The sequence below is a fragment of the Salmo salar genome, chromosome ssa13, assembly GCF_905237065.1.
Source record: "Salmo salar chromosome ssa13, Ssal_v3.1, whole genome shotgun sequence".
Lineage (NCBI taxonomy): Eukaryota > Metazoa > Chordata > Actinopteri > Salmoniformes > Salmonidae > Salmo > Salmo salar.
In genome coordinates this window covers 35814821-35958999 of record NC_059454.1, presented here as the reverse complement: position 1 = coordinate 35958999, position 144179 = coordinate 35814821, and the positions used below count along the sequence as shown (strand labels likewise).

Below are 144179 nucleotides of genomic sequence, written 5' to 3'. Positions count from 1 at the left end.
GTTGATGCTGAGAACGTAATGTACATGTTTTTAAATAACATTCTTGGAACGTTCTCTGGAAATTAAAAATTGTCTTGTTTTTTTATGTAAAGTTTTCTTAGAGTTCTTGGAACAATTTGAGAACATGACTAAATATAACCATAAGGAAACGTTATGCAGAAGTACTGAAATTCCCACAGAAGAATGTAGTTTCTTGAAGTTCTCTGAACTATTTGAGACCATTCCCAATGTAAAACCATTTGGAGAACGTTCCTAGAACATTACCAAAATTGAAATTAAAATGTAACCATGTTTGAACTTTTAGGGAACGTTCTGTTAAAGTAATGCTAGCACGCATGGTTGATTCACAACATTGCCCTACTACGTAAACAGAAGACATCCAAGATGGAAAATTAATAACTTCAGCGGGGTAAGGAAATGTTCAGTCTAAAAGTAGCTAACTAACTAGTTAATTTATAACAAAACATACATTTGATTAGCTAGACGATTTCGAGTTGATAGCAAGCAAGCTAAAGTTTTAGCTGGCTGACTTTCTATGGGCTGAACAATGCAAGCTAACAGTTGCTACTTGCTAGCCACACGATCGTAACGTTTAACAGATTGCAGTTGTCTGATATGTCACTTGTTTAGTATTATGTTTTAGTATTATTAAGGTTTATTATAACGTTTTGAAAATGTGTGTGATGATTTATGTGCCTTATTCATGATGTTAGTGGCAAACGATGTCTGAAGTCCAACGGTTTATGCTAGCTACCTACTGTGTGTGTGTGTGTTTGTTTATTGCGGAAGGGCTGGCTGCAAACGGAAGGGCTGGGGCGGTCCTACGTAAAACAGTACATCATGATTAATTCAATTCAGAATGGGGATATCCAACCAGTGTATGGTGCTTTCCGTCTTGAAAAGGCACAGCGCCTTCATTATAGTTGCTTGGTAGAGACACAAAGCAGACGTTCCAAACTCTCAAGTCAAGGATGCAGAGAGGTATCAAAGTATCATGCACGATTCCCAGAAAGTTGTGGGAAGGATGTATGCAAAATAACCATAGGACAACCACACTCTCACCAAGATACAGTTGAAGTCGGAAGTTTACATAAACAAGTTTTAATGACTCCAACCTAAGTGTTTCAAACACTCCACAAATTTCTTGTTAACAAACTATAGTTTTGGCAAGTCGGTTAGGACATCTACTTTGTGCATGACAAGTACTTTTTCCAACAATTGTTTACAGACAGATTATTTTGCTTAATCACAATTCCAGTGGGTCAGAAGTTTACAAACACTAAGTTGACTGTGCCTTTAAACAGCTTTGAAAATTCCTGAAAATGATGTCATGGCTTTAGAAGCTTCTGATAGGCTAATTGGAATCATTTCAGTCAATTGGAGGTGTACTTGTGGATGTATTTCAAGGCCTACATTCAAACTCAGTGCCTCTTTGCTTGATATCATGGGAAAATCAAAAGAAATCAGCCAAGACCTCAGAAAAACAATTGTAGACCTCCACAAGTCTGGTTCATCCTTGGGAGAAATTTCCAAACGCCTGAAGGTACCACGTTGATCTGTACAACAATAGTACGCAAGTATAAACACCATGGGACCACGCAGCCATCATACTGCTCAGGAAGGAGACACATTCTGTCTCCTAGAGATGAACGTACTTTGGTGCGAAAAGTGCAAATCAATCCCAGAACAACAGCGAAAAACCTTGAAGATGTTGGCGGAAACAGGTCCAAAAGTATCTATATCCACAGTAAAACGAGTCCTGTATCGACATAACCTGAAAGGCTGCTCAGCAAGGAAGAAGCCACTGCTCCAAAACAGCAATAAAAAAGCCAGACTACGGTTTGCAACTGCAGATGGGGACAAAAATCATACTTTTTGGAGAAATGTCCTCTGGTCTGATGAAACAAAAATATTATTGTTTGGCCATAATGACCATCATTATGTTTGGAGGAAAAAGGGGGAGGCTTGCAAGCTGAAGAACACCATCCCAACCGTGAAGCACGGGGGTGGCAGCATCATGTTGTGGGGGTGCTTTGCTGCAGGAGGGACTGGTGCACTTCACAAAATAGATGGCATCATGAGGGAGGAAAATGATGTGGATATATTGAAGCAACATCAAGACATTAGTCAGGAAGTTAAAGCTTGGTCGCAAATGGGTCTTCCAAATGGACAATGACCCCAAGCATACTTCCAAAGTTGTGGCAAAATGGTTTAAGGACAACAAAGTCAAGGTATTGGAGTGGCCATCAAAAAGCCCTGACCTCCATCCCATAGAAAATGTGTGGGCAGAACTGAAAAGGTGTGTGCAAGCCACTGGGAATGTGATGAAAGAAATAAAAGCTGAAATAAATCACTCTACTATTATTCTGACATTTCACATTCTTAAAATAAAGTGGTGATCCTAACAGACCTAAAACAGGGAATATGTACTAGGATTAAATGTCAGGAATTGTGAAAAACTGAGTTTAAATGTATTTGGCTAAGGTGTATGTAAACTTCCAATTTCAACTGTATGTGCCTGGCTTGGTGTGTATTTCAGTATCTGGTATTTAAAATGCTTTTTTCTGTGTATTTGAGTCTTTTCAAAAGAGCCCAAAATAAGTATCTTTATTTGAGTATTTGAATGGTTATTTGTAAAAACCAAATAGTCTAACAAATTGTATTTGAGAGTATTTTAAAATACTTATTTCAAAAACTATTTTTAAATACCTGGGTTAAATGCATGGGAGTGTATTTGAGTATTTTAAAATACTTTACAAGTTTATTTCAAAATACATACAATTATTAAACTACTTGTATTTTCAAATAAAATGTGAAAACTTACTTCAAATGTGAAAATAATTGAGATATTTGAACCCAGGTCTGATACATACACCAAAAACCAGAGAATTCCCTAAATCCTCCTGTCTCCATCTCCCTGGTCCCTCACTCTCACTGTATCCATCCCACCCTAGTCTCCTTCCTGATCTCCCTTCCCTCAGCAGTATCCACCTGTTGGCAGATGGCTCCGGTCATGGTGACAGGGAACAGTCTGACCATGCCTCTGCCCAGGTTCTCTCTTTTCCTCTGCTGACTGAACATACGCAGCTCCTTCTTTTCCTCTTCATCCAGATGGTTACAGTATTGAGGCTGGAAACACAAAACACATACAGAAGTTATAATGCTGACTCCAGCAGAACAAACTAGTGAGGAACAAAACAAAACGACAGTACCAGTCAAAAGTTTGGACACCTACTCATTCAAGTTTTTTTTATTTTGTACTATTTTCTACATTGTAGAATAGTAGTGAAGACGTCAAACTATGAAATAACACATATGGAATTATGTAGTAACCAACAACAAAAAAGTATTAAACAAATCAAAATATATTTTATTTGAGGTTCTTCAAAGTAGCCACAGCTTTGCACATTCTTGGCATTCTCTCAACCAGCTTCAGGAGGAATGATGTTCCAACAGTCTTGAAGGAGTTCCCACATAAGCTGAGCACTTGTTGGCTGCTTTTCCTTCGCTCTGCACTCCAACTCATCCCAAACCATCTTAATTGGGTTGAGGTCAGGTGATCGTGGAGGCCATGTCATCTGATTCAGCACTCCTTCACTCTCCTTCTTGGTAAAATAGCCCTTACACAGCCTGAAGGTGTGTTGGGTCATTGTCCTGTTGAAAAACAAATGATAGTCTCACTAAGCCCAAACCAGATTGGATGGCGTATCGCTGCCGAATGCTGTGGTAGCCATACTGGTTAAGTGTGCCTTGAATTCTAAATAAATCACAGACAGTGTCCCCAGCAAAGCACCCCCACACCATAACACCTCCTCCTCCATGCCTCACGGTGCGAACCACACTTGCAAGATCATCCGTTCACCTACTCTGCGTCTCACAAAGACACTGCGGTTGGAACCAAAAGTCTCAAATTTGGACTCATCAGACCAAAGGGCAGATTCCCACCGGTCTAATGTACATTGCTTGTGTTTCTTGGCCAAAGAAAGTCTCTCCTTCTTATTTTTTATTTTGTATTTAACTAGGCAAGTCAGTTAAGAACAAATTCTTATTTACAATGACGGCCTACCAAAAGGCCTCCTGCGGGGACGGGGACTAAAAATAAAAAATAAATACAATATAAACATAGGACAAAACACGTGTCACAACAAGAGACAACACTACATAAAGAGAGACCTAAGACAACAACATAGCAAGGCAGCAACACATGACAACACAGCATGATAGCAACACAACATAACAACATGGTAGCGGCACAAAACATGGTACACACATGATTGGGCACAGACAACAGCACAAAGGGCAAGGTAGAGACAACAATGCATCACAAATCAGCCACAACTGTCAGTAAGAGTGTTCATGATTGAGTCTTTGAATGAAAAGATTGCGATAAAACTGTCCAGTTTGAGTGTTTGTTGCAGCTCGTTCCAGTCGCTAGCTGCAGCGAACTGAAAAGAGGAGCGACCCAGGGATGTGTGTGCTTTGGGGACCTTTAACAGAATGTGACTGGCAGAATGGGTGTTGTATGTGGAGGATGAGGGCTGCGGTAGATATCTCAGATAGGAGAGAGTGAGGCCTAAGAGGATTTATAAATAAGCATCAACCAGTGGGTCTTGCGACGGGTATACAGAGACGACCAGTTTACAGAGGAGTAAAGAGTGCAGTGATGTGTCCTATAAGGAGCATTGGTTGCAAATCTGATGGCCGAATGGTAAAGAACATCTAGCCGCTCGAGAGCACACTTACCTGCCGATCTATAAATTACGTCTCCGTAATCTAGCATGGGTAGGATGGTCATCTGAATCAGGGTTAGTTTGGCAGCTGGGGTGAAAGAGGAGCAATTACAATAGAGGAAACCAAGTCTAGATTTAACTTTAGCCTGCAGCTTTGACGTGCTGAGAGAAGGACAGTGTACCATCTAGCCATACTCACAAGTACTTGTATGAGGTTACTACCTCAAGCTCTAAACCCTCAGACAGTAATCACACCTGTGGGAAGAGGGGCATTCTTCTTACCAAACCACGTCCTTTGTTTTGGAGGTGTTCAGAACAAGTTCAAGGGTAGAGAAAGCTTGTTTGACACTAAGAAAGCTTTGTTGTAGAGCATTTAACACAAAATCCGGGGAGGGGCCAGCTGAGTGTAAGACTATAATCTGCATATAAATGGATGGGAGAGCTTCCTACTGCCTGAGCTATGTTGTTGATGTAAATTGAGAAGAGCGTGGGGCCTAGGATTGAGCCTTGGGGATTCTCCCTTGGTGACAGGCAGAGGCTGAGACAGCAGATTTTCTGACTTTATACACTGCACTCTTTGAGAGAGGTAGTTAGCAAACCACTCCTTAGCCAGCCCACAAGAATGGAATGGTCTACCGTATCAAAAGTTTTGGCCAAGTCAATAGAAATAGCACCACAATATTGCTTAGAATCAAAAGGCAATGGTGACATCATTGAGGACCTTTAAGGTTGCAGTGACACATCCATAACCTGAACAGAAACCAGATTTCATACCAGAGAGAATACTATAGACATCAAGAAAGCCAGTCAGTTGATTATTGACATGTTTTTCCAACACTTTTGATAGACCGAGCAAATTAGAAATAGGCCTATAACATTTAGGATCAGCTTGATCTCCCCATTAAATAAAGGACAAACGGTGGCTGCCTTCCAAGCAATGGGAACCTCCCCAGAAAGGAGAGACAGGTTAAAAAGGTTGGCAATAGGCTTGGCGATAGGGGCAGCAACCTTAAAGAAGAAAGGGTCTAAACCATCTGACCCAGATGTTTTTTTGGGCTGAAGTTTAAGGACCTCCTTTAGCACCTCGGACTCAGTGACTGCCACATCATCAACCATATCATCAACATTAAGGGACATGGGCAGCTGTGAGGAGGAGGGTTTATTCTCCAGGTCTTTAACCGTTTTCCAGAACGTCTTGGGGTTAGACCCACAGAGAGAGTACTGCTCCTTAACCTGTTGGGGGTAGGGGGCAGTATTTGCACGGCCGGATAAAAAACGTACCCGATTTAATCTAGTTATTACTACTGCCCAGAAACTAGAATATGCATATAATTATTGGCTTTGGATAGAAAACACCCTAAAGTTTCTAAAACTGTTTGAATGGTGTCTGTGAGTATAACAGAACTCATATGGCAGGCAAAAACCTGAGAAGATTCCTTACAGGAAATGACCTGTCTGACAAGTTCTTGTTCTTCTTGGCTCTGTTTATTGAAAACTGAGGATCTTTGCTGTAACGTGACACTTCCTACGGCTCCCATAGGCTCTCAGAAGGCGGGAAAAAGCTGAATGATGTAATTCCAGCCACTGGCTGAAAAACATTAGCGCTTTTGGTAAGTGCTCTATCAGAGGACAATGGGACGGAGGCGCGTGCACGAGTCGACCCCGTGTTTTTATTTTCTCTCTCTTTGGACGTAAACACGCTTTCCCGGTCGGAATATTATCGCTTTTTTACGAGAAAAATGGCATAAAAATTGATTTTAAACAGCGGTTGACATGCTTCGAAGTACGGTAATGGAATATTTAGAAATGTTTTGTCATGAAATGCGTTGTGCGCGTCACCCTTCTTTACCATTCGGATAGTGTCTTGAACGCACAAACAAAACAGAGGATATTTGAACATAACTATGGATTATTTTGAACCAAACCAACATTTGTTATTGAAGTAGAAGTCCTGGGAGTGCATTCTGACGAAGAACAGCAAAGGTAATAACATTTTTCTTATAGTAAATCTGACTTTGGTCAGGGCTAAACTTGGTGGGTGTCTAAATAGCTAGCCCTGTGATGCCGGGCTATCTACTTAGAATATTGCAAAATGTGCTTTCACCGAAAAGCTATTTTAAAATCGGACATAGCGAGTGCATAGAGGAGTTCTGTATCTATAATTCTTAAAATAATTGTTATGTTTTTTGTGAACGTTTATCGTGAGTAATTGAGTAAATTCACCGGAAGTTTGCGGGGGGTATGCTAGTTCTGAACGTCACATGCTAATGTAAAAAGCTGTTTTTTGATATAAATATGAACTTGATTGAACAAAACATGCATGTATTGTATAACATAATGTCCTAGGGTTGTCATCTGATGAAGATCATCAAAGGGTAGTGCTGCATTTAGCTGTGGTTTGGGTTTATGTGACATTATATGCTAGCTTGAAAAATGGGTGTCTGATTATTTCTGGCTGGGTACTCTGCTGACATAATCTAATGTTTTGCTTTCGTTGTAAAGCCTTTTTGAAATCGGACAGTGTGGTTAGATTAACGAGAGTCTTGTCTTTAAAATGGTGTAAAATAGTCATATGTTTGGGAAATTGAAGTAATAGCATTTCTAAGGTATTTGAATAACGCGCCACAGAATTCCACTGGCTGTTACGTAGGTGGGACGATTTTGTCCCGCCGACCCTAGAGAGATTAAAGTAACTAACTTGCCTTCTGGATAGCCTGAGTGCACTTATTTCTCATTTGCCTGAACGATAGCCAGTCAGCCTGAGTATGCGTGTGCCGAGCTTCGTCAAATGCAATTCTTCAGGTGGGGTAACTCTGCAAGATCACAGTCGAACCTGGGGCTGAACCTGTTTTTAATTCTCATTTTCTTTATGGGGGCGTGTTTGTTAACAATACCACTGAAAATATCAAAAAAGAAGGTCCAAGTGTCTTCGACAGAGGGGATCAAGCTGATTCTATACCATTTTACAGAGGCCAGTTCATGAAGGAAGGCTTGCTCATTAAAGTTTTTTAGCAAGCGTCTATGACAAATCAGGACAGGTCGTTTCACTGAGCAGTCGTTACGAACACAGGCTGTAAAACAGTGATCACTAAGGTCATTACAGAAAACACCAGACTGATACCTATAAGGATTATTTGTGAGGATAATATCAAGGAGAGTAGCCTTTTCTTGATGTTTGGAGTCATGCCTTGTGGGATTGGTAATAATCTGAGAAAAATGTAGGTAGTGTAACGGTCGTCGTACGTAGTGGACCAAGGTGCAGCGGGTTGAGTGCTCATAGTGACTTTATTAGAACACGTAAACAAACAAGAAAACGATCAAACGAACAGTGTTGCATGCTAACACACAGCAGTACAACAACAACTTCCCACAAAGGGACAGGTGAAACAGGGCTACCTAAGTATGACTCTCAATCAGCAACAACGATGTACAGCTGTTCCTGATTGAGAGCCATACCAGGCCAACACAAAGAAATACACAACATAGAAAAACCATAGAAATACAAAACAAGAACATTACCCAAAAACCCCGGAACACTTAAATCAAACACCCCTCTACATAAATACATAAACCCCAAACCACATAAAACAAATACCCCCTGCCACGTCCTGACCAAACTACAATAAACAATAACCCCTTATACTGGTCAGGACGTGACAGGTAGTCCCATTGCTTTAGGACTTGGTCAGGTGGTTTAAGCATGTCCCAGTTTAGGTCACCTAGCAGGACAAATTCAGACTCAGTATAAGGGGCCAGGAGAGATCTTAGGGCAGGTAGGGTACAGGCCGGTGCTGATGGAGGACGATAGCACCCAGCAACAGTCAACAAAGAGCTATTTGAAATTGTAATGCTTAAAACCAGCAAATCAAATTGTTTGGGGACAGACTTGGTGGAGACACCCGAGCACTGAAGGTGATCCTTGGTAAAGATTGCCACTCCCCCACCTTTGGAAGATCTGTCTTGCCGGAAAAGGTTATAACCAGAAAGGTTAACATCAGTATTCAAAACTCTTCCTTAACCACGTCTCTAATGACCAACACATCTGGATTGGAGCTGTAAACCCACACTTTCAATTGATCAGAGCACAAGTTAGAATTGGGGCTAGCAACAATAGATGGGCCAGGTTGTACATGCACATTTCCAGATATCATCAACAGTAATACAATCAAGGCACGGCATAGGACAGGGAGAGCTCTGCATTGCTGGTTTATGACATCTGAATGTTACAAATGTCCTTTAGTAGTGGTTTCTTTGCAGCAATTTGACCATGAAGGCCTGATTCACAAGATCTCCTCTGAACAGTTGATGTTGAAATGTGTCTGTTACTTGAACTCTGAAGCATTTATTTGGGCTGCAATTTATGAGGCTGGTAACTCTAATGAACGTGTCCTCTGCAGCAGAGGTAACTCTGGGTCTTCCTTTCCTGTGGCGGTCAGTTTCATCATAGCGCTTGATGGTTTCTGTGACTGCACTTGAAGAAACTTTCAAAGTTCTTGAAAGTTTCCGGATGATGGACTGTTGTTTCTCTTTGCTTATTTGAGCTGTTCTTGACATAATATGGACTTGGTCTTTTACAAAATAGGGCTATCTTCTGTATACCACCCCTACCTTGTCACAACACAACTGATTGGCTCAAACACATTAAGGAAAGAAATTCCAGAAATTAACTTTCAAGACACACCTGTTAATTGAGATGCATTCCAGGTGACTACCTCATGAAGCTGGTTGAAAGAATGCCAAGAGTGTGCAAAGCTGTCATCAAGGCAAAGGGTGGCTACTTTGAACAATTGTTTAACACTTTTTTGGTTACTACATGATTCCATGTGCTATTTCATAGTTTTGATGTCTTCACTATTATTCTACAATGTAGAAAATAGTAAAAAATTATAAAATATCTATTTTTTAAAAACTGGAATGAGTAGGTGTGTCCAAACTTGTGACTGTTACTGTACATTACAGCCCAGAGGCTAGGGAAACCAAAATCTCACACAGACATGCAGTACAGTATTAAAGAATAGTTATAATGCTGAGTCAGAAAAGCATCACAGAAAACAATCATATTACAGCCCAGGGGCTTTAGAACAACCAAAACCCCACACAGAGTTACAGTATTAGCGACTGTTACCTCACTGTCGTGAGCTGGTAGCTGGTGGAGGAGCTGTTTTATGCGGTACCTCTCTCCTGAGCTGTTAGCATAGGGCACTCTGTCCTCCGGGATACAGCTGAAATACTGATACACCTGCATTAAAACAAGCATGTTCAGACACACACTTCTTTGAGAGGGGCTGCGAGGCAATTTTTTTTTTACCCTGTGTGTATGCAAATAAGAATGAGTGTTGAAGTTTAAACATACAGGTAACTGTCAAAATAATGGAAACGCATGAGTAAATGAGCATTGCCAAGTATATTGAAAGCTGGTTCTGACCTGTTCAGGCTTGAGTCCAGGCGGGACCCAGGTGTACTCCTCGGAGGCACAGCCTGAGTCGTCGTCGGAGATGGAGTGTCTCTGGAGGTCTGAGACCAGTTTCACCATCATCCTCTCCAGCTGGCCCGGCACTGTCCGCACTGCATGCTCCTCACGCACACACTTACAGTGCACACAGATCTTCCTGTGGATGAAAAGAGTGATGGTGGGAACAATGCATGGCAACCAGAATACTACACAGATCTTCCTGTGGATGAAAAGAGAGGAGGACAACAGGTCCAATACATGCAACACCCACCAAACTAAGATATTTTTAACACATCCTACTATCTAATCATAAAAACATGCCATTGATTGCCAACCGCTCCAATAGACTCATACACATGCCCACAAATCTATAGTGTCAGTAGTCAAGTATTCCATGGCATGAACATACTTTGCGTTGGATACATGATGTAATTAGCAAGCCCACAAACATTCTTGAGCATGACTCAATATGACTCCCTGCATTACAGTCACGCATTACTAAGACAACAGCAGGTGTTCATCCAAGGAGAGGCACATCACAAACTCGGACACACAGACCCAGTGAAAATACTCACTGCGCAGAAGCGAAAACGAACATGTAGTCAAACTGCAAACTGACATGCACACCCGCATTCAGTGTAACAGTGACACGGTCGGACACACACCTAACTGGATGAGGTCGCTGACCGTTCTCCGATTACCTGATGAGAGACTGACCCCTGCTCATTGAGGGGTCATATTTAACACCTTGTCACCTATGGTAAACACACTGGTACGTCTCATTTCTTCTTGAATCAGACCCTGCATATCAAAAGGAAACTCCACTCAAAAACGATCTTGATGATGCGTTTTACAATATCTTAACCTGACTGCTGACATGCAAAACATTTTGGGTCTGTATCAGAGGACTAACACAAATATCGACTGAGTGGATTTTTCCTTTAGGATTCCCACCATTGCTCTATCACTCCGCTGAGCTAGCAGGAAATGAGGTCACTGATGTAAGCCTGGGCGTCCCACAGTGGTTAATACAGATGTAGGATCTTAATTTGAGTCAGTCTGCTACAGCAGAAAAATGATCCTGCAGGAACAGGAAATGCTTTTTGTAAGGTAAACTTACGTCTGAAATTTCTAAGTGAAAAATTACACATTTCAGAAGCCTTTTTAAACCTCAAATACACCACAAGTTTTAAATGACCTGCATTGCAGAAAAGTTTATCCTGCAACAGGTTGATTAAATTAAGATCCTACATCTATAGCAGGAGGAGGAGGAAGACACCAGCTCTGGGATGTCATATCTTTCCTCAGAATCAATCTGTAATTGGGCCTGTCTGTATGTGGGATTGATCATGGGAGAAAGGTTTTGTACAGTACGTGTTAATGTATGTGTAAGCATTACGTGTGTGTGGATGCATCAGTGTGTTGGCTGCTGCATATACAGTATCTCTCTGGCTCTTGCGTGATTGCATAACAAGCCCTCAGCTGGTATTTGTGGCTCAAGGCCTGTTCCTCAGGCACAGATGGAGGACAAAGCCGCTTTGCTTAGACACACCCCAGCCCCCCCACCCCTTAACTCAGCCATAACCAAAACACCAGCTCTAAACACACCCACTCTCTCTCTGACCAGAGGTCAATCCTTTCATGTGGATAAACATCATTCACCATCAGCCAGTCCCCTGTTTTAAAGTCTCCCACCCCATCCTTACTACTATTACCTTCCCATTAAAATATTAAACTGTTGGGCTTTCCTGTCCGATCTTTATTCTGCTGCTATTCAGTCTGCTGATACTATGATATCTATGCTTTAGCTGTACATTTACTTTTGTTCCTAAATGGATTGCTTCCATCACTGGCTGCCGTAGCTCCTTATAAGGCCAGGTTGTAGTGCAGCAGGTCCAGTATAAATCATGGTAAACTTAGCAGGTCACCTCAGGGTAAGCCATTCTGGCAAGACTCACTAGCCACAATCTGGCCCCAGCTGTTGTCCTCAGAGCCTTTGTACACTGTACATGCATGCATGTAAGAGGCACAGTGAGACACCGTGGTGTGTGTGTGTGTGTGTGTGTGTGTGTGTGTGTGTGTAAGTGTGTGTAATACAGATGACTTCCAGCATGCAGGCAGCAGGAAAACCACTACAGATGTACCAGGAAATGTTATCCAGCCACCCACCAACTACTCAAAATGACAGGGAGGTTTATCAGTAAAATAAATCAGAAAAGAGTTGTTCAGAGTATAGTTGCCAAGTCCAACATTAAACCTAATTACATCAGCCAGAGCTAGAGAGCAGTTTCTAAACCAATTTATTTTAAATGATAAGGACTGTGTGCAAATGGGCTTGAGTGTTATTAACCTAGTTGTATCTTCTTGCCAGCCAGGAAAGACATCTAGCTGGCCATTAAGAGTATATTTAGCTATGCTCAGATGGAATGCCAGGAGGGCACACACAGCCTCATCAGCCACACCCAGCTACTGCCACCAAGAGGGCCTCAGAAATTACCAGCATCGTTACTGTGGTTACAGAGCATGAGCAGATGCTGATTTGATCTGTTTAGCTTGTAATCCGTGTTACGCCTCTGTGTCAGCGCACTGTGGCTGTAACAGTTGTTGTTGAGGCATCTTTCTTTGTGTTGATGTGTAAACAGTGAGACTGGTGGTGGATAATCCCATACATGATTGACTGATGGGCAGTAGGATACAGTAAAGCAGTGTAGGCTGCTTTTCTACTCTGCTCCTGGGGCACATCACAAACTAGTACTATACATTTAGATAAACAATACAGTATATACACACTTCTTATATCCTCTACAAAAATAGCGTGTGAAGAATCCATGTCAGGGATGTGCATCTTTCAAGACGATTCCCTGTAACTCAGTTGGTAGAGCATGGTGTTTGCAACGCCAGGGTTGTGGGTTCTATTCCCACGGGGGGCCAGCACAGAAAAAAAATGTATGAAATGAAATGTATGCATTCACTACTGTGAGTCGCTCTGGATAAGAGCGTCTGCTAAATGACTAAAATGTAAATGTAAAAATGATTAGATTTATATGGGCTCCGATATGTGATTAAAAAAATAATATATACAGTATATCACAAAAGTGAGTACACCCCTCACATTTTTGTAAATATTTGAGTATATCTTTTCATGTGACAACACTTAAGAAATGACACTTTGCTACAATGTAAAGTAGTGAGTGTACAGCTTGTATAACAGTGTAAATGTGCTGTCCCCTCAAAATAACACAACACACAGCCATTAATGTCTAAACCGCTGGCAACAAAGTGAGTACACAAAAGTAAAAATATCCAAATTGTGCCCAAAGTGTCAATATTTTGTGTGGCCACCATCATTTTCCAGCACTGCCTTAACCCTCTTGGGCATGGAGTTCACCAGAGCTTCACAGGTTGCCACTGGAGTCTTCTTCCACTCCTCCATGATGACGTCACAGAGCTGGTGGATGTTAGAGACCTTGCACTCATCCACCTTCCGTTTGAGGATGCCCCACAGATGCTCAATAGGGTTTAGGTCTGGAGACATGCTTGGCCAGTCCATCACCTTTACCCTCAGCTTCTTTAGCAAGGCAGTGGTCGTCTTGGAGGTGTGTTTGGGGTCGTTATCATGTTGGAATACTGCCCTGCGGCCCAGTCTCCGAAGGTAGGGGATCATGCTCTGCTTCAGTATGTCACAGTACATGTTGGCATTCATGGTTCCCTCAATGAACTGTAGCTCCCCAGTGCCGGCAGCACTCATGCAGCCCCAGACCATGACACTCCCACCACCATGCTTGACTGTAGGCAAGACACACTTGTCTTTGTACTCCTCACCTGGTTGCCGCCACACACGCTTGACACCATCTGAACCAAATAAGTTTATCTTGGTCTCATCAGACCACAGGACATGGTTCCAGTAATCCATTTCCTTAGTCTGCTTGTCTTCAGCAAACTGTTTGCGGGCTTTCTTGAGCATCATCTTTAGAAGAGGCTTCCTTCTGGGACGACAGCCATGCAGACCAATTTGATGCAGTGTGCGGCGTATGGTCTGAGCACTGACAGGCTGACCCTCCACCCCTTCAACCTCTGCAGCAATGCTGGCAGCACTCATACGTCTATTTCCCAAAGACAACCTCTGGATATGACGCTGAGCACATGCACTCAACTTCTTTGGTCGACCATGGCGAGGCCTGTTCTGAGTGGAACCTGTCCTCTTAAACCGCTGTATGGTCTTGGCCACCGTGCTGCAGCTCAGTTTCAGGGTCTTGGCAATCTTCTTATAGCCCAGGCCATCTTTATGTAGAGCAACAATTCTTTTTTTTTCAGATCCTCAGAGAGTTCTTTGCCATGATTTGCCATGTTGAACTTCCAGTGACCAGTCAGTATGAGGGAGTGTGAGAGCAATGACACCAAATTTAACACACCTGCTCCCCATTCACACCTGAGACCTTGTAACACTAACGAGTCACATGACACCGGGGAGGGAAAATGGCTAATTGGGCCCAATTTGGATATTTTCACTAAGGGGTGTACTCACTTTGTTACCAGCGATTTAGACATTAATGGCTGTGTGTTGAGTTATTTTGAGGGGACAGCAAATTTACACTGTTATACAAGCTGTACACTCACTACTTTACATTGTAGCAAAGTGTCATTTCTTCAGTGTTGTCACATGAAAAGATATACTGAAATATTTACAAAAATGTAACGAAAAATACATTAGACAAAAGACTTTACAATTGACATAAATGTATAAACATTAACATGTAGTGTGCATGTGTGTGCATCTATCAGTTACACAGATGCCAGCACATATAGTACACACAACAAGTAGGTCACATGGGGAGAGGCCGTTGTGCCGCGACATGTTTTATTTGTTTTTTTGAAACCAGGTTTGCTGTTCACTTGCGCTATATGAGACGGAAGGAAGTTCCATGCAATCATGGCTCTGTAGAATACTGCATGTTTCCTTGAATTTGTTCTGGACCTGGAGACTGTGAAAAGACCCCTGGTGGCATGTCTGGTGGGATAAGTGTGTGTGTCAGTGCTATGTGTAAATTGACTATGCAAACAATTTGGAATTTCCAGCACATTAATGTTTCTTATAAAAACAAGAAGTGATGTAATCAGTCTTTCCTCAGCTCTTAGCCAAGAGTGACTGGCATGCATAGTATTAATATTAGCCCTCTGATTACAATTAAGAGCAAGACATGCCGTTCTGTTTTGGGCCAGCTGCAGCTTAACTAGGTCTTTCTGTGCAGTGCCATAAGACTGGACAATAATCAAGATGAGATTAAACTAGAGCCTTGATACAATACAGGATTTTTTTTGGAGGGGGGTGGGGTTGAAACGAGTCGGTGAGTATCGATTTGATTAGAGAACGAATCGATGCGATTAGATGCACTAAGATTTTTTAAATTCTAAATTAAAATCTGCTGCTGATGGATCTCATGAGCTGGGCCTGAATTATGTATGTGTGCCATTCACCCTCTGAATGGCCAAGACAAAAGATGTAAGTGCCTTTGAACAGGGTATGGTAGTAGGTGCCAGGCGCGCCGGTTTGAGTGTGTCAAGAACTGCAACGCTGCTGGGTTTTTCCACACTCAACAGTTTAACGTGTGTAACCAGAATGGCCCACCACCCAAATGACATCCAGCCAACTTGACACAACTATGGGAGTCAACATGGGCCAGCATCTCTGTGGAACACTTTCAACACCTTGTCGAGTCCATGCCCCGATGAATAGGGGTTGTTCTGAGGTGTTCCTAATGTTTTCTACACTGATTGTTTAAAGCAAAACTACCAAAACTATTGTTGATGGTGAACCTGAACAATAAAAATAAAATCTATTGTAAGCCCTGTTCAGCAGGTAGCCTATAGCCAGATGAGAGTTGTCTCCGATAACTCACTTTTATTCTGGTAAAACACAATATTCAACAGGGCATAGATAAGTGTTGCTTCTGACCCTCTCCTCGCCCCAACCTGGTCTTGAACCAGGGACCCTCTGAACACATCGACAACAGTCACCCTTGAAGCATCGTTACCCATCGCTCCACAGAAGCCGTGGGAACAACTACTTCAAGGTCTCAGAGCGAGTGACGTCACTGATTGAAACGCTACTAGCGCACCGCTAACTAGCTAGCCATTTCACACCGGTTACACTAGCAAATTACATAGGTTGTCACTCAACTCATAAATTACTTGCTACCATTACACATCGCAAATATACAATATATATACACACATATATACATATTTTATTTTAGACATTGCTTTTGTCAAATAAACCTGGGTCAATGGAAACATGCCTAGTGACTGTCAACACAATACATGCTTAGTTTGACACTTAGGATGCATCAGTTGTTACAAAATGCTATTTTCAGAAGGTAGAAAGAAAGTAATATGAGCAACAACAAAAAAAAACATTTCATTTGTGATTCGTTACATTGTAATCGATTTTCTGACTGATGCATGCTACATTTGGATTGGTTTGGGGTCCGCGGACCGATGCATTCGTATCTTAAACATTTGAATCATGGACCGATGCGTATCGGTGAATTATTACATCCCTACAAAACACTATCCATTAGCTTGTGGTACTCTTATCTAGTCTTATCCACTGAACATAATCTACTTCCCACTGTGAGCTAACACATTAACTTTCACTTGTATGTTCTATGAGCGAGTACAATTAGTGGCTACATTCAACAAAACAAATGAGTAAAGGAAGAAATAAAGCCACTTTAGCTTTTGTCAATAATGTCACAAAGAAATTTGTGAACGAATCATTCTTAGTTCTGTCAAATCAAGATGAGCATAATTGATAAAAAACAACTCTGGTGGATTATCAAGTACTTCTGTTTGGACCAATTAAAAAGGATGACATTCAGAGCAGCTCTTGGATTAGCTGCAGGCCTCAAAGAAGTACAACATCATAACAGCTCATCTAACCTCACTTTCAATCACTCCAGGATGACCTGTCAGTCAAATGATCCCACCAAAAAGGCCCTTTGCCCTTAGATCTGTGTTAATTCGCCTCGCCTGTCAAATCTCTCTTTTATCCATCTGTACATGGTATTGTCCCTTCTGGTATTGTCCCTTTTCTGCTCTCTGTCACTCACCAACCAATACTAGCATCACTCTCAGTTCAAACATCTGTAAAGTGTGCCATCAATCCAAACATAATGAACAGTTATAATATTTAGCTACAAAATCTTCCATAAAATCACAACTTCATCGTCCACTCTGAACTAAGTCAAATTGTCAGACTTTTAAGATATGGACATCTTAAACTAGCCACCCAGTCCCATCAGTTTGGCCACTCAATCGTCAAATAGATTAAATGGGTAGTGTAATGTACCAAACAGTGTGTACAGTACAGTGATAAATAATCCTATTGGCATGAATGCGTGTGTGCTCTTGGGGTGATTAGCTGTGATTGAAACGGAGTAGCTACAGTATAGCTTCTCTCTCTTACTGTGTCATGATGGTACTCTGAGTCCAGATTAGACAGATCCATCAAGAAACAGATGGACACGGTCCCAGAACGCTCGCTCTGTGGCCACCAATTAGTGCCAGAGTAATCGCCATGCCACCCGCCTGCCTGCCTGCCCTCCCCAATTAGTTGGTTCTGAGCACGCTGTGTGTCAATGTCACTGACTGGGACCTGTGGGGCCACAAGTAACTTAATTCCTCCTCTGGTGGATACAGACATCTGCCTCTGAGGCCTCAGCCCTGTCTGGGAGAGAGCGTGCTGAAGATGGATCACTGCCCTGACAGTGTGGTTAAACAGCGGAGCTCTTTGGTCACTTGCCTGTTTGTCCTCCATGGGGGTAATGGGGTCAGGTGTTACTGTGAATGGGTTATTAAAGGAGAGGTTATTTGTCCTGGACTCTGGAGTCTTTAAGATGTTAAGCAGTGACCCCCATACATCTCAATCATGTATTTATTCTGCCCTCTTAACTGTGGTTCTGACACCTCCGGCTTAAAACGATTAAACACCTCTCATTCTTCTGATACCAGACTGGAACATTAAACAAAACAAAAAAATTCACGTCACCAACCAAGTAAACTCTCTATTTGGCCCAATGTCTTTGCTATGTTCAATAACTTCACCATAACAAAACTGACTATAACAGACAGTTTAACAACTTTGAGTCACAGATTAACATATTGTATATGGTTAACACATTAATGGTGTGATGACAGTGGCATTTCAAGTTCATCTGTATTTTTAGCATGACAGTATAAAAGTACAGTAGAGTTACCATGTGCTTTAGATTAAGGTTGGTTTGTCTTCAAAGCCTGTTGACTTGACCTTCCTTCTATCTGACGCATTATTGGTTCAATCTGCCAGCTGGGGTTTCTCTCTGTCAAATCTACCATGAAATGTGAGTGTAGTCCCCATTCACTAAAACAACTAAGGGAGCACTTAAGAAAATAGTCAGAATTCAATCTGTGTTAACTTCAAGCCTTGTGCGATTTTGCACTCATCCCTGCATTCTCTTTCAGAAAGTGGGCTGGCCCGCATTAGTGTTGTGTAGGTCGAAACATTGCATTCTGTTTGTTTATAAAGCTCTTATGCAAAAATTCCCCCATTACCTAACACCGTTCCTAACCTATATGAAGTACGAGATACCATTCCCGCTCACAGGGCTGGCTAACTCTTGAAATTCCTTCTGTCACTACCGATTTAGGTAAAACAGCTTTTAGTTTCTTCGCACCACACTTATGGAACAATCTTCAGAATACCCTACAGTTGGATGATTTGGTGCCTTTCGGCAGTTCAGATTGTTGGTGGAGGATCTCTTCACAGAGGAATGCGTTTGTTTTTTTAGAATTGTGTTTTTGTATTTTTTTGTGTTTCCTATGCTCCCGCCTTGATTGAAGTATTTGTGTTTCTAACGTCTAAAGCGTAATTGCTGCTGGTCTTGTCATGCAGGGTTCCCTTGATACATTGGGCTCAATGAGACTCCCCACTTAAATAAAGGTTAAAAAAATAAATATGTGTCTTCAAAAGATTTACCGGTCCTAAATCAAAACCTAAACTGCCCTTCCTCATAAAGTGCTTATTAACTGAGCAAGGACAGTGAAAAGCCAGAGAGGGATGGGCAGAGGGAGGGAAAGTGAGCGAGGGATGGGGGGGGGGGGTTACGGCTCTATCACAGCGGTGGTGGCAGAGGCAGGAGCTGAAAGAAAGGGATGTGGAGAAGGAGAAAGGGAGGGAGGGAGAGATTCAGGGGGGGGGTTAGGGCTTCATCACAGCGGTGGCGGCAGTAGCAGGAGCTGAAAGGGCTAATCTTATTAGGGTGACGGACAGGATTAGGACTAACCAAGAGACCCAGCTGGCTGGACACAGTGAGGAGGGGAGGGAGGGAGGGAGGGAAGAGGGAGTTCGTACAGGGGGACTGTACAACACAGAGGAAAGAGGAGCGGAAAACTAGTTGCTGCTCGGAAAGACATTGGGGACACTGACTGGACTGCTATATGACCATAGATGGTTGAAAAACATTCCAACTGACAGATACTCATTTCAGGGGTATAGATGAGCTGTATAGATGATGTTAAAATGTGTTTAACACACCGGTAGACAAAGACTCACCTCTAAGCCTGGTGGAATTCCCCTTGTGTCCATTAGAGTTTGTTCCAGTTCAACGCTCAGCTATTTCATACTCTCTGGTAGTAAGACCAAGTCAAGACATAATTTAGTTTAGCAAAGTTTTTCTTATGATCTCTGCCATGTCCATTCCAAGACTTCAAATTTGTCATCTTGCATTTATTTAAAACACCTCTTCATTTATTAATTGAGATACAGTATGTAGAATGCCTACAGTGTCATGTAAAATAGGGCTACATCCATCCATAACATATTATGGCTCTACCGAGTGGCGCAGCGGTCTAAGGCACTGCACCTCCATGCTAGAGGAGTCACTACAGACCCTGGTTCGATTCCACGCTGTATCACAACTGGCCGTGATTGGGTGGTCCCATAGGGCGGCGCACAATTGGCCCAGCATCGTCCGGGTTAAGGTTTGCCTGGGGTAGGCCGTCATTGTAAATAAGAATTTGTTCTTAACTGAACTTCCTAGTTAAATAAAGGTTAAATCATTTTATATAAATAATATATTAACCCTTTGAAAAGTAAAAAAAAACACGCTAAACCACATGCAGATAGCATGTCTAATGGTAATCCCTTGCCTTCAGAGGTTGTGCGTGTTGTGTGTGGATAACGTCCACACACACACAAAGTGCAGCTGCTCTCACATTTGCTTAATATGCTTTTGTGTCTATAGCCTAGATTCTCTATGACCTTTCCATATACACTGCCGGGCACTTTATCTGCTCTGGATGTGGTAAATGTGTTGTGTGTGGATAATGCTTGTTTGAGTCAATATCTAGGCCTGCTCTCAACATGGACACAGTTGTGTTAATCTCTCCAAGGGCCCAGTCCACTCTGATATACAAACACACAGACCCAATTGTTGTCAGAAATCACCTCTAATTATGCAAATGATGCAAAGTTAGCCATGTGACTCTTCCTCAATAATGAAGTGACAACCAAATAGCAACAGGCGACACACAAGAAGGCACAGCCTGCACTAAACTGTGATCAGATCTATAATACATATGAGTTATGAATCCAAAATGAAAGTAAAGAAACCTATGACGTGAAATATAATCACATGAAATATCTTGAGAACGGTGTCTATGATCCTGTGAGGAGGTGAGGAGGGAGTGTTTAGAGTATCTGACGGGAGTATGAGAGGCCTACCTCCAGCCATGCATGTGAAAGCCCGGACACTGGTCTCCACATCTCATACATGGTTGTCCCCGGTCTGGGTCTTCCTCCTCCTGAAACCACAACATGACATTAGACACCAAGTACGATAACACCATTCATGCATCACAAACAATGACGATAAAATGATGAACAAATACAGCATTTATTTATTTCACTTGACAGTGAGTGAATGGGAGGAGAAACGGTCACACAAGTAAAGTTGTCATTCCACTTTAAATCAAAAGGCAGTACGGACGGACTTAGTGAGAGGTCTATCCCTACTGTCATTTGCTGCATAATATTTGAGTGGAGTGATCTTTCTCAAAAAACGATTCTCTGGGAAGCAAAGTAAATTCACCGAGATCCAGAGAAATGCATGGGAAAATCCTTTCCACCCTCAATTTGCACAACTGCAGTTGATTGCATAATATATGATGATTGCTTGTTCGGACAAGACTTTACGACCACATAGGAATCATTCTCTCACTAATCTACATCATAAAAATGTATAGTACTGCCAAGCATTGTGATTAACAGAGAAGTAGGATTGCATTGGTTCAAATACACATCAGTGTACTTTATGCGACAGTGGTCGCTCATATTCTGTGTGTGATGTCATCTGAGAGTATATGCGTGTAAATAATGTGTAAAATGGTCTATGTTAATAGGGTAGGGTTGTGCATGTTTATGTGTACACACATTATGTTGACTGTATTCCTATCACGGGTTGGAACCGGTTCAGGGAACTGAACTGACAAATAAGGACATTTGTTGAGGAACAGAATCAGAACGAAAGTGTTCTACACTTTTCTGGAACAGAACAATTATTTTTTAAACTGTTCTGTTCCCCAGTCCCACAAAAACACAACAAATCGCCTATGCAAAGTCCTCAGTTTGTCACTCAGACACTGGAATAAGTTTCTGCCTGTCAGCTGAAAGTCTTTGCAAGTGTGTGTGTAGGCAACCTGCCCCTCCCCCTCCGAAGCATAGTCTAGTAGCCTACTGACGTTACAAGCGTGATTCAGAAATTAGGGAGAGATTTTTAATGAGGGAAGAATGGCTTAACCTTTTCAGTGCTAGTTAAGGATACTATAGTTTTCACATTTGGATTTATTAACTACAAAAAAAGGTAAGACGTTTTATTTTAATTCTGGTGCCGCTCTGCACACACAAGCTTGTTAGCTAGCTAGCTGGTCCAACGTTAAGCCAACTCTCTGAAGTTCAAAGACATTAAAAAAGTTCCTTCATGGAAGCTGCTCCTCCATAGGTATAATTCTGTGGGCCTAATTTAGATAATGCATGTCATAACAACAAGATGCCCAGTGCGTCAAGCCAAGCCTCATCCTCTACCCTCTCTCACCACCTGCAACATTTAAGTTGCATTTCGCGCCCTACACTCGTCTGTCCAACGCATGTAAAAAAAAAAAAAAAAAAAAAAAAAACTTGCCCGCTCCATAGCAAGCTGCTCTATCCGTACTGATTTGTGAATTAATTTAATGACGAGCTAAATGTCGATTTCAGAGGCTTAAAAAGGAACAATCGAAACGGTCATTTATTGGGGGTTTTAAACAGTTCAGAACTTTATTTCTCTGTCTGGAACAGTAGAACAGAACAAAAAATAATGGTTCTGTTCAGAACTTAATGATTGGAAAATAATTTTGTTTCCAGCCCCTGATTCATATGCATGTGAAAGGTCTGTGTGTATGCTTGCACAGACGGCTTGTCCATTACCCAGCTTTGTGTGTGTGGAGCGGGTGGGTGAGCGGATTATGTGCCGAGTGCTCGCTGCTATGTGGCAAGGGGTTAGAGGAACGGGTTAAGCTCTTGTCAAGTCCAGAAGAAACAGCCCAGTGACTGGGTCCAACCCCTGTACTACAGCTCCTGTTGGGAGTGGGACTCTAGCCACACACGATCACAAGTCATTTGGCAAATACAAAAGTTCTCAAAGCACATTCAACAAACCATAAACAGATGACCTACATGAAAAAGCGAAATATTTATTTGTGCATTAGTATTGGTGTGTGTGTGTCTCTATTCAGTTAAGTAGTCTGAGTGTGTGACTACTGCTCTACTGTGGAGTCTCTTTTTAAAGATGAGAGGAAGGAAACAGATGAGAGGAAGTGTGCCACCTTTTGCTTTCCCTCTCCATGTAGTCACTGTCTCCACTTTGCTCTGACGCTGTCATCCTGCCCCTCTTCTCCCACTTTCTAAACCGACCCTCCTCTCAATAATTGGCTCTTTTCTTACATTCGATGTTGATATACAGTATAGGATAAAAAGTTGCTTCACACCATAAAAATGTCAGTCCTCTTGTTTTATTATGCAAAGCATAATTAACCAGCCCTTCCAAACAATAGGAAGGGAAGGATGGGATGGTTAGCAAAACAATATTTCTCAGATAAGTGAGAGAGACAGAGAGAGAGTTACTGCCAAGGGACAAAAACACAGGATGTTGCCAAAAAAAAGAGACTCCCTTGAACAATCTTACAAACTGTACAGACACACACATGCAGGCTACTTATCCTTCTCTCACAGACATACACATGCCAATAAACCAAATCCATTTGGGAAAGCACCTGTGCAACTTTGTCTTGATCTGTTGTTAAACCACATTTCAGTACATAGGGTGAATGAAACATTAATATTCATGTCAAGCCAGTTATACCATTTGAGATAAGCATTTTATGGCTTGTGTACTGGAGGTTATTATGATGGGGCTGCAGTCAGTGTCAACAGAGATGCAGTAGACCAATATTTTGGATGTCGTTGAATAGAGCAAAATGCAGAGGTGTTTTTTCTGTTCATCACTGTATAATGTGCCTATTCGTTAACGGAGTCCAGATGTTGATATGTTTGCAGGTCGTTGAGAAACAATTTAACTGCTCAACCCATACACTTCAACATCAATCTACCAATGGCGCCATCACACACCCCTTAGCTCAAAACGCCCAATCTATGAACAGCATCAACAGGTTAGGAAAGAACACACGCTATGGAAAGTAACATTGAATGGTTCACATAGTTGTATTGCAACTGTGGTGGGATTTAATAGCTACACAGAGACACGTACGTGCATGCTCAGACATGTATGTACTGTAAGATATCTACATTAAATCAGTAGGATGTATAAACAATCCCCAACTCTAGTCACACAAACCAAACTGAGAAAGTAAGTCTTCTTCAAACGTTCCCCTCCAAGTTGACATCCATTAAGAATACACACACACACACACACACACACACACACACACACACACACACACACATACATATTTTGTACGTCATACCGTGTCCTGAGGTCCGGTATGACGTATAGGTCCCGTGTGGCTCAATGTGGTAGAGCATGGTGTTTGCAACGCCAGGGTTGTGGGTTCGATTCCCACGGGGGACCAGTACGGGAAAAAATAAAAAAATAAATGAAATGTATGCATTCACTACTGTAAGTCGCTCTGGATAAGAGCGTCTGCTAAGTGACAAATGTAAATGTAAACAACACATGCTTACGCAATCTTTCACAGTCAGAGAGCAGACTCTTTTGTCTCTGGGGAATGCGATCCATGGTAACACGTGTGCAAAAAACAAACATTTTGTGAAGCCACATTGCCCTCTGTCATGCCTACTGATCCCTGACTTGTGTAACTCTCCACCAGAGCACGGGACTCCCTGGGAAAGCCCAGCAAAGTGTGCAATAAATACAGAGAGAAAGATGCGAGGAGTAGCACAATCATGTTGTATTGACAAATGGAGGATAAGAGTCCTGGGGAAAGAAGTTAGAGGGCCTGCAAATCATGCAGCGCATTTGGGATTGTGGGTAGAGCAAATAACAGAAGAACTACAAAAAAGCTTGCGGAGGAGCATTAGTATTTGCAATAAAGATGCATAAAATATTACCTAACAATTGTTTGGCCAGTAAAGTACTGTTCGGTTCAGTACACGTGTGGTTAAATCAGCATACTCAGCAGTGAAATCAAACATATTGTAGATAATAGCACACTGCCCTCCGACTTTACAATCAATTTAAAACATTTATGGGAGTTGATCAATGCTAGAAGGCAGATGATGATCGTTATGTAGGCATTACATTTATGTACTGCATATGAATGCCTTCATAATAGTGAATAAATGTGAAACACAAGGTCAAACTTCATCCCCATCATAAAGCTGATGCATTCTGCTCATGGAGAAAAAGCTGGCATTAAAACGGTCCCATCTGTAAACTGATCCAGAAAGAAATGCATCAATCCCCGCCAAGCTGGTTCTAATTAACACTGTGTCGTGTTCACAGAGAGAGAGGGGACGTTAGCTCCATATCATTACCATGACAAATAAAGTTTGTCATGGAAAACTTCAGATCCATCATACAACTTTTGTTCCTTTAGGATGATTGTTCCTTGAATAAAGACAAGAGCAGCGAGTTGAAATTCATCATGTGCAAGAGAACATGGGAAGGAGATGATGTCAAGAAGACACTCTCAGACAGTGTAACATAAGTCAAGGTAATGTGGGTTTTATGTGTTTCCTTCACGTCTCTCAGCAAGAGAAAATATACATCAAGTTTATGTCCCTGCAGTGGGTTAGCCTACTTTGCTTTCTGAAGTAGGGGATGTGATGGGTGGGGACTGCAGAGGTAGGAAATGAGTTTATAAACTATATGTGGGAAGTAAATAGAACATTTGAATTGACAATAGGTTTGTTTGTAGTATCACACAAGAAAGAAACCTCTTCTCTCCATTAAAAGCAAAGCAGGTACAGATGTGCCATTTTAATTTGAACAGTTTCTCACAGCAGGAAAATAAATTCTGCAGCAACAGGAAATGTGGATTATTATGAATGGACATTTTTGTAGGCGTTGATACATTTTTCATTAGAGAAAATCAAGTGACATTTTAAAGTGGAAATTAAACTTTAGAAGCCTTTTTAAACCTAGAATACGCTACAAGTTTGCATTTCATCCTGCACAGGAAGATTATCTGCAACAACAGTGATCAAATTAAGATTGCACATCTGTATAGGAGAGCGTACACATGAACGCTCGCCAACACACATGCATACATACACCCTACTTTAGTTACTGCTTTTGACCTTGATAATCCGCTTTATCCAACAAGCTTTTTCTTAATCACAAGGTGGGGGTGAGATATTGTGCGTTTGTTCTCCGGCTCATGCGTGTTATGGCCAGGTGGACACAGCAGTCAGCTAGATTATGAGGGCTGCAGAAAGTTAGCTGTTAGACCCTTTACCTAAAAGCTGACCGGTGCCATCATAGTCATACAATGGTAATGTTAAGTAACACTTTGTTGCTCTTATACCCATGTTATAACAATATTTACATAGTAACGTTGTTACAATGCATAGAATAACAGATGCTGGAATGGAGACAGCAGGATGTGTTCAGTGTTTGAGGAGTTAAACGTTAACTCAGGGGTCACAGGCCTGTGCAGCCTAACTCACTGAGACATGTTAGTTACACTACACACTGGGCTGGACTCAGACACATCAAACACAGAGCCTGCAGGGAAAGCTTCACTAACCATCACACATAGGTCCATCTTGCTCTTCTCTCTGGAATGTCAGGAACACATCCCCGTTTCCTACAATAGGCTATCATACTGTATTAGGCTTGAGTTGTATGCCGTATATATCATATACCGGGGTATTTGGAAGTAGCCATAGGATGGTTTTTCAATACTGTCTAAACTATTTCTTTGAAGTTTGTTTAATACATTTGAATATATGCAGTCAACTTGTGCAATACATTAGGAGAAAGAAGATTCCGTTCTTCATTTCACCTGTCTCGTTATTTTTTATTATGAAGCTTACTTGTAGTCCCCAGACACATGGTGTTTGTTTACAAGCACAAGAGACCGGAGCTTTGTGAGTCACTGACTATTGTGCAGCACGCACCAGGTGATCTAGTTACACTATGGAATTCACAGTTAAATGTTTGCAAGCTTGATATCTTATAACCATACTGAACAAAAATATAAATGCAACATGAAACAATTTCATTGATTTTACTGAGTTATAATTCATATGAGGAAATCAGTCAATTGAAATGAATAAATGAGGCCCTAATCTATGGATTTCACATGACTGGGAATACAGATATGGATGTTAGTCATAGATAGCTTAAACAAAAATGAGCCTCACAATGGGTCTAAGGATCTCGTCACTGTATTTTTGGGCATTCAAATTGCCATTGATAAAATGCAATTGTGTTTGTTGTCGGTACCATACCATTACCGCACCATGGGGCACTCTGTTCACAACATTGACATCAACAAATCGTTCGCCCACAACGCCATATATGTGGTCTGCGATTGTGAGGCTGGTTGGACGTACTGCCAAATTCTCTGAAACAACTTTGAATTGCACGCTTCCTCAAAACCTGAGACATCTGTGGCATTGTGTTGTGTGACAAAACTTCATATGTTTGAGTGGCCTTTCATTGTCCCCAGCACAAGGTTCACCTGTGTAATGATCATGCTGTTTAATCAGCTTCTTGATATACCATAGGTGGATGGATTATCTTGGCAAAGAAAAATGTGCACTAATAGGGACGTAAACAAATTTGTGCACAAAATTTGAGAGAAATAAGCTTTCTGCATATGGAACATTTCTGGGATCTTCTATTTCAGCTCATGAAAGATGGGGCCAACACTTTACATGTTGCAATCATATTTTTGTTCAGTGTACTAAGTGAACTTTCTAAAATGTGCTAAATGCTCTGCAGTTGTGCATTTGGTAGGCTAATTTAGTAGCTAGTTATCTAGCTAAGTGGTTAGCTTCTTGCAAAATCAAGATTCTCTTGGTAACAGCAGAGAATCCCCTCCTGGATCAATAGCCTTGCAGTCCAATATTTGTTTTGTGTGTGCAGCAAGCTGAGTAGCATTTTTGAGTTACTCGTATAACTTTATGAGCAGGGTTGTCTGTTATGGTTTGGCGGTATCCAGATTTTCATATCATCATACCATCCTTCTCTCATCCTCAGATTTACAGTATAGCGGTCTTCATACACAAGGAGGCGCTAAAAAAGCTGATTGGGTGTCTATTACCAGAATGCAAATAAATTCACTAACTAACAGAGAATTTCAATAGAGGCTGCTAGCTAACGAGTGCACAAATTGCAAAGACAGGAAATCCATCTCATAAAGTTACAGAAGTATAGGTAGTATTTTTGGTGAGCTTGGACATTACAAGCGATGTGAACGAGAGACATTGTGCAAATGAACAAAGTTTTGACGCATGCTTGTCTGAAGGAAGAACAGTACTGGCTCTGGAGCAGTACGTGTACACGCTGTGTCTGTGCGGAGTCGCTAGGGCAACAGGCCTGCCTGCCAAGAAAAGGGGGGAGGAGCAGGTCAGCCGAGAACGAGAAAATCTATGCAAGGATATCAAAAAAGCGCTTTGACTTCTCAAACACAGCAGAAAGTAAACACTATATGATGCTCAGTCTCCTTATTAAATTTAGCCACTTACGTAGCTGACTAGCAAGGTAAACCAAATGCACAGCTGGACTCACCAGCTCCCACTTTCTCCCGTTGTGTTTTTTACAAAAAAACATGTGACTGGCTCAACTGTTCTGGGGAACTATGGTAGGCCCTAAGCTTCATAATGTAAAATAATATGACAGGTGAAATGAAGAACGCAATCTGCTTTATCTCCTAGCATATTGCATAAGTTGACTGCAGGTATTAACTAGCCACAAATATTCAAATGTATTGAAAAACTTAAAATAAATAGTTTTGACTGTATTGAAAAACCATCCTGTGGATTTTGCCAAATCCCCCTGTAAGCCTAATGTCTGTCCTGCAAATAGTTTATGTCTGAGACTGTATCAAATGTTTTCAACAGGTAGCCTGGCGGGTAGGAGCGTTGGGCCAGTAACCGAAAGGTTGCTGGATCGAATCACCGCGCTGCCAAGGTAAAAATCTGCCGTTCTGCCCCTGAGCAAGGCAGTTAACCCACTGTTCCCTGGGCACCGATGATGTGGATGTCGATTAAGGCAGCCCCCCGCACCTCTCTGATTCAGAGGGGTTGTGTTAAATGTGGTAGACACATTTCAGTTGAATGCATTCAGTTGTACAACTGACTAGGTATCCCGCTTTCCATTCAATGCCCTTGTTAGCATTCGCTACGGGATTGTACATGTACTTGTTAGCATTGCTAACCTTCGTATTACAGAGGCTCAGTGGGGTTTGAAAATAACCCCCCTTGTGTTCAGTGCCAGTATTACTGAATATCTCGGGATGGAACAAGGTCGGTATGACAATCTATATACTGCCCAAGCCTATACTGTATGTCAACTGCATACAGACGTTTGTTTGCTTTTGCGATACACTCAATTCCCTCTACTGTACTATACAGCAGGTGTAGTATTTCATTATGTTGTCAATAGGGATTTTCATAAGAGAACTACAGGGATAAAATGTTCAGGTAATAATGCTTGTATTGCTTCCTGAAAGTTGATCCTCTCTTTGACTATGAGAGGCTGACACCAACCAAACTCACTTGGCTTACTGTGTTGTCTTGACTTCAAATCACCCTTTCAAGTAATTCATGCCAAAAGTGAAGAGGCATAATGTTGCAGCTATTGCATGTCTCAACTACTTGCATGTTTAGCTTGCGATAGGAGGATTGCGTCAGGCTATTAAAATTATGCTGACTAAAAGCTTTATTTACATTTTTTAAGCTCCTGCAGAGGAAAGGAGACGCATGCTCCCCTGCATGTGCCTTATGGCAATATTAACTGCCTTTAAAAATAAATAAATAAATATATATATGTATATGTCAGATGTAATGTCCAAATAACACTTCCACAGAAGTTCTTATAGAACAGATACTGTAGTTACAGAGTAGTCATGAATGCAGACCATAGTGTGGATCAGTTGTGTGTGATGAGGTTCACAAGCCAACCTTCCAATATAATTACAGTGGGATTCACTTTTAAAGACATTGGAAATGCTCCAAGTCTGATAGGAGCCAGATGTCGCGTATATCAACAGCTACACTAGTCCTCCTTGACTGCATGGTTCAACTAAAACATGTCCTCCCTGGCACCATCCACACGTGTAAACTCAAATGCTTTGGCATGTAAATGTTCTTAAATAAATAAAGACTACATTGTCTTTGTGCAATAAGTGTCCGTACACATATATACATACATGAGTGCAGGGGCGGAAATCCCGGGGGGGACACGACCCCCCCATCCTGGGAAAAATATGATTTGTCCCCCCCAATATATCACTGAAACATAACTATGTAATTTAAATAATATTAATAATACGCAATGAAAGCAATTGTGCTGATTATAGACACTTAATAGCGTGTTTTTAAGTTTCAAAAGATTGCGACCCCCCACCCTTTGCCTCACAATGTTTTGATCCACTGCCAGTTCCTTAGTTGGCAAGGTAACAGAGGGGTCGTATCTACTGTCTGAAAGGCACTCAATGAACATAACTGACGTGAGGTTAATCCAGTCAGCGCACACACACTAGCTGAATATGCAGAGCTAGTGCGCAAATATTAACTATTAAGCTAGCTAGTACCTATTCCATTTATGTGGCGTCGTCAAAGATGGAATCTTTGCTATCGTCAATTTATTCCAAGATCAGCATTCAGATGATGTAAGTTAGTGCTTCAAAGTCCCTGTGATAAGGTTAGCGATAAACTGAAGTCCAAACTGAACAGAATTACACTCTTTTCTACCATTGTCTTAAATATATTTAATGGTCTCGTTGCAAAAGCTAAATTGTCGCAAGGGAACTTTTATTTATTTATTTTATTTCACCTTTATTTAACCTGGGTAGCAAAGATTATAGCAAACACCTCTGAAACGGAATTGGTGCTCGCTAGCTTTGCAAATTCAGCTATTGTTGGAAGCCAGCCAATATGAAACAAACTATTAAAATTACAAAAGGTTGCAGCATATGTTGTGTAAATGGTGAACTCATACAGCTGTCAACTCTTGTCATTTTAATCCGTTTCACATTTGCTAGCTACCTTTTAGATCGAAGCCCAAATAGAATGATTGGAGATGATAGAAGCCCATCTCCTACTGTAAATAACCTACACACTGTGTGTGTGTGTGTAGCTAGCCAGCCAGCCAGGTAGAAAAATGGCAGAAAAATAAGACGGACATCAGAGTATTTTTCAATACACCAAAACGCATAGTAAGAACCCTAGTAGCCTAATATCTCAAAGACTAGTTGATAAAATGTTCATAAGAAAGAAATGAAATTCTAATGGAAATGTTTCACAATGATGTCATTAGGCAGAGCAGGCAACAGATGGCACACAGACAGCAGAGTTGGGGACAGATATGCAGGGACAGACTGGCAGAGACAGGGAGTCTCAGGTAAGTTTGTTGAGTCTTTGTTTGGCAAGATTATGAAAGGTTCTCAATTTTTTTGACTTGTAAAATGGGAACATAATTGGAAAATGCCATGGATACCCCCACTCTCAACTTAAACTGGTGACTGAACTAAGATTTGTTAAAGGCAATGGTATTGCTGTTGTGTAGTTTTGGGTACCGGTAGTTAGGAGTACGGCAAACACCTTATTTCTTTGGTTCCTCAATATACATTTACCATATTACAATGTAGGCTATGTGTTACAGCACTACTTTTGGTGTCCCCCTCAGGAATTGCTCTTGAGAAAATGTAATGCAATTATCCCCTCCAAAGTTGATATCAGATTTTCGCCCCTGCATGAGTGTCACAGAGCTTCGGTGAGGGGTGGGCTATACTCCGAAGTTGTCTAACCCTAACCTGTGCAGGTAAATGCCATTGACGAAGTGACCTTACGCCCCTCCCACGCAACCACGATTCAACTCGAGTCATAAAACAAAGAACAGAATTTCTGTAAACTAAATCAAGGGAAGCAAAGCAACTTGTCAAATTATAACATACAAAAACGCAGAGCATAGACAGGCCTATAATCAAGCCGATAACAAACAGTAAAACAAATACATAGGCTAATCAATGTTGGCAGAACAAAATAGCCTAACGTTATATATTTACTTGCAACCTACTCGATAAACTTTATAAACGCTATTCATTGTAATTAAAGGTATTCTAAACGATGCAAGTACTTTCCAGATAACAAGATACCATGGACTACAAAACTACAAAACAATGTCATAACATACTGTAGTTCTGGCGGATCTACTTACCGAGCGATTCGACCTTCGCTTTTTAGATCCGCGCGTGAACATGTCGATGGTTCAAGAACAAGCGGCTTGGTTGTTTCCAAATAGTCCGTTTTTTAAAAATAGGTTGATGGATACAGGAGGCATCTGAATTCACAGGACAAAGTAAAAAATATGTTCCAATAAATCGCGTCCTACATACAGTACGAACTTGTACAAACCTCCTCTTCTTGGAGTTTTACGCACAGTCGACTTGCTGGAGTTGTCTGAAAATCACTGACGCATACGTAAGCACCCTACACCTAGATGACTGCACTGGTTTTCAATGTCTATTGACCGCACTCATTGAGTGGAAGCCCACTGCGCTGTACGATAGTTTTACCTTCGCAACACCGTCCTCCTGCAGCTCTTGTCCCGGCCCAGACGGTACTCTCCTCAAATTGAGGTTCATCATTTCCCATTTGTTACCATGTTCTTCTTCATGCGGTTTCCTAAAAGAGGCTGTGTTGCCTATTGCTGCTTTTACAGGTCGGAGTGCGGATTGCACATATTTGTCACCGCAACTAAAAGCCGAATGGGAAAAACTGAAATTTCACCACCATCTAACCCTGCACATATACACTCTTCCCAAAAACCCACCACTACTTTAGCCGTAAATAATCCAACACCAGGCAGTTGGCCTGGGAGGATGGAACCCCTTCTCTCAAAACTTCATGTGGATCTTCTGCATTAAAATCGTTCATTACCAAGTATTTCTCTGCTGCTGCAACTACCACATATATCTTCTGTGATTTCCACTCCATCAGTGCAGTGCAGTTGATCACTCACTGGGGTGCTCCGAGTCGACTCACTCACCCTTAGGCTTTTCTCTATTCTCTTCATTGCCTCAGCATAGGAAACTGTTGGCCCCACTTGAACTCTGGCAATCTCAACCTGTCTCTCTCTCACAGGACACTTCGGATCCCCAGCTGCATGGTCACCCCCACAGTTGACACAGTGCTTTCTCTATCCCAACTGTACACTCCGTCTGACTATGCCCTCCTGCACATTCACACATTGTGGGATCTCCCTTCTACACACTGCTGTAACATGTCAGAATCCTTGGCAACTAAAGCACCGAAGCGTGTTCGGAAAATAGGCCCTCACAGAATAGCAAATACAAGGTAACCTGACCTTATCAGGTAGAACCTCTGTGTCAAAGCTCAACAAGACAGACAGGGTATTCTGTCTCGCCATTGCCACTGGGTCTGTCTCACCAAATGGCAGGTGTTACAAACACTAGAAATATTCCTTTCCATTTGATCCACCTCTACTGCACTGATCACACCTTTTAGCGGAGAGCAAAGCACACCACAGGTTGAGCCCCCAGCAGCGTCACTAGAAGCGCCCACTTCCTCTGAGAGGCGGATGCACACAAAAACAATTCCACTTCTCGAAACTGTCACAGATTTAACCATTACCAGTTTGTCCTTTACCCAGCTTGACACAACATATGGATCAGCCAAAAAGCAGGAATCCACTGTTTCCAAAAAAGTCACTCCTACCAAAATCATCTCTGGTAGGATTCTCAGGGCAAACATTGGAAGACTCTACCACACCTATTCCCGCAGGTAGGCCCACTACATCTTGGACTGGGTTAACTTCAGAGCTCTAACCATTGCTGACTGACTCCATTTTGTGATCATCAATGTTCTCAAGAGAGCATGAAGACCTATAAGTAAGATTACTTGGTTTGTAATCTGGAGATTTAGGTATGTACTCCTCGAACGAAGGTGTATGCACAGGAAAAGCTAAGAATCTCTGATCTAAGCAGCGGCATTCTTACGCTTTCGCGTCCTCGCAACCTAATCCATCCGTTACCAAATGTGCAACACAGAAAACAATCGGACTTCCTAGCAGTCAACATTTTAAAGGTGGAGTGAACCACAGGGCAAGGTAACATGCAATGCTGTGCAATGTCAATGAGACAATTATGTCACCTTTAAAAGGATATCCTACTGTTATCCATATGTCTAGACTACTAGTACATTCATTTCCATGATTGATTTTACTATAGGGTTGTATTGACTTATTTTTCATCTCCACATTCTGCCTGGGCCCAGTTTCCCAAAAGGCTATGTTAATGATAGGAGCACTAAACGAATAATGGAAAATCAATTAAAATGAGTGGCATTATGGACAGTACACCACCTCAACATTCAAATCGGCCAAGAATACCAAAGCTCTTCCCAATGTCGGCCTTATGTAATCCTCAAAAAGGTCTGTGGTTTAGAATCCCATTTGGTCTATCCTCTGCATTCAGGTACACTGGTGTCAGACTCCAAAACAATTCCTATATGGTCACAGTTTGAGGAAGCCTTTTGAATGACAATTTGGAATTGTGACTGCAAATATATTTTGGAACATAGAGGAAAATGTATCTGGCTACTCAGACTAGACTCTAGATGAGGAATGGGCAACTGGCCCCTTTGTGGGCCCACGGATCAATTTCCAAAAACCCAAAAAAGGAACTCAGTCGGGGTCTCAACTTACTTTTTGAGAGTTAGAATAGTAGAATACACAAGGTGAAATTTCAAAATGTAGTGTTGCATCAGCAGTTTTTCTCTTGTTATGTCAGTCACTGACAGTCACTCAACTTGCCCATGTCAGCAAAAAAAATGTTTGATTGGTCAATTTGTAAACATGTCGAATTACCGACCAAGGGGCCCCTGTTGATTTTGATAGTCACTCTCACTCAGATATCATATTAAAAAATGAAAACATTTCTCTCCATCCTATAAAAACATTTTTAGAATTGCAGGAAATTAGCTGTAAATCTGCTAATTTTACTGTGGGGGTTCAGATCAACCAAAGACTCATAGTGAAAGGGTGTTTGTTTACCTAGTTCACTGAAAATGAAACAAAATATGTTATCTAGGTCAAGTGAAATTCTAAACAAACATTAGTAATTATTCATAGTATTTTGCAGCATTCCATTTTATTGCTATTAGGCCTGTGTGAGAACAAAAAAAAAGAAAGTAAAGAATGAGCCCTGGTCAAGTTCCAATTAGAGTGTAGCTGCTTCCATCTAGTGGTATCTTAAGAGAGAGCACTCGGATCCTTGAACTTGTGAGTGTCACAAACCAGTATACACAGTTATTAGTAAGTACTATGTATATAACAAAAATGTGATTATACAATGTGTAGACACGTTGTTATTAGAGAGGTTCCTAATTGTATAACAACTTGCTTTTATTGCGCAAAGCATTGTGTATGCCTCAATATTTCAAATACACACAATAGTATGACAAAATACATTAAAAACCTGTTAGAAATAAAACATTAATGGCAAATTCTTCCTTGAGAAATGTACTTTATATTTTGGAGATAACATTTACAAAAGATATTACAATTATAACATAGGCATCCTGAAATGGAACCACATAACTGATCAAATGCCCTTCTTTGCTAATTAATTGCTCATTCTAAATCAGTTGTTTTTCTACGAGTCTATAATCAAAATATGAATGTTTACTACTATAACTGCATACAAACTGTCTAAATACTTTAACAAGGGTGCACTGACTGAGGTAACACTTCTCTTGTACAACATTAAATGTCGTTAAAATATCTTATCTACCATTGGTTAAAAAACACACAAAGAAAAACTGGTAAGCAACCCACTTGACCTGAATTAGATTATTTCAAAACCAGGATAATGAAAACATGTTATCCCATTCTTTTCCTACGGCAAGAGTACTCATGAGAAGTTCTTTGGTGGCAAATGAACATCAAACCTTACTATGAGTGCAGAGTTAATTGTGGCCAGTAGGCCTTACAGTGCTAGGTAAGTAGAGAAAGAAGCAAAACAACAACTAATGCAACTAAGGCACTACAAATGTTTCCAGCACAGGAGGCTGCTGAGGGGAGGACGGCTCATAATAATAGCTGTAATAGAGTGAATGGAATGGTAACAAACACATGGAAACCATGTGTTTGACTTTAATACCAATCCATTTATTCCATGCCAGCCAGTACTAAGAGCCCGTCCTCCCCAATTAAGGTGCCTTGACTAAGGGCTAGATTCTATAGCAGATCCGTGCTAGCAGACTCCCGCATAGCGGTTGTTTTGGCGTGTCGGAGATGGAACTGCGTTAGAGCTGTCAAATCCACAAGCGGCTCCTTGTGTTAGCTTATCGCGGACCATGCCATTGGATGCAACGAAACCAGCCAACTTTATAATCCGATAAATCCCATGCAGCCACTTTACAAGTTCGAACACTCGAATGCGGGATGTTTCCATTGTCTATATCTCGATTTGACTGAGACTAGAAATCCCCACCATCCAAATTAACATGAAAACATGCATTAACCTACACTTTCTATCACCATTTTGAACTTCTAACGCAGTAGGATTAATAAGGAAGGAAGTGGTTTGTGACACACAAGAGCAGCCTTTCACCTATTTGTCAGCTCATACTGCAGTGACACCTCCAACATTTGTCAAAACATCCGCTATGCCGGTTAACACTCGATCTGATTGAATCGAGGCCTAAGTGCAGGCGAAATTTGGCTTAATTCAACCAGCACAATTTGAATATATTACAGTGGGATATGGAGAGGGTGTCACGAGTGCTGTCTTCGAATTCCCTGTCATAAATTAGACAAGGCGCAGCGTGCCGGTAGTTCCACATATTTTATTGTGAACTCGAACAAAACAATAAACAGGTGAAACTGAAACAAACATGACGTTCTGGGGCTGCACAAAATCAAGATCCCACGAAAACACAGGGAAAAACAGGCTGCCTAAGAATGGCTTCCAATCAGAGACAACGATAGACAGCTGCCTCTGATTGGAAACCATACCCGGTCAAAACATAGAAAACAAAACATCGAATGCCCACCCACCTATCACACCCTGACCTAACTAAACAGAGAACACAGCTCTCCTAGGTCAGAGCGTGACAGAGGGCTATGACGCTGAGGTGAAATTATGACGACAAAGAGAGATAGAATGCCATTTGTACCAAAACCATTGATGTTACATTATGATGTTATATTAATCTGAGCACCTCTATAAATGTAATGCTACAATCTAATTTCTAATATAAACCAACATTTCAACAGTGGATGTAATTCAACAGAGACATCTTTTTACACAATAGTTCATTACATCAGAAAACAAATGATGTACTAGTGTGAAAACTGACCAAAGCTTTCCACCTCCTTATGCTGCATAATACTTACATCTTTCCCTTTTTCACCAGACTAAAGATTGAACAATGGGACGGTAGAATTGTACACTGAGACTGGAACAGCGGTTGTCAAGGGAAGCCCTCCTGGAATTTACATGGTTCTTTTGAACATACTGATCTCAGTGCAGTATAACATTATCCTCTCTGTGTCGGCCGTACTGTAGATGTTTCTCTCTTCTGACCCTAACATTGGTTCATTTCTGCTATTAATCTCTTCATTTGAGCATCAAACTTCCTTCCAACCTGCTGCACTTCTTTCACTGCTCATTGTCAACTCGTCCTGCACAAATGTCATTTTATTTAATAGGCTAAGTTGGGGTTTATCTTCCAGTGCTTAAACATTGTCATCTGGAAACAAAGCAGGGAATAGAACAAAGGAAATTAGGTGAGGAAATGTCAAAGTCCAAACTGTAGTTCAAAGCAAAGCTGCACCTTGTCCAAAATACCAACCAGTGAGCGCTGCAGTATCCTATTTGTTGCTGTTGATGACAAGGATGATGGTGTAGACATCATAGGCAAACAGGATCCCAGCCAGCAGGCCAAACACTTAAGGGAATGGAATAACGTTTCATCTAAACAAAATCTAACCACCAAGTTCTACTTTTCAGTGATGAATAGGGCAGAAGGATTTGAGAGCTGAAGAAGTAAGTCATTTGAGATGCTTTCATTTGTATCTATTCAAAAATCTCAGGGTGGTTAGACATTTGACTCACCACTCCTGCAATACAGGCGCCATCCCCTGCTCCATGAATCAGAGACATCAGAGAGGTGATGAGGTACAGGCCTGTACCAGAAGAAGCACGCAAAAGATCCTGGTAGGAGGAGACTAACATTAGTGAATGATTGTCCTTCTATAGGCACTTGGAATGTCCTTGTGTTACTGTTTGTTTTTATAAATGTATCTATAATTTATGTTTGTGTGTTTCTTTTTCTCTCTGTGTCTCTCTTTCTGTGTGTGTGTGTGTGTGTGTGTGTGTGTGTGTGTGTGTGTGTGTGTGTGTGTGTGTGTGTGTGTGTGTGTGTGTGTGTGTGTGTGTGTGTGTAAACATATACTGTACTCACACTCCAGACCCAGTTGACCACCTGAATGGACTTGTCCATTTCCATCATGAAGATGACAAAGAAGATGATGGCGGAGACCATCTCACAGATGGCCACCACAGAATAACCTCCATAAAATGACGCAGCACAGCAGATTAGGATGATAAGACTGATGAGCTGAAAGAAAATGATAAAAAAAATAATATGGGGGGAAGGAGAGAGAGAGAGAGAGAGAGGAAGAGGGAAAAAGCAGCCTGTGTGGAAATACTTGGTGCAAAAATGTTAATAAAGGTACTTAGCAAATGCCAAATCTGTGGTACACAAAAATAGCTTTTTGGCTCAATGCATCTGTAGCCTAATTACTTGACCTTGAGATGTTAATCATAGCATTTCCTTTTAAGGAAATCACTGCTACTTATCCAGGAATCCTTTGAGAACGTCTCGCTGTAGTTTACAACAAACTGACAATTAGGTTCCATGTAGAACCCTCTGTGGAAAGGGTTCTGCACAGAGCCCAAAAAGGGTTCTACATGTAACCAAAAGGAATCTGCCTGGAACCAAAAGAGATTATTCAAAGAGTTCTCCTATGAGGACAGCCGAAGAACCCTTTTTGGTTCTAGATCGCACCTTTTTTTATAAGAGTTTAGGCATTTACGCCAATCAAATCAAAATCAAATCAAACTATTTGTCACCTGTGCCGAATACAACATGTGTAGACCTTACCGTGAAATGCTTACTTACAAGCCCCTTAACCAACAGTGAATAAAAATTATTCTTCCAGTTCGAAGCAGGTAATCGCTGTTCTGATGTCCAGAAGTTATTTTCGGTCATAAGAGAGGGTAGCAGCAACATTATGTACAACATAAGTAAAAAAATAACTTACAAACAACGTGAACAAACAAACAAAATAGCACAAAGTCAGCCATCCCCTCCAGCGCCATTGTACTGTTCAGCAATCAGTTTAGTAGTTTATATCACACTGACAAAGACCCCAGTGTTGGGGTTGATATTTTTTATCCTAAAATGTTTGGATGTCTTTCTATGAAACTGTAATTTTTAATGGTGAAACTGCCACGCCCGTTTGTGATAGTACAATAACAAAGAAGTTGCTGTAAACACTGTTTCTTCCATTCCAGTGAAATAAGGTCAGTGTAGCGAGTACATACACTTGGAAAGCCCACAGTGTAGCACCAACACCAGCCTGAACTGAATCCCTCTATTGTAGCTGCTGTGGAGCTATGCTTCTTGGTGGGTAATTCAAATACAAAGATGACAAAGATGTTCCTGAGTGAGATGTTAAGGGAAGATATTGTAGTTTGTCAACTTTGCATGCAATTGCAAACCTACCAATCGTTCATTGATTTGATGCATTCCAAAAATATTTATTAAAATTGGTTGTGTGAACTGCGTGGTTTGGTATGCATTATTTAAATAATCATACATGGATGATTTGTGTTTTGGTCTTTTTAATGAAATACTCTGTGTAAAAACAATCAAATTGTCACAATCACTGTCCTCGAACTCCCTGTCATAAATAAGCCAAGGCGCAGCGTGCCAGTAATTCCACATCCTTTATTTAGAAGTGAAACCGAACAAAACAATAAACAGGATAAACAGAAAGAAACGTGACGTTCTGGGGCTGCTCAAAGGCAGCTACACAAAAACAAGATCCCACAACTCATGGAGGGAAAAAGGGCTGCTTAAGTATGGTTCCCAATCAGAGACAACGATAGACAGCTGCCTCTGATTGGAAACCATACCTGGCCAAAACATAGAAATAAAATACATACAATGCCCACCCCATATCACACCCTGACCTAACTAAACAGCGAAAAACGTCTCTCTCAGGTCAGGGCGTGACACAAATAAAAACAATCAAATTCAGGCTGCCAAATCACCTTGACTACAATCCATTGTGCAGCACCAAGGAAAAGGTAATGTGTTGGCCATAGAGCAGTAAGCCAAGCTAAGGTCAAAAGCATGGTAGTAGCCCACAGATGATGCAATAAACTCTTTCCTGGAGTTTATTGTCTTCACATACATCCTGGATAACTGGATACCAATTTCACGGTATCCAATTGGTAGTTACCATCGCTGCAACTCCTGTACGCACTTGGGAGAGGCAAAGGTCAAGAGCCATGCATCCTCCGAAGCACAACCCAGCCAAGCCGCACTGCTTCTTGACACAATGCCTGCTTAACCTAGACGCCGGCCACACCAATGTGTCAGAGGAAACACCATACACCTGGCAACCATGTCAGCATGCATTGCACCCAGCCTGCCACAGGAGTCACTAGAGCATGATGGGACAAGACCATCCCTGCCGGCCAAACCCTCCCCTAACCCGGAAGACACTGGTCCAATTTGCACCGCCCCATGGCTCTCCCGGCTGCAACAGAGCCTGTACTCAAACCAGGATATCTGGCAGCACAGCCTTAGACCACCGCGCCACTCGGGAGGACCATTTATCACCCAACCTATGACCTAAATCCAATGACATGGTGAAATGGTTTGTTGATTTCACGTTGAATTCACATTAGTTGACAACTCAACCAAATATAAATCAAAACTAGACATTGAACTGTAGTTTGTGCCCAGTTGGTTACCCCTTGCTTTCTAATATGAGTAGTATTTTCATTTCAATTACAATTTTCTTATATTAACTTTCTTATATTAATCAAAGTTTAGAAACGATGACATGCTGGGTGATTCCTCAACGATTTTCTTACATTCATTTATTAATATTGAAAATATAAACATGAATATTGAAAGTATACCATTTTTGGGATCTCTGTTATTTGTAAGCATTACCAACAGAGTGAATGTGAAAATGGATTCAAAATGGTTGCCCTCTGCTAATGATTTGCAGGATGTGCAATGATACAAGTAAAATGAGGGCTGTGATTGGTTGCAATGCTGACTATGCCAATTTCTCTGTATAAAATGGGCCATAACTTTAAACTAGCAGAGATCCCACTCTGGAACTTTGATATGCCCATAGAGTATATTATGTTCAACAATATATTGAACATTTGCCAAATCAAAAATGGTATATTTTCAATATTAATAAATGAATGTAAGAAAATCATTATTGAAATCATGAGGAATCACCCAGCATGTCATCGTTTGTAAACTTTGATCTTCAACCTAAGTTGTCAGCATTTGACTGTTGGGTGGCAAATGAGGGGACTGTCACGCACAACACCACATTAAAAGTGACAGTTGGAAGATCTTAGGCTAACCCTTGGCCTGACCCCCACCCCCAAGATCACATGGTTCTCATTCCAGGTCCAGTTCCTCTAAGTACACACAACTGTCTGAAATATTTAAAATGGCCCAATTTGTTATCATACTATGAACAAATCAATGGTATAGCATCATGTACATACTCATAGATCTGTATATGTTGCAGAATAGTGTAGTAAAGTAGTATTAGGCCTCAGCTAAGGTCATTATGCAAACCAAAATAGTATGTCATCATATTGGTCTATTCTAGGGAATGATATTCTATTTCTACAACAGACCTTCCATTCATAGTTCGTTCTTGGGCTCCTGGGTCATTCTTGGGCTCGGGTAATATTTCAGTCCCTCTGACTTTTTATTTTTTAGTCATTTAGCAGACGCTCTTATCCAGAGCGACTTACAGTAGTGAATACATACATTTCATTAAAAAAATTGTCCTGGCCCCCCGTGGGAATCGAACCCACAACCCTAGCATTGCACACACCATGCTGGCATTGCCAACACCATGCTCTACCAACTGTGCCACAGGGGGGCTTTTATCTTATATTTCAAGTATTGGGTCACCAAAATGACATTTTTAAAGATTTTGTATATACATTGAAATGTCCTGTATAATAAATTGAAATAAATATAGCATTAATTTAAACTTTATTATTAAAAAAATCTTTTTTTTTTAACTGACACTCAGAATTGTGTCATGTCCCCCAGGCGTTTCACTTAATTTTTACTTGGGAAATGACTATTAAAATGTGCATATAATGAATATCATTTGCTATTAATGCAAACATATATTTGTGTTCTTTTGTTGAGAAAGTATTTTGTTAAAAAAAATGCATGATTATTGATTAAAATCATACAATTTAGCTCTGTCCCTCAGTCTACACTCAACCCCGTCACAACAACCAAACTTCCCCCCCAAAAATGGTCACGCCAGCCTTATGTGCCATCATTAACAGGAAGTGACATCATTCAACAATTTTCAACTGCATGGTACAGAAACAGGCAGGTAATCACATTCTTTTATATCTGTATTTTGTTGTTTTTTAAAGTCAGGTGGGGATCGTCAAGCTGACCAACTTGAAATAAAGTTGGAAAACTAGTATTTATCTAAATTATACTTTAACCCATAAAAATATACAATCTATTAATTTCATGCACACCATGTGGTCTCCTGTCCTTCAACACATGAGGAGCAGAGGCCATTTTGAGCCAAAAAAACTCAATCCCGTCAAATTCAACCCCATCACGTTTCATTGTAAAGGGGTAGTAAACCTGTGACAGGGTTGAGTTATTTACTTTATTTATGAATATTCTAAACAAATGAATTATTCAATATATTATACATTATATCGTGTTTATATTCACTTATAAAACATGCTGTAATGTGTTCCATGTGAACAAAAAAATATATTTTAAGGCAGGTAGCCTAGTGGTAGGAGAGTTGGGTAAGTCTCTTAACTTCAGTTGTTCCTTTAAGTGGCTCTAGATCCTAAATTACTCAAGGATTATAGTGTATACATGTATATATTCTAAGAATATTTGATTTAACGTTATCCATTGAAACATCTAGGGAATGATGGCATCCACATCAGCAGCAGAAAGAGAAAGGCAGTGTCGATCACTTCAAAATGCCGACCCAGAAAATACCTTGAGAGAGAGCGTCAGAGATGGAAAAGAAATGTTGAGGCAGAGAAAAAGAACAAGATCAGTGATGTAAGTGAGAGAGACCGGTGTCAGAAATGTAAACATAGGAGAACAGCATACAAAAGAAGCATGGAGAGGAAAGGAGCACTGAGGAACTTGACCCTCCATGAGACAAACACCTTGTGAAGAGTGCCGATGTTGAACGTGCGATGGAGGTGATGCCAAGCCCGATAAAAGCGGTGCCCTCCATCATGAGAATACACCAGGTCATCACACTTGCTCCTGGTGAGCTGATGTCTGGTGATATCAGCTGCATTTGTTCAACAAAGGATGTAAACTTTACATGCTTTAACACACAGCACTTCAGTTTCAGGCAGAAGGGCCTGGCTGCTCCAGAACAGCCAGCCAATGAGGAAAATCCACAACCCGTGGACGAAATCCATTGGGGAAATCCAGGTCATCTTGGGCAGTGGTGGGTAGTGGAATACGATGATGACCTTTATCCAGGCATCATCTTCGGCACGGATGAAATGAGTGTACAAGTGAAATGTATGCATCGTGTAGGACCAAACAGATTTTTATGGACTTCTCGAGACGACATCCACTGGTATCAGTTTGATGAAGTCCTTGAGCTGATTCCACACCCACAGCGGGTGACATCCCACGACGTACTGTAGAGGTTGAGAGAGATGTGTGGGCCATACTCTCAGGAAGAAAACCATGAATGAATGAATATGGTGCTCCTGAGGAGAGGGATAGTCATGCTGACACTAGTACTGTAGTTACAGCTGTTCTAGCATTCTAAATGCCCTTGGAAAATGTTCCTACAGTTTGATGACACGTTGAACTTTTCTGATGAAACCTGTTGAATGTTATTAATTACTCTAATGCCTGATGTGTTTTTATTTGTTTCAATATTTATTGCTATAGGCCTATCAAATGTAGGGCAGATTATTCTAAATATATGTAATGTCCTTATTACATTTCATTGCAGACAATGAAATGCAATATTTTGGGGTAAGTCTCGGAGGGATTTCGATAGTAAACTAAACTAGTTTATATGGAAACCGATGTGTCTCTTCAACACTGTTACTGTATTCAACCTGTCACTCTAGTCTCAACCCCGTCACATGACAACATTTGTTAAATAAAATGGCAAAGATGAATAAATATGAATTTAATGTCTTCTGAGCTCAGTCTGAAATGTTAAGGACAATCCCAAGAAGATTGCAGTAAATGTAGGCTAATTTACAGCACTCTTTGTGTGAGTCTCTGGCTATAACAAGGATATGGAACAAACTTACTATTTCTGCGATGAGAATAGTTCCTTTTAGGGTCTTGCCGTTCAGATTTTCCAAGCAACCCTCATCCATATCAGCCATAAGTAACTTGAATGCAACTTTATAGTTTACCAACTAATTATAACGGCTCTATTTCCCTTTGCAAGGTTGCAGAACTCAACGAAGATACAACTTTGTAGCTAAGTTAAATTCAGTAGAAAAAAAGCGGACTAATGTTGTCTCTTAACTGCAGGGTTTTCTTCTCACCAAGTTGCAACTATTTGGAATGAATGACTAATGGCAACCTCAACTTCCTGGATTTAGCAAAACTAGGTCAACAAAATAGGAAAGTGCACTTTCAGAAATGCCATGCACGCCTCGAACTCAATCATCAAGTCTGCAGACGACACTACAGTGGTAGGCTTGATTACCAACAACGACGAGACGGCCTACAGGGAGGAGGTGAGGGCCCTCGGAGCATGGTGTCAGGAAAATACTCACAAACTTTTACAGATGCACAATCGAGAGCATCCTGTCGGGCTGTATCACCGCCTGGTACGGCAACTGCTCCGCCCACAACCGTAAGGCTCTCCAGAGGGTAGTGATGTCTGCACAACGCATCACCGAGGGCAAAATACCTGCCCTCCAGGACACCTACACCACCCGATGTCACAGGAAGGCCAAAAACATCATCAAGGACAACAACGATCCGAGCCACTGCCTGTTCACCCCGCTATCATGCAGAAGGCGAGGTCAGTACAGGTGCATCAAAGCTGGGACCGAGAGACTGAAAAACAGCTTCTATCTTAAGGCCATCAGACTGTTAAACAGCCATCACTAACATTGAATGGCTGCTGCCAACATACTGACTCAAATCTCTAGCCACTTAACAATTACAAATTGGATGTAATAAATGTATCACTAGTCACTTTAAACAATGCCACTTTATATAATGTTTACATACCCTACATTACTCATCTCATACTGTACTCTATACCATCTACTGCATCTTGCCTATGCCGTTCGGCCATCGCTCACCCATATATTTATATGTACATATTCTTATTCATTCCTTTACACTTGTGTTTATAAGGTAGTTGTTGTGAAATTGTTAGATTACTTGTTAGATATTACTGCATTAACATCTGCTAACCACGTGTATGTGACCAATAAAATTTGATTTGATTTGAAGACCCACTGGTTGATTCTTATTTATAAAACCCTCTTAGGCCTCACTCCCCCTTATCTGAGATACCTACTGCAACCCTTATCCTCCACATACAACACCCGTTCTGCCAGTCACATTCTGTTAAAGGTCCACAAAGCACATCCCTGGGTCGCTCCTTTTTTCAGTTAGAATGAGCTGCAAAAAAAACACAAAAACTGGACAGTTCTATCTCCATTTATGTCCGACTCAATCATGCCATGGACACTCATGGACTATGGGACACTGTTACTGACTGTTGTGGCTGCTTCATGTGATGTATTGTTGTCTCTACCTTCTTGCCCTTTGTGCTGTTGTCTGTGCCCAATAATGTTTGTACCATGTTTTGCGCTGCTACCATGTTGTGCTGCTACCATGTTGTTGTCATATTGTGTTTCTACCATGCTGTGTTGTCATGTGTTGCTGCCTTGCTATGTTGCTGTCTTAGGTCTCTCCTTATGTAGTGTTGTGGTGTCTCTCTTGTCGTGATGTGTGTTTGTCCTATATTTTTATTATATTTTTAACCCTAGCCTCTGTCCCGGCAGGAGGCCTTTTGCCCTTTAGTAGGCCGTCATTGTAAATAAGAATTTGTTCTTAACTGACTTGCGTAGTTAAATAAAGGTTAAATAAATACAAAATAAAAGTATTCTGCCAGCAGTGACGTCACTTTCGTATTCTTTGAGGAAACCTTCAAAACAGAACCCCCAATGCAATACACTGTAATAGACTATACATGGGACACATATTGTCTTGTAGATAGAACATGTCTACCTGTCTCAGCTGAAGTGGGTGGGCAGTACTCTGTAGGATCTCTACCAACCAAATACAGTGCATTCAGAAAGTATTTAGACCCCTTGACTTTTTTCCACATTTTGTTACATTACAGCCTTTTTCTATGGATTAAATCGTTTCCCCCCCTAATCTGCACACAGTACCCCATAATGACAAAGCAAAAACAGTTTTTTAGAAATGTTTGCACATTTGTAACAAATTTCAACTGAAATATACATTTACATAAGTATTCAGATCGTTTGCTATGAGACTCGAAATTGAGCTCAGGTGCATCCTGTTTCCATTGATCATTCTTGAGATGTTTCTACAACTTGACCAGCATCCACCTGTGGTCAATTCAATTGATTGGACATGATTTGGAAAGGCATACATCTGTCTGTATACTGTAAGGTCCCACAGTTGAAAGGGCATGTCAGAGCAAAAACCAAGCCATGAGGTTGAATGAATTGTCGGTAGAGCTCAAGACAGGATTGTGGGAAGGGTACAAAAAAATGGTCTTGTACATATCCAGTAGCACTTAGTTCTCCAGCCCCTCCATAGACCCCAATGCAATGCACTGTAATAGACTGTATATGGGATACATGTTGGCTTGTAGAGAGAAAACGTTTCTACCTGTCTCAGCTAAAGTGGGGTGGAAAATACTCATTAGTGGTTAATTGGTTAGTTTTGGAGGGGGACTGTGTAGTACATGCCCAGCAGCACTTCGTTCTCCAATACTCCACTGTTGGAGCTAGAAACACAAGCATTTCACTACACCCACAATACGATCTGCTAAATATGTGTATGTGACCAATAAAAATGGATTTGATTTAATGTATAGTCTATTACAGTTTTTTGCACTGGGGTCTATGGAGGGGGTGGAGAATGAAGTGCAGCTGGGTATGGACTACACAGTCCCCCTCCAAAACTAACCATATGCCTAGAAGGCCAGCATCCCGGAGTCGGCTCTTCAATGTTGACGTTGAGACTGGTGTTTTGAGGGTACTGTTTAATGAAACTGCCAGTTGAGCACTTGTGAGGTGTCTGTTTCTCAAACTAGACACTCTAATGTACTTGTCCTCTTGCTCAGTTGTGCACCGGGACCTCCCATTCCTCTTTCTATTCTGGTTAGAGCCAGTTTATGCTGTTCTGTGAAGGGAGTATTACACAGCGTTGTACGAGACCTTCAGTTTCTTGGCAATTTCTTGCATGGACTAGCCTTCTTTTCTCAGAACAAGAATAGACTGACGAGTTTCAGAAAAAAGTTATTTGTTTCTGGCCATTTTGAGCCTGTTATCGAACCCACAAATGCTGATGCTTCAGATGCTCAACTAGCCTAAAAAAGGCCAGTTTTATTGCTTCTTAACCTGTTGGGGCTAGGGGGCAGTATTTGCACGCCCGGATAAAAAACGTACCCGATTTAAACTGGTTACTACTCTTGCCCAGAAACGAGAACATGCATATAATTAGTAGATTTGGATAGAAAACACTCTAAAGTTTCTAAAACTGTTTGAATGGTGTCTGTGAGTATAACAGAACTCATATGGCAGGCCAAAACCTGAGAAGATTCCATACAGGAAGTACCCTGTCTGACAATTTGTTGTCCTTCTGTGGCATCTCTATCGAAAATACAGCATCTCTGCTGTAATGTGACATTTTCTAAGGCTTCCATTGGCTCTCAGAAGGCACCAGAAAGTGGAATGACGTCTCTCCAGTCTCTGGGCGAAAAACAGCAGGAGATTTTGTGAGTGGTCAGGCTGAGAACAGTGACACTGGAGATGCGCATTCATGTGAATTCTCCATGTTTTTCTTTCTCTCTTTGAATGAATACAACGTCGCCCGGTTGGAATATTATCGCTATTTTACGAGAAAAATAGCATAAAAATTGATTTTAAACAGCGTTTGACATGCTTCGAAGTACGGTAATGGAATATTTTGAAATTTTTTGTCACGAAATGCGCTCGCGCGTCACCCTTCGGATACTGACCTGAACGCACGAGCAAAACGGAGCTATTTGAATATAACTATGGATTATTTGCAACCAAAACAACATTTGTTGTTGAAGTAGAAGTCCTGGGAGTGCATTCTGACAAAGAACAGCAAAGGTAATCCAATTTTTCTTATAGTAAATCTGAGTTTGGTGAGGGCCAAACTTGGTGGGTGTCAAATTAGCTAGCCGTGATGGCCGGGCTATGTACTCAGAATATTCCAAATGTGCTTTCGCCGAGAAGCTATTTTAAAATCTGACACCGCGATTGCATAAAGGAGTTCTGTATCTATAATTCTTAAAATAATTGTTATGTATTTTGTGAACGTTAATCGTGAGTAATTTAATAAATTCACCGGAAGTTTGCTAGTTCTGAACATCACATGCTAATGTAAAAAACTGGTTTTTGATATAAATATGAACTTGATTGAACAAAACATGCATGTATTGTATAACATAATGTTCTAGGAGTGTCATTTGATGAAGATCATCAAAGGTTAGTGCTGCATTTAGCTGTGGTTTTGGTTTTTGTGACATATATGCTTGCTTTGAAAATGGCTGTGTGATTATTTTTGGCAGGGTACTCTCCTGACATAATCTAATGTTTTTCTTTCGTCTATCGTTGTCTCTGATTGGGAACCATACTTAGGTAGCCTTTTCCCACAGGGTTGGTGTGGGTAGTTGTTTTCTGTTTGGTGTGTTCACCTGACAGAGCTGTTGCGTTTTGTTCCAATTTGTTTTTTTGATTCAGTGTTCAAGTTATAATAAACATCATGAACACGTACCACACTGCGCTTTGGTCTACTCCTTCTTCCACAGACGACTGTTACAACACTGTATTTCTGATCAATTTGATGTTATTTTAATGGACAAAACAATTGGTTTTCTTACAAAAACAAGGACATTTCTAAGTGACGCCAAACTTTTGAACGGTAGTGTACATGTAAATATTACCTCAATTACCTCGACTAACCGGTGCCCCCGCACATTGACTCTGAACCAGTACCCCCTGTATATAGCCCTGCTACTATTATTTTACTGCTGCTCTTTAATTATTAGTTACTTTTATTTCTATTTTTTACTTAACACTTATTTTTCTTAAAAATGCATTGTTGGTTAAGGGCTTGTAAGTAAGCATTTCACTGTAAGGTCTACACTTGTGTGAATTCGGTGCATGTGACAAATCAAATTTGATTTGATTGCATTGCAGTGAATGGAGTGGGTGGAGTAAGGAGTCACCAGCACTCTGTATTAAACCTGTTGCCCAGCATAAGAGACCCATCCATAAACATTTTGCAGACTCTATTGAGTAATTCAAATAACACATATTTCTATTTCATTAAAAGTGTTTCCTTAAATATAGGCTACACACTATTGTTCAACATACCAGTATTTGTGTAAACTTTCCAAATAAATGCTGGTATAAATAGTACAATATTAAAAGTGAAATAAGTGAAATGATCCATCAAAGGTGGTTGCAGTGCTGTGAAAAACAGTTGTACTGCATTAGAGTGCCGTTTTTTGATGTTGATATTCCCAAAGTTTAGCATGTCTTTGCAGGGGTACTCTTATCCGTGATCGTGCTGCCAGCACAATATCCTGTTGCTAGGAGAACCGGGCCGTGGCTTTTTAAATTTTTTATTAAGGTTACTTTCAGAAATTCCACGATGTAACAGTGAATTAGAGCAACAGTTGCGGAAAAACCACCCTCGTGAGTAAACAAATATGCTTAGGTTTGGTGATGGGAGGGGGTTCCCCTCGCCAACCCTACCCACATTTCTAGAGAAAAGTAAAATATAGGGGGCCCCTACCCATATTTCTAGAGAAAAGTGAAACATAGGGGGCTGTTTGCGCAGGAGGGTTTGCGCAGGAGTGTCATTCAACATGGTTTCAAATCTAGTGGGTAGAACCAGAAAGCAGTATCTATCCTATGCGGTTTTTGTGTGACAAGCCTCTGCTTTGGCAACAGCGTCGACTATGTTCTTGACAACTAGAACTGCCTATTGATAGGCTACTGGTAGGCCTGAAAGTTGCAGGCTATAAAGTCACTTCCCTTATGTGCCCAATAGTACTGTTGTTGCATACTTGTCGGGCACATACGAGAAGCCACATTATAGCGCGCAACGTCTTACCCAGGGGGATGTGAGCAGTTGTTTTTAGAGCAAACAAGACTGGGAACAGCTGCCGCTATGCTTAGGGATGTATGACACATGATCATTTATAAAATGTGTTATTTCACTTAGGTCTGCTTTGCTCTATGCAGAATAGAATAGTATAGAATTGGAATAGGAATATAATAAAACTTTGTTGTTTATTGATTGTTCATTAAACCCAAGTATTGGACGATTTAGAATTATTCCTGTATTTATTCAAACAGCTGAGATTTTTTTAAACCATATTAAAAATGCTTTGAATATTTTACCAACACTGATTATGAAAAAACATTCATTGCGTTTCAACTGTAGAATTCTGGAAAAGAGAGATATCATGCCATCATGTGGCAAAGCAGCAGAACTACATGTGTTTACAAGTAGCAGAACTGCATGTGTATGGAAGATGGTGACGTGTGCCATGTGATGTAGACTTGCCTCGTAGTAGGCCTACTTAACTTATACCCTCAGTGAACCTCATAATGAGCTCCGGGCACTGCTGAACATCAGCACATAGAGTACAACTGTGTTGTTTATTGATTGTTCATTAGTGAGAGGTGAGAGTTGTGAAGGCCTTTGGGCCCAACAAGTGGCGGGACTCTTTGAAGCCCCATTTAAGGCCCCCTCCCGCTGTTCAAAGACCATCCACTGGCATTTTCTACAAGAAATCTGCCTCCAGAAATAAAAGCTTCTCCCAAGTGGGTGTGACACCTACTCCCATTGCCTGCTGAACTGCTGCTTGGATTCCACCTGGCGTTCTGTTCACCGTCTGCCCTGGCCTGCCTCCCACTGTCTAGTACAGGTACCCCCACCACACCCACCCCCCCTCTCCCGAGCTTTCGCTCGCCTCCAGCACACATGCACTGTTGGGGCGAGTGACTCTGAACTTACAATGGCTAGCCCCAAGTCGTTATATATATATTTTTTTTCTTGTTCATTTTGCTATTTTGCTATTTGCCTCATGACTCCAGCATTCTTTGTTGACTACGAACTTTCTTTACCAGACCGTGGGACAGACTAAGTTTGTTCCCACACTCGGGAGTCTGACTCTCTATTGGTTACACAGACTTTTGGCCTCCCGTCCTATTCTAACCACCTCTCGCCAGTTTTGTTTTCATGTTACCTGATGAAATTGCTGTACAATATGATCTTGTTGCCATCTGATGCACATTCAGATGTCATAAATCAGCACTTCAGAGCTCTCCCTGTCCTATGCCGTGCCCTGATTGTATTACTGTTGATGATATGTGGAAATGTGCATTCACACCCTGGCCCATCTACTGTCATTAGCCCCAATTCTGACTTGTGCTCTGATCTGATCTGCTTCACTGATTTCTGTTCTCGTAAAAGCCTGAGTTTTCTGCACGTTAACACTAGAAGCTTATTACCTAAAATGGATGAATTGAAAGTGTGGGTTCACAGCTCCAATCCAGATGTGTTGGTCATTACTGAGACATGGTTAAGGAAGAGTGTTTTGAATACTGATGTTAACCTTTCTGGTTATAACCTTTTTTGGCAACACAGATCTTCCAAAGGTGGGGGAGTGGCAATCTTTACCAAGGATCACCTTCAGTGCTCGGGTGTCTCCACCAAGTCTGTCCCCAAACAATTTGATTTGCTGGTTTTAAGCATTAAACATTCAAATAGCTCTTTGTTGACTGTTGTTGGGTGCTATCGTCCCTCATCAGCGCTGGCCTGTACCCTACCTGCCCTAAGCTCTCTCCTGGCCCCTTACACTGAGTCTGAATTTGTCCTGCTAGGTGACCCAAACTGGGACATGCTTAAACCACCTGACCAAGTCCTAAAGCAATGGGACTCCCTAAATCTTTCTCAGATTATTACCAATCCCACAAGGTATGACTCCAAACACCCAGAAAATGCTACTCTCCTCGATGTTATCCTCACAAATAATCCTGATGGATATCAGTCTGGTGTTTTCTGTAATGACCTTAGTGATCACTGCTTTACAGCCTGTGTTCGTAATGGCTGCTCAGTGAAACGACCTGTTGTGATTTGTCATAGACGCTTGCTAAAAACATTAATTGAGCAAGCCTTCCTTCATGAACTGGCCTCTGTAAAATGTTATAGAATCAGCTTGATCCCCTCTGTTGAAGATGCTTGGACCTTCTTTTTTAATATTTTCAGTGTTATTGTTAACAAACATGCATAAAGAAAATGAGAATTAAAAACAGGTTCAGCGCCTGGTTCGAACGTGATCTTGCAGAGTTACGCCACCTCAAGAACTGCATTTGGCGAAAAGCTCGGCACACGCATACTCAGGCTGACTGGCTCTGGTTCAGGCAAATGAGAAATAAGTGCACTCAGGCTCAAGTTAGTGATAAGAGAATTATCTAATGAAGGTAAATGAATCAATAATCCATTATGAATTAGTAGTTATGTAGCATGGATAATAAACTGTAAGTCAATGTGCATAACGTTAGTCCAATCAAGTCTAGACATGGGTGTGTGAGAGATTAGGGTGTGTGTGAGATTAGGAGCCTTCAAGGTTCTCCTAATCTATGGAGAAAGGAACAGGCAGTGCTGGAACAGTGGTGGGAGGTCAAGGAAGAGATACTGTTCACCTACTGTCTGTGCGTATGTGTGTGCATAGGTTATCTACGTTTGGGTGGGGATGTGTGTGCGTAAGCGGAGAGAGAGGATAAAATTAACATCTTGCCTCTGAGTCCTTGCCTAATTATTAACCCAGTGTTTTACAAACCCTGGGGATTAGTCAAGGCTTATTGATTGTTCATTTATAGCATTAGGATAGAAAATTCCTTTGACAATTGGTCCGTCGAGCTCGGATCTCAATATCTGCTTCTGTCGGTCCAGGAAGACACCGAAACCATGCACGGGCAGATGAAATATCTGTAGATCAAAGACCTGGCCCCTTGCTAAGGGTTCTTTACAGGCCGGTGGCAAACTGGTATGCGACAGAGGCGGTGATGAAATTTTACCAACATTGAAACCTCAGCTGCAAAAAAGAATAAGGTCAGTGCTCTTTATTCACGGATTTGGGGGATAGCACCTGTATGATTGCATTAAATGTTGAATTGACTGATGGTGAGATTGAAAGGCGGGAGTGTTTATAAAGGATTTTAATGTACTCTGGGTGTTAGAGCCTGGTATATTCTAGGGGGTTTATATCTGGTGACCTGTCTTTATGATTTTGTGTAGAGAAAAATGTTTTAAAGGCAACCAAGTATTCTTTGCAAATGGAAGATAGGAATCGGGTATAAATCCAAACAGGAGGAGGAGGCAGGGTCCGAAATGACCCTGTGCAACTGTGGCCACTGCAGAAAACAAAACTAGCTTATGGTGAGACCTGAAAACGTAAAAAAGGGTCGAAAGACATAAGGAGAGATTCGTAAATTGGAGGGCGGAATATAGTAATAGAATTATGAGGGAGAAGGTCAGAGTCATGATTGTATTGATATAGATCGTCTATCTAAATAACGACGATAGAAAGGGATGGTCAGATCTTCCGGAGGCGCAAATCTAGGTCTGATTATCCGTTGAAGAAGGGAAACCTAATATAGCGGAGTGAGATACGAGATATTAAAGTCAAAAGTTACAAGGAGCAACAGATAAATAGGCCGTTAACTAGGGCTTTACGACCCCTGGAAAATAGCTTATAGTTGCATACGTATGCAACCTAATGTCCGATCAAAAGACAACTCAATAGAAAAAGTTTCGAGAGAGATAGAGGAGACATAGACTACAGCACACACACATAGATTGTAAAGTGAAAAGCACCCACATAGAGAGGAAATTAACAGTGGGTAAGGAGTGACAAACACATAGATGCATTGGGAAATTTCCACAGGGGTAAGAGGATAATTGCGTGTGAGATAGATGAGAGGGTCAAAAGCCATATACATGTGAGACCTAATGGACCTATCAAAAGTCATGAAAGAAATTATTCTGGGATCCTAGAGGAAATTACCAGTAGGTAAGAGATACACATAGAATATAATAGCGGTAAAAAGCACACACAGAGATTAATAGAAAAACACACACATAGAATTGGAAGATAATTAGTCGCATGTGAGGTGAATATATTGTTCAGTCAACAGTCGCGAGAAAAGGTTCATCTACGCGTGAGATATGAATGTGTCAGGGTCCATACAAATAATTATTCTTCAATTCTAGATTAACAACGGTAAATAGCATACACATAAAGATTAATAGCAAGTAGACACAGGTTGTAATTGAATCAGAGTTTAAAAATAAATAAATTTAAAAAGCACAAAGAATAAGAAGATCATTCAAGATTCATACAAATACTCCTTCTAAAATTCTAGATTGTGAGAAGGAGCAGAATAACTACGATAGTAATAACTGTGTTCAAGAAAAAAAGAAAAGAAAAAATGGATAGGAATAAGGCAAATACATGTTTCAACTGTCAGAAGTCGGGGCATTATGCAAGAGACTGTAAAACACCCTGTGAACATTGTGACCGAGTAGGACACAACTACCGGCATTGCAAACATAAGCAATAGCATTTGCTTAAAATTTGAGGTGCGGATTGTCATTCAACTGTTGGTATGTTTTGCCTGGAAAGATACGGTTGTTAGTGGTTGTTTAAGATATAAACCGAACGTTTTGAATGCTTGTTTAGTTTAAATTGAAGAGACAGTTACCTAAATCTAATGAATTATAATGAGCGGATAGGTGATTGCGATAGAATAGTACTGAGCGAAATGGGTTTTTTTTCATTTGAAAGGAGTTGTATTAAGTATTTTCTAAATTTGGAGATTTACATGGTACATTTAAGCTCATAGGAAGTGAATGGATTCTAGTCTTATAATCTTTTTCCATTGCGTGTTGCAGTCCACTATGAGCAGCACGGAAAAAGTGAGAGAGAAAAGAAGGAACGGAAGAGAGCGGAGTATTTGATGACCACCCTTGGAGAGATTGCAGGGAAGGGTAGAGGTGACAAAAGAGAACGGAATAGCAGGACAGGAGAGAGAGAGGGATTCAGATGTTTCAATTGTGACAAGCCAGGACATTTTGCTGGAAATTGTGAAGCACCATGTAACCACTGCAATAAAGTAGGCCATAATCACCGAAATTGTAAAAATAAAGAAGACAGGAGAGGCAAGAGAGGGGGTCGAGACAAATACAGAGAGAAAAAGGTCAGGCGCCCACAGGATTTTCAGGATTTGGTTATAAACAGTGATTGTGAAGTTTTTGAATTGGCTACGATTGATTTGGCATTACAACAGGAACAGAAACCCTATTTGACACTAACAGTAATGGGAAAGAGAATCAAATTTCTGTGTGATACTGGGGCGTGTCGCACAGCAATCGGTGCAGACGAGGCTCCCAAAGGGATAAAAAGTAATGGGGAACAGATAATAGTACGGTCAGCATCAGGACATCAATTCATGGAACGGTTATCTGCTCCTATAACCCTGAAACATGAGTCATCTGGGGGAGAAGCCACTGTCCCTGTTCTAATATCTAAACTATGCCCAGTAAACTTGTTGGGCAGAGATGTGATGACGAAACTAAATGTGGCAGTCACTCCCACTGAGAGGGGAATGAAGGCCTACATTGTTAGAGACAATATGGTCGTCTGTGGGGACGGGGGGGGGGGGACGGGGATAACAGATATTCCTAAAACCTTGATGGAACTCTCAGAACAACTAGTACCAGGACTCATTAAAATGTCTCCCGATGACTTACACTGTACTCTCTGGTATAACAAACACCCAGGTCCAGATCCTGTCTATGAGGAAGCATTACAGTGCCTTGCGAAAGTATTCGGCCCCCTTGAACTTTTCAAACTTTTGCCACATTTCAGGCTTCAAACATAAAGATATAAAACTGTAATGTTTTTGTGAAGAATCAACAACAAGTGGGACACAGTCATGAAGTGGAATGAAATTTATTGGATATTTCAAACTTTTTTAACAAATAAAAAACTGAAGAATTGGGCGTGCAAAATTATTCAGCCCCTTTACTTTCAGTGCAGCAAACTCTCTCCAGAAGTTCAGTGAGGATCTCTGAATGATCCAATGTTGACCTAAATGACTAATGATGATAAATAGAATCCACCTGTGTGTAATCAAGTCTCCATATAAATGCACCTGCTCTGTGATAGTCTCAGAGGTCCGTTTAAAGTGCAGAGAGCATCATGAAGAACAAGGAACACACCAGGCAGGTCCGAGATACTGTTGTGGAGAAGTTTAAAGCCGGATTTGGATACAAAAAGATTTCCCAAGCTTTAAACATCCCAAGGAGTACTGTGCAAGCGATAATATTGAAATGGAAGGAGTATCAAACCACTGCAAATCTACGAAGACCCGGCCGTCCCTCTAAACTTTCAGCTCATACAAGGAGAAGACTGATCAGAGATGCAGCCAAGAGGCCCATGATCACTCTGGATGAACTGCAGAGATCTACAGCTGAGGTGGGAGACTCTGTCCATAGGACAACAATCAGTCGTATACTGCACAAATCTGGCCTTTATGGAAGTGTGGCAAGAAGAAAGCCATTTCTTAAAGATATCCATAAAAAGTGTCGTTTAAAGTTTGCCACTAGCCACCTGGGAGACACACCAAACATGTGGAAGAAGGTGCTCTGGTCAGATGAAACCAAAATCGAACTTTTTGGCAACAATGCAAAACGTTATGTTTGGCGTAAAAGCAACACAGCTCATCACCCTGAACATACCATCCCCACTGTCAAACATGGTGGTGGCAGCATCATGGTTTGGGCCTGCTTTTCTTCAGCAGGGGCAGGGAAGATGGTTAAAATTGATGGGAAGATGGATGGAGCCAAATACAGGACCATTCTGGAAGAAAACCTGATGGAGTCTGCAAAAGACCTGAGACTGGGACGGAGATTTGTCTTCCAACAAGACAATGATCCAAAACATAAAGCAAAATCTACAATGGAATGGTTCACAAATAAACATATCCAGGTGTTAGAATGGCTAAGTCAAAGTCCAGACCTGAATCCAATCGAGAATCTGTGGAAAAAACTGAAAACTGCTGTTCACAAACGCTCTCCATCCAACCTCACTGAGCTCGAGCTGTTTTGAAAGGAGGAATGGGCAAAAATTTCTGTCTCTCGATGTGCAAAACTGATAGAGACATACCCCAAGCGACTTACAGCTGTAATCGCAGCAAAAGGTGGCCCTACAAAGTATTAACTTAAGGGGGCTGAATAATTTTGCACTGCCAATTTTTCCGTTTTTTATTTGTTAAAAAAGTTTGAAATATCCAATAAATTTCGTTCCACTTCATAATTGTGTCCCACTTGTTGTTGATTCTTCACAAGAAATTACAGTTTTATATCTTTATGTTTGAAGCCTGAAATGTGGCAAAAGGTCGAAAAGTTCAAGGGGGCCGAATACTTTCGCAAGGCACTGTACTTAGAACCCCAGAGAGAACTACAGGGTTAACCTGTTGGGGCTAGGGGGCAGTATTTGCACGGCCGGATAAAAAACGTACCCGATTTCATCTGGTTACTACTCCTGCCCAGTAACTAGAATATGCATATAATTATTGGCTTTGGATAGAAAACACCCTAAAGTTTCTAAAACTGTTTGAATGGTGTCTGTGAGTATAACAGAACTCATTTGGCAGGCAAAACCTGAGAAGATTCCTCACAGGAAGTGGCCTGTCTGACCATTTCTTGCCCTCCTTGATCATCTCTAACAAATACAGGGGATCTTTGGCATGACGTGACACTTCCTACGGCTCCCATGGGCTCTCAGAAGGCGGGAAAAAGCTGAACGATGTAATTCCATCCCCAGGCTGAAACACATTAGCGCGTTTGGCAAGTGCTCTATCAGAGGGCCATTAGACTGAGGCTCGTGCATGAGGGGATAGCATGCTTTTACTTTCACTCTCTTTGTAATAAAAAACGATTTCCCGGTCGGAATATTATCGCTTTTTTACGAGAAAAATGGCATAAAAATTGATTTTAAACAGCGGTTGACATGCTTCGAAGTACGGTAATGGAATATTTTGAAATTTTTTGTCACGAAATGCGCCGTGCTCATAACCTTTATTTACCCTTTCGGATAGTGTCTTGAACGCACGAACAAAACGCCGCTATTTGGATATAACAATGGATTATTTGGGACCAAACCAACATTTGTTATTGAAGTAGAAGTCCTGGGAGTGCATTCTGACGAAGACAGCAAAGGTAATAACATTTTTCTTATAGTAAATCTGACTTTGGTGAATGCTAAACTTGCTGGGTGTCTAAATAGCTAGCCCTGTGATGCCGGGCTATCTACTTAGAATATTGCAAAATGTGCTTTCACCGAAAAGCTATTTTAAAATCGGACATATCGAGTGCATAGAGGAGTTCTGTATCTATAATTCTTAAAATAATTGTTATGTTTTTTGTGAACGTTTATCGTGAGTAATTTAGTAAATTCACCGGCAGTGTTCGGTGGGAATGCTAGTCACATGCTAGTCACATGCTAATGTAAAAAGCTGGTTTTTGACATAAATATGAACTTGATTGAACAAAACATGCATGTATTGTATAACATAATGTCCTAGGGTTGTCATCTGATGAAGATCATCAAAGGTTAGTGCTGCATTTAGCTGTGGTTTGGGTCTATGTGACATTATATGCTAGCTTAAAATGGGTGTCTGATTATTTCTGGCTGGGTACTCTGCTGACATAATCTAATGTTTTGCTTTCGTTGTAAAGCCTTTTTGAAATCGGACAGTGTTGTTAGATTAACGAGAGTCTTGTCTTTAAAATGGTGTAAAATAGTCATATGTTTGAAAAATTGAAGTTTTTGCATTTTTGAGGTATTTGAATACCGCGCCATGGGATTACACTGGCTGTTGAGTAGGTGGGATGCAAGCGTCCCACCTAGCCCATAGAGGTTAAAGTGGTTACACTATGACAGCACTCATGTTGCTGCGGAAGTGGAGCTACTTCCAAAGAACCAGACATTGTTCAGAGAAAGATGGAGCCCCCAAGATGGAGCCCCCAGGTGGGAGGACATGGGCCAATGGGTGTCACAGGGGAGGAAAATCACAGACTGGGTAGACATGATTAGTGGAGATCAACACAGTCCCTCAACCGATAGGTATCGCAAGAAGCTAAATTGGAGAGCTAATAGTGTTCCTTCTGTACACCTAGAAGCCACGATATCTTAAAGGGGTATACACACATATGGAATCTTAAAAGTTATACACACATGGAATCGTTGAAGTTTTGTTTTCTGAGTTTTAATTAAACACGTGAAATTCTTTTGATAGGGAATGTTCTGGGAACCTGGCATACAAAATGTAGATAAAGTTCTTAGCTTTCATTTGTCTTCTGTAGTAAGAAACACGGTTCTGAAAGGGTGGTATGACTTTTGACCCCTCTGGTGACTTTTCCTTTGCAGTCTGATCAGCCTCATTGAAAAGCCATTTGGATAGTGAATTTAACCTGTTATGGCTAGGGGGCAGTATTTTCACGGCTGGATAAAAAACGTACCCGATTTAATCTGGTTACTACTCCTGCCCAGTAACTAGAATATGCATATAATTATTGGCTTTGGATAGAAAACACTCCAAAGTTTCTAAAACTGTTTGAATGGTGTCTGTGAGTATAACAGAACTCAAATGACAGGTCAAAACCTGAGAGATTCCTTTACAGGAAGTGGCCTGTCTGACCATTTTTTGAACTTCTTTGCCATCTCTATCTTTTACAAAGGATCTCTGCTCTAACGTGACACTTCCTACGTCTTCCATGGGCGCTCAAAGCCCGGGAAAAAACAGAATGTCGTCATCCCAGCCCCAGGCTGAAACACATTATCGCCTTTCTCAAGTGGCCGATCAAGGGACTGTGGGCTTAGGCGCGTGCCCTGGCCGCCCCCGTCTTTGTGATTTTCCCTCTGTTTGCCGAAAAGGAGATTCCCGGTCGGAATATTGTCGCTTTTTTACGAGATAAATTGCATAAAAATTGATTTTAAACAGCGGTTGACATGCTTCGAAGTACGGTAATGGAATATTTAGACATTTTTTGTCACGAATTGCGCCATGTGCGCGACCCTGATTTATCATTTCGGATAGTGTCTGGGACGCACGAACAAAACACCGCTATTCGGATATAACGCTGGATTATTTTGGACCAAACCAACATTTGTTATTGAAGTAGCAGTCCTGGGAGTGCATTCTGACGAAGACAACAAAAGGTAATCAAACTTTTATAATAGTAAATCTGATATTGGTGAGTGCTAAACTTGCCGGGTGTCTAAATAGCTAGCCCGTGATGCCTGGGCTATGTACTTAGAATATTGCAAAATGTGCTTTCACCAAAAAGCTATTTTAAAATCGGACATATCGAGTGCATAGAGGAGTTCTGTATCTATAATTCTTAAAATAATTGTTATGCTTTTTGTGAACGTTTATCGTGAGTAATTTAGTAAATTGTTAGCAAATTCCCCGGAAGTTTGCGGGGGGGTATGCTAGTTCTGAACGTCACATGCTAATGTAAAAAGCTGGTTTTTGATATAAATATGAACTTGATTGAACAAAACATGCATGTATTGTATAACATAATGTCCTAGGGGTGTCATCTGATGAAGATCATCAAAGGTTAGTTCTGCATTTAGCTGTGGTTTGGATTTATGTGACATTATATGCTAGCTTGAAAAATGGGTGTCTGATTATTTCTGGCTGTGTACTCTGCTGACATAATCTAATGTTTTGTTTTCGTTGTAAAGCCTTTTTGAAATCGGACAGTGTGGTTAGATAAAGGAGAGTCTTGTCTTTAAAATGCTGTGAAATAGTAATATGTTTGAAAAATTGTAGTTTTTGTATTTTTGAGGAATTTGTAATTCGCGCCACGCCCATCATTGGCTATTGGAGCAGGTGTTCCGCTAGCGGAACGTCTAGATGTAAGAGGTTAACCAAACGCGTATGTCCAAGATTTTGGTGTCCAACAGGTGAATTACAGGAGAAGGTGATTCACTCAATCCAACCAGGAGACTGGGTGTGAATCCAGTCCCTGAGGAGAAAAGACGGGAAGCAGCCCCGTTGGGAAGGCCCATACCAGGTTCTGTTAAACCACTGCCTTTGCCATTAGAAAAGCTGAGAGAGTCACTGGGGTCCACGTTACCCACTGCAAGAAGGTATGTACACATATGAGCACTGCTGATCACACACAGAGTTAGGAGAAGATCCGAGTACCAACATGGTCCGGGGGTTACCTCCTTAATGAAGATTTCCTATCCCGACCGTTCATCACTGTGTGTGCTCCTAGAGGTGTGAGTATGGGGCAGTACCTAGCAGATCGACTAAGGGCAGGAAAGGGTTGCCGGTTTTTGGGAAGAGTAGAGACTCTGAGCTGCATCGTAGTCTTTGTAACCTTTCTGATACATTCAGATCAACCACCTTCCGGTACTAATCATACGACACTGTTGTCATTTATAAGAATGAAAAGATAAACTATATAATAAACTGATGAGTAACTTACAGAATAGGAGTCAATGAAGGTCAGGATGTAGGTTCAAGGTAAACATTGAACAATTTGGCCAGATTGAAGTACTCAGCCAACCCACCTCGGTTCACTTTAACTCCTGATGAATACCAGTGTTATAGATACAAGAATGGCACCGAGAACTTAGATGATTTTAATGGCTGAAAGGTAGTCGTTAATGTGACTGACTTAGGTTTAGAAGTACAGGAGAAAATTCTTAACCTCACCGCACCTATAACTGATGTAGGGTGGGCTAGTACCAGCAAAGGACGCATACAACAGAAATTACCACAAAGGGTGGTTAGGAACTTGCGCCTGGGGTTATAGGTCCAACCAGTTCAAGTTAGTCATCAGAGGCCAGTTATATGAGGCTAAATTAGGCATAGGAGGAGTTTTGACCAGGATGGGAGTAGCTTTGTCTAGATGGATGCTATTGGCATCCTCAGGGAAGTTCCAGATGAATACAAAGCTATGAATCAAATATGTGAAGGCTTTAACACTACATTATTCTGGTGGTTGACAATAAATAAAAATGTGGATTGGATTAATGACATCTTTTATAATCATCAGAGTTTCATGAATGAAACCGGGGATGCAGTAAAGAGGTTCTCTGACCAATTGTCCGCCACCTCCCTCATGACCTGGTAAAATAGACTGACTCTCGATATGTTATTGGCAGAAGAGGGCGGTGTAGGTAAAATGATTAGGTTCATTGCTGTACGTACATTCCTGATAACACAGCTCATGTTTGGGAAATGGAAATGTGTTGTAAGAACTGTATAATGGGCTGCTTTCACCTGTATGAGTGTGTTGATATTGTGTGATTGATGAGTATATGCCATGTGTGAGATGTTTAATCACCAGAACTCTAGAGAGATCGATGACGCAGCAGATGGTGAGATATGGACCGATTCCGAGCTCCGATCAGTGGGAGGACGAACACGTGCCTCCAGGCCAGGAAGATATCTCTGTTTCTTTTAACCATGAGGAGCCAATGTTTGATGAAACCATTTTCAACGCTTAGATTAACTGTTCCTTTAATGATAATTATGATGAAAATCCTGTAAACAAAGTGTCATAATTGGAAATAGGCCAAGGACAGTCATTGATGAGTATCGGATGTATATATGTCACGTCCTGACCAATATTTAGGTATTATTTCTATTATATTTGGTCAGGACGTGGCAGAGGTATATTTGTTTTGTATTATGGGGTTTTGTGTGTGGTGTAGTGGGGTGTATTAGTTTGGTATAGGTTCTAGGTTTGTTTTTCTATGTGTAGTTTTGGGTGCTGGACTCTCAATTGGAGGCAGGTGTTTCTAGTTGCCTCTGATTGGGAGTCCCATAAGTAGGTGTGTGTTTGTTTGGTTTTCGTGGGTAGTTGATTTTGCACTGCGTGTTGTGTGCCTGCAAAACTGTTCCTGTCGTGTATATTGTTTTCCAGTGGATGCGTTACTCTTTTTTTTAATTATAACATGAGCATCCATATTCCCGCTGCAGTTTGGTCTATTCAACACGGCTCTTTTTGTGACAATATAGATGTATTGGTTTGGTTAATCCTTGTATCACAATTGTGTTTCCATATAGCATTTGAAAATCAATGTGTATTATTAGTCATTTAAGGGTGGAATGATAAGAGAATTATCTAATGAAGGTAAATGAATCAATAATTCATTATGAATTTGTAGTTATGTAGCATGGATAATAAACTATAAGTCAATGTGCATAACGTTAGTCCCATCAAGTCTAGACATGGGTGTGTGAGATACCGGGAGGAGCCTTCAAGGTTCTCCTAATCTATGGGGAAAGGAACAGGCAGTGCTGGAACAGTGGTGGGAGGTCAAGGAAGAGATACTGTTCACCTACTGTCTGTGCGTATGTGTGTGCATAGGTTATCTACTTTTGGGTGGGGATGTGTGTGCGTAAGCGGAGAGAGAGGATAGAATGAACATCTTTGTTATTTGGACCTCAGAACGTTCTCTGAATAAAGCCGAATGAACCTTTTGCAGAAAGCTGAGTCCTTGCCTAATTATTAACCCAGTGTCTGACAAACCCTGGGGATTAGTCAAGGCATATTGATTGTTAATTTATAGCATTAGGATAGAAAATTCCTTTGACAGTTAGTTACTTTAAGGAGCAGTTCTCTCTCTGTGGGTCTAACCCCAAGAAGTTCTGGAAAACGGATAAAGACCTGGAGAATAAACCCTCCTCCTCACAGATGCCCATGTCCCTTAATGTTGATGATGTGGTTGTTACTGACAAGAAGCACAAAGCTGAGCTCATTAATCACCACTTCATTAAGTCAGGATTCCTATTTGACTCATCATTGCCTCCTTGCCCGTCCAACATTTCCTCATCCCCCACCCCTTCTAATGTGACTATCCCAGATGCTTCTCCCTCTTTTCCCCCTGCCCTGCTACAAAAATTCTCCCTGCAGGCAGTCACTGAGTCCGAGGTGCTAAAGGAGCTCCTGAAATCTGATCTCAAAAAACCATCTGGGTCAGATGGTTTAGACCCTTTCTTCTTTAACTTCCCTGGGCTAGGTGGGATGCTTGCGTCCCACCCTAGTCAACAGCCAGTGGAATCGCGTGGCACGAAATACAAATACCTCAAAAATGCTATAACTTTAATTTCCCAAACATATGACTATTTTACACCATTTTAAAGACAAGAGGTTTGAACCAGATTACGGTAAAATACAGTTACCCGCTGCCTCTTATCGCCAGTATGACGGAGTCATTGCTCGGGTGCGCTTCTTCACAAAATTGGACCTCAGGAGCGCATACAACCTGGTGCGTATCAAGGGAGGGGCTGAGTGGAAGATGGCATTTAGCACCACTTCTGGGCACTATGAGTACCTCGTCATGCCGTATGGGTTAATGAATGCTCCATCCGTTTTCCAGTCATTTGTGGATGAGATCTTCAGGGACCTGCACGGGCGGGGTGTAGTGGTGTACATAGATGATATTCTAATATACTCCACTACCCGCGCTGAGCATGTGTCCCTTGTACGAATGGTGCTTGGTCGACTGTTGGAGCATGACCTTTACGTCAAGGCGGAGAAATGTCTGTTCTTTCAACAGTCCGTCTCCTTCCTTGGGTACCGTTTGTCCGCGTCAGGGGTGGAGATGCAGACTGACCGCATTTCAGCCGTGCGTAATTGGCCGACTCCAACCACGGTAAAGGAGGTGCAGCGGTTTTTAGGGTTTGCCAACTACTACCGGAGGTTTATCCGGGGTTTTGGCCAGGTGGCGGCTCCCATTACCTCCTTACTGAAGGGGGGACCGGTGCGATTGAGCTTTTGGTAACCTGAAGGCTCTGTTTACCACGGCTCCAGTGCTGGCGCATCCTGATCCCTCGTTAGCGTTCATAGTTGAGGTGGACGCATCCAAGGCTGGAATAGGGGCTGTTCTATCTCAGCGCTCGGGTAAGCCACCAAAACTCCGCCCCTGTGCTTTCTTTTCGAAGAAGCTCAGCCCGGCGGAGCGAAACTATGATGTGGGGGATAGGGAGTTGTTAGCTGTTGTCGGGGCTCTGAAAGCGTGGAGACATAGGCTTGAGGGGGCTAGACACCCTTTCCTCATTTGGACTGACCACCGAAATCTGGAGTATATTCGGGCAGCGAGGAGACTGAACCCTCGCCAGGCTAGGTGGGCTATGTTTTTCACAGGCTTTGTTTTCACTCTTTCCTACAAACCAGGTTCCCAGAACGTCAAGGCAGATGCACTGTCCCGGCTGTATGATACAGAGGAGCGGTCCACAGAGCCCACTCCCATAATTCCAGCTTCATGCCTGGTGGCACCGGTGGTATGGGAGGTGGACGCGGACATCGAACGGGCGTCACGTGCAGAACCCACTCCCTCCCAGTGTCCCGTTGGACGCGTGTACGTGCCGTTTGATGTTCGCGATCGTTTGATCTGTTGGGCCCACACATCACCCTCCTCTGGTCATCCTGGTATCGGTCGGACGGTGCGCTGCCTTACGGGGAAGTACTGGTGGCCCACGTTAGCCAAGGACGTGAGGGTTTATGTATCCTCCTGTTCGGTATGCGCACAGTGCAAGGCACCTAGACATCTGCCCAGAGGGAAATTACAACCCCTTCCCGTTCCGCAACGACCGTGGTCACACCTATCGGTGGATTTCGTGACGGATCTCCCCCCGTCACGGGGTAACACCACGATCCTGGTCGTTGGGGATCGGTTTTCTAAGTTCTGCCGTCTCCTTCCTTTGCCCGGTCTCCCTACGGCTCTACAGACTGTGGAGGCCCTGTTCACCCATGTATTCCGGCACTACGGGGTGCCTGAGGATATAGTGTCTGATCGGGGTCCCCAATTTACGTCTAGAGTCTGGAGGGCGTTTATGGAACGCCTGGGGGTCTCAGTCAGCCTTACCTCAGGGTTCCACCCCGAAAGTAACGGGCAGGTGGAAAGAGTCAACCAAGAGGTGGGTAGGTTTCTGCGGTCCTATTGCCAGGGCATCATTTATCCCTTGGGCAGAGATGGCCCAAAATTCCCTACGCCACTCTTCTACTAACCTTACCCCTTTTCAGTGTGTGCTAGGGTATCAGCCGGTCCTGGCACCATGGCATCAGAGCCAGATCGAGGCTCCTGCGGTGGATGAATGGTTTCGGCACTCGGAGGAGACATGGAACGCTGCCCATGTACATCTTCAACGAGCCATCAGGCGGCAAAAGGCAAGTGCCGACAGCCACCGCATTGAGGCCCCGGTTTAAGCACCGAGGGATCGGGTCTGGTTCTCGACCCGAAACCTGCCCCTTCACCTGCCCTGCCGGAAGCTGGCTCCGCGGTTTGTGGGGCCATTTAAAGTCCTGAGGAGATTGAACGAGGTTTGTTATAGGTTACAACTCCCCCCTGATTATCATATTAACCCCTCGTTCCATGTGTCTCTCCTCAGGCCGGTGGTGGCTGGTCCACTCCAGCAGTCGGAGGTGCGGGAGGTTCCTCCGCCCCCTCTGGACATCGAGGGGGCCCCGGCGTATACAGTACGAGCCCTTATGGACTCTAGACGACGGGCGAGGGGCCTTCAGTACCTCGTGGAGTGGGAGGGGTACGGCCCGGAGGAGCGAAGCTGGGTACCGGCGGAAGACATCCTGGACCCATCGTTAATCCAGGATTTTCACCGCTTCCGTCCGGATCGCCCTGCTCTCCGTCCTCCGGGTCGTCCCCGAGGCCGGTGTCGGCGCGCTGCTGGAGCCGCATGTCAGGAGGGGGGTACTGTCACGACTCCTGCCGAAGTCGGCCCCTCTCCTTGTTCGGGCGGTGTTCGGCGGTCGACGTCACTGGCTTACTAGTTGCCACCGATCGATGTTTCACTGTTCGTTTGGTTTTGTCTTTATTGTGTACACCTGTTTTTGATTTCCCTAATTATGTTTATTATTTAACCCTCTGCATTTCCTGTTTGTCTTGTCGGTGATTGTTTCCTGTTTTGTGTTTTTGTAGGGGTTGTTCCCCAATCCTGTATTTTGGAATTGGAAGAAGTTTTTTCATGAATTTTTGTAAACACGTATTTGTTTACACTCATCCATGTGTCCTGCGCCTGACTCCGACACTTCTTCTAACTAGGGCATTACACTCTCGTTAATCTAACCACATTGTCCGATTTCAAAAAGGTTTTACAGCGAAAACAAAACATTAGATTATGTCAGGAGAGTACCCTGCCAAAAATAATCACACAGCCATTTTCAAAGCAAGCATATATGTCACAAAAACCAAAACCACAGCTAAATGCAGCACTAACCTTTGATGATCTTCATCAGATGACACTCCTAGGACATTATGTTATACAATACATGCATGTTTTGTTCAATCAAGTTCATATTTATATCAAAAACCAGCTTTTTACATTAGCATGTGATGTTCAGAACTAGTATACCCACCGAAAACTTCCGGTGAATTTACTAAATTACTCATGATAAACGTTCACAAAATACATAACAATTATTTTAAGAATTATAGATACAGAACTCCTTTATGCAATCGCGGTGTCAGATTTTAAAATAGCTTTTCGGCGAAAGCACATTTTGCAATATTCTGAGTACATAGCTCGGCGCTCACGGCTAGCAATTTTGACACCCACCAAGTTTGGGACTCACTAAACTCAGAATTACTATTCGAAAAATTGGATTACCTTTGCTGTTCTTCGTCAGAATGCACTCCCAGGACTTCTACTTCAACAACAAATGTTGTTTTGGTTCCAAATAATCCATAGTTATATTCAAATAGCTCCGTTTTGTTCGTGCGTTCAGGTCACTATCCGAAGGGTGACGCGCGAGCGCATTTCGTGACAAAAAAATTCAAAATATTCCATTACCGTACTTAGAAGCATGTCAAACGCTGTTTAAAATACATTTTTATGCAATTTTTCTCATAAAATAGCGATAATATTCCAACCAGGCAACGTTGTATTCATTCAAAGGCTGAAAGAAAAAAATTGAGAATTCTCGTGAACGCGTATCTCCAGTCTCACTGTCCCCAGGCTGACCACTTACAAACTCTGCTCCTATACTTTGCCCAGAGACAGCAGACACCCCATTCCACTTTCTGGCGGCTTTAGAGAGCCAATGGAAGCCTTAGAAAGTGTCACGTTACAGCACAGATGCTGTATTTTTGATAGAGATGCAACAGAAGGACAACAAATTGTCAGACAGGGCACTTCCTGTATGGAATCTTCTCAGGTTTTGGCCTGAGTTCTGTTATACTCACAGACACCATTCAAACAGTTTTAGAAACTCTAGAGTGTTTTCTATCCGAATCTACTAATTATATGTATATTCTCGTTTCTGGTCAAGAGTAGTAACCAGTTTAAATCGGGTACGTTTTTTATCCGGCCGTGTAAATACTGCCCCCTAGCCCCAACAGGTTAAGGTTACTGCCCAGATCATCGCCAAGCTTATCTCCAACCTTTTTAACTTGTCTTTCCTTTCTTGGAAGGTTCCCATTGCTTGGAAGGCAGCCACAGTTTGTCCTATATTTAAATTTGAATGGTGCCGAAGAACATGGCTGACGTTTTACATTCTCCCAATCAATGGTGCTATTTTGTTAGTCTTTTTGAGTTTTGTGTAACTTATTTTTTTTACTTATTTTGTACATAATGTTGCTGCTACCGTCACTTATGACCAAAAATAACTTCTGGACATCAGAACAGCGATTACTCACTGCGGACTCGAAGAAACGTTTTCCTTTAACGAGTCCGACGAGACGAATATACTGTTTTCACGGGAACAGGCCAAGATCCCCATCATTTGCTTGAAGAAAAGACGCAGGAAAAGGGGTCGCAGATCGGGCTGCCTTCTGAGAATCCGTAGGCAAGCGAGTAAACTCCCACTGCCATCCGTTCTTCTTGCTAACGTGCAATCATTGTAAAATAAAATTGATGACCTACGATTAAGATTATCCTACCAATGGGACATTAAAAACTGTAATATCTTATATTTCACTGAGACGTGGCTGAACGACAATATGGATAATATAGAGCTGGCGGGATTTTCCATGCTCCATTTTTAATGCTCGCCTGAGGTAGAGTACCTTATGATAAGCTGTAGACCACACTATCTACCAAGAGAGTTCTCATCTATATTATTCGTAGCCGTCTATTTATCACCACAGAACGAAGCTGGCACTAAGACCACTCTCAACCAACTCTATAAGGCCATAAGCAAAGAAGAAAATGCTCACCCAAATGCGGCGCTCCTAGTGGCCAGGGACTTTAATACAGCCAAATTTAAACCAGTTTTACCACATTTTTACCAGCATGTCACATGTGCAACCAGAGGAAAGAAAATCCTAGACCACCTTTACTCCACACACAGAAATGCATACAAAGCTCTCCCTCGCCCTCCATTTGGCAAATCTGACCATAATTCTATCCTCCTGATTCCTGCTTACAAGCAAAAACGAAAGCAGGAAGAACCAGTGACTCGCTCAATACGGAAGTGGTCAGATTACGCGGATGCAACACTACAGGACTGTTTTGCTAGCACAGACTGGAAATTGTTCCGGGATTCATCCAATGGCATTGAGGAGTACACCACCTCAGTCATCGGCTTCATCAATAAGTGCATTAACGAGGTTGTCCCCACAGTGATCATACAAACATATCCCAACCAGAAGCCATGGATTACAGGAAACATCCGCATCGAGCTAAAGGCTAGAGCTGCCACTTTCAAGGAGCGGGAGACTAATCCGGATGCTTATAAGAAATCCCGCTATGCCCTTAGACGAACCATCAAACAAGCGAAGCGTCAGTACAGGATTAAGATGTAATCCTACTACACCAGCTCTGACGCTCGTCGGATGTGGAAGGGCTTGAAAACTATTACGGACTACAAAGTGAAACCCAGACGCGAGCTGCCCAGTGACGCGAGCCTACCAGACGAGCTAAACGCCTTTTATGCTCACTTCGAGGCAAGCAACACTGAAGCATGCACGAGAGCACCAGCTGTTCTGGATGACTGTGTGATAACTTTCTCGGTAGCCGATGTGAACAAAACCTTTTAAACAGGTCAACATTCACAAAGCCGCTGGGCCAGACTGATTACCAGGACGTGTACTCAAAGCATGTGCGGACCAACTGTCAAGTGTCTTCACTGACATTTTCAACCTCTCCCTGACCGAGACTGTAATACCTCTATGTTTCAAGCAGACAAGCATAGTCCCTGTGCCCAAGGAAGCGAAGGTAACCTGCCTAAATGGTTACCGCCCCGTAGCACTCACGTCGGTAGCCATGAAGTGCTTTGAAAGGCTGGTTATGGCTCACATCAACAGCATCCACCCGGACACCCTAGACCCACTCCAATTCGCATACCACCCCAACAGATCCACAGTTGATGCGATCTCAATCGCACTCCACACTGCCCTTTCCCACCTGGGCAAAAGGAACACCTGTGAGAATGCTGTTCACTGACTACAGCTCAGCGTTCAACACCATAGTGCCCACGAAGCTCATCACTAAGCTAAGGACTCTGGAACTGAACACCTGCCTCTGCAACTGGATCCTGGACTTCCCGACGGTCCGTCCCCAGGTAGTAAGAGTAGGCAACAACACGTCTGCCACGCTGATCCTTAACACTGGGGCCCCTCAGGGGTGTGTACTTCGTCCCCTCCTGTACTCCCTGTTCACCCACGACTGCGTGGCCAAACACGACTCCAATACCATCATTAAGTTTGCAGACGACACAACAGTGGTAGGCCTGATCACAAACAACGATGAGACGGCCTATAGGGAGGAGGTCAGAGAACTGGCAGTGTGGTGCTAGGACAACAACCTCTCCCTCAATGTGAGCCAGACAAAGGAGCTGATCGTGGACTACAGGAAAAGGCGGGCCGAACAGGCCCCCATTAACATCGATGGGGCTGTAGTGGAGCGGGTCGAGAGTTTCAAGTTCCTTGGTGTCCACATCACCAACGAACTATCATGGTCCAAACATACCAAGACAGTTGTAAGGAGGGCACGACAAAACCTTTTCCCCCTCAGGAGACTGAAAAGATTTGGAATGGGTCCCCAGATCCTCAAAAGGTTCTACAGCTGCACCATCGAGAGCATCCTGACCGGTTGCATCACCGCCTGGTATGGCAACTGCTCGGCATCTGAGGGTAGTGCGTACGGCCCAGTAAATCACTGGGGCCAGGTTTCCTGCCATCCAGGACATATGTAATAGGTGGTGCCAGAGGAAAGCCCATAAAACTGTCAGAGACTCCAGTCACCCAAGTCATAGACTGTTTTCTCTGCTTCCGCAAGGCAAGCGGTACCGGAACGCCAAGACTAGGACCAAAAGGCTCCTCAACAGCTTCTATCCCAAAGCCATAAGACTGCTGAACAATTAATCAAATCGCCAGTGGACTATTTCCATTGACCCCCCCCCCTCCCTTTTGTACACTGCTGCAACTCACTGTTTATTATCTATGCATAGTCACTTCACCCCTACCAACATGTGCAAATTACCTCAACTAACCTGTACCCCAGCACACTGACTCGGTACCGGTACCCCTGTATATAGCCTCGTTATTGTTATTCTTATTGTGTTACTTTTTATTATAATTTTTTTACTTTAGTCTATTTGGTAAATATTTTCTTAACTCTTCTTTAACTGCACTGTTGGTTAAGGGCTTGTAAGTAAGCATTTCACGGTAAGGTCTACACTTGTTTTATTTCGTGAATGTGACAAATAAAGTTTGATTTGATTTGATTTAATATGCCTATTCCTATTTTGCCCTGTTTATCAAAAGTGTTGGAAAAACTTGTCAATAATCAACTGACTGGCTTTCTTGATGTCTATAGTATTCTCTCTGGTATGCAATCTGGTTTCCGCTCAGGTTAGGGATGTGTCACTACAACCTTAAAGGTCCTCAATGATGTCACCATTGCCCTTGATTCTAAGCAACATTGTTCTGCTATTTTTATTGACTTGGCCAAAGCTTTTGATACGGTAAACCATTCCATTCTTGTGGGCCGGCTAAGGAGTATTGGTGTCTCTGAGGGGTCTTTGGCCTGGTTTGCTAACTAGCTCTCTCAATAAGTGCAGTGTATAAAGTCAGAAAATCTGCTGTCTCAGCCACTGCCTGTCACCAAGGGAGTACCCCAAGGCCTGATCCTAGGCCCCACACTCTTCTCAATTTACATTAACAACATAGCTCAGGCAGTACAAAGCTCTCTCATCCATTTATATGAAGATGATACAGTCTTATACTCAGCTGGCCCCTCCCCGGATTTTGTGTTAAATGCTCTACAACAAAGCTTTCTTAGTGTCCAACAAACTTTCTCTACCCTTGACCTTGTTCTGAACACCAAAACAAAGGTTATGTGGTTTGGTAAGAAGAATGCCCCTCTCCCCACAGGTGTGATTACTACCTCTGTGGGTTTAGAGCTTGAGGTAGTCACCTCATACAAGTACTTGGGAGTATGGCTAGATGGTACACTGTCCTTCTCTCAACACATATCAAAGCTGCAGGCTAAAGTTAAATCTAGATTCGGTTTCCTCTATCGTAATCGCTCCTCTTTCACGCCAGCTGCAAAACTAACCCTGATTCAGATGACCATCCTACCCATGCTAGATTACGGATACATAATTTATAGATCGGCAGGTAAGGATGCTCTCGAGAGGCTAGATGATCTTTACCATTCGGCCATCAGATTTGCCACCAATGCTCCTTATAGGACACATCTCTGCACTCTATACTCCTCTGTAAACTGGTCATCTCTGTATACCCGTCGCAAGACCCACTGGTTGATGCTTATTTATAAAACCCTCTTAGGCCTCACTCCCTCCTTTCTGAGATATCTACTGCAGCCCTCATCCTCCACATAAAACACCCGTTCTGCCAGTCAGGTTCTGTTAAAGGTCCCCAAATCACACACATCTGTAATGTGGGTCGTATAAAGGGGACCAAGGCGCAGCGTGTATAGTGCTCATATTTACATTTTAATGAATACACTTTAACAAAACAACAAAACGACCGACAACAGTTCCGTCAGGTGACATACACTAAACAGAAAACAACTACCCACAAAACCCAGGAAGAAAATCCCCTGCTTAAATATGATCTCCAATTAGAGGCAATGAGGATCAGCTGCCTCCAATTGGAGATCAACCCAAACAACCCCAACATAGAAATAGAAAAACTAGAACTAAGACATAGAAATAGAAAATATAGAAAAACACAAAACACCCCCTGTCATGCCCTGACCTACTCTACTATAGAAAATGACATCTTACTAGGGTCAGGATGTGACAACATCCCTAAGTTGCTCCTCTTTTCAGTACCCTGCAGCTAGCGACTGGAACACGCTGCAACAAACACTCAAACTGAACAGTTTTATCTCAATCACTTCATTCAAAGACTCAATCATGGACACACTTACTAACAGTTGTGGCTGCTTTGCGTGATGTACTGTTGTCTCTACCTTCTTGCCTTTTGTGCTGTCTGTGCCCAATAATGTTTGTACCATGTTTTGTGCTGCTACCATGTTGTGTTGCTACCATGTTGTTATCATGTTGTGTTGCTACCATGCTGTGTTGTCATGTGTTGCTGCCTTGCTATGTTGTTTTCTAAGGTCTCTCTTTATGTAGTGTTGTGTTGTCTCTCTTGTCGTGATGTGTGTTTTGTCCTATATTTATATATATAGTTCATTTTTTAATCCCAGCCCGTGTCCCCACAGGAGGCGTTTTGCCTTTTGGTAGGCTGTCATTGTCGAAAGGAATTTGTTCTTAACTGACTTGCCTAGTTAAATAAAGGTTAAATAAAAATGAATAAAAAATAAACATAGTACAGCATAAACAATACATATGATCGCTAAGATTAGAGACATAGACAAGACATTTAACCTTCAACAGAATAATTTCAAGTTTATTTGATTTTGTTTCACATGGATTCCATAGAATAAGAATAGAATGGATATATTGTCATAGTCATTATCATAAATACTAATAAGAATACATCATACACAATAAACACAGCACTATCCAAAGGCGTAAAGAGTATCACAAGACATCATTCACCACTAACAACAGAGTATATGTACTTCATTGAGCATAAGAACTACAGAGAGAGAGAAAAAGAGAGAGCGAGGGAAAGAGAGAGATAGAAAGTCAGGTGTCTCTACACCGCCTGATAAAAAAAAAAAATTATACAAAAATGAATTAATCCAAAACTGCATAACGGAATAATGTGAATGAAAAACAATATCAGTTTCCATTGTGATGATAACTATGGAAGCAAAATCTATCGCTCAATACACACCTGTCCTGTCACCATTTGGCAAAACAGTTTTTCTTCTACCCAAACAGAGGATTGGCAGTACAGCGGGTAAGCCAACCTGATTATTGTAGCACATGTACTCTGTGTGATATGTGTGAAATATATCGGAGCTGCTCTGTGCTGTCATCTTATGATGAGCCAAACATACATCATATTACGTAATATGCTCTAACACTTATATGCCACTTGCCTTTCCCCCTTCACTTTTGTTCCAGGCTGCTTTTAGTCCAAGAGTCAGACATGCAAAACCTCCTTTGTTTTGAGAGTAAACGGGTGTTGTGGGGGTGGGGGATGCAGGATTTATGTTTTTACATGGAAATAAGATATTGTTCAGAACACCTCAGTTGGCTATATTAATATGTTAAAAGTACTGTAACTATTTCCTATGGCTTGTGTATGGTCTTGAAAACGGCGCAAATTGTGCCATACTGATTTAGTTCTGTGTAAATATTTGCATGCATTATGATCAGACGAGCATTAGAAATGGTGATTAAACATGATGACTAACTCTGTCTGATGACTCATCCCTAGACTACATAAAAACAGGAATGGATTCTGGACCAAATTTTTCGGATGCCGATTTCTAAACTACATTTACAATCCAAAGAAATTAAAAAAACGATGCCCCTCGACATCAGTTGGCTTCCCTGATTCACAACCTCAACTCATCTCTAAATAAGAGTGTTGATAGAACACTACGTACAGCAGTTTTTAGCAACAGCATAATATTAGCAAAATACCAAGTGCTACCATGCTAACTACTTTTTCATTATCCTAGATGCATTTTTGACTTTTTACATTTCAGCTTTTAAGAGTTTCTCTGGAACAAACATAGCTAAATCATTGCTTGAGTAATATTTCGATGGAAAAACATAAATGGCAATGAACACAAGTTGTAATGAACGTAACCTATGTTAAACACATAAATCACTGCTAACAACTCTCCACTGCTGTCACAGTCACAAACTCGCTCAGTAATGTTGAACAAATAAAAAAGCACAATGAGAAAATAGAAAAGAGGTAACTCTATTCTGAAAATGGATAAACAAAAACATCAAAATGAGAAATAAAAATGAATATGGAGAAATAAAATAAACACACAACATAAATATTAGAGCACGATGAGGGTTGAACTATGTGACCTAAACAGAACTGAAGTAAATACAATTGAATAACTCTGTGCTCTACATTTGTTGTATAACAACTAATATGGAGTGCACAATTATTCAACTGTGTACATATATGTATATATTAATATGTTGATATTTACACAGCACAGACAAATACATTCTCCCAAGTTAAATACTACTACCATTATTGTCCATTTAAGTGTTATTCCCTTATAAGATTGATCTTTGTAGTTCTTTTTATATTGTATTCAAGTTTTTCCTCACATGATCAAATGGAAAACCCCCTGTTGTCTTCTACAGTTAAATACATCAACAGAAGAAACAGCATGTTACTGTAAGGACCCATTTCCCCCTCACCAAAATAACCCAAACGGACACGGTGTTGCTAAATTCCCCTCCCAAAACCTCACCTTCTTCCATCCCTCCCTCCTCTTGTCAACTCATAGATGCACAAACAGACAAACAGAGGAGTGTGGAATTGTGGATGGTGGTCAGGCACCACACTCCTAAATCACAGGGTGGCCCTGAAGAGAGAGAGAGAGAGCGAGAGAGAGAGAGAGAGGGAGAGAGAGCGAGCGAGAGAGCGAGAGAGCGAGAGAAGGAGAGCAAGAGAGGGAGAAAGATCAATTACAACTAATGTATACATAAAGCTTATGAAGATGTCATAAAGCCACAGTCTGTATTCCCTTTGGAAGAGTAACATTAATACAGTATTTCTCAGTCGTTTACCTCGGTATTCTCAGTGTTGCTCCAACATATGTACTGACACTCACCAGCTTCCAGATGCTGTAGGGTGGACCAGCTCACATCTGATTGGCGAAGGAGGTGGGCTGCTGTTCGTATCCCCCCTGCTGATAGTCTCCTCCTCCCTCGGTGTAGCCGCCCTGGCCATAGTCAGGCTGGTAGCCTCCCTGGGTGCCGGCATAGGCGTCCCCCTGCTGTGCATAGCCCTCTTGCCCATAGCCTTCCTGGCCAAAGGACTCTGGAGCAGGCGCCTTCTCCTGGGAAGGTGCATACGTGCCTCCGAAGGCTGCCATCCAGCCGGTCTCTTTGAACACAAACCACAGGTTTCCTCCCCACAGGATCAGGTTCAGGAAGCCAAACGCCTGGGGGATGAATTGAAAAAAGAAGAAGAAGAAGTCAATATGTTGTAGTACAAGTTTTTTCTGTCATATCCTCAGCAGTCAGCACTTTTACTAAATACACCATTCCTGAAAAACTTACCACAGATGTGTTGAGACCAGAGACGACAGGGTCGTGGACTTCACGGCAGCGGTTCTCCGGTTCGTCGCATGCCTCGATCAGTAAGAGGACCTTGTCTGGGTCGGTGGCTGCCTTCACATCCGACAAACCTTTAGCCCAGGCAGAAGAAGCCACCAGCCAGAAGAAGGTGAACACAGACGTCACAACGAAGTCCTGAGGAGCATCAAGTTATAAATCATTAGCAACATACATCATCATCAATCTCAAATCCTCAACAGAAACGTAATCAATCTCATCATTGTCGTCAGCATTAACATCATTATCATTACTAGGATATTAATAATAGTAGCAGAGGTAGTGGAATATGGTATGGAAGATGTCTACTAGATACAAGAAGATCGAAAGACAAACTCACAATCTGGGCTCCCTTGCAGCCTTCACGGTATTTCTCCAGAATGAAAACGTACACAGAAAGGGCTGCCATGGAGTAGAGGAAGGAGAAGACACCGACGGTGACAAAGAACTCAGCTGAGGAGGAGTAGTCTCCTATCAGGAACAGACGCTCAGGGCTTTCCCCCTTACAGGTTGGGGCATCGAAGTACACCTGATGTAGCCTGGTAAGGACAAGGGACCGAGGAAGACAGAGAAGATGGGAATCAGAGAGAGAGAGAGAGAGAGAGAGAGAGAGAGAGAGAGAGAGAGAGAGAGAGAGAGAGAGAGAGAGAGGGGAAGAGAGACGTCAAATTGGGTTAATATAGTTTAATATAGATTAATATTCCATCCGTGACGTTTGCAGCCCAGTGGTACTGTAAAAATAACAGACAAACCATATTTGTGCGGGTTCAGGGGGCTACGTGTGACTGATTTGGGCATACTGACCTGAATGGATACTCAAACTCCACCTCAATGCTCAGGTCACTCTCTGACCGGTTTTTACACTCCACACTCATCTTGAACATGCCAGAGTAGCTGCCGCATGTCGAGAAAGCAAAGATAGCAAAGATCTGAAAGATACAGAGGGGGGAAGAGAAGATGAGAAGAGTTAGAGACAGGACGTCGAAGTAAAAGGGAAGTGAAAGAGAAGGGGCCGAACAATTTACAGTAGTAGTGAGATCAAAGGAATGGGAAAGAATAGTGTTGTAAGAATGAGACGTGGGGAGAAGCAAAATACATCTATTAAATGAGAAATGTGGGGAGAAGCAAAATACATGTATTAAATTGCACTAATACTGGAATGATTCTTTGGAGATTGAGTTTGGTCTGAAATAGGTGTTGATGAAAGGAAAGTCCATGCAGTATAATGGCAACCCCCGCTAAAGGTCTACTGTTACTGAAGAAGCTGACACTGAGGTTTCACCACCTGCTGTGTCTTCTGCACTCCAATGTTCCACTAATCACAGCAGGCTGTTGACAAAGGCACCCAGAGTGCAAATCAATGTAGCTATATCGCCAGGTTACAGAGCTACACCTGTTGCCATGGTTACTCCGACACCTAAAGTTGTGCACTTGAGGTATTAAGAAAATACAAGAAATGTAAAATAACATGTTTGGTTGATATGGATGTACTATCTGTTGTACCAAATAAGTTATGATCTACTCTATGTATCAGGCTACATTACTACAGTACTAAAGTACTGTAACCCAGCGCTTGTGCACGTGAACGCTTATCCACTCTCTTACACACACGAGCGTGCACATAGACACACTCTCACACATAGGAGATTAGAAAGCCAGCTATTTTTACCACACCCTCCCTTCCCTGCAGGCCAGATCCGATTGGATGGAAAATACGGCTATTAATCTGACAGAGGTGCTCCTCCATCTGTCACTAAAGGACGCTGCACAGGGCTACTGTACACACACACTCACACACAGTCATGGACGCATGTGTGCGCAGCTGCAAAAATACACACACACGGACAAATGCACATATCTGTATACCAACCTGCTCTCATACTCTGGAATACATTGCTGTAAATACTCAGAATATATTTCAACATGGCTTCGTCGAGCCTTCAAATATACACAGATTCATCCACACTTCTCTATTGATGAAAAACTGTACAGATGGTTCACATAACTTATTTCCTTGTCTCATTTTTATCTACAGCACTAACACAGTCACACCTCCTCCACTTCCTCTCCTTATTAACAGGTTTTAATAATGATTGTAGAGGACTGTGAGGGGAGAGGATGCTACTTTTTGTATGAGGAACATGCAGATCTAGCACCAGGATACTTAGCTCTCCCACATCCTTCAACATAGTTACTCTAAATTCACAACGTTTGCCAAATGATCCTCTTGTAAGATTGTAGTCTAGCATACACAGTAACATAGATGATGATCATTTTCTATGATCTGCAACAAACAAGAACTTCTTGGCCTGGTTAATTAAGATGCTTTGTCTGTTCACACTGATTTTCTGGTTGCAACAAGCATTACCACACTGTTATTGCTGTTATTATTGCCGGTGCAGCGCAAAAATTCAACCAATATGTTATGTGTTTAATGTAACTACTTGTAAAGCCTTTATAAATCCTTTATACCATACACCTTAATGTTAAGTGTTACCAATTTGACTATGGTTTCACTAACAAGAGGTTGAGGTTAAAAAAAAGGGCAAAGCAATGAATGGAAAGATGTTAAAGAAAGAGAGACGGAGAGGCAGGCTGCACACAGTGTCAGATACTATGGTAACGCTATTGGCAACATAGAGCATAGAGGGTGGAGTGGGCACAGGGAGGTTTCCACTGACATGTTGCTGTGCGCTCACATAAATTCACTACCACTATTCAAACATGCACAAACACACGCACACATGCATAAAACAAATACGAGTATGTCACACATGCAGCTAACCATAATATATGGAAATGTCTACTCTACCCAAAATGAAAGAAAATTGTGATAAATAAAAAAGTATACCAGTTTCATTTAAGGACCAAAATATGTACAGCTGTGCCATATAGATTGCAAAAAAGTTGGGTAGAGATTTTCAATGTACCGATTCCATGGCATATGGTTTTATGAACTGATACACACAACGACACTGTATTCAAAACGTAAGAGTTTTTACATTTAAATGATTATACAAAATTCTTGCAACCAATATAATGTTATATATATGGGGGATACAACCATCCCAGCTCTGCAGATTTTGCTATGAAGAGACAGACTCATTAGATCATTTGTTTTGGTGCTGTCCAAATGCAGCTTGTTTTTGGTTGCAGGTTCAGGAATGGATGAAGAAATGCAACATAACTCTGAAATTAGCACTGCTGGGTGATTTGAAAAGTAATAGTCAATCGATCAATATTATAATAACACTTTCAGCAAAAATGTTTATCTTTAATTTAAAATCTGTAGAAACTATGAAAAAAGAAAGGTTCAGAACTGGGCCTCCCGAGTGGCGCAGCAGTCTAAGGCACTGCTTAGCAGTGTTGCGGCGTCACTACAGCCTGGGGTTCGATCCGGGTTAGTTGTCCGGGATAGGAGAGGCTTTGGCCGGGGGGGGATGAACAGTGTTTCCTCATACACATTGGTGCAGCTTCCGGGTTAAGCGAGTGGGTGTTAAGAAGCGTGATTTGGCAAGTCATGTATTGCAGGACGCATGACTCGACCTTGGCCTCTCCCTAGTCCTTTGGGGAGTTTACGAGACAAGATCGTAATTGTCACGTCCTGACCAGTAAAGGGGCTGTTTGTTATTGTAGTTTGGTCAGGGCGTGGCAGGGGGTGTTTGTTTAGGGTGTTTGGGTTATGTTCTATGTTCGTGTATTTCTATGTTATTTCTAGTTGGTCTATTTGGTGTTTATTGGGTTGACCTTCAATTGGAGGCAGCTGCTTCTCGTTGCCTCTGATTGAAGGTCCTATTTATAGGGGTGTTTGTTCTATGGGGGTTTGTGGGTAGTTATTTCCTGGTTTAGTGTTTGTTGCACCTGTTTGGACTCGTTTATTTTTCTATGCGTGTTTATTTTGTTTTTCCTTTTTCAAATAAAAAAGAAGATGAGTATACATTTTCCCGCTGCGTTTTGGTCCACTCCTTACGACAATCGTGACAGAACTACCCACCACAAACGGACCAAGCAGCGGAGGAAAGAGCAGCAGGAGGAATATAAGGATTCATGGACATGGGAGGAGATCCTGGACAGGGCAGGACCTTGGCACCAGGCTGGGGAGTACCAGCGCCCTAAGGAGGAGCTGGAGGCAGGCAAGGCGGAAAGGCGCCATTACGAGGTGTTATACACGCCGATTGGCAAGTGCGAGAGGCAGCCCCAAGAAATGTTTTGGGGGGGGCACACGGGGAGAGTGGCTAGGTCAGGTAATAGACCTAAGCCAACTCCCCGTGCTTTTCATGGGGAGCAACGGATCATGAGAGCACCGGTGTATGCGGAAGTGCGCACGATCTCGCCCATGCGCACGCACAGTCCGGTGCGAGCGATCCCAGTTCCTCGCAAGTGCCGTGCTAGAGTGGGCATCCAGCCGGGTAGGAGTATGCCTGCACAGCACATCTGGCCACCAGTGCACCTCCTAGGCCCAGGCTACCCTACACCTGCTCTACGCACGGCAGCCATCAGGCCTCTGCACAGCCCAGTTCGCCCTGTGCCAGCACTCCGCACGTGCAGGGCTACTGTTACCATCCAGCCATGATGGGTTGTGCAGGCGGTGCTCTCCAGACCGCCGGTGCCTACTCATGACCCAGTGTATCCAGTTCCCGCTCCTCGCACTAGCCTTGGGGTGCGTGTCTCCAGTCTGGTACCTCCAGTACCAGCCCCACGCACCAGGCCTCCAGTGTGTCAGCCCAGTCCAGTTTGTCCTGCTCCTGCTCCTCGCACTAGCCCTGTGGTGCGTGTCCCTAGTCTGGCACCTCCTAAGCCAGTCCCACGCATCAGGCCTTCAGTGCGCAGTCCCCGTCCAGAGCTTCCGACGACAGTTCCCCATCCAGAGCTTCCGACGACAGTTCCCCATCCAGAGCTTCCGACGACAGTTCCCCATCCAGAGCTTCCGACGACAGTTCCCCATCCAGAGCTTCCGACGACAGTTCCCCATCCAGAGCTTCCGACGACAGTTCCCCATCCAGAGCTTCCGGTGACAGTTCCCCGTCCAGAGCTTCCGGTGACAGTTCCCCGTCCAGAGCTTCCGGTGACAGTTCCCCGTCCAGAGCTTCTGGTGACAGTGCCCCGTCCGGAGCTTACGGCGACAGTGCCCCGTCTAGAGATGGCCCACAGTCCGGAGCCAGCAGAGACGGCCCACAGTCCGGAGCCAGCAGAGACGGCCCACAGTCCGGAGCCAGCAGAGACGGCCCTCCAGTCCGGAGCTCCCAGAGACGGCCCTCCGGTCCGGAGCTCCCAGAGACGGCCCTCCGGTCCAGAGCTCCCAGAGACGGCCCTCCGGTCCGGAGCTCCCAGAGTCGGCCCTCCGGTCCGGAGCTCCCAGCGATGCACATCAGCCCGAGGTCTCCAGTGACACGCATCAGTCCGAGGTCTCCAGCGACGCACATCAGCCAGAGGTCTCCAGCGATGCGCCTTAGTCGAGAGACTTCGGGAGGGGTAAATGATAATAAGCAGTTAGCGGGGGTGGACAGGTTAGGTTGGGGAGTAACGCCGGAGCCTGAGCCACCTCTGTAGTAGGAGGTTGGGGAGGGGGGGTGTAGCACAAGAACCGTCGGTGACGGTGGTCACCCTCCCTTCCCTCCCTTTAGTTAGGGGATTATTTTTGTGTTGGGGTTAATTTTGTTTATTTTTTTTTGTTTAATGTGCATCCGGGGTCTGCACCTTTGGGGGGGGGTACTGTCACGTCCTGACCAGTAAAGGGGCTGTTTGTTATTGTAGTTTGGTCAGGGCGTGGCAGGGGGTGTTTGTTTAGGGTGTTTCAGGGTTGTTTGTGTTATGTTCTATGTTAGTGTATTTCTATGTTATTTCTAGTTGGTCTATTTCTATGTGGTGTTTATTGGGTTGACCTTCAATTGGAAGCAGCTGCTTCTCGTTGCCTCTGATTGAAGGTCCTATTTATAGCGGTGTTTGTTCTATGGGGGTTTGTGGGTAGTTATTTCCTGGTTTAGTGTTTGTTGCACCTGACGGGACTGTTTGGAGTCGTTTGTTTTTGTATACGTGTTTATTTTGTTTTTCCTTCTTCAAATAAAAAAGAAGATGAGTATACATTTTTCCACTGCGTTTTGGTCCACTCCTTACGACAATCATGACAGTAATTGGATATCACGAAATTGGGGAGAAAAAGGGGGTACATTTTTTTATAAAAATAGAAAGGTTCAACATCACAGCACAGTTGAAATATATATAGCAAATAGAAATCAAAACTGGATGATGTTCAGAGATAGATGGGAGGGGATGAGTGGAGCTGAAGGGTGGGACTAAAAATAACAAGATAACTAATGTAAAGTATACTGCGTCCGTAAAATGTATATACTGTAGGTTCAGAACTTTTGTGAAACAACACAGTTAAACATACAGTTGAAGTCGGAAGTTGACATACACCTTAGCCAAATACATTTAAACTCAGTTTTTCACAATTCCTGACATTTAATCCTCGTAAAAATGTCCCGTCTTAGGCCAGTTAAGATCACCACTTTATTTTAAGAATGTGAAATGTCAGAATAATAGTAGAGAGAATGATTTATTTCAGCTTTTATTTCTTTCATCACATTCCCAGTGGGTCAGAAGTTTACATACACTCAATTAGTATTTGGTAGCATTGCCTTTAAATTGTTTAACTCGGGTCAAACGTTTCGGGTAGCCTTCCACAAGCTTCCCACAATAAGTTGGGTGAATTTTGGCCCATTCCTCCTGACAGAGCTGGTGTAACTGAGTCCGGTTTGTGGCCTCCTTGCTCGCACATGTTTTTTCAGTTCTGCCCACAAATTTTCTATAGGTTTGAGGTCAGGCTTTGTGATGGCCACTCCAATACCTTGACTTTGTTGTCCTTAAGCCATTTTGCCACAACTTTGGAAGTATGCTTGGGGTCAATCAAAACTGGATGGTCTTCAGAGATAGATGGGAGGTGTTGAGTGTAGTTGTAGTATGGGACTTAAAACAAACAAAAGATAACTATTGTAAAATATACTGTGTCCGTAAAATGTATACAGTATGTATAAGCTGGAAGTAGAAGCCTAAGAATTGTTGTCCATTAGTTTACTCCAATTAGGAGAGGGGTGGTAGGGTTAGGGGAAAATAATAAAGGGAAATATATTTTAAAGAAATGTATACCGTACCAGTCAAAATTTGTGACAAGGTAGGGGTGATATACAGTAGATAGCCCTATTTGGTAAAAGACCAAGTCAATATTATGTCAAGAACATCTCAAATAAGCAAAGAGAAATGACAGTCTATCATTACTTTAAGACATGAAGGTCAGTCAATCCGGAAAATGTCAAAACTTTCTTCAAGTGCAGTCGCAGAAACCATCAAGCACTATGATTAAACTGGCTCTCATGATGACCACCACAGGAAAGGAAGACCCAGAGTTAACTTTGCTGCAGAGGGTAAGTTCATTACAGTTACCAACCTCAGAAATTACAGCCCAAAATAAATGTTTCACAGAGTTCAAGTAACAGACATCCCAACATCAACTGTTCAGAGGAAATTGTGTGAATCAGGCCTTCATGGTCAAATTGCTGCAAAGAAACCACTACTAAAGCACACCAATAAGAAGGAGAGACTTGATTGGGCTAAGAAACACGAGCATTGGACATTAGACCGGTGGAAATCTGTCCTTTGGTCTGATGAGTCCAAATTTGAGATTTTGGGTTCCAACCACCGTGTCTTTGTGAGACGCAGAGTAAGTGAACGGATGATCTCTGCATGTGTGGTTCCCACCATGAAGCCTGGAGGAGGAGGTGTGATGGTGTGAGGGTGCTTTGCTGGGGACACTGTCTGTGATTTATTTAGAATTCAAGACACACTTAACCAGCATGGCTACCACAGCATTCTGCAGCGATACGCCATCCCATCTGGTTTGCACTTCGTGGGACTATCATTTGTTTTTCAACAGGACAATGACCCAACACACCTACAGGCTGTGTAAGCTCTATTTGACCAAGAAAGAGCGTGCTGGAGTGCTGCATCAGTTGACCTGGCCTCCACAACCACCCAACCTCAACTCAATTGAGATGGTTTGGGATGAGTTGGACCACAGAGTGAAGAAAAAGCAGCCAACAAGTGCTCAGCATATGTGGGAACTCCTTCAAGACTGTTGGAAAAGCATTCCAGGTGAAGCTGGTTGAGAGAATGTCAAGAGTGTGCAAAGCTGTCATCAATGCAAAGGGTGGCTGCTTTGAAGAATCTAAAATCTAAAATAAAATCTAAAATATTTTGATTTGTTTAACACTTTTTTGGTTACTAAATGATTCCATATGTTATTTCATAGTTTTGATGTCTTCACTAGTATTCTACAATGTAGAAAATAGTGAAAATAAAGAAAAACCCTTGAATGAGTAGGTGTGTCCAAACTTTTGACTGGTACTGTCACGCCCTGATCTGTTTCACCTGTCCTTGTGCTTGTCTCCACCCCCTCCAGGTGTCGTTCATCATCCCCAGTGTATTTATCCCTGTGTTTTCTGTCACTCTGTGCCAGTTCGTCTTGTTTGCCAAATCAACCAGCATTTGTCTCCTAGCTCCTATTTTTCCCAGTCTCTGTTTTTCCAAGTCCTCTTGGTTTTGGCCCTTGCCTGTCCTGACAGAGAACCCGCCTGCCTGACCATTCTTCCTGCCCTGACCTCGAGCCTGCCTAACGCCTTGTACTGTTAGGACTCAGACCTGGTTACCTTGTCCTGACCTCGAGACTGTCTAACGCCCTGTACTGTTTGGACTCTGATCTGGTTTATGAACTCTCGCCTGTACCCGACCTGCCTTTTGCCTACCCCTTATGTTATAATAAATATCGGAACTCAACCATCTGCCTCCTGTGGCTGCATATGGGTCTCGCCTTGTGCCCTTATAGGTACTGTATATATGGGGGATTGGAAGTTATGCAGACAATTATATTGATGGAAGCCACAATCTATCTGCAATATTAAAACTGACAATATTAAAGCTGATAATATCCCACTATGCCCTCCGACAAACCATCAAACAGGCAAAGCGTCAATACAGGACTAAGATTGAATCGTACTACACCGGCTCTAACACTTGTCGGATGTGGCAGGGCTTGCAAACCATTACAGACTACAAAGTGAAGCACAGCAGAGAGCTGCCCAGTGACACAAGCCTATCAGATGAGCTAAACTACTTCTATGCTCGCTTCGATGCAAACAACACTGAAACATGCAGGAGAGCACCAGCAGTTCCGCAAAACTGTGATCACGTTGTCCGCAGCAGATGTGAGTAAGACCTTTAAAAAGGTCAACATTCACAAGGCCGCAGGGCCAAATGGATGACCAGGATGTGTACTGCGAGCATGCGCTGACCAACTGGCAAGTATCTTCACTGGCATTTTCAACCTCTCCCTGTCCGAGTCTGTAATACCAACATGTTTCAAGCAGACCACCATAGTCCATGTGCCCAAGTACACTAAGGTAACCTGCCTAAATGACTACCGACCCATAGCACTCACGTCTGTAGCCATGAAGTGCTTTGAAAGGTTGGTCATGGCTCACATCAACACCATTATCCCAGAAACCCTAGACCCACTCCAATTTGCTTACCCCCCTAACAGATCCACAGATGATGCAATCTCTATTGCACTCCACACTGCCCTTTCCCACCTGGACAAAAGGAACACCTATGTGAGAATGCTATTCATTGACTACGGCTCAGCATTCAACACTATAGTGCCCTCAAAGCTCATTAATAAGCTAAGGACCCTGGGACTGAACACCTCCCTCTGCAACTGGATCCTGGACTTCCTGACGGGCCGTCCCCAGGTGGTAATGGTAGGTAACAACACATCTGCCACGCTGATCCTCAACAGAGGGTCCCCTCAGGGGTGCGTACTCAGTTCCCTCCTGTAATTTGTAAGTCGCTCTGGATAAGAGCGTCTGCTAAATGACGTAAATGTAAATGTACTCCCTATTCACTTATGACTGCACGGCCAGGCACAACTCCAACACCATCATTAAGTTTGCCAATGACACAACAGTGGTAGGCCTGATCACCGACAATGACGGGACTGCCTACAGGGAGGAGGTGAGAGAGCTGGCTGTGTGCTGCCAGGACAACCTCTCCCTCAACATGATCAAGACAAAGGAGATGATTGTGGACTATAGGAAAAAGATGACCGAGCACGCCCCCATTCTCATCGATGGGGCTCTAGAGGAGCAGGTTGATGTCATGTGACAGGGGGGTTTTCTAGTATAGTTTTTCTATGTTGTTATGTTCTAGTTTTGTATTTCTATGTTGGGGTTTGTTTGGGATGATCTCCAATTAGAGGCATGTGGTCCTCGTTGTCTCTAATTGGAGATCATAATTAAGTAGGTGTTTTTCCCACCTGGGTTTGTGGGAGATTGTCTTTGAGTTAGTGTATGTTTCACCTCTGCGTCACGGTTTGTTGTTTTGTTATTCAGTTTATTTATATGTATTGCATAGTTTCACAGTTTAATAAAAATGTGGAACGATAATCACGCTGCACTTTGGTCCGCTCCTTCCTACGACAGCCGTGACAGTTGAGAGATTCAAGTTCCTTTGTGTCCACATCACCAACAAACTAACATGGTCCAAGCACACCAAGACAGTCGTGAAGAGGGCACGACAAAACCTATTCTCCCTCAGGAGACTGAAAAGATTTGGCATGGGTCCTCAGATCCTCAAAAGGTTCTTCAGCTGCACCATCGAGAGCATCCTGACTGGTTGCATCACTGCCTGGTATGGCAACTGCTCGGCCTCCAACTGCAAGGCACTACAGAGGGTAGTGCGTACGGCCCAGTACATCACTGGGGCAAAGCTTCCTGCCATCCAGGGCCTCTATACCAGGCGGTGTCAGAGGAAGGCCCTGAAAATTGTCAAAGACTCCAGTCACCCTAATCATAGATTGTTCTCTCTGCTACCGCACGGCAAGCAATACCAGAGCGCCAAGTCTAGGTCCAAGAGGCTTCTAAACAGCTTCTACCCCCAAGCCATAAGACTCCTGAACATCTAATCAAATGGCTGTCCAGACTATTTGCATTGCCCCCTCCCCCACTTTTACACTACTACTCTGTTGCTACTCTCTGTTGTTATCATCTATGCATAGTCACTTCAATAACTCTACCTACATGTATATATTACCTCAATTACCTCGACTAACCGGTGCCCCCGCACATTGACTCTCTACCGGTACCCCCCCGTCTATAGTCTCGCTATTGTTATTTTACTGCTGCTCTTTAATTACTTGTTACGTTTATTTCTTAATCTTATTTGTATTTTTTATTTATTTTTTATTTAAACTGCATTGTTGGTTAAGGGCTTGTAAGTAAGCATTTAATTGGAAGATCTACACCTGTTGTATTCTGCGCATGTGACTAATAAAATTTGATTTGATTTGACCCCCCCAAAAAAACAAACGAGTACACACACTCTCTGAGTTAAAATCAGCAATGTTTATAAATACCTGCTCATCAGATTTTATAGCTGAGTCAGACAAGACTGAAACCACTGATATTCCTAAATAAACGTGGGTAAATGGATAACTGACGTTAATACATTGATTGATACATGAGTATAAATGGACGTTGTAGGACCACAAGTCTAGCCATCAACATGTAAGTACTGTATGTATGCTCTCAAGCTTATTTCTGCTGCAGAGTTTGGCAGGAACCCAAAGTGTGATGGAACTAACAGCTTCAACCAATCACACCTCCTCTAAGCAAGGGGCAGTGGAGTGGGCAGAAAGCCCTGGCAATAAGTCTGCAAAGCTTTAACATATAAACTCCTCACACTATACACTCCTACAATCAGCAGTTTTGATGAGCAACACCTGTAATAGAATACTCAAATCAAGTCACATTATATTTCTCACATCCGCCTAATATAACAGGTGTAGACCTTACAGTGAAATGCTTACTGACAAGCCCTTAACCAACAGTGCAGAGCGAGAAAATATTTTCTAAATAAACCAAAGTAAAAAAACAATAACGAAGCTATATACAGGGGGTACCAATACCAAATCAATGTTCAGGGATTCAGGTTAGTCTAAGTAATTGAGGTCATATGTACATATAGGTAGGGGTAAAGTGACTATACATAGATAATAAACAGTGAGTAGCAGCAGTGTCAAAAAAGGGGGTAAATGCAAATAGTCCAGGTAGCCATTTGATGAACTGTTCATCTGTACTGGCTAAAGTGTTACAGATCTGAGGGATACATTATTATCAATTCAATGGATAGTTCAACTGAAGTCCAGCTCTGTCAATGTATTGACCACACAGTATGAAAACTGTTCTTACAGTACATGATGCACTGAGTGAATCACTAAAGCAAATATGTAAATTGAGCAGTTAACTGTCAATTCCAGGTCAAGACACAATAACCCTCTTTCACAAGCATAACCTGGGGCAGGGTGTTGTTATGGTAGACACAGTGGTTAACCACTCTCTATACAGCTTTAAGTTTGTTTGGGGAGATTTCGATGTGTCTCCCATCATCCATCAAAACTAGGCTTCGTCAGCACACAGCTCCCAAGAGAGAGTACAACAGCAATGAGTCATACACACACACACACACACACACACACACACACACACACACACACACACACACACACACACACACACACACACATACATACATACATACATACATACATACATACACACACACACACACACACACACACACACACACACACACACACACACACACACACACACACACACACACACACTGACACACATACATACATACATACATACATACACACACACACACACACACACACACACACACACACACACACATACATACATACATACACACACACACACACACACACACACACACACACACACACACACACACACACACACACACACACACACACACACACACACACACACATACATACATACATACATACATACACACACACACATAGCATAGGCATGTTTCATCATTGATTCATTCTCAAAGAAACACAAAACAGGGTTGAGGATCCTAAAGCACAAACATATATTTTCCGTACTACACATAAGAAGAATCTAGGCAATAGTGACAGTCCATTTATCTCGCTGTACTACAGAGGGCAACACCCTAGGACTTCTGCTTTCAGAAGATTAATAATTCAAACCAAAAACACCCATGTGACCTTCAAATCCATCACACACGCAGAAAATCAGGAACAGCAAGGTGTGTGTCTGTACTGTACAGGTACTGTATTGCCATATGAATGAACTGACATGACACATGATTATAGGTAGGCTAATCTGTCGTGGATAGACTACGTAATATATAGTATGGTAAGGTCACAGTAGTTCCGGTGCTTTGGTTTTCCGTCACTGGTTAGTTGGACGTGTCAGGATTCGGTGACAGTGGTGCTGAAAGTGGGGGCGGGATTTCAAGCAATGATTTGAACCGGAACGTATTTGGAAGGTGGGGGGGGGGGCTGAGAATTTCGGTTTAGGGGTTGTGGAGACTTATCTTTTCCTATACATCTACCCCCAGAACATAGCCAAGCATCTGGTGCAACTACGCAAGATTTTAGTTCCAGGTTTCCGAGATTTTAGCTAGACCTATCGTCAATGAATGTAATGCAACCTAGGAGCTACATGTGACTTGTAAATGGGTAGAATGCTCTGGACTTCTGCCTGTGTGCTGCTGCATCCATGGAGGTTTGTTAACCATGTGACCCAGAGAAGCAGCAATGTGATGTTCAAGCACTAGCAGTCCCCCGGGGAAGGACTACAGACAAAGTCATGCTGTCAGATTTGTCCTCTCAGTCTCTGCTGCCCTGTGTTATTCTGTCCTGCTGTGAATTAGAGTAGAACATTGTTTGGGTATCTTCTGCTGATAACCTGATGTTGCTTTGTGTATGTAGGTCTATGTGTCTTCTCATATATTCATCCTATTCTTTCAATCAACCAATTGTCATGGCGTTCTACCAAAGTGAGTCAAAATGGAACATGGAAGGAAGCGATGTCATTACTTTTACCTTCCTCAATGAGGGCATACATTGTTCTGTTTAGCGACAGTGTGTGTGAGTAAGTGGTGAGTAATAGCTGTGTATCGTCAGCATGTGTGTGTGTGTTTGTGTGTGTGTGTGCTAGTTCTTATGCTGTAATAACAAATAGTTGAGAAAGAAGTGGTAAAGTGTTGGAGAGGTGTTCCTAATTACAAATTGCGTACATAGTACACAGTACATTCATATTTTGTCCAAATGATTACAGTAATTCCCGCGTTACATCATTATTCTGAGAGGGAGACTCGGTGAGATTCAATGAGACTCTTCTTTGTAGAATTGAGAGAGCCTATCTTCATAGAGGAATACATCTAGCCCTTGGCACAAAACACTTTGGCAGAAGGGTCACCCTGTACCTCCAGTGTTACTGAATAAAGAGAAAAAAGAGATCATGAATTGATGTGCATGCCAAGTACATTTTGTGATATCGGCCTGTGGAATGCTTTATCACAGATTCATCATCAATTGTCCATCAAAGATTGTCATGCTGCAGCACAATACAACAAATAGTCGAGATGTATAATATAGAGCATTGTGGTGATTTTGTAACATGAAGAATTGTAAAGGTAAACAGACTTGTAAAGGTAAGCAAATAGCACTTACAGCGGAGATTCAGATTCAGCACCATGGATAGCGGTCAATTAAAACCTGCGATTTGACATTTCAGAACCCCTGACAGTGGACAGTGCCTGTTTCAGGGGGATGCTGCAGCAATGTCAATGGCCAGGTTTAAGTTAGGTGTAGGCCTATACTTAATCTTTATGTGCCACTTCCAAAACATGAAATTGTATTTAAAAATAAAAGGTAACACTATGTGATTAGCCCTAGGAGTGAGCAACTACACAACTTGTAAAGAAGCAACTATAGTAACTACACCTAAATGCATGAAATATGGTCACAAGATAGATTACAGGTCAAACGGTTAAGGTGAGAACCATACGGTGGATCAGATAGGCTACACAACAAACTCCACAGGAGAGGAGACAGAAACAGTGGGCTGGATGATTTGAACAGAGATTTGGAACAGTTACCATGATCGAATTACAGTAACATGGTATAACTGAAACGACATCGAGCTTTCAAGAGTCCTGCTTGCCGGTGGTGACCGAGTAGCAGCAACGAGTGGGAGGATGGGCAGTGTCATCCGCCTCGCGCTGCCTGTGTGTCGTCACGAGCACAAAGCTTCACGTAGCTTTTTCTGACCTCTGCGTGACAGAAGGACACGTTCTGACACGGTACAGAGACACAACATGACTATAACAGGGCCTACCTACAGCATAATATATTGGCCTATCATTTATAGCTTTTAAGTGTATTGGTTGAAACCATCACAGTGAGATTTTATGCATGCAATAGTCCTACGTAATACTCTCCGTGGACTTCCATACCCACGCATGCGCGCAGAAAGGATACGTGCGCGCACTTTGACATCTCACACGCTCACTCCCATCATAAACCAAATAATGAAACATTGTATGAAAACGGTAACTTACCCATTGTAGGATTTTCATAAATCCCAAAGGCTGTTTGATTATGGTGAACTGCCCGGTGGCCACCAACTATCAACACAGAAATCAACATTGTCTTCAGAATTTGTCGAAAAGCTTAGATTCTATACAAATTAAAACACTCGAATGAGAGGACACAGGTTATCTGACAGACTCGAATAATCGTTTGGATGCTTGTAGTGTGTATGCCTACTGTCGCCTACATGAATTGTCAGCATATATGTTGTTACCCCACAGTTTGCACCTGTCAATTATTTTCAATGTATCTTTCGGGAGCGGTGATACGATCATCTTTCTCATGCTGTCATTTGTTCGCATGGTCATCACAAAAGGCTAGTACGCTACAGTAATTGTATTGTTTTACTTGGGGCGCGACAGGCCGGGTGACAAAGCACACATCGTTTAGGGGAGACGAGGGAGAGGGAAGGAGAGACAGAGCGAGAGAGGGAGGGAGGGAGAGATAGACTGCCAGTATTAGAATTAGGCAAAGCTGCTTATCACACACGTTTCTCTGTTCCCCAACGCTTGACTGACAAGCACTCTACTAGGAATTGAGACACAACTAAAAGCTCAAGTCACCGGGGTGGGCCCTTAGTTTTTGCTATAATTTGTAAACCCTTGCCATGTGCGGGTGATTGCGCCCCATCAGTCGCAAATGAAGGCGGTGTGTCCGTCTGTGAGCCCCACGCTGAAGCCATAGCCTATCGATTCACCTCGCAATATTTTACTTTTAACCCCCGGTAGGTCTGCCGCCCCTAACAAATTGATAGGCCTATAATAAACCTTGCTACATTTAGAGACGCACCACGTCTTATATTGCGGTATTGACAAAATAGGGTCAGTCGCTATTCCTCTTGATTTTCACTCTCCTTTCCACCTCTGACATAGGCTCCCCCGCACACAACACATAGGCTTAATAGATAGACTACGAGACAAATAACCCCCTCACAACACATTCAGTCAACGATTCTGTTAGTTAAATAGCAGTGGCTGTGTGCAGTGCAGAGCAATAATCTCTGCATATCCTACTACCAATAGATGTCAGCTCAAATAATAACATGGATGTGTTGAGCCTATTTGTCTGCGTGTTTTGAAATGCTGTTAAAAAATAATCATTGCGCAGAGTATCTTGTTCAATTCTTTGGACTTTTGGACCATGGTCTATTTATGAGCCAACCGCTCCACTGCACCAGTCCACTGCTGGTGCAAAATTGGCTAAACCACATGCAATCTATCACGCCTGTATTGCGGTGTTTTGCGGTCAGTGCACGGCAATTCGTTCACATGAGACGACCACTAAAAGCACTGCATTTCAGACTAACGGTCCGCGGCTTTACAATTACAGCGCGCCCTGTTATAATGATGGTATATTGTTTCCCCCAAACCGCTACAGTGTCAAAGTGCGCATTCTGCAGGAGTGCCAAACGATGGCTCATCAGATATTTAAATTAAATGAAAACAATGTTTGATATTGCTGATTTTCATCCCAGAGCCCTACCTGGTTCACAACATCCATCTTGGCCGCCTGCTTGTAGATAAGAGGATCAGATGGGTGGAGGGAGGGAGGCGTTTCATCCTGAACAGCCCACCGGGGGACGAGGGTAAAGAGATGGGAATAGCTGTAACACGTCACAAACTCGTCGGGGACATCTGGAGCGTAAAGACGTCAGAGAAGTCATTGGACATAGACTAATGACGAGCTTGACAGCCTGGCCAATCATATGGCTGCATTATTCTAGGGGACTACAGAGATTGCCACAGGGATAACAGAGAGACTACACCAATGTGTGCGTGCTTACGTCTTTTACTACGTTGGTTAGGAGGTGGGCACTGGACAGGTTTTACATTTCAACATTATATTGTAGAAGAGAATGCAGCTGCACTGCCAACAAGTCTAAGCTTCAGGGCTTCAGTTTGACACGCATACATCTGATTTCACACGGTTTGATACTATTAAGCCTACTAACATTTAGTTTTATTGTCACATACACCAACATGACAGACAACGGATCTAAAGGTGCTTAATACATCTATGGAATTATATTCTATCTGCTTATAACACAGTCTTTTTTTAATCACCTTTCAGGCTGCTCATGATGTGAGGAATCAAACAAGATCTCCAGTAGCCTAGTTTAAGTGGGCGCTGACCATGACCAGCCTTGTAAGTCTTTATTTATCTTCCTTTCTGAAAAACAATAACACCTGAAAATCACTAAGCCAAGTGTTGCCATGGTAATTAAAGAGGAGTTTCTAAATGTAGAATGGAGTGGGCCAAGGAAACACAGATGTTCTCCATCTGCCAATGCACTAATGAGTCATTATGTAATTCATGTGTTTCTTTTGTGCATTTTGTTCCTTAAGATCACTCTATAGTTGTTTAGATATATACAGTGCTTACCAGATTACAAATAACTACATGCTTACCAGTTATTTAATACAAGTCCTGTCTCTACTATCTTTAATGACGGAATTCCAGTGTCACTAAATGATCTGCATTACAACTTTGAGAAAAAGACATGACACTTTATTAATGTACACACATAAATACCTGACATTTCAAAGTATTAGCAGTCCCAATAAAACAAAACTAGCAATTGTTATTATTACGTTTACAAGCTGCTTTCCTCTTGACCATACATGTACATAAATACTACTTCAAAGTTTCTCACTGAGGAAGATTATGATGACTGTCAGAATCTTCTGTGGCATTTCTGTTGATATAATTATACATGACATGGTTCAAATGTCTAATGCTAAGCTAATGCTTCACTGGGCAACTGACATGACACACACAGACCCTGTTTCATGATCTATAGTTACAACTGGAGCTCACTTGCACAACAGACAAGGGGTTTATTTATTTGTTGGATTTATGCCTGCTTTTAATATATTTCTATGGTCTTAGCAGGGTGATTGTATGATTTGGGGTTACATAAAGGGACAGCAAATCAAGCTCAGTACAAAATGGAAATACAAGGCAAAAATGCTGCTTTTGAAATAGCGATAAATACTTCATAGTAGAATAAGAATTGTAATCACGTTTGGAAGGCTATAGTACTGTGCACTCTTCCATTGGAAATAACTGTTTAAGAGTATTGTGGCCAAACCTCAATAGATACTTTATTTATGTGCTATCAAATGTAGTATGGTTATTTCAGGCTCTTGTTCAAGACACACTGACACTTTCAACAAAGCCAAATTACCCGAGAAGATCTGGAAAATACCCTGATCAAAGAGACATTGACAGTTTGCTAAGATCAATAGCTTGCCTCACCATTCTTACCCCCTATGTTGATGGAGACAAAAAGGTAAGGCTCTATCTCATTGCCCTCCAACTCTCCTACCCTCCCTCTCCCCTCCCTTCCTCTCTGTTTCCTCTCTCTAGTCTCAGTAGGAAATCACACAGTTCATCTCGTCAGCCAGCTCCTCCTCGAAGCGTCCTATTGGCTGGCCCGCTGAACGGGTCAGCAGGTCTGTGGCTGCATTCTCCATCTCATCAATGGTCATGTTACATGCGTCCGCGATCTCTCGCTTGGCGAAGTTCACGAACTTTGGGTCTCTTGCATAGAGGCCCAAGCCTTCCGATATCAGGATCTGTGGGAGAGTAAGGAGAGTTGTGAAACAGTGAACACAAATATCTCTCTCTCTCTTTCTTTCTCTCTCTCCTTACCTACAGCATACACGTGTTTATTGAATATTCATAAATAGAGGAACTTTCGTGGGGTTTAAATCACTGACTAACTTACACTGTAGGCAAAATTAAATTCATAGCAAAGCTATTTTTGAGGTGAATTACTGAGGCTTGGAGTGCTCTTGACTTTTCCACTCACTATTACCCTGATAAGTACTGTATATCCTAAGCAGTATGTAGCCTTGGGACTTTTATCTTACTCTCATCAGGACATCCTATTTCATCCATCACTTACCGACTCCACCAGGCTGTCTGCACTGCCCTTCTCGATGAGGCTCTGGCTGATCTGGGAGGGCACCCTGCCATTGGTGTAGCTCCTGTTCTGGGGGGTGGGCACAGGGAGTGTCGGGGCTCCAGGGTACCAGCCACTGGGCCTGGTTGCAATAGCAGGGAGGCTGGAGGTGGCCTGGGTCCTGTCTCCCCACACCTGCTTGGTGCCCCTGCCCTCATCCACCAGCATCAGAGGGGCGTAGAGCAGACGCCCTCTCTTCGCTGCTGCTGATGATGCTGCCGACACCCCTGCTCCTGGCGTCGACCCTGCATGTCCTCCTCCGTTGTTGGCCCAGGAGGCAGAGGACATGGAGGAGGCACTGCTGCGGCGGGAGTCAAGGGGCTGGAGGAGGATAGAGGACAATGATTAAAATCTTGATTTCTATTATTACATTCAAACGCTTTCAATTCCAAATTTGGCACCAAATGAAAATGTGTCTCTGATTCATGTAAGCATTGGTTGACTATTCTTTTGCATGTGTCTGTGTCTTACCAGTCTGGATCTGCATGGGGGCGAGTTACTCTCGTACGTGCCAGGGATGGGGATGTCATCTGCGCTATGCTGTGCCCTCAGACACTGGATGTTAAAGGAGGGCGGCTTGCGACCTGGAAGGGAAAATACATGGAAATGTACTAAGACGGTCACTGGGTTTCTAGTTCTACTGATTCTACTGGTGTCGAGGAGAAAGACTGAGACCATGTGATGATTACCTGCAGGAGTGGGAGGAAGAACACGTCTCCGGACATACTGCTCAAATGTGTTACCGTTGCCATTGTAGCCGTTTCCATTGTAGCCATTTCCATTGTAACCATTTCCATTGTAACCATTTCCGTTGTAACCATTGCCAGTGTAGCCACTCATGCTACTTCCGGTGATGCTACCTCCATTCACACTACCTCCATTCGTACCGCCATTGTAGACGTTCCCATTCATGCCGTTTCCATTGGCGTAGGGCACTCCTGCAGCTCTCCCATTGGTGAAGTTAGGAGTAGGACTCTGCATGTAGTCTGACGGGATAGGGGATGCTACAGGTTGCTCTTGATACACATGCCTGTGAAGTTGAGGGAAAGGGAACAGATATGAATACACACACACACACACACACTGACTCTTCAACCCCTTTCACCCAGATCCTCTTCTCTCCCTTTTCCACTCACCCATTGTTTGTTGGTCTGTCCACTGGGTACTGTGGGTAGTACACCTGCTGTGGAGTGGAAGTTTCCCCTCCTCTTCCCTCCATCAATGGCTCTGGTTGAGGTGGGGCAGGGGCTGCCTCTAACACTATTTGAGGTGCCTCTGGTTCTGGTGGGGCTAACACTATTTGAGGTGGGGATTGAGCAACCACCTGTGGTGGAGAAGCAACATTTGGTGAGGATGCAACAGGGGCTGGTTGAGGCTGGGATGGGGCATTTGGTGGGTTTGCGGCTGGTGCTGGTTGGGGAGGGGATGGATCTTTTGCTGGTGATGCGGCTGGGGCTGGTTGGGGCGGGGCTGGGGCTGGTTGGGGCGGGGCTGGGGCTGGTGTGTCTTCTGGTGGAGGGATGGCCTCAGATCTCGTGGGCTGTTCCATCACTGCATCAAAGGATGAGAGAGCTGATTCTGGTTTCTCGCTGACTGTCAATGGCTGTTCTGTGACCACGTTGCTGGATATTGTGGGCTCGATGAAGGGCTCCATGAAGATAGTGGTGGTGCCCTCCTCTATGTCAGCTGGCATGTGAGTGGTGGATGGAGTACTTGTGGCAGAAGTGCCAGGATCTTCGAAAACGTTGTCATTCTGCAGGGAGGGGGAAACAAAGAGATTTGCTTTAATATACAGTCAACTGTTTTTTGTTGTAAATATTATAAACATTTATTTTGCTTACCTATTGTATGTGATATTTGCTTATTTGAGCAATGTCAAATACAGAGAACAGACCAATCACTTCAGGATATACTGTTTTGATACACTAATGACAGTCAATCACTTACCTTGAAGAACTCTTCATCCAACTCTCCATCCACACCCTCCTCATCCTCTCCCTCCATTGCCAAGGCCAGATGCAACTCTGGGGCCAGTGCCTGCAGTGACCTGAGCCCTGCCTGACACACAAAGACACACAGTGTGATACACAAACACATACACAAAGACACCAAACAGTAACAACACATTGTGGTATCCCAGGAGGTCTACCCCGGGGGATGGTAATAGAGGGGAGATACGTGAGGCGACGTTGGCTCCCTCTGCTGGGAAGACGGGAGCTGGGCACCCCGACACAGACAGCTCTAAGTGGAGGTAATTAGAGAAAAGTGCCAACCAGCCGTGGAGGCCAAATAAAAGGAGCATGGTGGCGCACCGCAAGAGAGAACGGGGAGAGACAGACACCAAGCAAAAGGAGAGAAGAAGGACTGAGAAAAACCTCAGTGATTTTCTTTGTTATGTTTATTTTCTGTATTATTAAAGTTGTTTCAATGGACTAAAGCCTCCCTGTCTCTGTGTCAATCTCTGCACACTCAACCCAACACCCCATGGTTTACCATAATGTGTTAACAGGTAACTGGTATACCTGGAGTGAGTCTTTCTTGTCCTTTCCCTTCTTCTTCCTCTCCCGCTCCTTCCTCTTGCGGAACTTTTTAAAGTAGTCCTGGATCAGGAAGCTGGCATAGAACTTCCCACAAGTCACCTCTTCCCCTGAGTCAGGAAGAATCGCAACAGAGGAGGAGAAAGGGGAAAAAATACATCTTAAACAAAGGGAGGAGGCAAATAGGAATGTGATAGGGACGAACTAAGAGAAAAAAACAGACAATAGGGAGATACAGAAAGAAACCTGTATTTCTGTAACTTGAAAATGCGTAAACTACCATTAGAGTGGTCTGTGTGGTTATACGGTAGTATACAGTAATACGTCTCTCTAGTTGGTTGAAATGGCACCTCCTATGGTTTACCTCTAGGGGGTGGAATGACCTCTTCAAGGAGCTTGGGCTTAGTGCGCTTCCATATCTTCTTAATGATGGCCCTGAGCTCCTCGTTGTCCTGGTCAACAGGCCCTAGTGGAGAGACACAAGACCTTTAAAAACATAGGAGTAAAGGCCGCAAGCACCACTGCACTAAATAATAATGTGTGAATGATACACTCTGTGTATGTGACCTGACTGACCCTCGGTCTTGATCTTCAGTGAGGTTCTGACCAGCGCAAACAGGGTGGCATTGAAGGTGACTGTCCCGTCGCTGTGCAGCGGCACGTTCATAGCAACCAGCCTCTAACAGGACAAGCAAGCAGATGAAATAGAGTCAATTCTCACTGCACAATATCTGACATATATCAAACATTCAATTATATAAATATAAGAAGTTAATACGTTTATCATTTCATTTATTCAACCTTTAACATTAAAATGTGATCTGCCCTACCTTGCAGGCCACACGATGGGGGCACAGTTTTCCAAAACCAAGGGGTGGCTGGATCCTGCGCAGCATAGTGACCACATCGATATGTTTGATTCGACCCCTGCAATACAGACAAAAACAGCACAATTAAAGGACCAAATGGGGGAAAGGGATGGACGAGAAGAGAGTAAGAAGTAAAAGGAAGATAGAGGACAGAGATACAGAAGGGGTTTCCTGAATAAAGGCCATATCCCGTTTATCCTTTTTCAATTTGAAAATAAAAATCTAAAAGCGATAGAGAGAGCGGTCTCTTACGTCGCCTCTGGGTCATAATCCGACCAGACTCGTTTGAACTCATCCAGGTGATGAGTACCCAGTACGGTCCAATCTCTGGTCAGGTACTCAAAGTTGTCCATGATGACAGCAATGAACAAGTTAATGATCTGAGAAGAGGAACACAGAGTGTATCAATCACAGCTGGTCTGCTTCAGATTGGCTGCAATCAACATCTTTTTAATGAACCTTTATGTACACAAGTTGGTCTCATTGAGATGAATTTCTCTTTTGCAAAAGACACCTCTCACAGACAGGTGTCTCACCAGGAAAGCGCAGAGCATGAAGAAGCTGATGAAGTAGATGTAAGCCAGGTTGCTGCCGCACATGTTGTCATCCCCGGGCTCAAAGTCTGACTCGGGGTCACAGGGTCTCCCTGGCAACGCGGCCAACATGATCTCCTGCCACTGCTCTCCGGTGGCACACCTGCAGGAAGAGCACACACGTTAGGACTAAGGAAAGGAAAGTTGACACAAGAGGAAGAGGAGAGAAGACACAGGAGGAAGAGGAGAGAAGACACAGGAGGAAGAGGAGAGAAGACACAGGAGAGGAGAGGAGAGGAGAGGAGAGGAGAGGAGAGGAGAGGAGAGGAGAGGAGAGGAGAGGAGAGGAGAGGAGAGGAGAGGAGAGGAGAGGAGAGGAGAGGAGAGGAGAGGAGAGGTTGAAGAGAAGAGAAAAATAAGAGCAGAAATGGAAGTGGAGAGTTGGGGGAGAAAAATAGACTGTGGTTGAGCTTCTAACTATCTACCTCTCTTTCCTGCAAAACTCACCTGAAGAGCAGCAGGACAGACATGAAGAAGGTCTGGAAGTTGTTGTTCCTGTTGATATGTGAGTTGTCATCTATAGCAATCTTTCCAAATGTCTGCGAAAGGTTAGAGCATAGGTCATATTGTCACCAGCTGCATTTTAAAGACTTAAGAAGGAGATACAATGAATGGGAGGAGACCCACCTGCATGCCAATCACAGCGTAGATGAAGAAAATCATCGCAATAAGTAGACCGACATATGGCAAGGCCTGTGAAAGAGGTAGGAGGTATAAACATACATTTTATTTACCAAATCTAAATTATAATTATACACCACTGTCTGTCTGTCTCTCTGTCTGTGTGTCTTGACATCTGTTTGAACATAGCACTGACCTGGAGGGACTTGACAAAAGTCCAGAGGAGGGTTCGAATGCCCTCCCCTTTGCTGAGCAGCTTGACCAATCGCAAGACTCGGAACAAACGAAAGAATGTGATGGACACTTTTCCGCTTTCCTTCTTGGCCCCGGGCGGAGCTCCAGGAACGGCTACAGCTGCAGCTTGGGCTGCGGCCTCGATGGCCTGGAGAGAAACAGAGGTTTAGGGAACAGCTGCTTGTTTTCACACTATTCACGGAGAGACAGAGGAAAGGAAATATGTTATTTTTTTCAAATGAGAGAGAGAGGGACAGATAGTAACAGAGATAAAGAAAGAGAGAGAGAAAATTGTGTTCCTGTCGTGGTCTTACTTCAACATCCTCGTCTCCTCCCTGGATTGATAAGAAGTTTCAAAGATACCAGAGACAAGAAGAAAACAGAAAATATACATATAAGATACAATATAAGATATCATTTAGTATTTGACAGAACATACACAAGAGGGTTATAAAGCTATTTGTTTGTTAAACAGAGATGTTACAATGAATAACTGTACACAAATCGTTTTGCAGGCCTTTATTGCAAGCATTTTCTAAGTATCACGTTTCCCTGAAGTAAAGAAAAGGGTTGAAGATGGAAGAGATGAGGAAACATGAAGCAGCTAAAGGAGAGACAGAGAGCGTACTCACACTAAGCTCTGAGACCACGATGTCTAGCACACTGCCCACAACGATCAGAGCGTCAAAGGAGTTCCAGGCATCAATGAAATATTGCTGGATACACGGAACACCATCAATAGTATGGAACATTAGAACATGGTATTGGAACATTAGAACATGGTATCGGAACATTAGAACATGTTATTGGAACATGGTATTGGAACATGGTATCGGAACATTAGAACATGGTATCGGAACATTAGAACATGCCATCGGAACATTAGAACATGGTACCGGAACATTAGAACATGGTATCGGAACATTAGAACATGTTATTGGAACATGGTATCGGAACATTAGAACATGCCATCGGAACATTAGAACATGGTATCGGAACATTAGAACATGGTATCGGAACATTAGAACATGGTACCGGAACATTAGAACATGTTATTGGAACATGGTATTGGAACATGGTATCGGAACATTAGAACATGGTATCGGAACATTAGAACATGCCATCGGAACATTAGAACATGGTACCGGAACATTAGAACATGGTATCGGAACATTAGAACATGTTATTGGAACATGGTATCGGAACATTAGAACATGGTATCGGAACATTAGAACATGGTATCGGAACATTAGAACATGCCATCGGAACATTAGAACATGGTATCGGAACATTAGAACATGCCATCGGAACATTAGAACATGGTATCGGAACATTAGAACATGGTATCGGAACATTAGAACATGCCATCGGAACATTAGAACATGGTATCGGAACATTAGAACATGGTACCGGAACATTAGAACATGGTATCGGAACATTAGAACATGGTATCGGAACATTAGAACATGGTACCGGAACATTAGAACATGGTATCGGAACATTAGAACATGGTATCGGAACATGGTACCGGATCATTAGAACATGGTATTGGAACACTAGAACATGGTTCCGGATCATTGGAACATGGTATCGGAACATCGGAACATGGTATTGGAACATGGTATCGGAACATTAGAACATGCCATCGGAACATTCGAACATGGTATCGGAATATTCTAACATGCCATCGGAAAATTAGAATGCCATCGGAACATTAGAACATGGTACCGGAACATTGACATCTGTTTGATGTCAATGTTCCGGTACCATCGGAACATTAGAACATGGCATTGGAACATTAGAATCTGGTATCAGAACATCAGAACATGGAACATTAGAACACAGTATTGATATCAAAATGTGTCCAGCGAAAGCCTGTTGAACTCACATGTGTTCTGAGAGCCAGTAGCTTGATGATCATCTCTATGGTAAATAGGGCTGTGAAGATCAAGTTGAGGATGTCCATCACAGAGTTGAATGTTTTAGACTGCTGATAATGCTGCAGGGGAAGGACAGAGACACATAGCAATACATTACCATTCATTTATTTGAATTTGGATTTATCTTCCTCATGATAAACTATGTAAAAATATTTCTAATCACTTTCTAAAAAATGATTTACAATCTTATTCCTGTTGTAATATACATGATGTGTACATTATGACTGGGCGTAGTAGGAACTGCAGTATTGTACCTGCACAGCCAAGGTGAGGGTGTTGAGAAGAATTAAGACAAACATGATGTACTCAAATTGGCTGGAGGCGATGATTTTCCAGAACTTTAGCTGGGACGGGTTTCTGGGAATGTAGATCTTGATGGGCTTGGCTTTCAGAGCGTACTGTACACACTGTCTCTGTGGAGGGCAGGACAGGAGACACAGGGAAGGTGGGAAGTGAAGTGAAAATTCGCAATCTCAGTAGACTGAAGGGCTTTCACATGATAATAAGGTATAGTAGCTTTGTGATTATGATGAGCGTCGTAATAAGTTATTCAAGGAAAATAACTAACTTGATTTTTGTTCAGTTCGCAGTTTTTGAACTCAGATTCTCCCTGTTCACGGAAAGTGATGATGACGAAGCCCACGAAGATGTTCATCATGAAGAAAGCGATGATGATGATGTAGATGATAAAGAATATGGAGATTTCCACACGGTAGTTGTAGATAGGGCCGTGGTTCGCAGCATTGGCATCGATGGCCTTGTACAGCAGCCTACGAGTTTATAATAAGAGAGATTTAAACAAGAACAACAGCTATAATATATAAACAGATAGTCATCATACGTACTAATGCGTGGTCTTGGTACTCACTGTGGCCAGCCTTCAAATGTAGACACAGTGAAAAGGGCCAGCATGCCCTGCAGCACATTGTCAAAGTTGAATTCACTGTTTTGCCATTTCCTCTCTCTCACCATAGGGTGATTCATATCACCATCCTTATACACCACAAACGTCCCCCTAAAACACAAAACGCAAGCACACATACACAAAGCTATGCTTATTAGTAATAAAATATAGTATGTAATGACAGGAATTTGAGTGAGGCATTGGCTATGAGATAGACAAATAAAAGACAAAAAATAAAGTCTTACATGCACTCATATGGAGTGTGTTTAGCTTCATCGGTGCAACTGTAGAATCTTCCCTGTAACACACAGAGCAGACAAACATTACTTTATAATGAGAAGACACCACACGGAGTGTTTTCAAAAAAGCAATGACCAAGTACCTTGAAGAGCTGCACTCCAATACAAGCAAACATGAACTGGAGGAGTGTTGTGACGATCAAGATGTTTCCGATGGTTTTGATTGCCACAAACACGCACTGCACTACATTCTGTCAACAAAAGCACAGGCAGAAGAGCACATTTGTACAGTTATTTGAGAGAGAGAGAGAGAGAGAGAGAGAGAGAGAGAGATGGGATTGAATAATCCATAGAATCTAACCACTTCTGGGTAAATTGGAACACACTAAACAAACAACAACACAAAGAGCTATCTATCCAAAATGGAGATGTATGGATAAACCACTTCTCCAATCTTTTCGGACATATAAGAAAGAACCAAGAGCAAAAATATATACATGATAATTTACAAAACTTACAATCAGCTATTAAAGACTACCAGAAGCCACTGGATTCTCCAATTACATTGGATGAGCTACAGGACAAAATAAAAACCCTCCAACCCAAAAAGTTGGTGTTGATTGTATACTAAACAAAATGCTAAAATATACAGACCACAAATTCAAATGGACTATTCTTAAACTCTTCAACATTATCCTCAACTCTGGCATCTTCCCTAATATTTGGAACCAAGGCCCAATCAACCCAATCCACAAAAGTGAAGACAAATTTGACCCCAATAATTACCGTGGAATATGGGTCAGCAGAAAACTCCCCAGGAGTATCATCAACAGAAGACTCAGACATTTCCTCAGTGAAAACAATGTCCTGAGCAAATGTCAAATTGGCTTCTTACCAAAATACCATACGACAGACCATGTGTAAACCCTGCACGCAATTGTTGACAAACAATCAAAGCAAAACAAAAGCAAAGGCTTCTCATGCTTTGTTGATTTCAAACAAGCTTTTTACTCAATTTGGCAACAGGGTCTGCTCTACAAATTGATGGAAATTAGTGTTGGGGGGAAAGCATTTGACATTATAAAATCAATGTACCCAAACAACAAGTGTGCAGTAAAAATTGGCAATAAACACACAGATTTCTTTCCTCAGGGCCGTGGACTGAGACAGGGATGCAGCTTGAGCCCCACCCTCTTCGACATATATATCAATGAATTGGTGAGGTCACAAGAACAGGCTGCAGCACCTGGCCTCACCCTACTGAACTCAGAAATCAAATGTCTACTGTTTGCAGATGATCATGTGCTTCTGACCCCAACCAAGAAGGGCCTACTGCAGCACCTAGATCTTCTGCACAGATTCTGTCAGACTTGGGCCCTGACAGTGGGTCTCAATAAGACAAGAATAATGCTGTTCCAAAAAAGGTCCAGTAGCAAAGACAGCAAATACAAATTCTATCTAGGCACTGTTGCCCTAGAGCACACAAAGAATGACACCTACCTCGGCCTAAACATCAACACCACAGGTAACTTCCACAAGGCTGTGAACGATCTAAGAGACAAGGCAAGAAGGGCCTTCTATGCCATCCAAAGGAATATAAAACTCAACTCCCCAATTAGGATCTGGCAAAAAATACTTAAAGCCGTTATCGAACACATTGCCTTCTATGGTTGTGAGGTCTGGGGTCCACTCACCAACCAAGAATTCACAAAATGGGACCAACACCCATTTGAGAGATTGCCTGCAGAATTCTGCAAAAATATACTTTGTGTACAATGCAAAACCCCAAACAATGCAGATCAGAATGAGGACTATACACACTAGTTATCAACATCCAGAAAACAGCTGTTCAATTCTACAACCACCTAAAAGGAAGTGATGTCCACACATTCCACCACAAAGTCCTCACCTACAGAGAGATAAACCTAGAGAAGAGTCCTTTAAGCCAGCTGGTTCTGGAGCTCTGTTCACAAACACAAACAGACCCCACAGAGCTCCAGGATAGAAACACATTTAGACACAACCAAATGATATGAAAGCAAAAAGATAACTATTTGGCACACTGGAAAGAATCAAACAAAAAGCGGAGCAAATTGGAATGCTATCTGGCCCTAAACAGAGAGTACACAGTGGCAGAATACCTGACCACTGTGACTGACCCCAAATTAAGAAAATCCTTTACTAAAATCCTTGACTATGTACAGACTCAGTGAGCATAGCCTTACTATTGAGAGAAGCCGCCATAGGAAGACAAGCTATGTGCCCACTGTCCACAAATTGAGGTGGATACTGAGCTGCACTTTCTAACTTCCTGCCAAATGTATGACCACATTAGAGACACATATTTCTCAAAGATCACACAGACCCACAAAGAATTTGAAAACAAATCAAACATTGATAAACTCCCATATCTGTTAGGCGAAATACTGCAGTGTGCAATAACAGCAGAAAGATTTGTGGCCCGTTTCCATGAGAAAGGGGCAACCAGTGGAGTACAAACAACATTGTAAATACAACCTATATTTATCTGTTAATTTGTTCCCCCTTTGATAATTTTACTACTTGCACATTGTTACAACACCGTACATAGCCAATAATATAACATTTGAAATGTCTATATTCTTTTAAAACATTTGTAAGAGGTAATGCTTACTAATGTTTCCCTTTTGTTAATTGTCTATTCCATTTGCTTTGGCAATGTAAACATATGTTTCCCATGCCAATAAAGTCCTTGAAATCGATTGAGAGAGAGAGAGAGAGAGAAAGAGAGAGAGAGAGAAAGAGAGAGAGGTGGTTAAAGTGGTCAAATGATTACCTTGAGTCCCTTGGCTCTGTTGATTGCTCGAAGAGGCCTGAGCACTTTGAGTACCCTGAAAATCTTGACCACAGAGATAGCGCTGGAACTGAGAGTATAGGAGAAGCAGATACGAGTGTTGGAATGATCCACACAGCACTTTTCTTGTCTGATCTGCAGAGAGTGCTGTTACAGTATTATGTCTATATAATCAGGGCCAATACTGTCCATTGACCTGTAAAGGAACAGCAGTTCATCATCCTTCCAATGTCCCTTTTAGGACAGAACCAATTCAATTCAAACTTTATTGTCTTTGCAAATGGGAAATGTATTGTGTAGCCAGAGTATGTATTTCGTAAGACACAATAAATACAGTACACACACACACACACACAGACAGACAGACAGACAGACAGACAGACAGACAGACAGACAGACAGACAGACAGACAGACAGACAGACAGACAGACAGACAGACAGACAGACAGACAGACAGACAGACAGACAGACAGACAGACAGACAGACAGACAGACAGACATACAGACACACAGACACACAGACACACAGACAGACACACACACCGATAGCTGATCAAATCTTACATTCATCTGTATAGCTAGCTAACTAGCTTGTGATGGCCGTTGAGTCGATGGTCCATTAAAGTCTTGGTACAGTTATTTTCAACCAACATTTACTTGGTGATACTTTCTTCGTTCTTGATTCAGAAGACACCAGTGTCTTACAAACGTCTGTTCACAGTTGCTGCTGGAATCCAAAAAGCTGAGAATATTCAGAAAAATATGAACTGAAATGTCTGCGCTGCATGAGGAGTTTCCTCACCATTTTAGCTGCCAGACATCTGGCATTTCACAACAGCTTAGCAGGAACTAGTCATTTGTAAGCGAAACAGCCACATGTAGAATAAGGCGTCACACAGTGCGATCCAAACAACACAAACAAAGATTTACATGTGAGAGGCCATTTCTCACTCTCTACAAAAAGTTAATTTAATATCTATTCTCTGGTTTTTGGAGTTCCAACTGCAAATGGAAACAGAAGTTTATGAGACACCGGAGCCTTCCGAATAACGAAGACAGTATCACTAAGTAAAGGTTGGTTGAAAATGGTTGTACCATACTGTTAATGGACCTCCTGCTCGAATTCAGGCACAAGCTTTTCAGCTATGCGCCTGAGGTTCGAGCCCGCTTGGCTAATATTCCGACAGATACTCACTGGAGGAAGAAGGACGCGAGAGACACACTGACAACCAGCAAGTCCAGGAGGTTGAAGGCATTCCTACAGAAGGAACCAGGATGAAGGAACGCACCAAAAACCGTCACCTGGAGAGGGAGAAAAATCACAAGAGTTAAGAGTGATTCTAAATGGTATTTACACTGCCATGTGCACTCCTGTATATGTTTATAGATAGACATAGATCTACTGCCTGAAGGAAAGGAAAGATAGGAGACATTTTACCTTCAGTATGATTTCCACAGTGAATATGGAGGTGAATGCATAATCAGCGTAGCCAAGCATCTGAAGATAGAGAAGATATCCTACGTCAGCATCATAACAACAATACAGAAACACTATTTGGTGGTGGAAAGGGAGATACCTAGTCAGTTGTACAACTGAATGCATTCAACTGAAATGTGTTTTCCGCATTTAACCCAACCCCGGTGGGCAGGGTAAGGTGAGTATGAGAACAGCAGTTTTGGTTGAAACCATTGAGCAGTGAGGGTAGATATATGGTAGTTGAGTGAGAGTGTGAATGGATAGTTTTGAATGCCAGTTATAGACTATAGATATTGATTGGGTGCTAGGTAGTGCTTGGTTGTGAGGGCGGGACTGACAGTTGTATTAGTAGATATCTAGAGGGATTTTTTTTCTTCAAATTGCCTTACGTTGTTCCTAAAGGAGTGAGCTCTGATTGGATCCTCAGCGGCCAGAGAAATACTACTGGCGATGATGAAGACGAGGATGAGGTTGGTGAAGTAGGAGTGGTGGATGAGATTGTGACAGGCCACTCGAAGGCTGAGGGGAGAGGAGAGACCATGCAAGTGACATGGGTGCTCTGAAATGGTACACAATTCCCTATATAGTGCATTACCTTTGACCAGGGTCCATAGGGCTCTGTGACTGTGACTTACCAGTTTCTCTTTCCAAGAATGAAAAAGGAGCTCCCATCTGGAATGGGTTCAATCTTCTCTTTCGGAGCGGATTCAGGCTTCACAGGCATGATTCCTAGAGAGGGTAGTTGATCAGATCAGTCGATTTAGAGAACAATCCATGTGTCACACAGTCTGAGGAGAACCCTTCTGAGGTATACGGAACGACACTTACCCTCCAGACCCTCGATGGCTCTCAACTCCTCATTCTCCTCCCAGTCATCCATCTCATTCTGCACAAGGAAAGAGAGAGCAAGAAAGAAATGCAAACATGAGATTATTTTTTATCTTTAAAACACTGAGGAGCACAGATACTCCTTCCAAACTATTATCAGTTAGATAAGGTTGCAGCCCATAAGAGTAGCTGCTGTAGAAAATATTGTACTGAGTTGGTCCCCTGAAACAATATTTAGGTACATACCGCCGCATCTTCCTCTTTGTCTTCATCTTCGTCCCAGTCCTCTTCATCATCCTTTTTCTCTCTGCAAAACCATTAATTCACCACTTTGCTTTTGTTCACCATCTACTTATTCTCCTCATTACTGATGCTACTTAGCTATGTCCAGTGATATAACCAGACCATCAAATTATACATTTTATTAGTTTGGCTTCTTTGATACTTACTCTACTTGCTTTTTTCCACCATCACCACCTGCCAAGTTGTCCACAGCGATAGCCAAGAAGACATTGAGCAGGATATCTGATCAAGAGATATCAAGGAATTGACCAAGAGCTTGACAACATCAGTGAATACCGATCTTATAGAGTACAGTCTGTATTGATAGAGGTTTGTGTACATGCAATGACTTTGTAGGTCATTGTAAATAAGATTTTGTTCTTAACTGACTTGCCTAGTTAAATAAAGGTTAAATAAAAATAAATAAATAAATTGTACAAATGCAGATTATATATATAACCAACTCTCTCTGTCTTGGTTAATAGAAAGATACAGTTGCCGACAACAAAGAGGGAGACGAAGTAGACACACACAATCATCTGTGGGAAGACTGGCCCGCCATAAGCCATGATCCCATCATACATCACAGCATTCCAGTCCTCTCCTGTAAGGATCTACAGAGGAGAAAAGGGGGGGAGAGAGAGAAAGAAATAGAGACAAAGAGAGAGACAGACAGAGACAGAGAGAGGGCGGCTGTAATGAAAAGCATGTAGAATTTGATAGTAGCGTGAGGAGTGTTAGAATTATAAGTCACCTGGAAGCAGGTGAGCAGGGCCTGGGGGAAAGTGTCAAACGTGCTTCTCTTCATCTGAGTCTCATCAAAGTTGAACTTGCCCCCAAACAGCTGCATCCCCAGCAGGGAGAAGATGATGAGGAAGAGGAAAAGCAGGAGCAGCAGGGAGCAGATAGCCTTCATGGAGTTGAGCAGGGAATTGACCAGGTTTGATAGGGCTGCCCAGTGCCTAAACAGGAGACAGGTAGTTTCAGTGTTTGAGGGTAAAGAATCAAGGTATGTAGTAGCCTTCCATACTGAATACATGCATGAAATGTATCAATTGCTGAGTGACATTCCATATAGTGCTTTCAAAAGTGCGTTTGACTTGCATACCAGCGTATTCCGGAAAGATCTGGGACCAAGCTAGCAAGACAGCCCACACAGATCTGTGACCAAGCAAGCAAGACCTGTGACCAAGCTAGCAAGACCATAGACAATATGAGCAAGACAACACAAACAGAACTGGAACCAAGCAAGCAAGACAGACCAAACAGATCTGGGACCAGGCTAGCAAGACCGTAGGCAATATGAGGAAGACAACACAAACAGAACTGGGACCAAGCTAGCAAGACAGACCAAACAGATCTGGGACCAGGCTAGCAAGACCGTAGGCAATATGAGCAAGACAACACAAACAGAACTGGGACCAAGCTAGCAAGACAGACCAAACAGATCTGGGACCAGGCTAGCAGTTACCGACCGTGTCACTTTGAACACCCTGAGCAGGCGGACACAGCGCAGCACAGAGATGCCGATGGGAGGGATGATTTGCAACTCTACCAAGACTGTCTCCAGGATGCCACCACACACCACGAAGCAGTCGAAGCGGTTAAACAGAGCCATGAAGTGAATCTGGAAACCGAAACTGTACATCTTTAACAGCATCTCCAGCGTGAACAACATCAACAGGATCTTATTGGCCCGCTCTGAAGAAAAGACCAAGGAAAATAAAGGTTATTTATTGATTGATGTATATATATTTTTCCTGATGTCTATGTCAACATTTCAACCTGCTGAATTAGGGATAAAATGACATAGAGAAAAGGAAAGAGGGGAGGAGGACATGCAGAAACAAATAGAAAAGAACAGATACAGGTAGGTGGAGAGAGAAAGAATAACAGGAAGAGATGTAGAGAAGAGAGTGTATCCTGACCCTGCATCTCAGTGAGCCACTTGGGCTGGCCGTAGTGTTCAGAGGCACTGGCTGCAGTGTTGAGAAACACCAGAAGAAGCACCAGCCAATAGAAGTTCTGAGATTTGACTGCTACACGACAGTTTTTCCGAAAGGCGTGGTTCAGTTGGCATAGCTGTTCACTGAGTGAAGAGAGAAACAGGAGACAAGTTATATGAGGAGCGGAAGGGTCAGAAACCAGCTTTGTCAAAAGTCTGTAGTGTAGTGTACTTTCTCATAAAAGAAAACTGATAATAAAACATTGTGTATATTCTTAGAACTGTCATGACATTGCCCTGTTGGGTGAGGTTTATGACCCCCCCATAAATACCTTTCCCCCTTTTCTTTCCACTCTACAGAATGGACTCTTGGAAAGCCCTTTGTTAACATAGAGAGAGTATGGTAACATCAAAAGGTTGGGGAATGGAACAATAATTCCCTTTCTCAACCAGTTGAAAGTGTCCGTTGGTACTTAAAGAATATGATGTCAGATCAGTTGTTGTCTGGGACATTATATCTGATGACAGGACGACATAAATTGTATCTTGGAAAGTCTACACATTTTAGTTATCAGATTCACATGGAATTGTTGCGCAATTTAAATGTTTAAATATGAAACTATTTGTGAGAAGACAAAATCTGATTTTAGCTTCTAAATTAGAGAATTGTTTTCATAAGTAAACTTATGCTCACTCATTGGCTACGCCCAAGTGAACAGACATTGGTTGGAGAGGGATGAAACACGCCCTTCTCTTCCCCAGTACAAAAACCCCTGTGACCCAATTGACGTTAGATTAAGCAAACCCCGGCTTGAGTTGTGGTTGCGAACGGTTGAAAGACTACTCTATCTAACAAAATGTACATGAGGCCAGATCCCCACGCTGGAATGGTGAATTTCGACTAGACCAGCCAGCATACAGCACGAGCTGATTATGGCAACTTCGTATGAACTTTGAACTGTTATTCACTAAAGAATCGATTTGATAAAATAGCATGTCATATAATTGAATCATAGTCAGAGACACAACGGAGCTATCCTACTCAACTTACCAGAAACTGTTGGCCATCATTTTAGCCCTGAAAAAAAGGAGAAAGAAGCATTACATGACAACAATGACATCTAATTAACAAAGAATGAAATTCAAATACATTTGTTTATTTCCTTACATAAGAGATGCGCAGCAGCCATTGTCGTCATCTAGATATGCTTCAAATTCAGAGTCTGAATCCGATTCTGTTGAACACGTAGCAGAGCCATGGATTAGACTACACAGAGCCAAGTAGTACAAATCAAATCAAACTGGATTTGTCACATGCGCTGAATACAACAGGTGTAGACCTTACCGTGAAATGCTTACTTACAAGCCCTTAAAGAACATTGCAGAGTGAGAAAATATTTGCAAAATAAACTAAAGTTTAAAAAAAGTTACACAATAAAATAATAATAACTAGGATATATACAGGGGATACCGGTTCCAAATTAATGTGCAGGGGTACAGGTAAGTCAAGGTAATTGAGGTCATATGTACACGTAGGTAGGGGTAAAGTGACTATGCATAGATAATAAACAGTGAGTAGCAGCAGCATAAAAAAGGGGGTCAATGCAAATAGTCCGGGTAGCCATATGATTAACTGTTTAGCAGTCTTATGGCTTGGGGGTAGAAGCTGTTAAGGAGCCTTTTGGACCTAGACTTGGCACTCCGGTATCGCTTGCCGTGTGGTAGCAGAGAGAACAGTCTATGACTAGGGTGGCTGGAGTCTTTGACATTTTTAGGGCCTTCCTCTGACACCACCTGGTTTAGAGGTCCTGGATGGCAGGAAGCTTGGCCCCAGTGATGTACTGGGCCGTACGCATTACCCTCTGTAGCCCCTTGCGGTCAGATGCCGAGCAGTTGCCATACCAGGCAGTGATGCAACCAGCCAGGATGCTCTCGATGGTGCAGCTGCATAACTTTTTGAGGATCTGAGGACCCATGCCAAATCTTTGCAGTCTCCTGGGGGGGAATATGTGTTGTCGTGCCCTCTTCACAGTTGTCTTGGTGTGTTTGGACCATGATAGTTTGTTGATGATATGGACACCAAGAAACTTGAAGCTCTCGACCCGCTCCACTACAGCCCTGTCGATGTTAATGGGGGCCTCCTTTTCCTGTAGTTCACGATCAGCTCCTTTGTCTTGGTCACGTTGAGGGAGAGGTTGTTATCCTGGCACCACACTACCAGATCTCTGACCTCCTCCCAATATGCTATCTCATCATTGTTGGTGATCAGGCCTACCACCGTTGTGTCGTCTGCAAACTTAATCATGGTGTTGGAGTTGTGTTTGGCCATGCAGTCGTGGGTGAACAGGGAGTACAGGAGGGGACTAAGCACGCACGCCTGAGAGTCAGTGAAGACACTTGCCAGTTGGTCAGCGCATGCTCTGAGTACACGTCCTGGGAATCCGTCTGGCCCTGCGGCCTTGTGAATGTTGATCTGTTTAAAGGTCTTACTCACATTGGCTACAGAGAGCGTGATCACACAGAACAGCTTGTGCTCTCATGCATGCTCCAGTGTTGCTTGCCTCGAAGCACACATAGAGGCCATTTAGCTTGTCTGATAGGCTTGTGTCATTGGACAGCTCGCGGCTGGTCTTCCCTTTGTAATCCGTAATGGTTTGCAAGCCCTGACACATCTGACAAGCGTCAGAACCGCTGTAGTAGGATTCAATCATATTCCTGTATTAACGCTTTTCCTGTTTGATGGTTCATTGGAGGGCATAGCAGGATTTCTTATAAGCGTCCGGATTAGTGTCTCGCTCCTTGAAAGAAGCAGCTCTACCCTTTAGCTCGGTGCGGATGTTGCCTGTAATCCATGACTTGTGGTTGGGATATGAACGTACAGCCTCTGTGGGGACGATGAAGGTGGTCTAGAGTTTTTTTTCCTTCTGGTTGCACATGTGACATGCTGGTAGAAACTAGGTAAAACGGATTTAAGTTTTCCTGCATTAACACACAGACAGTAACAGTGAGAAGAGTGACAGGCCATCATACCTCCGTCCTCGCTGTGTTTATACCAGCCAAACTTCTTCATCATTTTCTTCTTGGCAACAGCAGCACCTTGTTAGGAGACAAAGGAAAGGTTGACTATATGAGTGCAAGGCTGTGTTTGTATGCGTGTGTATTTATTTGTGTGTTTATATGTGCGTGGGTATCTCAGTCAGTCAGTTAACCATACGTTTGTTTCCTTCCTCATCCACATCCTCGGCCTCGATAAGCCAGTCCATGTAACCACACATATCCTCCTCCATCTGTTTCTTATTCTGGGCGTCCTGCAGCTCTCCACGAGCCACGGCCTTCTCTCTTTCCTTGGAGAACTCTCTGCACACACAGACACACACAGACACACGTACAGACGCACATATAGACGGTCAGCACATGACCTACACTCGGACAAGGCCTTCACACACAAACGTAACAACAAGACAAACATTCACACAAACTTCCACTCACTCACCCGCTCAACACTCCCAATACAAGGTTGAGTACGAAAAACGAGCCAAATATGACCAGAGAGACAAAGTACACCCAGGGTATTTCAAAGCCAATTGCATCATTCATCTGCAGGAATACAGAAAGAGACAGAGGGAGATTAAGCATTGTTAATCGTGCTTCTACATCTGCATTGGGTGTTTTACGCTGGGTTTCTGTATAAGCACTTTGTGATAACTGCTGATTTAAAAAGGGCTTTAAAAATACATTTGATTGATTGATTGTTTGATAGATAGATAATCAGAAACTGTTCCATATGTGAAGATAGATAATTAAATTAAATCAGAGGAGTAGTTAAGAATAGGAAGAAAAGTACTAGGGGTGCATTCAAAATGACACCCTTTTCCCTATGTAGTGCATTACCTTTGACCAGGGTCCACAGGTCTCTGGTCAAAGTAACACACTATAGGGAGTAGGGTACCATTTATGATGCAGCCAAGAAAGAAAGAGAGTGTGATGTTACCCAGTAGAGCACATCGGTCCAGCCCTCCATGGTGATACACTGGAACACAGTCAACATGGCAAAAAAGATGTTGTCAAAGTTGGTGATCCCGCCATTAGGCCCCTCCCACGGTCCTCTGCACTCTGTCCCATTGCCCACACAATCGCGCCCATTCCCAGCAAACGCACACGGTGTGGGGTCATCATCCACGTTCAGTTCTGGGAGAGAGGACAACACGAGGAGGTCACTCATCGTGACAAATGTCTTAGTCTTCTTAGTAAAAAGATGGAAATCTCATATAAAATCCAGGCTTACAAAGCATTAGCTGATAACAAACTTGTATGTAAATAACTTGTTTACCCCTGTCTGCGTACAATGACTCAAATGCAACTCTTTAATATAGTGTTAGGATGTGTATGTACAGTATAGAGCAGTGTATGTACAGTACAGTGCAGTATACTTGTTTGTGTTGTAAGTGAAGTTTGTACCGGTGCCCAAGTAGAAACAGGTCTTGTGCATCCTGCCGAGGAAGAGCTCCAGGCCGATGATGGCATAGATGATGATGACAAACATGACCAGCAGACCAATGTGGAGTAGGGGAACCATGGCCTTCATGATGGAGTTCAAGACAATCTGGAGACCTGCACACCACACACACACACACACACACACACACACACACACACACACACACACACACACACACACACACACACACACACACACACACACACACACACACACACACACACACACACACCCAGCAGAGAGATGGGTTTTACTGAAACACACACACACACACGTACACACACACGTACACACACACGTACACACACACGCAAACCTACTGGGTACGCCAGACACCAGCCTAAGGGGTCGTAGCACCCTGAAGGCTCTGAGAGCTTTGACATCCAGTCCTCCTGGTTTGCCTGCTGCATGGTGGGCCTCTCCAGGCTTGTGGTCGGCCGTCCCCTCAGCAACCACACTGAACAACCTGCAACAACAGCCGCACAACAACAATACAGCTAAAACACCATAAACAGAATGGAGGGGGTAACAGAAGAGGAATGGAGACATGAGCTAGCGTACCCGACGACAACGATGACAAAATCAAGCAAATTCCAGCCACTGCGGATGTAGGCGCTAGGGTGCATGACCAAGCCATAGGCCAGGATCTTAGTGAAGGTTTCAATGGTGAAGATGACCAGGAAGACATACTCTACTTGTTCCTGCACTCACAGAGAGGGAGAAGACAGCATGGTCAAATATACATACTTCCTCATTTGTCCATTACTGTAATCAGTGAAGAGCAAAGACATCTGTTGGGAAAATGAGGTAAAGACATTTTACAAGATGTCTGTGGATGTTCATTATGCAGGGTTAATATCCGTCTAATATTCAATTCATATGTTATATTCAGGGATGTAATGTTTAATGTTGATATATCTACTGCATTGGGAGCCATTTCGGGAGCCATTTCGGAAGGGAGCCATTTCGGAAGTAGCCAGAGTCTGTCCTGTAGGTAGTGATTACAGTAGCTTCAGCCCTGTTAACTTACAGCCTAAAACAGGCTTAATAAGCCAGTCACTAGTGCGCTAGTCAGTAACCCTTGGACTAATGCTTCTTAATGCTGCTAATCTTTGGCACCACAGTCGCTAGGCATCAGGCTGGAATAGGAATGCAGCCAAAAGCTGGCTATAGCATCGTGGTCAAACAAGGTGATGTGACCGATTAGAAGGTACAGTACCTTCACTATGGAACGATAAGCTGTAGTGTAATGAATGAAGACAGCGATTGCATCGTTCTATTCAAATCAGGATAGCTGTAGCCCCTGAAGTGAGGACCATTACCCTATAAGTATTTCTTAACACCATACTACATGACCAAAAGTATGTGGACACCTGCTCATTGAACATCTCTCTCCAAAATCATGGGCATTAATATGGAGTTGGTCCCCCCTCTGGTGCTATAACAGCCTCCACTAGCCTCCACAAGGCTTTCCACTAGATGGTGGAACTTTGATGTGGGGACTTGCTTCCATTCAGCCACAAGAGCATCATTGCGGTTGGGGACTGATGTTGGGCGATTAGTCCTGGCTCGCAGTCGGTGTTCCAATTCATACAAACAAGATGGGAACCACACCTTTTTGTTTGTCTGAATTTGCAGGTTTTACACACCAGCCAAGCTTCTGGGAGAACATGATGGTTCTCTTTTGATGAGGCGTTCCAATTCATCCCAAAGATGTTTAATGGAGTTGAGGTCAGGGCTCTGTGCAGGCCAGTCAAGTTCTTCCACACCGATCTCAACAAACCATTTCTGTATGGGCCTCACTTTGTGCACAGGGGCATTACCATGCTGAAACAGGAAAGGGCCTTTCCCAAACTGTTGCCACAAAGTTGGAAGCATTGTCTAGAATGTCATTGTATGCTGTAGCACTAAGTTTTCCCTTCACTGGAACTAAGGGGCCTAGCCCGAACCATGAAAAACAGTCTCAGACCATTATTCCTCCTCCACCAAACTTTACAGTTGGCACTATGCATTCGGGCAGGTAGCGTTCTCCTAGCATCCACCAAACCCAGATTCGTTGGACTGCCAGATGGTGAAGTGTGATTCATCACTCCAGAGAACATGTTGCCACTGCTCCAGAGTCCAATGACGGCGAGCTTTACACCACACCAGCCGACACTTGGCATTCTGTATGGTGATTTTAGGCTTGTGTGCGCCTGCTCGGCCATGGAAACCCATTTCATGAAGTTCCCGACAAACAGTTAATCTGCTGATGTTGCTTCTATAGGCAGTTTGGAACTCGGTAGTGAGTTTTGCAACCGAGGACAGACGATTTTTATGTGCTACGCGCTTCAGCTCTCGGCGGTCCCGTTCTGTGAGCTTGTGTGGCCTACCACATTGCTGCTGAGCCGTTGTTTCTCCTAGACGTTTCCACTTCACAAGAACAGCACTTACAGTTGACACAGGCAGCTTTAGCAGGGCAGAAATTTGACGAACTGAGTTGTTGGAAAGGTGGCATCCTATGATGGTGTCACGTTGAAAGTCACTGAGCTCTTCAGTAAGGCCATTCTACTGCCAGTGTTTGTCTATGGAGATTGCATGGCGGTGTGCTCGATTTTATACACCTGTCAGCAACGGGTGTGGCTGAAATAGCAGAATCCATTAATTTAAAGGGGTGTCTACATACTTGTGTATATATAGTGTATGTTATGTATGAGTGTTAATGTGCTGTAAACTACCGTAAAGATTTCATACTGGAATCCCTATAGTAGGGAGGGGGGTATTACAGTGAAGCGTCAGACTTCAGCTTGAGGTCCCTTCCACAAGTCTAATCCAATAAAGGGATCCACGCCGGAGGGATTTAAGTACAGTACTAACCAACCACTGTCCTGCCCCACAGCCAAGCAGATGGACTAGACAGACTCAGCATGATGAGGTTGTGTACTACCCCCCATTCCCACACTCCACTCCCCTTAGAGGAATTCCCTCATATCACTCTACTAAAAGATTACATTGTCTATACCTTCCCTGCTATCTGTATGCATCCTATAGTCCCCCATATCTCTACCTCTAAATGTCGTGCTTTATTCTGCTCATGTAGACCTTTTTGTTTATTATGAGTGAGCTTTAACCTCTGGCATAGAGAGGGGGTGGGGTGGGGATGGGGGGGGGTTGAGGGGCTTAATGTGGGGATGGAGTCAGACCCCCAACTTTTCCTCTTTAACACTATTATGCTTTAGGATTACACCCCTAACTTCTCTGAAACTGTTGTAATCTACCTGTTTTCCATAGTATTTTGATACATCCTTTGATATGCCACATCTCACAACGAGGCTTCCAGGCTTTTCTGATCGCCTCTCGTCATTTGATTCAATTGACATGGGTTCAAGTAGTATTTGAAATTGTTCAAATAGTTTGAGCATTTGCTTGAGCATGCCTGAGTCCCAGATGGATTTAGCACTTTAAGAAGTATTCCACTGATTCAACTGCGCCAAGCAAGCTAAATTAATCAGATTTCAAATATCTCTATTTTAACCCAGGTTTGGTCCTCATATAGCACTCCCAAAATAACCCTCTCTTCAGCCTCTATGATCTCCATGACTGACACCTCAGCCTCTGTATCAGCCGCCGTGCACCAACTCACCAGGTTGTGGTTGGTGGAATTGGAGTCCTCCTCAGGGAAGGGTTTAGATACACCCAGGGCCACACAGTTGGCAAATATAGCAAGTAGAATGAAGATATCAAAAGGTCTGCAGGACCACAGTTAAGGGTAAATGCTAAACACCACATTGAATGCATCATTGACTTACAGTTTTTCTCAATCGCGTACAAGCAATTTTGGATCTGTGTTGAAACGTATCTACAGCAGAACAGCAATGATCAAATGCTCAAATACATTTACAGAACTGATCATTTTCTTGCCTTGTACCTGACTTGCATATCTAAGCCCACTTTTTGCAAAACTTTAAATACAAATGTCATCAATGAATACAAAATTCAGTGTTACGTTGGGACTGTGTAGTCTTTATGATTCTTTTTTTCAACATTGTGGACATGCAGAGATGCAGCGATTGAAGTTGGGTTACTTCTAAGTAACTTTGGGTTACTCCTAAGTAATCATCTCCAACATTTTGACCTTCCATTATAGTAGGGCCGTGATGATACCAGTATCACAATATTTTTTCCATGACAAAAATGAAAACACGAAGCATATCTGACCCTTTGGTCCTTTACAAACCTGCTTTATGTAAAATGTTGTGTGCTATAGCTGTAAAATAAATAAATGTGATTCTGGATGACAACAAAATTATATTTGTTTCCAACATTAGGGCAGTTTTCCTAAAGAAGTTAAATCCGCTTCGTGTTTTTTTCCTTGACATGGCACAAACGAGTATTGCAATACTGGTATCATCCCTACATTATGGAGCTTTGCTTTGGTGTGGATTGAGGCCTATACATTCATATCAGTTGAGTTACTCTATTGAAATTACCTTTCCTTATTTCTATTTTGTGTTGCTATGAGCAAACCAGCCTATGATTTGAATACATGGAATTGGATTGTGATGATCACAATAAATGAATCCTGCACACAATGTCCTTATTTAAAATGTTATTTTTTATAAGGAATAATATTTGATTTGACGTGTATGAAATTGTTTGATGAAATATACATAAAAGGAGAGTAGTTGCTCATAATTCTGCACCTTTGGATAGTTGTTCTTCCAGTTCTGATTGTCATGATTTAGTGACGGCAAAGAAAATGTATTGATCTACTGGGATTTTCAAAAGACAGACTTACTTTCTGTTTTGCCTGCTTGGACTCAAGAGATAAGTATGGTTGCACTCTGTTGATAAATGTATTTTGAATTTTGGTGGTATAATATAGTTATGATGAATGTATTTATGTTTTGGCCACTGCATTTTGAAAATGCATTTACTGTTTTGCAAAAGGCCACAGGGTTCTGTGTCTCGTAGACTCTGTTTTGAAAATCAACAACATTTGTTCCTAAAAATGCTTGTACGCGATTGAGATAACTTTAATAGGGTCTCTCAACACAGTAGGGGGTTTAAATGCTCTCACGCACACACACACACACACACACAAAAAAAACACACACACAGAGAGGTACATCATCATTGAAGGATATTTCCATTCAACAAGGGCTAAGGCAGCCATGCGGATGGGGTTACTGAGGGTGAGGCAGCAGAGGGCTCGAGGGGCTCGGAGAGCAGATTTGTTGGCTTGTATCTGCTTCTTCTGTCCACCACCCCTCTTCTTGCCCGAGGCAGCAGAGCCGAGGGTGTCGGACTTGTCCCCGGCAACCGAGCCGGCCAAGGAGATGCCATCCTCTGCAGGAGACAGAGAGAAGATAGTCACCATTCATTTACCAAGTTCATTATCTAGGTTATTGTGATGTAGTTATTAAGCGGCAGGGTAGCCTAGTGGTTAGAGTGTTGGGCTAGTAATCAAAAGGTTGCAAGTTCCAATCCCTGAGCTGACAAGGTACATTCTGCCGCTGAACAAGGGGTAGAATGTTCCTAGGCTATCATTGAAAATAAGAATTTGTTCTTAAATGGCTTGCCTAGTTAAATAAAATAAAAAAACTGAGTGTATAAAATGTTGTGGACCATTTCTTTTCACTTTGTTTTTCAGTCTTCAATATCTATCAAGTGACCTACTCTTTAATATTGTGTCAATTACTCAAAAATTGGCCAATATTCATTGACAGTAATGAAACAAGAGTAAGTAAATAGCCTTGCACGAGCTGGAACGGCTCATAGGAGCAGGAGCCTATCTCCTGTTTCTGTAGCGTGAGGCAGCTTGATGTACAAGTACACCCCCTGGACAGAACGCTAGTACTTCGCAGGGACTTACCCCCAATCTATCTCCTTAATGCTGAGTGCCAAGCAGAGACGCATTGTGTCCCATTTTTACAGTCTTTGGTATGACCCAGCCGAGGATCAAACTCCAAACCTTTCAATCTGAGAGGGGCACTGTAACCACAAGGCCACTGAGATGGCTAATGAAACAACAGTATTATTAACATGTTGGATAAGATTATTGACATGTGGCCAGGGGTTAGGCAGGTATTGGTTTCAGCCTGGACATGATTGGAGTACCTACAAGGTACAGTAATGCATGATAGGCCTACAGATTATATAAAATGTATGATAGGCTTACAGGGTACATTAAGGTATGATAGGCTTACAGGGTACATTAAGGTATGATAGGACTACAGGGTATATTAAGGTATGTTGGGCCTACAGGGTATATTAAGGTATGATAGGCCTATAGGGTACAGTAAGGTATGATAGGCCTATAGGGTACAGTAAGGTATGATAGGCCTATAGGGTACAGTAAGGTATGATAGTTCTACAGGGTATATTAAGGTATGATAGGCCTATAGGGTACATTAAGGTATGATAGGCCTATAGAGTACAATAAGGTATGATAGGCCTATAGGGTACAGTAAGGTGTGATAGGCCTATAGGGTACAGTAAGGTATGATAATGTACCCTGTAGGCCTATCATACCTTACTGTACCCTATAGGCCTATCATACCTTAATGTACCCTATAGGCCTATCATACCTTACTGTACCCTATAGGCCTATCATACCTTATTGTACTCTATAGGCCTATCATACCTTAATGTACCCTGTAGAACTATCATACCTTACTGTACCCTATAGGCCTATCATACCTTAATGTACCCTATAGGCCTATCATACCTTACTGTACCCTATAGGCCTATCATACCTTATTGTACTCTATAGGCCTATCATACCTTAATGTACCCTGTAGGCCTATCACACCTTACTGTACCCTAAGGCCTATCATACCTTATTGTACCCTGTAGGCCCATCATACCTTATTGTACTCTATAGGCCTATCATACCTTAATGTACCCTGTAGGCCTAAGGTATGATAGGCCTATAGGGTACAGTAAGGTGTGATAGGCCTACAGGGTATATTAAGGTATGATAGGCCTATAGGGTACATTAAGGTATGACAGGCCTATAGGGTACATTAAGGTATGATAGGCCTATAGAGTACATTAAGGTATGATAGGCCTATAGGGTACAGTAAGGTGTGATAGGCCTACAGGGTATATTAAGGTATGATAGGCCTATAGGGTACATTAAGGTATGACAGGCCTATAGGGTACATTAAGGTATGATAGGCCTATAGGGTACATCAAGGTGTGATAGGCCTACAGGGTACATTAAGGTATGATAGGCCTATAGGGTACAGTAAGGTATGATAGGCCTACAGGGTACATTAAGGTATGATAGGCCTATAGGGTACAGTAAGGTATGATAGGCCTATAGGGTACAGTAAGGTATGATAGGCCTACAGGGTACATTCATGTATGACAGGCCTATAGGGTACATTAAGGTATGATAGGCCTATAGGGTACATTACGGTATGATAGGCCTATAGGGTACATTAAGGTATGACAGGCCTATAGGGTACATTAAGGTATGACAGGCCTATAGGGTACATTAAGGTATGACAGGCCTATAGGGTACATTAAGGTATGATAGGCCTATAGGGTAAATTAAGGTATGACAGGCCTATAGGGTACATTAAGGTATGACAGGCCTATAGGGTACATTAAGGTATGACAGGCCTATAAGGTACATTAAGGTATGACAGGCCTATAGGGTACATTAAGGTATGACAGGCCTATAGGGTACATTAATGTATGATAGGCCTACATGGAACCATAAGATGCCATATTGAGTAGAACAGCTGTGATAAAAGGGCTGTTTGACAATGTGCCTGCCCACTGCCCCCAGCCACAAGTGTTGGCTATAATTCCTTATTGTGTTTCATGACAATGGTACTGTATGTAGGCCTAATTGGATAATGACACAAAGCTGACAATAGTTGTTATTGAAAGTGACTAGGACTAACGGTTTATGATGTAAGAGATCTTTGAGTTATTATATTAATACATTATATTACAGACATTATGCCCATTGATTCTTGAAGGATATTAAAAGTCTTATGAGTCATACGTACCCTATTATAACCCCAAATCTGAGGTTGTATGACATCATTGTTTGTTGTTTTTGCATTGGCATTTGTAAATAAACAAAGTATAGGTTCAAGATACGTTTAGAATTACAGTATCATGACAATCTCATGGACGTTCAGTCCTTGCATGCACAGCAATGAATGCACACTTTCTCAGCTCCCCCTTACTCCGTTTACAAAACAAAGTCACAGGGTCAGCCGTTTACAAGTACAGATTGGGACCAACCAAAACGACGTTTTGCATTGCCAATATTTTACCTTTTCCTGCCATGTCGCAGTTCAAAACCACGATATGCCTTCAGCTTCAGGGAAAGAGCCACCATCAAATAGTTTTGCAAGTTGCAGTTTGACTGACAACCAATGTTGAAATTGGCTGTGCACCGCGTATTGAAAAACAAAACACGTATAGACAGTTAGCAAGCCATTTCACAATCCTTGTCAGTGCTCCACACCGATAATTGGTCCATCCTTGTCGAATTATTTCTACAGCAATTACTCATGAAATCTGATATTTGTATTTATTGGTCCAATGCAGCAGCATTTTTTTTAACATGTAAGCACAGATAAAAATGTACAAATAATAGTAATAAACTCGTCCCCACACACCCTGCAGGTTGCTAACGATCTGCTGTAGTCAGCCTTGAACTCAGGATTAGAGTAATTGAGCCGTTAAAGGGATGACCGTGAAATCTTTTAAAGGGAGGGTGGAGGGAACGTAGAGGAACTTCTGGTCAGTGTGGTCCATGGATATGATTAATACAATTCTTTAAAAATGGGGACTACTAGACCATCTTGCGCCAAGTCCTTTTGGACGCATTTTCAGCACCATGGACAGCAAGCGATCAGTCACGGACAGACGGAAAAGTGGTGCAGGAGAGTTGCTGCAGTGCACACATTGTGGGGTTTACTTTCCTCGTAAATGTCAACAAAATATTTACCGACGGTAACGTCTATTGGACTCCTCAAAAAAATGTTTTACAGTACATTACAGTAAAGTACACACACTGTACAGAAAAGTATAGTACAGTACTGTACAGTACAGTAGAGCACAGTAGAGTACAGTAAAGTGAAGAAATGTATAGTGTATTGTATTGTACCCTACTTTAATCTAATGTACTCTATTCTACTGAACTAAACTGTACTGTATTCTACTGAATTAAACTATATTGTACTGTACTGTACTCCACTGAATTAAACAATACTCTACTGTAATGTACTGTACCATACTGTACTCTACTCTACTGAATAAAACTCTACTGTATTGTACCGTACCATACTGTACTGTAATCTACTGTGCTCTACTGTACTAAATTGTGCCGTACTGTACTATGATGTTCAAACGTGTGAAAGATAGCCTAGAAGTCTATGATTGTTCAGACTTGGATCTGGTCCATTCTGACCAAATGTGTACTTGTTTGGGTGGGCGGAGCTCATTAAAATATAATATCCAGCATGCTGTGCAAGTATTATTTTGTTTTTTACATTTACATTTTGGTCATTCAGCAGACACTCTTATCAGTACGAACGTAAACAAAACAAAATACATTAGACAAGATGGGATCTTTATGTGTTGGTAAAAATAATTATGCGAGAAATGGCAGTGGAAACGCTTTTATGCACAAATATTTATAAAGTGGTCCTCCCACTCATTTGTATATTTTATCATTAATAACATTAGCATGCTGCACAGAATATTTGGGTCCCCCGTGCTGGCCTCTGCTGACCTCTGCTGGTGCATGTTTCAGTTGTTATTGTGCGACCAGGCAGGATGTACAGTTGTGGTCAAAAGTTTTGAGAATGACACAAATATTAATTTTCACAAAGTCTGCTGCCTCAGATTGTATGATGGCAATTTGCATATACTCCAGAATGTTATTTAGAGTGATCAGATACATTACAATCAACTGCAAAGTCCCTCTTTGCCATGCAAATTAACTGAATCCCCAAAAAACATTTCCACTGCATTTCAGCCCTGCCAAAAAAGGACCAGCTGACATCATGTCAGTAATTCTCTCGTTAACACAGGTGTGAGTGTTGACGAGGACAAGGCTGGAGATCACTCTGTCATGCTGATTGAGTTCGAATAACAGACTGGAAGCTTCAAAAGGAGGGTGGTGCTTGGAATCATTGTTCTTCCTCTGTCAACCATGGTTACCTGCAAGGAAACACATGCCATCATCATTGCTTTGCACAAAAAGGGCTTCACAGGCAAGGATATTGCTGCCAGTAAGATTGCACCTAAATCAACCATTTATCGTATCATCAAGAACTTCAAGGAGAGCGGTTCAATTGTTGTGAAGAAGGCTTCATGGCGCCCAAGAAAGTCCAGCAAGCACCAGGGCCGTCCAGTACAGTACAGAGCTTGCTCAGGAATGGCAGCAGGCAGGTGTGAGTGCATCTGCACACACAGTGAGGTGTAGACTTTTGGAGGATGGCCTGGTGTCAAGAAGGGCAGCAAAGAAGCCACTTCTCTCCAGGAAAAACATCAGGGACAGACTGATATTTGGCAAAAGGTACAGGGATTGGACTGCTGAGGACTGGGGTAAAGTAATTTTCTCGGATGAATCCGCTTTCCGATTGTTTGGGGCATCCGGAAAAAAGCTTGTCCGGAGAAGACAAGGTGAGCGCTACCATCAGTCCTGTGTCATGCCAACAGTAAAGCATCCTGAAACCATTCATGTGTGGGGTTGCTTCTCAGCCAAGGGAGTGGGCTCACTCACAATTTTGCCTAAGAACACAGCCATGAATAAAGAATGGTACCAACACATCCTTCGAGAGAAACTTCTCCCAACCATCCAGGAACAGTTTGGTGATGAACAATGTCATTTCCAGCATGATGGTGCACCTTTCCATAAGGCAAAAGTGATAACTAAGTGGCTCGGGGAACAAAACATCGATATTTTGGGTCCATGGCCAGGAAACTCCCCAGACCTTAATCCCATTGAGAACTTGTGGTCAATCCTCAAGAGGCGGGTGGACAAATAAAACCCCACAAATTCTGACAAACTCCAAGCATTGATTATGCAAGAATGGGCTGCCATCAGTCAGGATGTGGCCCAGCAGTAAATTGACAGCATGCCAGGACAGATTGCAGAGGTCTTGAAAAAGAAATCTAATAATTTAAAATAGGCTGATTGCAGAATAACATAATGACAAGATATTGCAAATGTAAGGTATATTATTTAGTAAATGAAGTGTAAATACATGTTGACAGCATTGTAAAAAAAAAAGCACACATTAAGTCCATAGAAGGCAATGATCAAAGAAATACAAAATATTCTCAATTGAATAGAATTTTACACAATGAAGGCAGACTGACATTATTGTTCTTGGCACCAAATAATGCATGGACAGAGGCATAAATAATCCCGGTAAACCTTCTTGGAATAATAAAATCATAGAAGTAGAATTAATTATATTTCTATGCAAAGCTAACAGTTGTTCCACTGTTGCCCTTCTATCCCAAAACACATTTAAACTTTCAGCTGCATTAAATTGCAAAACCCAACAATAGTAGATGTACAATAACACAAAAAGCAGTGTGGTCAGGAGTCAGAGTAGTGACTCAACAAACACCTTTAGGTTTCTATGTAAAATCATTTCTGTAACCATAACACTGGCGTTAAATCACATTTTAAAAACCATCTTATTGTAGCACTTACAACACACGTCTGTTAGGAGGCCACGTTTACTTCTCAGCGCAGATTTTCAGCTCACAATGTCTTTTTTTATTTCTGAGGATACAATGTAAACTCTATATTAGGAGCTTGTCAAGGGGTGCAAAATGACTTACATTGTGGGGGAAGAACCCACATCAGTTAGCGTGTGCATTACATAGGCCTAATAGATTCCATAGAATTTGCAATCTGTTACACCACTTTTGTGACACTGAGATATCATAATAATCATTGCACCTTTGCTTTACTTCCCTCCTCTCTTCCTCTACTTTTCTTGCACTCTCAGTATGAGAGGCCTCATTCCATTTAAGTCTCTAGCCCCTACCCCTGTGATTACATATCTGGGCAGGACAGGATATATGATGGAACTTAGCTTCATCACCATATTGCTAACATTTATCCATTCCTTTCAGATTTGGGCATACCAAAAGGAGCAATAGGCAAGAGACTGAAATAGAACAGGGCACATATCTCTCCTTTTTCCTCCTCATCTAAGATCCAGCTTCCTGTTCCTGTCCAAGTGACTCCAATAGGAGCCCCATAGGTGTTCTCTTCAGACCAATGCTCTCCAGCTTGTTCTCCAACTTGTTCTTGAGGCTCCGCAGCCTAACAGAGGCGTGGATCAATATCACTGTAACAGCGATAGAGGGAAAGAGAAAATAGAGGTCAGGGGCATAACAAAGGGAGAGGGGGAGAGAGAGATCTATATGTTTACATTGTGGCAACAAGAATGGGGGGAGGTGAAAGAGAGAATAAATACTAACATAAGATGGGGAAGGCTATGCCGAAGAGGAAGACGGCCACTCCCCCAAGCACTGTGAGGAAGAGGTAGCTGGCCCCCAGAATGGCACCCAGGGCCAGGGACGGGTGGTTCCGGCGGAACCGTCTGATGGGGGCCTGATTCTCTGCTGCCCACACAAACCCCATGAATACCAATGTCACAACTGTGGCCCCCAAGAAGAGATTGAAGGGTTGGAAATACCTGTCAGACCAGGAGGGATATAGAGATGGCTGATGTTAGTTGACTTTTCTCTATAGGTTATAACTCATTATGTCCCATTGGACCATGAATCCAATAAAATGTCGATTAGCTAATATGTGATTATGGAACATGGACCCATCACACACATATCCACAGAATTTGTGATGACTCGTACTACAATACAAAAGCAGCTAACAAAAGCAGCTGTGCTTGCATGCAGAAAACGTCCACGTCAGAAACTTACCCTACTATTCCCAGGATAGTCAAAAACGAGACGAAATAGTTGGACTGGTAATACAGCAAGTTGTTTATGATCCGATTGTTCCATCTCTCCAGATTACGAATATCTGGCACGGCGAACTGAGCCGAGCCCAAAACAAAATCATCTAAGGTTCGGATAGGCGGCGGCTGCACGTCCATTTTTTCCATGTTCAATCTAATAACAGACCACATCTCCCATAATTCAAAGCATGGTAGGGGGCGTGTTCGGTTACGGACTTGCGTAGGATAATCAACCGCCCCCATATTGCTGCGTACTTGATTGCATCAGAGGGGATGGATAATAAGCCATACAGAATCAACAATTTAATATTTGTTTCCAGTCAATTACACTGTTAACACTTATTTTTATGCATCATAAATACATTAAAATCAACAAATATGGTACAGCATTGTATACATTATATTTCACATGTTTTGAATGACAAAATAATATCTAATTGTGTCAAAAACCATCTCCATCTCAAGTTGTATTACCATAATAACAAATAAAGAGATGGAGTAGGAAAGTGCTCTGGTTCAACAAAGTGGATAGACCTTATAGTGCTTAGGCGTTGGAAATGTGTGGGAATGCATGGCATAGTAGCAATAAAGGGAGCGAGGTAAACAGCAGAACAAAGAACAGCGGAGCAGAACACATGAGCTGTGAATGTATATGGACATGGCATTCCATTCCAGCCTTCTGAGTTTGCAAATGGAATCAAAAGATTGGTGTGTTTGTGATGTGACCCTGAATCCTTACCGTTATAAGCCTCACAGTTATGAAAGCTGCCATAAGGAGAGGAAATGGAATGATAGTGCAGTTCTCCTCCCTCGGTGCATTACATTTTACAAGCAAAATCAATTACATCAGTTTTGAACAGCATTGATTTCGTCACCCCTGACACTAATTCTAATCCTAAATACAGTCATTACATACTCACACATACCTGTATTAATGCCTATTCATGATTAGCTACCCATTCTATTTCTGTAACTGTGGTTATACAGCACCAAAAGTCTTAGTCACCACAAAATGCTGGTTTTGTGCATAAATTAATCTGATAAATGTGGGTATAACTCAGGACCAGTCAGAAGGAACACTGGTGAACCGATATAGACAAACATATTCAGAAACAAATAACGCAAATAACCTGTAATCTACCCCTGAGGAATAATAACAATAATAAAGTGCATCTACATTCTTATGACCAATGGGAGGATGGAGGCTGGTTCAGGGTGAGGTTGCTTACACCAGTGAGGTCAGGTTTCAGAGCACCCCTCTCCTCTCTAGTCTGAGATTGTCACAGTTCGCAGGGCTGTAGTTAGGCCCAGCAGCTCCATGGAACCTACTGGAACCCAGTCTGCTGTTGGCTGGCATCCTTAGGAGGAAGCTGGCTGGGGTCATCCACAAAGGGACTCGCTGGATAGGAGAAAGAACCATATTTCTACTGTGGTAGTTACTGCTGTGTGGGGGTTTTCAGAGAAATATAACTAGGGTTGTGACATTCATTCAATTCCCATTAAAATGTACAGTACCAGTCAAAAGTTTGGGAACACCTACTCATTCAAGGGTTTTTCTTTATTTTCACTCTTTTCTACACTGTAGAATAATAGTGAAGACATCTTTACCCTGAAATAACACATTTGGAATCATTTAGTAACCAAAAGTGTTGAACAAAATATATTTAATATTTTAGATTCTTCAAAGTAGCCACCCTTTGCCTTCATGACAGCTTTGCACACTCTTGGCATTCTCTCAACCAGCTTCATGAGGAATGCTTTTCCAACAGTCTTGAAGGAGTTCCCACATATGCTAAGCACTTGTTGGCTGCTTTTCCTTCACTCTGCAGTCTAACTCATCCCAAACCATCTCAATTGGCTTGAGGTCGGGTGATTGTGGAAGCTAGGTCATCTGATGCACCACTCCATCACTCTGCTTCTTGGTCAAATAGCCCTTACACAGCCTGGAGGTGTGTTGGGTCATTGTCCTGTTAAAAAACAAATGATAGTCCCACTAAGCTCAAACCAGATGGGATGGCGTATCGCTGCAGAATGCTGTGTAGCAATGCAGGTTAAGTGTGCCTTGAATTCTAAATAAATCAGTGACAGCGTCACCAGAAAATCACCCCCACACCATCACACCTCCTCCTCCATGCTTCCAGTGGGAACCACACATGCGGAGATCATCCGTTCACCTACTCTGCGTCTCACAAAGACACGGCGGTTGGATCACAAAAATAAAAATCTGCTCTTTTTTGTGAAAATGGTTCTAAAATCTTTTTTTTAGGCATGTCCAGAATGTCGCTAGTTCGGCATGACCGAAGTCACTGTTTTTGGTGACAAAAATAGAAATCTGCTATTTTTTGTGAAAATGGTTTTAAAATGTTTGTTTTTTTATAGGCCTGTCCAGAATGTCGCTAATTCGGCATGACCGGAGTCACAGTTTTTTTGTCACAAAAATGAAAAAAAAAAAAAATCCTGCACTTAAAAAAAAAAAATGGTTCTAAAATCTTTTTTTTAGGCATGTCCAGAATGTCGCTAGTTTGGCATGACCGAAGTCACTGTTTTTGGTGACAAAAATGAAAAAAAAATCTGCGCTTTTTGTGAAAATTGTTTTAAAATGTTTTTCTAGGCCTGTCCAGAATGCCGCTAGTTCGGCATGACCGGAGTCACCGTTTTTGGATCACAAAAATAAAAATATGTACTTTTTGTGAAAATTGTTTTAAAATGTTTTTTCTAGGTCTGTCCAGAATGACGCTAGTTCGACATGACCGGAGTCACCAATTTTGGGTCACAAAAATGAAGAAATAAAAAATAGAATTTTTTTGGGAAAATGGTTTTAAAAACTTTTTTTAGGCCTCCAGAATGTCGCTAGTTCGGCATGACCGGAGTCACTGTTTTTGTGTCACGAAAATGAAGAAAAAAAAAATCTGAGCTTTAAAAAAAAATGGTTCTAAAATCTTTTTTTTAGGCATGTCCAGAATGTCGCTAGTTCGGCATGACCGAAATCACTGTTTTTGGTGACAAAAATAGAAATCTGCTATTTTTTGTGAAAATGGTTTCACGCAGTCTCCTCTGAACAGTTGATGTTGAGATGGATCTGTTACTTGAACTCTGTGAAGCATTTATTTGGTCTGCAATCTGAGGTGCAGTTAACTCTAATGAACTTATCCTCTGCAGCAGAGGTAACTCTGGGTCTTCCTTTCCTGTGGCGGTCCTCATGAGAGCCAGTTTTATCATAGCGCTTGATGGTTTTTGCAACTGCACTTAACCCGTTAGGGCTAGGGGGCAGTATTGACACGGCCGGATAAAAAACGTACCCGATTTAATCTGGTTACTACTCCTGCCCAGTAACTAGAATATGCATATAATTATTGGCTTTGGATAGAAAACACCCTAAAGTTTCTAAAACTGTTTGAATGGTGTCTGTGAGTATAACAGAACTCAAATGGCAGGCCAAAACCTGAGAAGATTCCATGCAGGAAGTGGCCTGTCTGACAAGTTGTGTTTCATCTTGGCTCTTTTTATTGAAGACTGAGGATCTTTGCTCTAACGTGACACTTCCTACGGCTCCCATAGGCTCTCAGAGCCCGGGAAAAAGCTGAACGATATCGAGGCAGCCTCTGGCTGAAACACATTATCGCTTTTGCCAAGTGGCCGATCAGAGTACTATGGGCTTATGCGCGTGCCCGAGTCGACCGAATGCTTTATTTTCTTTCGTCCGTTTACCTAAACGCAGATTCCCGGTCGGAATATTATCGCTTTTTGAGAAAAATGAGAAAAATGGCATAAAAATTGATTTTAAACAGCGGTTGACATGCTTCGAAGTACGGTAATGGAATATTTAGAATTTTTTTGTCACGAATTGCGCCATGCTCGTCACCCTTATTTACCCTTTCGGATAGTGTCTTGAACGCACGAACAAAACGCCGCTGTTTGGATATAACTATGGATTATTTTGAACCAAACCAACATTTGTTATTGAAGTAGAAGCCCTGGGAGTGCATTCTGACGAAGACAGCAAAGGTAATAAAATGTTTCTTATAGTAAATCTGACTTTGGTGAATGCTAAACTTGCTGGGTGTCTAAATAGCTAGCCCTGTGATGCCGGGCTATCTACTGAGAATATTGCAAAATGTGCTTTCACCGAAAAGCAATTTTAAAAATCGGACATACCGAGTGCATAGAGGAGTTCTGTATCTATAATTCTTAAAATAATTGTCACCGGCAGTGTTCGGTGGGAATGCTAGTCACATGCTAATGTAAAAAGCTGGTTTTTGATATAAATATGAACTTGATTGAACAAAACATGCATGTATTGTATAACATAATGTCCTAGGGTTGTCATCTGATGAAGATCATCAAAGGTTAGTGCTGCATTTAGCTGTGGTTTGGGTTTATGTGACATTATATGCTAGCTTGAAAAATGGGTGTCTGATTATTTCTGGCTGGGTACTCTGCTGACATAATCTAATGTTTTGCTTTCGTTGTAAAGCCTTTTTGAAATCGGACAGTGTGGTTAGATTAACGAGAGTCTTGTCTTTAAAATGGTGTAAAATAGTCATATGTTTGAAAAATTGAAGTTTTTGCATTTTTGAATAACGCGCCACGGGATTACACTGGCTATTACGTAGGTGGGACGATTTGGTGCCACCTACCCTAGAGAGGTTAAGAAACTTTTAAAGTTCTTGAAATGTTCCGTATTGACTGACCTTCATGTCTTAAAGTAATGATGGACTGTCATTTCTCTTCACTTATGTGAGCTGTTCTTGCCATAATATGGACTTGGTCTTTTACCAAATAGGACTATCTTCTGTAAACCACCCCAATTGATTGGCTCAAAGAAATTCCACCAATTAACTTTTAACAAGGCACACCTGTTAATTGAAATGCATTCCAGGTGACTACCTCATGGAGCTAGTTGAGAGAATGCAAAGAGTGTGCAAAGCTGTCATCAAGGCAAAGGGTGACTACTTTAAATAATCTCAAATATATTTTGATTTGTTTAACACTTTTTTGGTTACTACATGATTCCATATGTTATTTCACTATTATTCTACTACGTAGAAAATAGTAAAAATACAGAAAAACCCTGGAATTAGTAGGTGTGTCCAAACGTTTGACTGACCTGACTGCACTGCTTGATTTGACTGCATACAGAGTTCAGTCAAATCAGGCTTCTACAACGGTTCCAGGGATGTCTCTTAACATTACTTACGGTTCTGAAACTGCTGTGCGGTGTATCTGGTGAGAAGGATCCCAAAGCCCTCGATCAAGGCCAACAGGATGCCCCCCATCATGGCTGACCCCACCATAGCCAAAGGCCCACCTGAGGAGAGCACAAAGCCAACAGTCAAGCCCTTGAGCTAATCTGACTTTGTTGGGTGGGTGGGGCAAGATGGTCAAGCAGGAGGTGGAGATCAGAGGGTCTTCAAAAAAAAATGAAATATACTAAATCTGTTACATGTTGAATAAATGTATTGTCAAATTAATGTTTGTCTCAACACTCACTGCGTGCAGCCAGGACTGCCCCAGTCATCGCCCCACTAGTTATAGAGTTCCAGGGGTCCTCTTTCCCTCGAATACGGACCAGACCACAGTCGATTGTAGAGAAGAGTCCACCCCACACAGCAAAGCTACCTGCAGGAACATCACATACACCGTTAGTGATATATAGGGCTGGCACAATTACTGTATAACGTGTAACCAACGGTTATGGATAAAGACCATCATGAAAATAAAATAACCATCATAACCAGCTGACTGATGACGGGACGGCCGGCATTCGTGATGATGAATGGTGTTTGTACTTTGTGCAGTACAAGAGAGAACTATTGTAAAGACAGTGACCCTTACCGCCGATCTGTGGAGCTCTTAATCTCACAGCATTGGCGCTACCTTTTAGTCTATGCCGAAAGCCCTGTGCAGAGATGGAGACATTTCTTATCGATCACTGTTCTTATATTGATCTTAAAATATCTTTCATAAGCTAAGAGAGACTCTTTCAAACTCACCACAGGAGCATTCCGAAAGCCCTTGACTGACTGGAACACCCCTCCGCCGATGGCCCCCATGGTGAACGCACCACCACAGTCATCTACTATTCTCCAGGGACTGAGAAGTGTGTGTAAAGGCCATGGGTAAATAAACCACAATACAGATATATTAACGAGAAATCACATGTCTATCTATGCATAAATATGTAGGCCTATTACTGGTATATAAACGATTTACCTAATATACTGTAGCGACCCGCTTGGACAGTTATATGCCTGTGTTCTGATGTGTGGTTATCAGGGTACGTTTATCAGTGTGCTCTGGGTTTGGCGGATCCAGCATACCTGCATACATACCAGTCCCCCTTGCTGTCTGCCAATCAAAGGAATGCCTGGAATGTTTCAGTGCCAGGCATCCTTGTGTGAGTTCTGGTTAATAAAACGTTCAATTTGAAAACGCCATCCTCTGTTGTGGACATTCTTTCATGTATGAGCTATCAAGGTCTTTACAATACTATAACTATCTACCTAATACTAGTTAATAGTAATATTAGCTTGGTTACGAATTATAAACCATTAACAAACCTTTTATAAAGATCATTTATAATGGCGAGTTTAAAGCAAGAACCAGTGTAAGCGCCAGTTTTGTCACATCATTTACTAGACCTAAATCTTCCACATCCTTAGACAATGTCTAGCGAGCTAGCTATGCTTGGCTAGTTGTAGCAATGTTACGCAACACGTTTAGCAAGCTAGCTAAGGTTAAGTTACTGCTAGCGGACAAAACTCCACTCCATGGTGAAGGAACTTCGTCAAAAACTTCCTTCATCATGGATGGAGTGGAGTTTAGTCTGCTGGTTAGCTAATTCAACCATCATTTGCGTAATGACTCTGGCATAAAAGGCATAATAAGCATTATGGTGAAGCAGAAAAGTATGTTGGCTAAAGAGAGATAGCACCAACATTGACAACTGTCTACTTAATTGTCTGTCTGAAATGTACTTTACCAAGGTTCACGGGCATATTCCTCCATGTTTGTTGTTGCTGTCCGTGCTATGACGACACATTTCTGAGACTAATACCACAATCGAAACAATCGGGAACAGGAAAAAATGGGAATTTCGACCAAAGGGCGTTCAAAACAACTGGGAACTCGGGAAAAAATTAGCTCCGATTGGGAAAAAACAATTTGAACGGTCATTCAACTCGGAATTCTAACACAGGAACTCGGGCCTCTTTCTAGAGCTCCGACTTTCCGACCTGAAGACCACTGACGTCAGGATTTGATCTCGTATGTTTCCGAATTCCCAGCTATTTTGAACGCGGCAACCGACTCACTCCCCCAAGTAATGACGCAATCAGTGTGCGCTTGAGCTGTGTGACTGGCTAGATTTCGATCCACATCTGAACTAAAGTAAGGACACATTTGGATGCAGGTAATTATAAACGGGTATTCACATTTGATTACATTAACGTTTTCCCTATACGACTAATTTTGATTGGCTGCAAACGTTAGTTAGCTAGCCACTGACGGTGGGTAGCGAGTGAGGTAGCTAGCTACACGTTAGAAAATAGTATGTATGGCTAGTTAGCTAGTTTGGTACCATCGACTCAACGGGCTATAACGTTAATTGTTCATTTTCTCCTGTAGGATGCCTCTGCCCCCGGCGTTACTGGCTCGCCTAGCCAAAAGAGGGATTCTTAAGCACTCAGATCAAGGTATGGCTACAACAACAAATAAATAATGTTTACTCACTGCAAAAATGCTAGCTGGTAGGTAAAATTTTTCACGTCCTGTCTCTAGATGCGGATGAGGAGATCATTGCTGAAGACTATGATGACAACAATGTAGATTATGAGGCCACTGCCCGTGAGAATTTACCTCCCAACTGGTACAAAGTATTTGACCCTATTTGGTAAGCACTCTTTTTCAGATTCTCCACTAAACATGTAAATTGCACAACACCTATTGGGTATGGCTAGCGGACAGCAGCTATTATGGAGTGATTTGTTTTTGGTTGTGGACTGACTTTAAAATCCCATGTATTTTCTATCCTTAGTGGTCTGCCATACTACTGGAATGTGGAATCTGACCTGGTTGCCTGGCTGTCCCCAACTGACCCCACATCTGTGATAACCAAAGCTGCCAAGAAGTCAAGGGGTAAGAAGAGTTCTAGCTTGACCACCCAGTAGAGCGGAGACTGTTTAATGTATTTAGGATGGATTTGATTCTGACAATCTTGGTCTTGCTGCTGCTCCAGTTTCAACTGCTCTGCCTACGGCTATGGAACCCTAACCAGTTCACCGGATGTGCTACCTTGTCCCGGACCTGCTGTTTTTGACTCTCTTTCTATCGTAGCTGCTGTCTGTAACTCTGAATGCTCGGCTATGAAAAGCCAACTGGGTTTTAGGCTGGCTTTCTGTATAGCACTTTGTGACATCGGCTGATGTAAAAAGGGCTTTATAAATACATTTGATTGATTGATCTTACTTACTGAAATATTCTCTGTGTTTCTATCTTACAGCAGAGGTTGCGGAGGACAGAGGAGAGAGACAAATTGAGAAGCCAGACAGAGAAAGGGAGCGAGAGAGGGACAAAGATCGGGAACCAGAAATGGAGAGGGAAAGAGGGAGGAATGATGGGAGGGAAAGAGACAGGCGGATGCAGAGGAGAGAAGACTTTGCTCCCTACAGCAAGAACAAACGAGGTAAAGATTCATAACTTGCATCTCTTGCTCAAAACAAATATTGCAGCCATACCCAAATCAAATGGCTTATGTACACTTGCTAACAGGTTTCTGTAAACTGTATTTTGCAGGGAGGAAGGATGAGGAGATGGACCCAATGGATCCCAGTGCTTATTCTGATGCTCCCAAGTAAGGCCACTGACCCAATCATTCATTGCTACCTTTCCTTGCATCATAAGCTTATGTCCATTGTCAGAAATCCCTGGCACTCTTTTTCTCCTGCCCTGTATGTAGGGCTGTGGTGGTCATCAAATTATGTCAACTGGTAACTGTCATGCAAATAACTGCCGTCGCACGGTAATTGACCATTAATTAACATAAACACAATTACCATAGCCTACAAGCCACTGATCCGGACCTTTGGAACATCTACATTTTAAAGTGTTGTCAATCCATTTAATATTGCCTACACCATCTCAATAAATTTTGGGCAGTTCTAAATAAATATTATATGAAGTAAATGTAGCCTATTTCGGAAGAATAGAATAGCATATTCTGAGTCATCCTTATGTTAGGCCCTGATCTGGCTATGCCATATGGCTGTGGGCTACACTAGTTCATTTAGCAGGCAAGATTGCTTATACTTCCTGTGGCATTATTTTATAGTAAGAACAATACAATTGAACATCGCTAAATAAAATAGAAAGGAGTGCGCACATATATTGGCATTCCACATGAGAAAGGTTGCCGACTCCTCGTGTAGCCTATTACCGGCAACTTCAGGAGAATAATGGCAGAATCTGCGAATGTCAGCGGGAGGAGAATAGTTGGGTCAGGTTTTTTTACTTCTGGTTATCAAGATCTATCTAGATCTCTGGCGCCCTCTTGAGGCATCAAACCGTAAGCTTAAAGCATCAGACAAGCTCAATGCATTTAGTTGGTTTTATTAAAACATATAGGGTGTGTCTATATATAGAGAAATACACTTTACACATTTCGGCTCATCGATTGGTCAAAAGAACAGACTACTTTTGGTCGACCAAGATTTTTTTTTTGTCGGGGATAAGCCCTAAAATTAAGCATATAGGAGGACCTGTTTCAAATGATCACTTTATTTTTGTGTTGAGTGGTTAATAAAGTGATCATTTGAAACAGGTCCTCCTATATGCCTAAGTTTATACCACAGGTATGACAAAACATGTATTTTTACTGTTCTAATTATGTTTGTAACCAGTTTTTAATAGCCAAAAGGGACCTTGGGGGTTTGTGGTATATGGCCAATATGTGAGGGCTGTATCCAGGCACTCCGTATTGCGTTGTGCATAAGACCAGCCCTTAGCCGTGGTATATTGGCCATATACCACACCCCTCATGCATTATTGCTTTATTTTATAGGAAGTAACTGTAAAAGTACTACTGGTGATATATGTAATGGGGAATTGACATACACTAGTTATGAAACAATGAATGTGCACAATTTGGCTGGAGAGAGTGCATTCTGGAGAGAGTTGTGCATCTGCGGTCAATCTGACATCTGCATCGGCCATGCAGCATTTACGGTGATATGGCCTCAACAGAAGTCAGGTCATTCATGCTTCTTGCGCTTCACGGGGCAGTGCAGAGCTGTTATCAAGGAAGTGAGTTTGTGTTTATACAGGATGTACTGCCCCCACCTACCATCAACCAATCATGTCAATGCGGCGCTATACAGTGCCCTCTGTATTGTTACAATATTAGGGAGGCGCATGGCGATGCGCTACAGAGCTCTATTTGGCCTATGGAGACTCACAATTGCATCATAACCTCCATATGGAGCCTCCGACCACATTTTTGAATCAAGCATAAATGTTTTTTTTGTCTAGGCCTCCAATGGATTCATTCACTGAGATGGCTGCAAATTTATATAGTGCATTCAGAAAGTATTCAGACCCCTTGACTTTTTCCACATTTTGTTAAGTTACAGCCTTATTCTAAAATGGATTCAATTGTTTCTTTTATCTCATAAATCTACACACAATACCCCATAATGATAAAGCAAAAACGTTTTTATTTTTTACATTTTTGCAAATGTATAAAAAACCAATTGAAATCACATTTACATAAGTATTCCGACCCTTTACTCAGTACTTTGTGGAAGCACCTTTGGCAGCGATTACAGCCCCAAGTCTTCTTGGGTATGACCCTACAAGCTTGGCACACCTGTATTTGTGGAGTTTCTCCCAAACTCCAAGCAGGCTGTCATGTGCCTTTGACTGAGGAGTGGCTTCCGTCTGGCCACTCTACCATAAAGATCTGATTGGTGGAATGCTGCAGAGATGGTTGTCCTTCTGAAAGGTTTTCCCATCTCCACAGAGGAACTCTGGAACTCTGTCAGGGTGACCATCTGGTTCTTGGCCACCTCCCTGACCAAGGCCCTTCTCTCCTGATTGGTCAGGCGAGTTTTGGTGGTTCCAAACTTTTTCCATTTAAGAATGATGGAGGCCACTGTGTTCTTGGGGACCTTCAATGCTGCAGAAATGTTTTGGTACCCTTCCCCAGATCTGTGCCAGTCTCGGCGCTCTAACGACAATTCCTTCGGCCTTTTTGCTCTGACATGCACGGTCAACTGTGGGACCTTATATAGACAGGTGTGTGCCTTTCCAAATCATGTCCAATCAATTGAATTTACCACAGGTGGACTCCAAGTTGTAGAAACATCTCAAGGATGATCAATGGAAACGGGATGCACCTGAGCTCAATTTCAAGTCTCATAGCAAAGGGTCTGAATACTTATGTAAATAAGGTTTGTTTTTCATTACATTTGCAAAAATATCTAAAAACAAGTTTTTGCTTTGTCATTATGGGGTATTGTGTGTAGATTGAGGGGGGTTAAAAAATAATTGTATCCATTTTAGAATAAGGCTGTAACGTAACAAAATGTGGGAAAATGGAAGGGGTCTGAATACTTTCCGAATGCACTGTATGTGTGAAATAATTTTTTAGAATGGTCTACAAAAAAACGTGTCATCAATAGCCTACTTGAATGGAGGAAGCGCTTCACGCAGTTACGTTTTTAATATGCCTGGTAGGCTACAGCTGTTGTAAAGCGGATTAATGTGCTTAATTTTAAGAATTGAGTAATAAATATAGCAGCATGAGAAAGCTTGGAAACTCTTTGAAATAGTGGCCAGTCAAAACAATTTTACACGCGATTGTGTAATGACTTGGCTTATAAGAACACGTCTCACTAGGCTCTGTAGGCCATGGGCTTTCCAACGCTGTTCAGGGGTCCTATGTCTATAGGCTACGCTTAGTTATTTGGCCACTTTAGTTGTGATACGAACCTTTTCAAAACATGTATGCCTAGGCTAGCTACAAAAATGCATGTGCTGTTTCTTGCCTTAGACTGCACACGCTGGGAAAGTGAGGATATTCTCACCTATCAGACTATTCTCAATTTAATATTTTCCTTACATATACTAAGTAATATATGTTTGAAATTAGTTATGACTTAGAATGGGTCATTATCATGGACCCTAATGTGACCAATAACATTTTATTGGTAACATACACGTGGTTAGCAGATGTTATTGCGCGAGTAGCGAAATGCTTGTGCTTCTAGTTCCGACAGTGCAGTAATATCTAACAAGTAATCTAACAATTCCCCAACAACTACCTAATACACACAAATCTAAGTAAAGGGATGGAATAAGAATATACACATATAATATATTGATGAGCAACTACCGAGCGGCATAGGCAAGATGCAATAGATGGTATAAAATACAGAATATACATATGGGATGAGAATGCAAGATACGTAAACATTAAAGTTGCATTATTAAAGTGGCATTATTAAAGTGACTAGTGATCCATTTATTAAAGTGGCCAATGATTTCAAGTCTGTATGTAGGCAGCATAATAGCGAATGGAGGACGCTTCTCCTGCGGTTCGTTTTCATGCCAGCCAGGCAGGCTTCTCCGGTTGTTTATTTATTTAACTAGGCAAGTCAGTTAAGAACAAATTCTTATTTACAATGACGGCCTAGACCGGCCAAACCCTAACGACGATGGGCCAATTGTGCGCCGCCCAATGGGACTCCCAATCACGGCCGGTTGTGATACGGCCTGGAATTGAACCAGGTCTGTAGTGATGCCTCTAGCACGATGCAGTGCCTTAGACTCGGGAGTGAAGCAATGTGCTTAATATTAGGAAAGTGGAAATATAGTAATCCTAGTGGTGTTGGAGGGCCAGTAGGAGGCACTCTTTCCTCTGGTCTAAAAAAAAATATCCCAATGCCCATGGCAGTGATTGGGGACATTGCCCTGTGTAGGGTGCCGTCTTTTGGATGGGACGTTAAACGGGTGTCCTGGCTCTCTGTGGTCACTAAAGATTCCATGGCACTTATCGTAAGAGTAGGTGTGTTAACCCCGATGTCCTGGCTAAATTCCCAACCTGGTCTTCATACTGTACTATCATGGCCACCTAATCATCCCCAGCTTTCAATTGGTTCATTCATCCCCCCCCCCTCCTCTGAAACTATTCCCCAGGTCGTTGCTGTAAATGACAACGTGTTCTCAGTCAACTTACCTGCTTAAATAAGGGTTAAATAAAAAAGCCTATGGGATCCTCTTTTGTAAGAGGCCATTAACTCAGTTCTAACGCTATTGCATAGCATATAGAAATATTGTGAAACATGGGCTACAGAAACACTTATTTCATGCCATGCATCAACCAGCTATTAGGAGCTGGCTTTAGCCGCTCACTCTGAATGTCAGGGCTCTCATTAAGAGTTTGATTTGATTGCATTTTCAGTGACGTCAGTGTTTAGAGGGACAATGGAGCAATGAGTACCCGGCCATTATCAAGTTTGGTAGGCTACTAATGACCAACGGCATTCAGAGTGCAGTGTTGAAGAAACCTAGCTACCGTGACTCAATAGTCACGTGGAAATTTAACTGCGGTCATGACTCGTAACACGGTCACTGTAACAGCCTTTCTGCATGCATCTAAAATGTATTTTTATCTACACAGGGGCAATTGGTCCACTGGCTTGCCCAAGCGTAATGAGGCGAAGACGGGGGCAGACACCACGGCAGCAGGGCCTCTGTTCCAGCAGCGGCCGTACCCCAGCCCTGGAGCTGTACTCAGGGCCAACGCAGCCAATAAAAAGCCCCCCAGTGATGATGACGACGACTGACCACAGGGGTTCACACTCAGCAGGAAACACAACTGTGGGCTCCTTGCCTGCTACGTTTGGATGAAGTTACCTTTCTATTCTCAGTCTATACTCTACATGGAATGTGAGACCCCTGCTGACAAAGCTTATCTGGTGAGGCGGAAACAAGTTGTGCTTCTGCACGTGTAAATATTACTTGGTATTCTTTTGGTATGACTGGAATGTTAACTGTAGCCTACCATTGATCATCAGATGAGTGGCATTTGCTAAATAAATGCTAAATAAATGACTTGTGCTGTTTTTTTCCCCTTTTGAAAAGAGGCTACATGTGCAATGCTATTGCAGTAATAATGGCAAATAAAGGGCATCATTCTGAATATATTAGTATTACCATTTTATTTATATATATATATATATATACACTGCTCAAAAAAATAAAGGGAACACTTAAACAACACAATGTAACTCCAAGTCAATCACACTTCTGTGAAATCAAACTGTCCACTTAGGAAGCAACACTGATTGACAAATTTCACATGCTGTTGTGCAAATGGGATAGACAACAGGTGGAAATTATAGGCAATTAGCAAGACACCCCCAATAAAGGAGTGGTTCTGCAGGTGGGGACCACAGACCACTTCTCAGTTCCTATGCTTCCTGGCTGATGTTTTGGTCACTTTTGAATGCTGGCGGTGCTTTCACTCTAGTGGTAGCATGAGACGGAGTCTACAACCCACACAAGTGGCTCAGGTAGTGCAGCTCATGAAGGTTTGCTGTGTCTGTCAGCGTAGTGTCCAGA

The 144179-nt window shown here is 42.4% G+C and overlaps 7 protein-coding genes and 1 long non-coding RNA gene across 12 annotated transcripts in view; 2 read left to right on the top strand and 6 right to left on the bottom strand.

Annotated features, from left to right (window-relative positions):
* The window catches only part of LOC106567229 (prickle planar cell polarity protein 3-A), a 38140-nt gene extending 5446 nt beyond the window's left edge, over positions 1-32694 (bottom strand). Inside the window, exons 1-6 of the mRNA XM_014136269.2 lie at positions 32321-32694; positions 32124-32246; positions 20942-21021; positions 10156-10339; positions 9856-9969; positions 2992-3129 (exon numbers count right to left, since the gene is read on the bottom strand). Of these exons, the coding sequence (XP_013991744.2) occupies positions 2992-3129; positions 9856-9969; positions 10156-10339; positions 20942-21021; positions 32124-32165 (558 nt within the window). The 5' untranslated portion in view covers positions 32166-32246; positions 32321-32694. The remainder of the gene's footprint in view (positions 1-2991; positions 3130-9855; positions 9970-10155; positions 10340-20941; positions 21022-32123; positions 32247-32320) is intronic.
* An 858-nt stretch (positions 32695-33552) lies between these two features.
* On the top strand, positions 33553-39778 carry LOC106567231 (uncharacterized). Its single transcript, XR_001320021.2, has 4 exons — positions 33553-33709; positions 37942-37977; positions 38063-38148; positions 38403-39778. It is a non-coding gene; the product is annotated as an uncharacterized lncRNA (long non-coding RNA).
* On the bottom strand, positions 35306-44954 carry LOC106567230 (proteolipid protein 2). Of its 2 annotated transcripts, XM_014136271.2 has the most exons (5): positions 44566-44948; positions 38396-38551; positions 38047-38145; positions 37784-37879; positions 35306-37681 (listed from the first exon to the last, which is right to left on the bottom strand). In XM_014136271.2, exons 1-5 carry the CDS (start codon positions 44641-44643, stop codon positions 37634-37636), a joined length of 477 nt encoding a protein of 158 aa, XP_013991746.1. In that variant the 5' UTR covers positions 44644-44948; the 3' UTR covers positions 35306-37633. The 2 variants fall into 2 exon arrangements, with proteins under 2 accessions (XP_013991746.1, XP_013991745.1); XM_014136270.2 differs by having other exon boundaries at positions 35306-37879; positions 44566-44954.
* A 29483-nt stretch (positions 44955-74437) lies between these two features.
* On the bottom strand, positions 74438-94463 carry LOC100380661 (synaptophysin). Its single transcript, XM_014136272.2, has 7 exons — positions 94314-94463; positions 92801-92866; positions 78089-78213; positions 77625-77823; positions 77231-77422; positions 76780-77112; positions 74438-76530 (listed from the first exon to the last, which is right to left on the bottom strand). Exons 1-6 carry the CDS (start codon positions 94329-94331, stop codon positions 76810-76812), a joined length of 903 nt encoding a protein of 300 aa, XP_013991747.1. The 5' UTR covers positions 94332-94463; the 3' UTR covers positions 74438-76530; positions 76780-76809.
* Positions 94464-95324: 861 nt separating this feature from the next.
* Positions 95325-124890, bottom strand: LOC106567232 (voltage-dependent L-type calcium channel subunit alpha-1D). Its single transcript, XM_045692751.1, has 47 exons — positions 124878-124890; positions 121707-121926; positions 120221-120326; positions 117160-117299; positions 116919-117064; positions 116559-116711; positions 116092-116288; positions 115594-115697; positions 115315-115457; positions 115131-115196; positions 113269-113335; positions 113152-113178; positions 112084-112244; positions 111631-111856; positions 110910-111117; positions 110649-110769; positions 110323-110398; positions 110120-110180; positions 109874-109931; positions 109681-109774; positions 109435-109564; positions 109007-109066; positions 108764-108870; positions 107551-107638; positions 104879-104986; positions 104742-104794; positions 104461-104607; positions 104161-104362; positions 103847-104005; positions 103541-103651; positions 102285-102368; positions 101967-101987; positions 101615-101800; positions 101425-101490; positions 101245-101336; positions 100741-100900; positions 100457-100584; positions 100166-100262; positions 99912-100014; positions 99700-99801; positions 99321-99445; positions 98746-98856; positions 97935-98551; positions 97488-97828; positions 97270-97382; positions 96742-97119; positions 95325-96409 (listed from the first exon to the last, which is right to left on the bottom strand). Exons 1-47 carry the CDS (start codon positions 124888-124890, stop codon positions 96203-96205), a joined length of 6483 nt encoding a protein of 2160 aa, XP_045548707.1. The 3' UTR covers positions 95325-96202.
* A 2898-nt stretch (positions 124891-127788) lies between these two features.
* On the bottom strand, positions 127789-129803 carry LOC106567233 (PRA1 family protein 2). The gene is made up of 3 exons (XM_014136275.2): positions 129523-129803; positions 129061-129278; positions 127789-128927 (listed from the first exon to the last, which is right to left on the bottom strand). The coding sequence occupies exons 1-3, from the start codon at positions 129801-129803 to the stop codon at positions 128788-128790; spliced, it is 639 nt and encodes a 212-aa protein (XP_013991750.2). The 3' UTR covers positions 127789-128787.
* Positions 129804-129850: 47 nt separating this feature from the next.
* LOC106567234 (translocase of inner mitochondrial membrane 17B) lies at positions 129851-136827 on the bottom strand. Of its 4 annotated transcripts, XM_045693216.1 has the most exons (7): positions 136543-136629; positions 135881-135964; positions 135554-135653; positions 135396-135459; positions 135051-135179; positions 134758-134868; positions 129851-130959 (listed from the first exon to the last, which is right to left on the bottom strand). In XM_045693216.1, exons 3-7 carry the CDS (start codon positions 135611-135613, stop codon positions 130886-130888), a joined length of 438 nt encoding a protein of 145 aa, XP_045549172.1. In that variant the 5' UTR covers positions 135614-135653; positions 135881-135964; positions 136543-136629; the 3' UTR covers positions 129851-130885. The 4 variants fall into 4 exon arrangements, with proteins under 4 accessions (XP_045549172.1, XP_013991751.1, XP_045549170.1 ...); XM_014136276.2 differs by lacking the exon at positions 135881-135964 and having other exon boundaries at positions 136543-136827; XM_045693214.1 differs by having other exon boundaries at positions 135554-135964.
* Positions 136828-136903: 76 nt separating this feature from the next.
* On the top strand, positions 136904-143754 carry pqbp1 (polyglutamine binding protein 1). The gene is given in 7 exon segments (NM_001146422.1): positions 136904-136971; positions 137187-137254; positions 137340-137451; positions 137596-137696; positions 138061-138243; positions 138354-138411; positions 143236-143754. Coding segments are annotated over 6 exon segments (687 nt in total). The 5' UTR covers positions 136904-136971; position 137187; the 3' UTR covers positions 143402-143754.
* Positions 143755-144179: the final 425 nt, after the last annotated feature.

Bases quoted from the DNA above. Each gene is read 5' to 3' on its own strand.
- LOC106567230 (XM_014136270.2), bottom strand. From the start codon at position 44,643: ATGGCTGATATGGATGAGGGTTGCTTGGAAAATCTGAACGGCAAGACC. The intron at 38,552-44,565 runs GTAAGTTTGTTC...ATTTTCTTTCAG, and splicing joins CTATTCTCATCGCAGAAATA to CTCATCAGTCTTATCATCCT. The intron at 37,880-38,046 runs GTGAGTCAAATG...CATTCCCTTAAG, and splicing joins GCGCCTGTATTGCAGGAGTG to TGTTTGGCCTGCTGGCTGGG.
- LOC100380661 (XM_014136272.2), bottom strand. The intron at 77,423-77,624 runs GTGAGTTTGTCT...GATGCTCCTCAG, and splicing joins GCTGCAAGGGAGCCCAGATT to GACTTCGTTGTGACGTCTGT. The intron at 77,113-77,230 runs GTAAGTTTTTCA...TTCATCCCCCAG, and splicing joins CTGGTCTCAACACATCTGTG to GCGTTTGGCTTCCTGAACCT.
- LOC106567232 (XM_045692751.1), bottom strand. The intron at 107,639-108,763 runs GTGAGTATCTGT...CTATACTCTCAG, and splicing joins CTCGCGTCCTTCTTCCTCCA to TTCCAGCGCTATCTCTGTGG. The intron at 101,801-101,966 runs GTAAGACCACGA...GTTTCTCTCCAG, and splicing joins GAGGAGACGAGGATGTTGAA to GCCATCGAGGCCGCAGCCCA.
- LOC106567233 (XM_014136275.2), bottom strand. From the start codon at position 129,803: ATGGGGGCGGTTGATTATCCTACGCAAGTCCGTAACCGAACACGCCCC. The intron at 129,279-129,522 runs GTAAGTTTCTGA...CTGGTCTGACAG, and splicing joins ACTATCCTGGGAATAGTAGG to GTATTTCCAACCCTTCAATC. The intron at 128,928-129,060 runs GTTAGTATTTAT...TCGCTGTTACAG, and splicing joins CATAGCCTTCCCCATCTTAT to TGATATTGATCCACGCCTCT.
- LOC106567234 (XM_014136276.2), bottom strand. From the start codon at position 136,568: ATGGAGGAATATGCCCGTGAACCTTG. The intron at 134,869-135,050 runs GTGAGTGTTGAG...TGCTCTCCTCAG, and splicing joins GGCAGTCCTGGCTGCACGCA to GTGGGCCTTTGGCTATGGTG. The intron at 130,960-134,757 runs GTAAGTAATGTT...TCTCCTATCCAG, and splicing joins CGCACAGCAGTTTCAGAACC to CGAGTCCCTTTGTGGATGAC.